The 117222-nt window shown below is 41.4% G+C and overlaps 3 protein-coding genes and 1 long non-coding RNA gene across 5 annotated transcripts; 2 read left to right on the forward strand and 2 right to left on the reverse strand.

Annotated features, from left to right (window-relative positions):
• Positions 1–365: 365 nt before the first annotated feature.
• ANP32B (acidic nuclear phosphoprotein 32 family member B) lies at positions 366–31361 on the reverse strand. Of its 2 annotated transcripts, none has more exons than XM_012475754.3 (7): positions 31092–31361; positions 19488–19637; positions 15877–15999; positions 10175–10364; positions 4237–4355; positions 3175–3226; positions 366–814 (listed from the first exon to the last, which is right to left on the reverse strand). In XM_012475754.3, the coding sequence occupies exons 1-7, from the start codon at positions 31143–31145 to the stop codon at positions 747–749; spliced, it is 756 nt and encodes a 251-aa protein (XP_012331177.1). In that variant the 5' UTR covers positions 31146–31361; the 3' UTR covers positions 366–746. The 2 variants fall into 2 exon arrangements, with proteins under 2 accessions (XP_012331177.1, XP_064235752.1); XM_064379682.1 differs by having other exon boundaries at positions 4237–4352; positions 31092–31230.
• A 4232-nt stretch (positions 31362–35593) lies between these two features.
• On the reverse strand, positions 35594–86256 carry LOC105733382 (uncharacterized). The gene is made up of 3 exons (XR_001111262.3): positions 86077–86256; positions 84040–84107; positions 35594–35811 (listed from the first exon to the last, which is right to left on the reverse strand). It is a non-coding gene; the product is annotated as an uncharacterized LOC105733382 (long non-coding RNA).
• Positions 71191–82475, forward strand: HEMGN (hemogen). Its single transcript, XM_012475778.3, has 4 exons — positions 71191–71527; positions 73351–73444; positions 77967–79195; positions 81801–82475. Exons 1-4 carry the CDS (start codon positions 71449–71451, stop codon positions 81896–81898), a joined length of 1500 nt encoding a protein of 499 aa, XP_012331201.2. The 5' UTR covers positions 71191–71448; the 3' UTR covers positions 81899–82475.
• Positions 86257–86362: 106 nt separating the features above from the next.
• Positions 86363–115165, forward strand: TRMO (tRNA methyltransferase O). Its single transcript, XM_064379707.1, has 6 exons — positions 86363–86487; positions 92544–92718; positions 95815–95972; positions 98876–99541; positions 104612–109077; positions 110780–115165. The coding sequence occupies exons 1-5, from the start codon at positions 86412–86414 to the stop codon at positions 104869–104871; spliced, it is 1335 nt and encodes a 444-aa protein (XP_064235777.1). The 5' UTR covers positions 86363–86411; the 3' UTR covers positions 104872–109077; positions 110780–115165.
• Positions 115166–117222: the final 2057 nt, after the last annotated feature.

Consider the following 117222-nt stretch of genomic DNA (forward strand, 5'->3'; position numbering starts at 1 on the left):
TTTACTGGTTTTCAAGGCACCAGAGCATTCCATTTTGAACATTATTATTTTTAAAAGTCTGCTTCATTTACTCCCAGTCATCAATAAGGATTCAATCTAAGTGCTCAAAGATCCTACACACTTGTGCAATTCCCCTCAAAAACTATTAATATAAAAATGCCAAACCAGTTCTTTGATGTGTTTTAACATGAGCTTACAATGAGAGTATAATTTAAAAATGTAAGCATACAACTAGGCTTTACCAAAGAGTAACGTGTTTATTTCACGTAAATTCTTAAAAATACTTTCTTGGCAGTTGTCACATAAAATGTCCTAATGTAAAACAAAAAACTCATTAGAAAGAAAAGCATGAAAAAACAGACCCAAAATGTTAAGATTTTATTTACAAAGCTTTTTTGTTGTACAGAAAGTAAAAATGCTGTTACAATCTCGGTGTAACTGGTAGCCACAGACGGTTGACTCACCAATCACAGCTATCCACGCTACAGCAAGAGTCTTACACAAAAACCTAACAATGCTTACAATTTTGTTGGGGTGAAGTCCACAAGCTTGGTGGTAGATTACCAAGAGGGACTACATGGAAGGAAGGTGGAATGTCACAGGAACTATTCTTTGGCTCTTTGGGTAGGTGGGTGTCCTGGGGTTTGTATCACAGCTACCTTTTTTTTTTTTTTCCAACAGCTACCAAATCCATGAGCAGTCCAAACAATACTGAACAGTTCTGTTTCTGCAGGTCATCTGGGGTCTTAATCATCTTCTCCTTCATCATCTGTTTCTCTCTTCCTCTTTTCACCTTTCCCACCTTCTTCCTCTTCTGTAAAGTAACAAAAATTGACTTTAGGACAGTTAGAAAGGCATTTTGCTTAGATTATTGCCAATGGAGCAACAAGAATAAAGTTTGACAGGAGATAAAACGATGTAAACTTGATCAGGTTAATACAGGTGATATAGGAAGTTTAAGTGGTGACCACAGAAACCAAGAAAAGCAGAACGTACAGCAGCAACTCAACTCACACAGGAACGTTAACACAGTTTCCTCAATTTTAAGGTGTTTTCTTCTAAATGTTTCTTTTTACAAATCTATCAATTATTAAAATGCATACTAATAACTTGAGCTAGTTGGACACAGTGGCTCATGCCTATAATCCCAGCACTTTGGGAGGCTGAGATGGGTGGATCACCTGAGGTCAGGAGTTCCAGAGTAGCCTGGTCAACATGGTGAAACCCCATCTCTACCAAAAACACAAAAAATTAGCTGGGCATGCTGGCGCAGACCTGTAATCCCAGCTACTCGGGAGGCTGAGGCAGGAGAATTGCTTGAAGCCAGGAGGCAGAGGTTGCCGAGATCCCGCCACTGCACACCAGCCTGGGTAACTGTCTCCAACAAAACAAACCCCCTCGAGCTATCTAGCATGTCTTCAAGCCATATTCATTTTCAAGTGATTTTGGACAAGCTTAACCTCTTTAAGCCTTTTTCAACTGTAAAATGGGGACAATGGTACTGACTTTAAAAGGTTATTCTGATAATTAACACACAAAACACTTCTATTAACTAAAAAGGGACTTTTTAAAGTATTTATGTAGTCAAGACACAGAGACTTAAACATAGACCAATCTTTTCAACTAATAAAATCCATGGTTATTTTAATGAAATTAACTGTATGTTGAATCATGTTTCATACAGGTTCTTAAAGGCAGTGACAAAGTCCTAACCAGGGTAATATCTAGTATAAATGTAATCGAGAGCTTGACAAAGTGGATGCTGAGAAAGCATGAGCCAGTGAATACCTGATTCTCTGAGACTCAACTATGAGACTTCTATTTTTTGGGACATTGTCTCGCTCTGTCACTTGGACGGGAGTTCAGCGGCGCCATCATAGCCTCACTGCAACTTCAACCTCTTGGGCTCAAGCAATCCTCCCACCTTAGCTTCTTGAGTAGCTGGGACTATAGGGGTGCACCACCATGCCCAACTTTTTTTTTTTTTTTGAGACAGAGTCTTGCTCTGTCATCCAGGCTGGAGTGCAGTGGTGTGATCTTGGCTCACTGCAACCTCCGCCTCCTGGGTTCGAGTGATTCTCCTGCCTCCGCCTCCTGAGTAGCTGGGATTACAGGCACGTGCCACCATGCCCGGCTAATTTTTGTGTTGTTAGGATAGGGTTTCACCATGTTGGCCAGGCTGGTCTTGAACTCCTGACCTTAGGTGATCTACCTGCCTTGGCCTCCGAAAGTGCTGGGATTACAGGCATGAGCCATCACACCCAGTCCCAGCTTTTTAATTTTCTGTAGAGACAGGGTCTATGATGTCCAGGCTGGCAAACTTACAGGCATGAGCCATCACACCCAGTCCCAGCTTTTTAATTTTCTGTAGAGACAGGGTCTATGATGTCCAGGCTGGCAAACTTTTAATAGTATTAAATAAGTAACGGTTATTTCACTAGTCTTGGTTGTAGTGGGGAAAGGATTAACACTGATCAAACTGGGAAACTGGTCTATCTATTTATCCTGAAAATTATGGTTCAATTATTAAACCTTGTTTTAAAAAAATGAAATAACTCCAAACACAGAAACCTCACACTTGGCAGTAAATCAAATGGCTTTAAATGGTCCCTCCATTTAAAACATGGGGACCAGGCTGGGTGCAGTAGCTTACACCTGTAATCCCAGTACTTTGGGAGGCTGAGGTGGATGGATCACTTCAGGCCAGGAATTCAAGACCAGCCTAGCCAACATGGCGAAATCCCGTCTCAACTAAATATAAAACTTCACTGAGTGTGGTGGTACATGCCCGTAATCCCAGCTACTCAGAAGGCTGAGGCAGAGAATTGCTTGAACCTGGGAGGTGCAGGCTACAGTGAGTGGAGATCATACCAGTGCACTCCAGCCTGGGCGACAGAGTGAGACTCCATTTCAAAAAAAGAACAAAAAAACACCATGGGGATTGAAGACCAACAGGACCCTTGCAATCAAAGAAGAATAACTGCTGTAGCAGCAGGAAGCCTGCAGTAGCACAGACATAATAATGGGATGATACAAACAAGAACGTGAATGTGTGTGTAGACTGCCAGAGCCAAGGATATTTTATTTTCTTCTCGGTGGTATCAAATTCTAAATAATAGATGTTTTCATCTAATTTTTAACTGAGAATGATCAAAATACATGCATTAGGCCCACCTTCATCCTCATCCTCATCTTCATCTTCTTCATCAAGTCCAAATTCTTCTTCCTAGAGAATAACAGTATAATATCAGATTAATTCTGCCAAATCGAGAAGTGCAAATAGTACAAATACTGCCAAACCGAGAAGTACAAATAAATGCAATAGTATCAAGCAGGATATCTACTTGGATGTACCAAGACCCACTGATTTTCCTTAATGAGCTTTATTTTACAATTTTTCTTAAAAAAAAAAAAAAAAAAAATTTTTTTTAGAAGCAGTTCATTTGCTAGATGTTTAATTAGTATATAACTTTGGATAATTTAAGAAATGATCTTAAAATCTCAAATTTCAAAACAAGTTTAGACAAAAATTTCTTTCTATATCCCATTCATATACAAAGCTTTTTTCAGGACCTTAATGTCAATCATATACACCTAATGAGAGCACATGAACCCCTAGACTTATTTTTATGCTACAAAAGAGCATGCTTTTTGCTAACAACTACTGTTGTCTGCCTGTTTCCCAAAAACCTCTTTGAGGGTCAAAGTCAAAACACTCCTTTCTCCTGCCCTCGTATAGCATTCATTTCCTCAGGGATACTCTATTACTGGGTGTCCCATAAACTAGACTGTGTGCTCTTTCAGGGCAGGACCACAATCTCATTTAATTTTGTACCCCTAATTCTTTAATATAGCGGGAATATATTTACTGAATATACAAGAAAAAGTTTAGACTTGGTAAACATAAACTTCCCTACAATTCAATGAAAGAACAGACATACCATCAATTTTCAACATTTCCAGTTTTCTCACCACCCTGAATACTCAACTCGTTCCTTCCCCGGAGAGGGCCAAAACTCACCTTGCACAGCCAGGAACCATACTAGTTTGAGTTCAGTGGGCATTCCATTTAATAGTTATTTAAAGGCAGACAAAAACTAAACCAGATTCATACTGTAAATCTATTCACAGGTATACTAATTTCTTCAAAAGGTGTTTTTCTTTTCTTTGTCATCTTTTTTAAACTCCCACTTTTAATTACAAATAGCAAGCAGGGTAGAAAACAGCTGCACTGACCTCCTCACTGACTTCATCATCGTCATCATCCCCTTCTACATCTTCGTCTTCATCATCATCTTCATCAAACTCCTCTTCTTCACCATCCTCATCCTCCTCATCTTCCTCTTCTTCTCCTTCTGAAAACAATCCAAATGGGATTCATTAAATATCCCCAATGCTCCACAGGGCACAAGGTATTGGGGATCTGTGGGCTGGCTCACAGAACAAATGCTGGTTAAGGCCACGAACTGCAGTCACTTTCTACTATGTGCTACATACAGCTCAGTCCCTTTGTCCAACAGAGTCCCATAAAGTCAGAAAGCTAGAAGTCCTGGTAGACAAGACAAACACTATAATTATCACTCGTGACATGATACAATGGCTAAGATTTGCTTCGAAATTATAAGGACTGGGGAAGAAGATAAGGGTGTATGCAGGAATAAAACAACATCAGCTATGACCAATAATTGCTGAAGCTGAGTGATAAGAACATGCGGGTTCGTTTTGCTACATATATCTGCACCCCTCACTCCCCAAGACAGTCTTGCTCTGTTGCCCAGGCTGGAGTGCAGTGGCGCGATCTTGGCTCACTGCAACCTCCACCTCTCGGTTTGAAGCAATTCTCCTGCCTCAGCCTCCCAAGTAGCTGGGATTATAGGCACCCACCATCATGCCCGACTAATTTTTGTATTTTTGGTAGAGACAGGGTTTCACCATGTTGGCCAGGTTGGTCTTGAACTCCTGACCTTGTGATCCACCCCTCCTTAGCCGCCCAAAGTGCTGGGATTACAGGCGAGAGCCACTGCACCCAGCACGTTTTGCTATACTTTTACCTTTATCACTTTAACAAAAAGTTAAAAAAAAAAAAATCATGTACCTTCTCTTGGGTAATGGTACCACCACAGTCACAGTCAGCTGTTCAAATCAGGAATCCGAGAAACACCCAAATAACCCTGTGACTCAGGGAACAGGAGGCTGAGAGGCATCTGCATCTCTACCTGATTTGTGCTGACCTCTAGGGCAGCAGTTCTTGCTTCTCCTGGGTCCTAGAGCTCACCATGCTCTCACCTGCGTCTTGGTCTCTGCATGCTCTTTCCATCCCTCTTTGCTTGGCTAACTCAGACTCCACTTTGGAGTCTCAGTCAACATCACTTCCTTAGGCAGTCTTACTCAAGAGACCTCCCAGTGCCAGGTCACAGGCTATCACATGAGAGTGCTTCTCCATTACAGAACACTTTGCTTACTTGTAATTATTATTTATGATTTTTAGTTAAAAATTTTTTTTCTCTACAGATAGGGTTTGGCAATGTTGCCAGGCTGGTCTTGAACTACTGGATTCCAGTAATCATCCTGCCTCACCCTCCCCAAGTATTGGGATTACAGGTGTGAGCCACCATCCTTAGCCTATTTATGATCAAAACAAAACATTTCTCTGTAAGGTCCAAGAGAATAGGAACTCTGTTTTTTTTTTTTTTTTTTTTTTTAAAAACCACTGTTTTCCACAGTGCCTGGCATATAGGAAATGCTCGAATATTTGTTGCCTGACCCGTCTTTGCTCTCAGGAACTGTCCCCTACCTTCCAAGGAATGTCCTTTACAGGCTCTTGCACATCTGGTTGAGGTGAACTTAAATAGACAACAAGTACAAATGGTTTTTAGGAGAAATGGAAAAACTGTAGAAGGGAGAAAAGGACATAACATTTGGAAATAAGTGAGATGTCCTATTCTCTGTCCATTTTACTTCCTTGTAACTCACTGATTTTTGCCTATCTCAATATGCTTCAAAACAAAACTATAAAAATGCTTCCAGAGTATTATACCATTAATTGCACTGAAACTCCCTAATGCTCTTCCTTCTCCATTTTCTTGGCAATTTCTGTCTTATGTGCTGATTTTTAAAGAAGTATTTAAAATAATGCTTCAACTAGAACAATACCACCAACTTCAGCAACATCACAACCAAGTATTCTTCATGCTGACTGATTGATTACAATTCTGCTTCCTCTAAGCCAGGGGTCCTCAACTCCCAGGACTGGTACTGGTCTGTGGCCTGGGCTGCACAGATAGAGGTGAGGAACAGGCCAGTAAGCATTACCACCTGAGCTCTGCCTCCTGTCAGATCACCTGTTTGATTCCCATAGGAGTACAAATTCTCTTGTGAACTTCACAGGTGACAGACCTAGGTTGTGTACTCCTTATGAGAATCTAATGCCTGATCTAAAGTGGAACAGTTTCATCTTGAAACTATTCAGCCACCACCCCCAACTACCCTCTTCCCCCTCCCCGCATCTGTGGAAAAACTGTCTTCCATGAAACCAGTAACTGGTGCCAAAAAGGTTGGAGACCACAGCTTTAAGTCACCTCAAGTGAGAAGCGTTTTATTCTAAAAGTGACTCAGAGTAAACAAACTTGACATGCAAAGAAAACACAAGCTAGTCAGGAAGAATATTTTGGACAGAAAATATCATTATTTTTAAAAATCTTAATATACATAAAAATGCTAGATTAAATACCAAAAATACTGAAAATCATCTCTTAAGTCTATGTTATGATCAGAGATTATTTTTCTTATTAATGACAAATGGAATCTAACCTCTAGTTATTTGAAATCATTACCTTCTTAAACTCTGGTCGTAGGTAAATGAAAGAGAAAGCTATTTTATTTCTAGTTGGCAATAACAAGCAGGTACCAAGTACCTACTAAGTGCCAGGCCCTATGAATCAAGAGGTAAGTACCCAAGATGATGACTGTAGTACAGTAGGACAGCAGTCCTCAAACTTTTTGGCAGCAGGGAGCAGTTTTGTGGAAGACAGTATTTCCACAGCCTGGGGGTGGGGGGATGGTTTCAGGATGATTCAAATGCATTATGTTTATTCTGTACTTTATTTCTATCATTACATTCTAATATATAATGACATAATTACAGAACTCACCATAATGTGGAATCAGTGGAACCCTGAGCTTGTTTTCCCTGCAACTAGACAGTCCCACCTGGGGGCAATGGAAGACAGTAACACCCGAAGTGTGTTGCTTAGGTCCAGTCTACTCCATAATCTTGTTTTGGCTGCTATCACTGCAGAAAACCTTGCTTTACAAAGATAGGATATTGGAACCAGAAGCAGGTTTTTCAGTGCTTTTGTGGCAATCTCAGAATATTCCACCTTGACTTTAATCCAGAATATACAGAAATTTTGAAGTTGTCACAAACCATACTTTTAAGGCCACTGCCGTTTGTGATCTCAACCACTTAATCCCCTTCAAGCATGGACAAAGTCGATTGACCTGGCTTATTCACAAATGGGTCCTTCCGAGTTCGAGGGTCTTTTGTGGTTGTGAAGTAATGCTCAAACTCTTTTGAAAGCTGAGATAGGTGATCATGCACCAGCTGAGAGAAAGAAGGCTCTGGCTCAGTCTCTTTCAATATCACTGGTAATGTTTGAAACATGTCAAAAATCCGAATGCTTGGAACGGAAAACTAAATACCGTATGTTAATACATGGACACATGGCAGGGGGGAACAACACACAAAGGGGCCTTTGCAGGGGCAGGGGGAGAGAGCATCAGAAAGACTATCTAATGGATGGTGGGCTTAATATTTTGGTGATGCGATGATCTGTGCAGCAAAACACCGTGGCACACATTTAGCTATGCAACAAACCTGCACATGTACCCCTGAACTTAAAAAAAAAAAAGAGTTTTACCACCCATTCTGTATCACTGAAATGTTCTGCCAGTGGCAACTGTTATTCTAAAAGAAATCTCTGGAGCAGGCCTTGTAACTCAAAAACTCTGGCCAGTGATCTACCGTTAAAACGCCATCTCACTTCTCTGTGTAAGAGAAGACGTGTTCTCTGTGTCCATCTCACAGAGTTGCGTGAACAAATATGGGTTAACGGGATGTACTTTTATGTGGCTGTTAATTTTAATTACGTCCTGCAAGACGTTAAGTTCAGGTGACATTTGTCAGCTAGCCAGCATTTCTCTGTGTGTGACATAGTACACTGACTCACATCCAGAAGCAACCTCTCTGACCCAAGTAGTGAAACCAGAAAGCTGTCCAGCCATGGCAGCCCCTCCATCTGTGCATATACGACACAAAATGACCAATTCAGTTTTCCTGATACCTAATCATTCAAAAGACTTGAATAGTTCTGCAGCTGTGGTGTTGTCAATGAAGCACACATAACATAGTCTCATGCACATCCTCCTGAAAATGTATCACACAAAAACAAGCATTGTTGCCATGTTGTCAACATTGGCAGACTCATCAAGCTGCAATGCATACCTCGGTGACTCATCAATCCTCTTTAACAACTGTGCCTCGATATCCTCTGCTATTTCATCAACGTCTAGTTATGGTGCTAGCCGAAAGAGGAACATGTGTTACCTTTTGAACTGCAGCTTAACTGTAGTCTCTCCTAAAAGTTTGTGACAAATGTTCTTAGCAGCAGGCAGGATCAACTCTTCAATAGTAAAGGGCTTCTTACTTTAGCAATGCAGTTAGTTAAGGGCTTCTGAGCTTCAGCAATGCAGTTAGCCACTAAGAATGAGATGTTCTCAGTGCAGACACATTTGATGAAGTGGTAGGTTTCAATAATTGCTTCTGTTCTTTGTGTTCATGTTTGAAAAACTCTAAAAAGCTTGTCTTTTAAATGCAGGGTGCTTGCTCTCCATGTGGTAACTTTTTTTTTTTTTTGAGACGTAGTCTTGCTCTATTGCCCAGGCTAAAGTGCAGTGGTGCAATCTCGGCTCACTGCAACTTCCGCCTCCCAGGTTCAAGCAATTCTCATGCCTCAGTCTCCCAAGTAGCCAGGACTAAAGGTGTGTGCCACCATGCCTGGCTAATTTTTGTAGAGATGGGGTTTCACCATATTGGCCAGTCTGGTCTTCAACTCCTGACCTCAGGTGATCTGCCTCTGCCTCCCTAAGTGGTGGGATTACAGGCATGAGCCGCTGCACCCAGCCAGTGAAGCAGTTTTGAAGGTTTCATGGCTGTGTTGGATAGCTGGTTGCCACATATTATACAAAGTGGGCTTGGAGAATGTGAATCACCTGTTTTAATGAACCTGTAATTTAAATATCACTCTTGGTATTTTCTTTTCAATGAAGCTTTTTTTCATTGGCAGTCTTGTCTTCTGCTATCTCATTTCAAAGCTCTCCACTTACACTTGTTTTTTACTTGCTTTGGCTAGGGTTAGCTTGTGGGCTTACCAAAACTGGGGCTAAGACAAATATGCAGTGCAGTAAAGAGGTGTGGATGGAAGTGGTAAATAAAAAAATGGGAAGGCCACACATGCACTAAAATAAGCATCAGATTCTGACTTAAAGCCTGTCAGATGCAGCTGTATAACCGAAATACACCAACTCACTTGCCACTATAAAGCCTGCCAGCAGATAGAGCTTAAATGTTACTTGCCACTCACTGATTGGTTTGAGGAGTCTGCAAGAAATTGATTTATTATGGTCTCTGTGTAGTCAAACCTCTCTGTTAACATTAATCTGAATTTGCAGCCACTCCCCTGCACTAGCATCACCGCCTCAGCTTCACCTCAGATCATTAGGCATTAGATTCTTATAAGGAGCACACAACCTAGGCCCCTCACACATGTGCAGTTCATGATAGGGTTAGAGTTCCTCTGAGAATCTAATGCCACCACTGATCTGACAGGCAGTAATGTGAGCAATAGGAAGTGGCTGTAAATACAGATGAGGCTTGCCCACCCTTCACCTCCTGCTCTGTGGCCTGGTTCCTAACAGGCCTTGTTTCTGTAGAAACAAGGTCTTGCTATGTTGCCTAGGCTAGTCTCAAACTCCTGGGCTAAAGCAATCCCCCCGCCCCAGCCTCCCAAAGTGCTGGGATTACACGTGTGCCACTGCGCCCAGCCAACATCCAATAGTTTTCATCAGAGGCTTTCAAAGACAGACATCAAGTTCACTGGATGCTGAGCCTACTCACCTTCATCCTCCTCCTCTTCATCCACACCATCCACCTCGGCATCTGAGTCAGGTGCTTCCTGGTCCTCTCGGTCGTAGCCATCCAAGTAGGTAAGCTGGGGCAGGAGCTTGAAGACACTCTCTCGGTAGTCATTCAGGTTAGTAACCTCACAGTTAAAGAGGTCCAGGCTTTTCAGACATTCTAACTTTTTCTGAAGAAAAGGATCAAAAGACACAACTCCTAAACCAAAGGATTATAAGTAACAAACCCATCTCTCGAAGAGGTAAAATTCTAGGCTCTATATTCAATTCCTGCTACCCACTCAGTCTTGTATATAGAAAGACACATCAAGTCTTTTGCAACCTTTATATTAGGTTACTAGACTTTAACTAGTCCCTCTTTCTCTACTTACTCTCCCAGAGAACTATATGTTTTTCTGGCAGCATAGTAGTCTAAAGAAATATAATATGAAAATAATTTTTATTATATCCAGATTATTTTCACAGTGTGAGACAATCAAACAGTTTAATACATTTAGTTGAAACAAATGTTAACGTTTGCATAATCAAATGGCCATTAAAAACTTCCTGGGTATTAAGTAGTCTCTAATGTTCTGAGGTGATATTATAGGGAAAAATTCAGAGATTTGTAACACAATCTCAAGGTACTTACAATTTTACTTAGGGCACAGACATGAAACACTAGAGTGTGAAATATAAAATATAAAGTGTGGCAATGCAGCCATTTTCAGGGAAGACAGGAGTCAACACAGGCTGGGGAAAATGCAGAGGGGCGCAGAGTTGAAACTTCAGAAATACGGAGAAATACTGCACTCTTCCTTTTTTAATTTTTAGGAAAAAGACTGACATGTTACCAGACTTTTATGATGTAAAGTTCTTCTGATTTTATTTAGTATACCTTGAAATTTTGTTGCAATACCTCATTTCCTTGGAACCATCAGTTTCATCTATCTAAAAACAGTTAAGCTATAAAAACTTGGGGCTCAAATCAAGTTTTCTGAGTAGTCAAAGTGCATAGGAAAATGTCTGTGTATTTACCGAGCTCTTCGTTTGTTATTATGTCAGTCTACTAGTATTTCAATCCCAGGTCTACTAAGTTTTGATTAAGGGTAAATTAAGGGATTGAGAGGGCAGAGGTACTACTACAAGCAAATCAGGAGATAGCAACAGGAAGTGACAGCAGACCCCTGTAGGTAGAAGAGGGAGAAGCCTATGAAAGGCAAACCCAATGTGAAGTAGCACATAGCCTGGTGCCTTTCAGAATAGGGGCGATAAGTACGTATATCTAGATAGTTTCATAAACACAACCTTTAATGGTTCTGAATCAAGAGAAAAACTTGATTGGTATTCTCTAAGAAAAATAGTACTAAAAACACCCAAACAAACATAAGAGGACCGCCACATGAAGTAATTTCCAAAAAATAAATGTTGATGCTCAACAGGCTTTGCTGCTTTTTTAGGAAAGCTGTTACAACACTCACAAGGACTTGAGAAGAAATGCAGACAAAACAAAACCTTATTTTCAGAACTCAAGTATCTATGTAGTTCTGAGGAGATATAAAAGAATGTGAAAATCTGCCGCAAGGCTATAGAACAGGGGTTGGGAACCTGTGTTCCAGTGGCCAATTCTGGCCTACCACCTATTTTTGTAAAATAAGTTCTATTGGAACATAGTCACACTCATTTGTTTATGTATGTGCTAAAATGGCCAAGCAGGCTAGTTGTGACAGAGACTATATAAAGAGGCTACAAAGCCAAATGAACTATCTGGCCCTTAGAAAAAAGGGCTACTGACCCCTGCACATGAAGAAACTTCACCTTCTTGATCAAGAAAGAGACTCCCACACTTGTTTTATTCATGCAGGGAATAAATACAGCAGGGTTAGAGCAACAGGCAAATGCTGCACCCGTCATAACACAAATGTACAATGATCCAAGAGTCTGTGGATCAAACAATGTGCTTACATAGTCAGTTCCCTGATGTCTTAAGAAAGCTGTCACCAGCCCTTCTGGTCATAGAGCTGCTTTTGTATCATGTAATTTTCAGATTAGGTTCCCTTCCGGTCAGGCCCTGACTTCCAGGAGCCCAAGTATGACTTCTTTCCAAAGAGGGAAAAAATGCTGCAATGCCACCCCAGATAGCTAGCTAGCATACTGGCTTTCTCTTCACAAAGGCTGACTCTATGCCAACTAAGATAGAACCATAAGTACATTTAGGCAGCTTTTCCAAAACGGTTCACTCTCAAAATTCTCCACTTAAAGGACGAGCCATTTGTATTTCAGATTTCCTAGAAATAGGTGTACAAAAAGACATACAACCTCAGATATTTATCTAATGCTTTATAATACCACCAAAAGCCCTTTCTCTATCTAGTTTCATTGACTCTTCCAGTATGCAGGGCCTCCAAGGCTCTTCTGTTTCCGAAACTGTACAATTATGTGAGATTTTTGGCTACTTCCTGGCAAAACACTCATTATCAAGTAATTTGGACATGCCAATCAGTAGGTTGGAAAATGAAAGCAAGTAAACAACAAAAATCCCAAATAACTATAGTACTCTGGAATTGTTCAAAGTAGTAAAATTGTGCTTTAAGGCCCAATAGGCACAAAATACACTACACACAGATTATTCAGGATCCCAATGTAATGTGTAAATACTGATTAAAAAAAAAAATTACAACTCTACCATACCAGAAATTTGATGTAAGGTAATAAGCTAGCCATAATAAACATTAAACATTTTATTAACAATAATTTTGCTTGCCTTCTTAGAATTTAGAAGGGCTTTGGGGGATGGTTTGGATGGCCCAGGTCTCTTAAAAAAGGTGTCCAAGGAAGTTTGAATTGATGCCTTCTTTGTCTCTCGATTAATGTCCCTGTAGCAAGCAGAGGCATTCACAATCATTGCATTGACTGTAAGAACTGGGCTCAAAGTAGACGGTGTTCAAAATGTATGTGGTTAATGAGGATGAGGATGGTGTTTTTCCCCACTGAAGAATACTGCCGGAAGTCAAAATGGACCCAACATTTCCCCCCTTCACCTTCTCCTACAGATTTACTTAATTCCAAGGAATCCGAGTGCCAAGTACAGCAGAATGGTGGGACTCCAGGCTTTTCGAAATAGCTCTGGTGTGTAGCCCTGTGGCTCCGACACAGGGTGTGTGACTCTGGACAAGGGATTCAGCCTCACCCAAGCCTTAGCTTCCTCAACATAAAATAAGGGCCATGCTATTTCTATCCACTTCATAGCAAAGTTTTGGTTTTTTTTTTTTTGACAATTACCAATAAAACATAAAGCACCCAGTAAGTGTATGGGTATAGCAGATCCTCTAAAAATGGTAAACAATGAAGATTATTTTTCATCCTTCCACTATCCTGGGAGACTGAGACTTTCACAGCCATCAGAGGGTCCTCTCAAACATTACTGACCAGATCAGGAAAACTCAAGCAAACAACTCCCCAACAGTATTTGCTTCTGCTCCATCTCTGTGTGCTACAACACTGAAAAAGGCTGCTGATAATCAAAGAGAACTCAAGTTGCCACGAGAATTAGGTAATGGCCAGTCATCAACTGTGAAGAGGTACTGCCTGCTACTCTTGTTTTTTAAAAAAATGGAGAAGAGTTTCTTATGCGCACAACAACCTACGATTAGTGTGTCTGTCACTAAGCAATAAACACAGGCTTGATGTAGTCCATCTGAATGGGAAAGCATCAGCAGTTAAAATTTGGTGCTCCTGTTGAAATTTGGGCATGAAATAAATTACAGGTGGAAAAAGAACAGGTCCCAAGGGCTATGGAAAGCACAGCAGACTTGAATTCTTTTTTTTTTTTTTTTTTGAGATGGAATCTCACTCTGTTGCCCAGGCTGGAGTGCAGTGGCATGATCTTGGCTCACTGCAACCTCTGCCTCCTGGGTTTCAAGTGATACTCTTGCCTCAGCCTCCCAAGTAGCTGGGATTACAGGCACCTGCCACCATGCCCGGTAACTGATCCGCCCACCCTGGCCTCCCAAAGTGTTGGGATTACAGGCATGAGCCACCGTGCCCAGCCCAGACTTAGATTTGAATCCCTACTCTGCCATTTATCCAGAGCAATGTACTACAACGTACTATAATGAAATGTACTACATTCTCTTAACTCAGCTTCCTCGTCTCTAAAAAGAGGACAGTCATTCTCTCTTCTCTGGGTTACATAAGGATACAATGGGCAAATGTTAATGTCCTTGGATGCAGTGAAAGTCAATAAATGTCGGCTTGAACACTGGAAATGGGGGTTGGTTTGAAGGAAACAAACTAAGAGCCTGAGTATCTAGGCATACCTGTAACAGGAAAAAAGGGCAAAATTCATGGATCACTGGTGAGGCATTACATTTACGAGAAATATGAGCTCTTAAATATGGACGACTTAATGAAATGTAAAAATAAAGAGACTCAGCCGGACTTGGTGGCTCAGGCCTGTAGTCCCAGCACTTTGGGAGGTCAAAGTGGGAGGATCACTTGAGGCCAGGAGTTCAAGACCAGCCTGGCCTAACACCTCTCTCTAAAAGAATACACATATTATACACACAGAGATTCAGTAAAAGGTGACTGAATCTGTATTGGAGCAGAGTCTCAATAATTTAGGAAGGAAAAGATCTTCTAACTCTTGACAGGAAATCCTTTTCATTAAAGAAGGTACAATTTAACTCCGTCTTCTCCTGAAATATCCACAGAGCATTTTATACAATTGATGTGAAATCCACGTATTTTAATATACTCTGACATCAGGACAGAAACAACAGAGAAGAAATGTCTTACCCTCTAGGGTCTGTTCTGGATTCTGAAAGACAGCTCCTATATGCTATATAACCCTCTGCCAAATAGCACAGCCTATGGGGCTGGCCCTACAAACTGTATTAAGCCCCTTGTCTCCAGTCCTGCCTCTGGAAGCCCTTTTCTGGCCTCTACAACTTCCACACAAACTGGACAAAAAGCAAAGAAGGAGATTACCTTACAAAGCAAAGTAAGTACATTACTTTATCTTATTCTCAGAACTCCTATGTGAGGTAAGTAAGGCAGAGATTATCCTCTCTGCTATAAATGAGGAAACTGAGGCCCAGAGAGAAGCAGCAGCTTGCCCAAGGTCACACAGCAAGTCTACAACCCAAGTGGCACTGAAACTTAGCTTTTCATATCTTATCCCAATATGTAAGACTAAAGAGTATCTTGAGGTTTCCATGCAAAACTCTAGGCACAGTAATCCAACTAGAACACAAGGTCATGAATTAGATGACCTAAAGCTTAAAATGGAGCTGTCTTTTATTGTTCCATCTACAATTCAGGTATGCCACACAATATAAATAGCCTTTTCTGTTAAAGTATAAAATTGCATAATGGCTTGAGCAGTCTGGGCAAAAAAATTGTAAGAGACATGTTTAAGGCTATATAGTCAATACATAAATTTCAGAAGTGGACCCAAAACAAAACATCCCCAAAAATCCTCTTCTGAAGGATGCCATCACAATATCAGGCAGGGAGAGAGCAAAGACACAAGAATACATCTAATTAGAGAGGCCCTCATCTTTAAAATTGGGACTTCTATAAAAAGTAAAAAACCACCACTTTCTCAACCAATTATTATTGCCAGTAATTTCCCCCACTATAAAGAAATATGAAAATGAAAATGACCAGTAAGTCCCAGTTTCCAAATTTTTAAGTACTTACCAAAGGTTCCAAGGTGCTGATATCTTTCAGTTTATTTCCACTTAAGTTTAGATGTGTGAGATTTGGAAGTTTTTCAGCTAACATGTCCAGACCTCCAAAGATTCTATTTTCACTGAGTTCAAGCTGCAAGAGAAAACGGATACAGCACAAACACAAATACACACAGAGAAACACACATCATTTAAGGTAAGTAAAAAAGAGTTCTCAAATATTTATCAAGATCAAATAATCTCTATTTCTATTAAGGCATGCAAGTTCATTTTGTTTAAATCCAAATAATTAACGGGAGAAGGTAAGGTTAGAAGTATTGTTTTCCTAATCAGCTGCTAATAACAGCTTAGTCAACAACCGGTCTCTAACATCAGTGAATACATTTTCTAACTTAAAAAGTGGGTCAAAACCAATTAGAATTCTTTGACAAGTATTAATACCCTATACCTGCCAGAAAGGGTAAATAGTTTAATAGTCTGCGCATTCTGAGCAGCTTATTTTGTGGACCTTCAAAACTTGCAACGCCCACTTGAAACCTAATCTGGTTCTGGACAATGCTGACATACACTGTGGAGTTCTACACCTGGAAGCCACCAGGGAATGTTGCTCTGAAAGCCACAAGAGAGAGACGGGCCCTACAAATAAGCCCATAAAGAAGCAGCCTCAGGTTTATGAAACCAGCTCCTCAGAGTCCACATCTTGCATAAACCTGACGCTAGCCTTTATTAGAACCTACTCTAATTTCTTAGCTCAGGTCAAGTAGCACTGGCAAGTAGTGTGCCAATGAGGGAATGAGCCTTCACCAAGGAATATTAGAATCTTAAAGTAGAAGGAATTGGAGCCTAGAAAGCATTGTGAAGAACACCTAATTCAAGCTTTTCCTTTAGCAGACAAGAAAACTCAGGCTACACAGTTGATTCTAATTCTCTATTTTAAAGTGCCAACAACAGTAGTAACATTAACCCTTACATAGTATTTAAACGCCAGGCACTAGAAATACCTTAACTCATCTGAGCTCACAAGAACCCTATGGGGTAGGCAGAATTACCACTCCTGTTTACAGATGACAAAAAGAAACTTCCCCAAGACCATACAGCTGTTACCGTAGTGGGCTTACGATTTGAAGCCAGACAGGCTGGCTTCATAAACATGCATGTCTTCCTTATTATGCTACATACCTAGAATAGCAAGAAAGTGTCATGTAATGAAGTTTTTGGCATGCAGTGAAATGTATTACATGATGCAAAGTAGAGTAACTTTTAAAAATATATGTATTTGCTGAAAACTGAGTTAAAAAAAAAGTCAGCTCCTTAAGGTGTTATTAAATATTTCAGAAGAGGAAAACGTAACATTTCAAAACATTTTTTCCTTCCAATGGAATATTTTCCGTGAAATGTCTAGTCATGGTCTAGGCTTAAAAATGTAAGTCTATAATCAACAGTCAAGTGTTAGCTTTATTAATGATTTCAGTAAATTAAAATACAAACAGATCACTTTTCTTGACCCATATTTTAGACCATGTGGTTAGAAATATTACATACACATGTAACATCCACATCCTTTCAACATGAGTATCTTAGGGAGTGGGAATAACAAGGCAATATACTTAAACATTTATTAGCATATGTATTTTGAAATGAAATCGATGTTTAAATTTAGAAAACTCTGACATTTATACACCATTTTTTTTTTCAGTACTTATTTCTTGTTAAAAATAGTTTGTGGGTTGGGCATGGTGGCTCATGCTTGTAATCCCAAGACTTTGAGAGACAGAGGCAGGCGGATCACCTGAGGTCAGGAGTTCAAGACCAGCCTGGCCAACATGGTGAAACCCCGTCTCTACTAAAAAAAAAAAAAAAAAAATACAAAAATTAGCCAGGCATGGTGGTACATGCCTGTAATCCCAGCTACTCAGGAGGCTGAGACTGCAGTGAGCCAAGATCATGCCACTGCACTCCAGCCTGGGCAACAAGAATGAAACTCTGTCTCAAAAAACAGTTTATGTTCTGGGATAGGAAGAAAATAAAGTCCTTATCAGTCATGAGAACACTCAACCTGCCTTTAAGTATGATTCCCTCTCATTAGCCCTGTAAAAGAAGTGATTAATGTTTAAATGTTAAAAGTTTTAAATTCATGTTAACTTCCTCACCCCCAAATCCAACAAAAACCAAAACCAAAATCCTGTCCTTCTCAGAAGTGAAGCAAGCTCTATTCAGAATTCAGAAAGGTTTATCAAAGTCCCTATAAATATGGTCACTGATAGGTTGAATTTCTGAGTAAGTTTGAGAGTACAGAGACCAATAGTAATTCAGGAAAACAGAACACAAAACACAGAGTAAGGATCTGCTAGCATCAAATTTATGTAAATAGATGCTTGCCATCCTTATGTTTAAGTGGGCTAATCAAAGCTTCCAATGTCACTGATAACCCATGCAAGTATAAAAATACTTCTAGTTTTTAATTCATGTACTATACTTTTTTAAAAAAATCGAGACAGAGTCTCGCTCTGTTGCTGGAATGCAAAGCGCAATTTCAACTCACTGCAACCTCAGCCTCCTGGGTTCAAGTGATTCTTGTGCCTCAGCCTCCCGAATAGCTGGGACTACAGCCACGTGCCACCATGCCCAGCTAATTTTTTTGTATTTTTAGTAGAGACGGGGTTTTGCCATGTTGGCCAGGAGGGTCTTGAACTCCTAACCTCAGGTGATCCACCCATCTCAGCCTCCCAAAGTGCTGGGATTACAGGCGTGAGCCACAGCGCCCGACCTCATGTATCATACTTAACCCATCCCACTTCCTGCAAAACAACAACAAACAAACCTCAATACAAAAAAAACTAACTGTCCCTCTCAGAACTCAAGCAAGCTCTGGGAACAGCCTACCTTTGCCTAAGTTTGATTTTGTTTCCTTCTATGTGTGACTTAGTTTAAAAAAAGGTACAACTTAAGTTTCCTAGTAAAGTGAATATTGAAATGGCAGAGAATTCTGAAATACTTATGTAAGCACACATCTTTTCCTATATTATGGAAAAGGTATGAGGTTAGGAGAGATATGGGTTCTAGTTTTGGCTCTAGTACTAACCACTTCTGTGGGTGGCTTTAGGCAAATTACTATTCTTTTCTGGGACTATTGCTGTGCCTATAAAATAAGCTGGGTTAAAAGAGCAAAGTTTCTTCCAATTCTGACATTCTGGGACTCTGTGACAGTTAAATGTGCAATGACAAAACATTTTTCTGTAGCATTTGGTCCTTTTTTTTGAAAGGATAAAGAACTGGTTTTATAACAATAAATAAATAAATTACTCACAAAACAAAGTAATTATTCTTCCTAACTACTATTTACTGAGCACCCAACATGCATTATTTCCAAACATCACAGCAATTCTGCAAGGTCAGGTAATACCACCAGTTTACAGGTGAGGAAATTGGGCCTTAGAGAGATTAAGTAACCTGAGGAAGATCACCCATCAAGGAAATGATAGAACTGGAATTCGATCCCATATCCGCCCAGTTCCAAAGGCCATGTGCTTTCTGCTATACTAACTGCTTCCTTACAGGTAAAATCATACATTTTCCCTTCCCAGGATCGTTCTCTTTTACTGTTAAAGGAAAAGCACTTACCTTTTTCAATTTAGGCAGCTTGGGGAGATTTGAAACTGAAATCAAGCCTACATTTATTAAACTGAGGAACTCTAAGTTCACAAATTCAGCTGTTAAGCCCTCAATTTTTCCATCATTTGATTTGCAATTGTCCAAGACAAGTTCTCGAACCTGTGGATGACAAAGAAAAAAGAATAAACTTCCAAAAAAAATTGAAAACAAAGAATGCAAAAACTTCTACCATAAATACCCTGCAAAAACACCCATATATATGGGCAGCCTCTTAGACTTAGATCATAGTTATAAAAAGATAAAAAATAATTAAGCCTTCAGTAGCAATATACTAACAGATTCAAAGATGGAATGTTACTCCATGAGTATAAAACACTCATTTTCCAGGAACGGACGCTATAGATGTAAGTGAAGTAAGTGTATTCCCCTTTTTTCCCCAGTCTGTTCCCCAAAGGGCAGCTTTCATTTAAAGGCAAATACAGAGTGGAGACACTCTTTAGGCTAATCTACCTTAAGGCCCAGAAGATGACCACAGAAAAGAGGAAAGCTTTATTTTTCCCACCACGACCACTAAGAGATTCTGGCTAGAGGTCTGCACCAACACACTTTCCAACTCTGGTTTTATTAATCTTTGCCAAGATTATCTTGACACCAGGAAGAAATCAGGATGCAAGAGTCCTTAATTCAAAACAAAAATCAATCTGGGTTGCACGTGAGAAGTTCTAGAGAACTGTTAAATAATAAATCTTCATTTTCAGGCTACATCTGGCCAGGTACAGTGGCACACGCCTGTAATCCCAGCACTTTGGGAAATCAAGGTGGGCGGATCACCTGAGGTCAGGGGTTCAAGACCAGCATGGCCAACATGGTAAAACCCCCTCTCTACAGAAATACAAAAATTAGCCGGGTATGATGGCGAGTGCCTGTAATCCCACTACTTGGGAGGCTACGGCGGGAAAATTGCTTGAACCTGGGAGGCGCAGTTAGCTGGGATTGCACCATGGCGCTCCAGCCTGGGCAACAGAGTAAGACTCCATTTCAATTTCAAAAAAAAAAGCATCACATCTGATGATTTGAATTTTTGAATACTGATTATTTAAGAGTCTACATGCAGATCTACCACAATAATCCACATTGCCATTCTTGATCACCCTGAAACTTGCAACTTTTTTAGCCCACTTTGATCTACTCAGTGATGCAAATCACCATTTTAACTGCACCAACAAAGGCAGAATGCCTTTGTAAAGAATTTTAGTGAACCTACCATATTTAATGGCATTAATCAAGCATGTATATGGGAGATGCTGATACTCTGAAAAGAGAACAAGCGCTATTAACAATGTCCTCATCCTCTCATACAAAATCCAATGATGCTACTCTAATAATTGCTTTCAATTATGAAGTAAACATTTATTCTTTCTACCACCACTCTCCTTCCCCCATTTACAGAGAAAGAAACAGATTTCAAGTCAGCAATACCCATAACATAGTAAGTGCCTAACCACTTCTCACTACCCTGTCTACTTCCTCTTCAGAAGCCAGGCATACATTTCTCTCTTTACATCCACATACTTCTTCCCTCCCTCCTTTCACCTCTACTTCCTTCCTTTCTCCCTCCCTTCCTTCCTTCTTTCCATTTTTCTTTAGATATCTCTGCCATTCTTCCCTCTTCTGATAAGAAATGAGCACATCTGAAAAAATAGGTCAACTCTGACAAAAGCTGGGCTCTGGAAACAGATGTCTGGGGCCGAATCCTGGTTCTCCTCTGCCACTCAGAACTTATACAACCTTATGTGAGTCACTTCACTTCTCTGTGCCTCAGTTTCCCATAAAGTGGACATAACAGTACCTACCTCATGAAGTTGTAGGAACTAGGGCTTGGAACACTATAAATGGCCAGAAAGTAAACTCTGGGTAAAGGGAATGGGAAATGTCAGAGACCTTTGCTGTATTTTTATATTTAAATTTTTTACAAGCATGTATTTATTCTGTTTTTTTTTTTTTTTTTTAAATTCTGTATTAAAAAGAAACTAGGCTGGGTGTGGTGGCTCACGCCTGTAGTTGGGGGTTCAAGACCAGCCTGACGATCATGGAGAAACCCCATCTCTACTAAAAATACAAAATTAGCCAGAGGTGGTGGTACATGCCTGTAATCCCAGCTACTCGGGAGGCTGAGGCACAAGAATCACTTGAACATGGGAGGCAGAGGTTGCAGTCAGTTGAGATGGTACCATTGCACTCCAGCCTGGGCAAAAGGAGTGAAACTCCATCTCAAAAAAAAAAAAAAAAAAGAAACTAAACCATTAGTTTCTAAACTAAACCAAACTAAACCATAAAACCAACAATCCATTAAAATTTTAAAAATGTCAACTGTCATCACCCACCCATATAAAGCAGTATACTGCAATACAATCAAAATGTTCCCATTTAGCTTGGGAGATATTTTCTATAATTCTGTCCAAAATAATCCAAAAATGTTACACAAAATGACACCAATATCCAGTAAGTAAAGTGACAGTTGGCCATACTGCCTCCCAGCTCATGGAGTGAAATCACCTCTTAAAGACGTTTCTTTCATCTTGCAAAATTCCACTTTAACCATTGTAAAGGTGTCATCAAAATGTACCAGAGGACTCAAATGTGGGTTAAATCATGTTTTTGCTGTCTGGGCGTGGTGCCTCACACCTGTAATTCCAGCACTTTGGGAGGCCAAGGGGAATGGAGCACCTAATGTCAGGAGTTTGAGACCAGTCTGGCCAACATGATAACTCCATCTCTACTAAAAATACAAAAATTAGTCAGGCATGGTGGCATGTGCCTGTAGTCCCAGGTACTCAGGAGGCTGATGCAGGAGAATTGCTTGAACCTGGGAGGTGGAGGTTGCAGTGAGTTGAGAGTGTGCCACTGCACTTCAGCCTGGGTGACAAAGTGAGACTCTGTCTCAAAAAAAAAAAAAAAAGTCACTGCTAGACTAAGCTTCATAATGGCAGGGTCATGTATATTCTGGTTACCACCGTATCACTGAATATGAGCCTACGTAACTGCTGAATGAGAAAAAAAGGGTCCACACGTTTGTCAGCAATACTGTACAGAGGTCTGTGTCTTAATTGTGAGGGACTAAGATGAAAACTTGGATATAAAGGGGACCAACTTTCTGATTACAGAGTATTTTTCAATGGCTAAAGAAATTACAGTGTACGTATATATCACTTTACAATCCTCCCTGTTGAACATTTGTGCTTAATTTTCCCTACCATATTTTTTTACTTAAAATGTCTTCTGTATTTAAGACTGTGTCTTTAGAATCCATTGCTAAGTGAAAGAATACAAACATTTGAGTCTGTTATTAGTTAAGAGTTCTTTATTTAAAACATCAACTTCTCTTTTAAATGAGTAGTTAACATTAAGTGCTGCAAAATTATTTTCCAATTTATTTGACTGTTACTTTTTGTAACCTCTCGATTATGGAAATTCTGGCTATTTGCATTTATCTTGTTCTTGAGGGTATCTTCTATTGTTTTTACCCTAAGTAAGAAAAAAATAAATACCCCAGTAGAAAAACTAAAAAAAGGCAGACAAGCTCTGAAAGACACAAATAACCAATACTAAAAAATATTGTTCAAGGCCAGGTGCTGTGGCTAGCTAACCTACAAACCCAGTACTTTGGGAGGTAAAAGTGGGAGGGCCACCTGAGCCCAGGAGTCCAAGAGTCACCTGGGCAACATAGGGAGACCCTGTCTCTATAATAAATAATTAGCTCGGCATGGTGGCACATGCCTGTGGTCCCAGCTACTTGAGAGGCTGAGGCAGGAGGATCACTTGAGCCCAGGAGGTCCAGGATGCAGTGAGCAATTATCATGCCACCATGTTCCAGCTTGGGTGACAGAGACCTAGTTTAAAAAAAAAAAGTTTAGCTGGACATGGTGGCTCACACCTATAAATAATCCCAGCACTCTGAGAGGCCAAGGCTGGCAGATCACCTGAGGTCAGGAGTTGGAGACCAGCCTGACCAACACGGCGAAACCCCATCTCTACTAAAAATACAAAGAAAATTAGCAGGCATGGTGGCACGTGCTCGTAGTCCCAGCTACTCGGGAGGCTGAAGCAGGAGAATGCTTGAACCCAGGAGGTGGAGGCTGCAGTGAGCCAAGATTGCACCACTGCAGTCCAGCCAGGGCAACAGCAAGACTGTCTCCCCCAGCCCCCCAAAAAAGGTTTGACTATAACAAAAAATGCGTATTAAAAATGAGGTATCATTCTATTCTTATTGGAGGTGGGACAGCTAAGAGAGATGGCTAGGATGGATACAAATGTAGGTGAGTTTGTTAAGTGACAGCAAGAAGTTCAGGAAATATATACCTGAGACCTTTAATTTCCTCTACCAATAAGAGGCAACAGTATATACTGGGATAAGTAGGGCAGAAAGCTGTTGGGCTAGGCAGAAAAGGCATGTCCCTTGACTTTTCCAGGAAGGCTAATAATGTAAAGAAACATGCTATCCCTAGAACAAAACACCAGAAGCATAGTAAGAAGGTGAGCCAACTGGGGAGTAAGCACAGAGGAGAATGGGCATTAGTGCATAAAGCAGAGACCACCAGAGGGCTGCACCCAAGGATAGCAGGTCTAAATGTTCCATCAGCCAACTTCAAGGTAGTTGGAAGTTCTCAACAGGACCTTGGTGAAAGGTATTCCATGCTCAGATATTGTTTCAGTGGCAAAAAAAAAGTGGCATTTGAGATGCAGAAAAAATGTATTTAAATGTGCAACACACATACAGATGTGTACTCACACTCAGTAATAAGTAACTGAGCAGTTAGAATTTAGGGCTTATATACCTTAGAAAAGGAAAGGATAGGAGGAGAAAAACTTCTTTTGGGAAGAACAGATATCTTTAGGGAACACAAATGGGATTTTTAGGAGAACAAATGAGAGATCAAGTTTACAATGTCTGTCTACATAGGTATGAGTGGTCTTTGTTTTCTTAGGGCCATAAGACTATCCCCTTCCCCTCCAGAGGTTTACTCTTGGCCTCTCTCCTGGGAACAGACTCACTCCAAAGGGAGAATTTATTGTCAGCCCTCATTTATGACATGTATTTGCTTTTAGCCAGATAAACTCCAAGTAAGCTTCTCTCTGCATCTGTTGAATCTCAAATATCTTCAGTTTAAAATAATCTTTATATCAACTCTGGGGTTCTCAGTGGATCTCCAGAGGTAACTAAGCCTCATCTCTTCCTCATTCCTTCCTAGGTATACAGATCCAGACTGCCTTGCAAAGCAGACAACAGCTTTGGAAGAGTATAGTTGAGATAGTGAGTGAGACTGGGGTCAAGATGATCCCACAGCTTCCCAATCTAGATTCAGAATAAACCAGAGGTCCTAATCCAAGGAGAAAAGGCCCTAATTTCTTCTTATATCTCAAATCCTCCCAGGGCTGCTGTCTAATGAAGAAATGTTAGGCAGACACTTGTTCATTTGTGCGTACATCTTAACCTATTTGATCTAAGAGTTAACTGGTCTTCTGCTTGAAGATGGACAGTTTAACTTTTGGGGCCAAATTCACTCCTCTTCTTCCCTCATCCTCCAATTAAACTTGCCTTTTCTCAAACACAAATTTAAGGTAAACATTTAAAAATGAAAAAGAAAAATCCATACTATCTCCTACTTAACCCTTATATTTGTTTTCTACAGTTAGTAGCAAAACAGTAGTTTCCTACCGCTTTTTCATTGAAAAATTTGAACTATATTGTGGCCAAATACCTTTTCAGATCTACTTGGAAGATATAACAATAATTTATAACACTTTCTATGAAAGACAAAACACATTTTAAGTTCTAAATGGCAAATTCCTAAATGTCTATGAGGTCCTTCTTTATGAATCTAGGTCAAGGGAATGACCCTGGAGATTGGAGCTGGGGGGCCACAGAATATGGAAACTTTTTTTTTCCTTTCATACTCTCCAGTTTGCTCATTTGCCACTCCCCTTGCTACTATGAAAAAAGTTCAACTACCTAACTGGTGGGGTGATGCTAATTATACCAATTGTTTCTGCCATAAAAGGAGGAAAAAGTATGGAGGAATTAAAGATCATTCTGAGTTGTCAATTCTTTTAATTAGAATAATGTTGGTTATTATAGTAAGTGAAATAATCCAAAAATATAGAAAGTAACTCCTGCCATCCTTGCAATTTCCATCCTTCCAAGTTAACCAGTGTTCATATCATCTACTGGTTATTTTAAAAGAGTATTTTCAAAATAAGAACAGTTTTTTTTTTGAGACAGAGTTTCGCTCTTGTTACCCAGTCTGCAGTGCAATGGCGCGATCTCAGCTCACCACAACCTCCGCCTCCTGGGTTCAAGCAATTCTCCTGCCTCAGCCTCCTGAGTAGCTGGGATTACAGGCATGCGCCACCTTGCCCAGCTAATTTTTTGTATTTTTAGTAGAGACGGGGCTTCACCATGTTGACCAGGATGGTCTTGATCTCTTGACCTCGTGATCCACCCGCCTCGGCCTCCCAAAGTGCTGGGATTACAGATGTGAGCCACCGCGCCCGGCAAGAACAGTTTTTTAAAAATTATTTTTATTTTTGAGACAGAGTCTTACTCTTTCACCTATGCTAGAGTAAAGTGGAGCTTGGCTCACTGCAACCTCTGCCCCACCCCCACACCGTTCAAGCAAATCTGCCTTAGCCTCCTAAGTAGCTGGGATTACAGGCGCCTGCCACCACTCCCCGGCTAATTTTTGTTATTTTTAGTAGAGGTAGGGTTTCGCCATGTTGGCCAGGCTGGTCTCAAACTCCTGGCCTCAGGTGATCCTCAGCCTGCCAAAGTGCCAGGATTACAGGCATGAGCCACTGCGCCCAGCCTAGAACAGGTTTACACTAGTGGTTCTCAAATGTGTTTAGGTAGCAGAACTGTTGACATTAAGGAAGGAAACAGCCATATCCTACTGGTGGCTATGTAAAGGGAACCATTCTGAGAAGCAATTTGGCGGGGGGGCACAAATCATATTATAAGATATTCATTTCTGCAGTATTTAAAACAGCCAAAATCCCTGTGAACAACCTGGATGTTCAAATTATGATCTATGCAGACATTAACAAGTCTATAAAATAAAGACACACATAGATGAAGATGTTCACTGTATTTTTTCTAAAAAAACAAAAAAAAACAAACTAGCATTCGGATTATTTGCATGAACCAAGTTTAGACAAAAATTAAACATTCTGGTAGACTAGATGGTAAGTAAGGCATGTATGATGTCTATCTTCTTTTTGCTTATCTACATCTACAATATTTTTGACTTACCTATATCTAGTTTTCTTCAACAAAGATGTATTACTTATACAAGGACAAAAACCCCAATTAGTTGCTATGCAACCAATTAGAATATCTGATTCAGCTCAAACATCACAGTAGACACAACAAAAGAGGTCAAAAGCTGGGGAGGGGGTGTGGATCAAAAAAAGATGAAAGTTAAAGACAATCTACATTTTTCCCCGGTAAACTGGGACTACGTTAAGACTGCTTTTATTTTGGTATATGAAATGTCACAGTTCAGCATACAGCACACCAGCATTTCACAGGGGCATAGATTGCAAGCTACAGTAAGGAACTGCTTGGCTTTCCAACTTTGAATGAAAAACTCGGAGCTGATGGGAAGGCTGATTGTCCCCAGATGCGTGGTTAATGAGGTGCTTCTAACAGAGCACATGTTCAGTTTAATGGAAGGATAAGAATCCCACATAAAGAATAACAGGTATTCTTTTCTAATTTTGGAATACAACTAAATGTGGTTTATATCTTGCTACTCCATGTCAGTGTATTCTCATCTTACTGACAAGACCTCCAATTTCCATGGTGTATATATGGTATATTCCAGCACAGTTCAATTTACTCTCAGTGAACTGACAATATTTTATATAAAATACTTCCTTGTCATACAAAATGTCTCCTATCCTTGTCTATAAAATGTTTTTAAATGGTAACCACCATTTTTCATGAAGATTACTTTAAAATGCCATATTAGGCCATTTTGTTCCACTATGAGAATGCACCCTGATGCGCTGTTTTGGACTTAGAGAAAAAAAAATCAAATTCCATATGTCTTTAGAATCCCTCCCCCACACCCCTTAGGGAAATGAGCATACTTCTGTTTATAAGAAATAGGGGTATAGTAATAGGTGAACTGAAGAAGACCCTAGTAACACTTTTGTGTTTACCCTCGTCTTCCTTTGTCAGAATACATGAGCCCAACTGAACAAAAGTGTTACTGGGGTCTTCTTCAAACTCCAATTTAAAAAACAAAAATCCCTATACACAATAAAAGCCCATCTAGTCTTAAACAAAAGAACACATTTACAATTAAACCCCTACTCACCCTTTTCAAACACTCTTACATCTCACTTGACTTTAAAATCATTAGGGTCAACCATGGGACACTGCTGTGTATTTATTTCAGAGCATCCCATTCATACTACAACAGTACAGCATACTACCTTCAACTGGGGAATGGTTTCTTGTTTCCCCAAATGACAAGTCTGCCGGATCCCAGAGGCCAAGCCCACTGTGCAACAGCTGACAATGCCACCAATTTCTGTGGTGTTTATGGTATGTTTTAGCACATCACAAATAAGGTATGTGACTAGCTGAATGTGATTTTAAAGGCGTGATCTTGGAACTTTTTGTTTGCCTTAAGGACAATGCCTCTGTAGAAAACACTTTAAACCCTATAGAATTCACTTCAAAATCTACAACATGTTTTCCTGAAAACTCTGCAGTTTTAGGTCAAAGTTTTATTCGCCGACTGGGTATCTAACTCCCACTGGTCTCAATCTCCCATTGGATTCCCTATGAGAACCTTCCTCTACCCCCACAATCTCGGCAGACTCCGGCAACCCACTGTCAAGGCCTCACAAACTCTCCCAAGTGCAAAAGACACTACGCCACCTCAATGGGTTCTCAGGCTTCAAATGTTTCCTTAATAAAGCAGTGGATTCTGCAGGCCAGTGGTGCCCAACGCACCACCCACGAGCCACTTACCACATTTGAGCACTTGAAATGTGGATAGTATGACCGACAAAATGTTTTAATTTAACTGAATTAAATGGCTCTGGCCTGACTGGCAAGAGGGTTAAGTTGATTACTTCAATAATGAACACCCGGTCAGGCTCGGTGGCTCATTCACGCCTGTAATCCCAGCACTTTGGGAAGTCGAGGCCAGTGGATCACCTGAGATCGGGAGTTCAAGACCAGCCTGACCAACAAGGAAAAACTCCGTCTCTACTAAAAATGCTACTCGGGAAGGTGAGGCAGGAGAATCACTTGAACCCGGGAGGCAGAGAGCCGAGATCCTACCGCTGCACTCCAGCCTAGATGACAGAGCAAGACTCCGTCTCAAAAAAAAAAAAAAAAAAACAAAAACACCTGCAGATATACAAGGATTTTTTAAAGCAATATTCCTTCATATATGAAAACATCATCTATGGGCAACAGCAGACCAACTGTATTTCCCAGAAGGAACTCTACTCTGGAGAATTTTACAGACCTTTAGTTTGAGCATATCCCCAAGAATTCAAGATTTTAAAGCATTTCTGAAGACTCACGTGTATACTTCTCTTGAGGCCACTTTGGCTAATTTTAGCTACTCCATATTCTACGGATTTGCAATTACGCCGCAATGGAAAAGTCTGGAACGAACACCTCAAGGTGAGAACGCCTCTCCTCAAGTTTTCCGGCCTGAGTTGGGCGCCCATGCGACAGGCAAGCACGTGGCGGGCACAAAATGTCTGACGGAAGGTCGGAAGAACGCCCGCCAGCGACCCTCCATCTCGGAACCCCCGGAGCCGCCACCCTCGCGGGCCCGCCGGGAGCGACAGTGCCGTGCGGTGGATCCCGGCGCCGCCCGCCCCGCGTTACTGGTGACCTCAAGAACTAGGGAGCAAGGATATAAAACGTCGAGCACACCAGAAAAACCTTGGTCGACGAATTCCCACAAGTTCGCGCCTTGTTAACCACAGCCGCCCGAGGACACGAAACCCAGTTGCTCGCTACCCCGGAGCGTGGCGGGAGGCCCTCGGCGGGAAAAGCATTCGCCCACGGGGGCACCCGGCCGCGGCACTAACTGGCCCCGCGCCGCTCCGGGCAGCTCGGGGCGGCGGGCAGCCGCGCGAAACCCGGGAGACCAAAGGGGCGAGTCCCACAGGCCGGACCCACGCCCACGCAGCTGTGCTGCACTACCGCGGGCCTCGGGTCCCTACACCCCGGATGGCGCGCGGCCGGCCGCATCGGGCCGCTCTCGAGCACGTGGGAGGCCAGAAGTCGCCTAGTCCACGAGCCGAGGCCAGCAGAGGCCCGCCCGATATCTAGCGCGCCCGGCCCGGCGCGAGGGCAGCCGCTTGCCGTTGCCCTTTTAAGAAGGGGGAGGGGGTCGGCAGCACGCCCGCGAGAGGATGAGTCGGCGGCTGCCGCGGTACGCGGCTCCCGCCAGTGCGAGCCAAGCCCCGGCGGGGTTGGGGGACACAGACCGAGGGCTCCGCGCGGGAAGAGGCGGCCGACAGCCAGCTTCGAGGGCGGGCGGGCGGGCAAGGCCGAGCTCGTGGGCCCGCTCACCCGGCGGAGGGAGACGGGCACCCGCCAACATGGCGCTGCGGCGGCCTGTGGCGCGCCCCGCCTGGCGTGAGGACCCACCTCCCGCCCACACCGAGGGGCCAGCCTCCCGGGGCAGGGGCAGGGGTAGGGGCCCCGGGCTCCGTCACCGCGGCAGGGCGAAGCCGTCGCCACAACGGCTGGCCCCGGCCGACCTAGGCTGCCCCTGGGAGGCCGGAGTGGTCAAGGCAGAGGACGAAGAGGGAGCGAGGGAAACAGTGGAGAAAGTTTTATTTTTAGGCTTGAAAAATGGCGGGAACCGCGTTCTTTTTTCAAACTTGGCCTCGGGAGGGGCGGCGGTTGCGCCACCTCCGCCGCCTGGGCCCGCCCCTCCCCCGCTCTGCGCGCCAGGCCGCGCCCGCCCAGGCACCCGAGGGGGCTTCTCGCTCCCTTCAAAGGAAAAAAGCCCCCTCCTCGCTCCACAGCCGCTGCCCCGGGCTGGGACGGCGCCCACTGCGAGCCCCGGCCAGAGGAACCCCCGCCCCGCCCCACCCGCGCCCTTTCCCCGGCCGGCCTGGGGCGCGCGGAGCCCGGCCTGGCCCAAGCGGGGCTGGCCGCGCAGCTCTTCGGCAGGCCCGGCCTCCGCCCGGTCGCGCATCCCGGGAGGCTGCAAACATGGCTCCCAGCGTTACACAACCCCCGCCTCCCTCCCTCGCCGCCGGCCACTCGCACACGCGCTCCCTCCAGGGAAAGACCCCGGCGGGCGAGGCGCGCAAAGTTTGCTTTCCCCGACACCGCTGTCTTCCCCCGGCCGCCCCGGGGGCCCGCGGGCGGCAAAGAGTTAATCCCCGCGCGCTCGCTCCCCCCTCCGCGCCCGCCTGCCCGCCCGCCTGCCTTCCCCGTCCGAGCACACGAGCTGCGCTCTTCCCCGCGCCGGGGCCGGCGAACCTTCGGCCTGGGCCCCGCAGGTGGCCACCATTACATGCAAGTCATCGGGGGAGAGGGTGCCCGGAGGGGGCTCTGCTTACTGCTGCCGGGGTCCGGTTCCTCAGCTCCAGGTGGATCCTCCTCTTCATGTCCATGTTCCCCTCTTCCCCCCTCTTCAAACTTAACTTTCCGCGGCGGGGGCGGAGGGGGGAGAGGCGTCCCGGCCTGCACAGCGAGGGCCGTTGGAAGGGTTTGCTCGCGGCGGAGGCCGGCGGCGCGGTCCTGGGCGGCTGGCGGCGTGCGGGCAGGCGTGCGGAGCCCCCGGAGCCAAGTTACTCACGGGAGCGGAGAGAAACCATGGAGGGAAAAGGGGGCTGGAGCGCAGCACTGGGCTCACTACTGCCGCCCCCGGCCGTGGCCCGCACTGCGCTTAAACCGGCGACGCGGCGCGGCAGCTGCTCGGCTCCACTCGGCACCGCGCGGCGCCGCTCGGCTCGGCGGCCGCGACTGCACCAAAGACGGGGCGGGGAGACGCGCGGCGGGCGGGGCGGAGGCTGGGGGAAAGGGGCAGCCCGGGGAAAGGAGTGACTTCCTCCCTCCCTCCCTCCGATTGCACGTGGGGCGGCTGATGTAAGACCTTCCTCTGGGGGGCTTCTCCGCCCCCTGCCGAGCTGAGACTCCCTTTACCCCCGGGCCTCACCTCGCCGTTCCCGGAGCTGAGTCTGTGGCTCCGGCCGGGAGGTGAGCGGCAAGGGCTGGTGAGAGGCCTTGCAGTCGGCTTCGGGGATCCCTAAAACCCATTCCATCTGCGGAGGTTCATGGGGTCGGCCCGACGCCCTGGGAGGCGCGAGATGTGAAGCCTGGGACAGAGAGGCTTTGAGGTTCACCTTTTGCCTCCCACACAGTCTGGGGCCAACAGGCGAACCCCGCTGCCTCCTTGGCAGAGTGGCGTCCAGAGTGCCGCTGAGGAACCCCCCTCCCCGCCCCACCCCCGCCCCCTCTGTCAGGATGGAATCGCGGTCGGCTGGCCTTAGTGGGGCAGCTGGGGCCGCTTGCTAAGCCACAGAGCAGCCGAGCATTCCCCACCTCGTTCAGGAGAATGAGTCTCTTGGTTTTCTAACATTTTAATAGGAAGCTAGAGAAGGAAACAATTAGCATTTCTAATAGGGCCTCAGGGTTCCCTCGCCCTGGCAGACTTTTTATCTCATTTATTCCTTAGGGCACCCCTGTGAGGTGTGTAAATTCTTGGTGGTCTAAGTTTCGTTGAAACCTGGCAGGCAGCCTTTGTCATGGTCTGGCTCAGAGGGTCCCAGGGGTTAGAGCACCAGTTCTGGGTGACTCTACTTTGCAGACCACCGAGAAGTGACGTTATATTCATCGTAAAATAAGTAAATACATAATGTGTCAAATCAAATACAATCTGAGAAGATTGTACTGACAAGAACCACCAAAAACTAAGAATTTAATAGAGAAAAACGAAATTCTATACATTAGCATAAAGTTTTATGGAAGTTAAGAAAGTGCCCCCTTTCTATTTTACCTGTTTATTTCATGGCAAAGAACCCAAACTTAGTTGTAAGCCAATTATATAACAGTTTTTAAAATACTGAGTGAGTTAACATTTGAAGATGAAAGTTTTCGAATATGGGAAAAGAAAAACTTTCTAGTATGTAGTTCCTGACTCCTGTTGTCTCAGCAGACGTCTTTATGACAAGGGAAAATGGAGACAGATGTTCTCAAGACGTTACAAGAGGTCTGTAACTAAGGTTATGAGAACCACAGGGCAATGAGGGCTTTTACAAAAACTACCAAATCGGGTTCATGAGCCAACAAGCGATTCTTGAGCATCTGCTTCAAGGGGCTTTTTTTTTTTTAAATTTTTAATTTTTTTTTTTTAAGACAGGGTTTCACCATGTTGGTCAGGCTGGTCTTGAACTCCCAACCTCAGGTGATCCGCCCGCCTTGGCCTCCAAAGTGCTTGGATTACAGGCGTGAGCCACCACGCCCAGCCAAGGGGCTTGATATTATTTCTCTAATTCTCAGACAACTTTCTGAAGTAGGTGATAATTTCATCATTTTACAGATGTGGAGCTTAGGCTCAGGAACCTTAAGCTGCATGTCCAGCAAGAAGCGAGTAGAATTTAGACCCAGATGGGTCTGACTCCACAGCCCACCATTTTCTGCTACATCATCAGTCTGGCTAGAGTGGAGTCATAGCATGGTGAGGGGCTGCTTTGGTGCCCTTTGGAACAGTTGCAGAGGGATTTTCATACTAAACAGCAGCCAGGTGTCCTCTTGCAGGAAAAGCAGTGGAGGGTGCTGAAGGAGTCTTAAATGTGGTAGCTCTGTGCTAGAGATTGGTAACTTGGTGGCTCCTGGAGGAGGTGGTATTAATCCTCAGCATCAGGGCAAATCCTGAGACTCTGTCTTCTATGGCCAACTGGAGGATATGAAGGACTCTTTCCCCATGGTACATAGCTCACAGGATAGATGTGTGTTTTATAGTATTAAGCTACAAAGTAATTAATAAACATAGCCACAATGTGCTGCAAATAGAAGGCAAAAGAGCCAAAGGAGGAGAGACTACAGACACCGCACTGTCCTTTCTTACGCAGCCGGTGCTGGCATGCACCTCTGTGAACAAAGAGCGTGTGTTCCAGTGACATGCTTCTTTGTCAGGGGCTTCACTGCCAGAGGCATAAATAACACAGGCAGAACAGGGTGTGTCTCATTGCTCTGCCAACATTTTCTACGGGACTGTCAGTCTACAGGCCTGAAGGGGCTGTTGTCACAGGGCCTGGGTTTTGAATATTGCTGCACTTAACATTACTCTGTGTATGCATCTGTGTGTGAGAAAGAGGTAGAATATTCAGTTGTATCTAATCTGCAATTATCATGTCCATGGATTTATGGATTTCAACAAGGGCTGGAAGAGAATAAGGAAATGTAAAAACAGTTGGACCAAACTATGAATGAATTTCTTTTTACTTGCATTGATGTTAACGTTTGACCAGTAAGTAATAAAAATATCAAATAATGCCAGGTTTTGGCACCCCCTGAGTCTGAAAACTGCCTGTTAATCAGAATGGCTATGTATTCCAAAAAGCTCTAAAATGTCTGAGCAGAACACTCTGAGCCAGTTTGTAATTCCTTGGACCTGCACCCTACCCACCTACCTCAGCAACAGCATGTTACTTGTCAGATCAGCTGACCTAAGACTTCCCCACAAACTTTGTGGCTGTGGACAGACTTTAATAACTCTGAAGATGAGAGGAAACAGCTCTACTCGGTCATTGATTTAACTGGCTCTGAAACCAGCTTAACAGAATGGGCACATTTTAGTAATGATAGTATATGAAGCTGATGTATAATATAGGGTAAGGAAATCATTACTCTTAAACACTTCCATTCTTCCCGTCCTCTTCCATACATGTGTACATACACTGGTAAGAACATAGCTCTTCCCCTCCCTGGAGTTGCCACAACTTACTGTGTATGCCTCTATAATTGCAGTTTGGCAACTAATGGTAGTTGTTGAAGGATCTAACTTCTCAATTACAACTCAGACAAGTATTTCTGCATGATAGAAATGGAGAGGAGGACCTTGGGTCCATCTTTAGAATATAGTAGATGCTTTGCAAATGTGTGTTATGTTGAAAATAATGTCACATGTACTAAAAGAATGCCATTTAGGCAGCTGAGGTTATTGAGACAAGGGGAGAGGGAGAGGCAAATAGGTGAAAATGGGTTAAAGAAGGAGATTCTGTTAGTCTCCACATGGTCAAAACAGAGGAGGGGAATGTGTCAGTCATACAGGAAGCTCTAGGCCCAGTAACGGTCACCAGTCCAGGTTCGTTTCTGCTATCTGAACCAGCTGGAGGTGCTAGGCCTTCCTGGGGCGGCAAGGAAAAGCTATGACTACCAAGAGTCAGGTCTAATATTTATTAAGCACCATCCTTATGCCAAGTACTGTGCATGGGACTTTTGTGTACACTGCTTCTCAGTTAATCCTAGCAACAGCTCCCCAGGACAAGACGAATAATCCACCTTTTTTTAGTGTTTAGGAAACAGACTCAGCAAAACCAAGTAGGTTTGCTGAAATTCACATAACTACTAAGAAGCTAGATTTATCTGTCATTAAGGGCTCACTGTAATTCATTCTCATTACTTTGATCCACTAGTCCTCACAACTGCTTCTGAAAAAAAAATTATTTTCCTGCTTTAAAAAGATTTACTTGCTGTCAGTTACTTTCCCCTACATGGCCTGAAAATAAAATTTACATGCTCATTGTGCAGGGAAAATTAAAAAATAGAAAATAAATTTAGAAGTTCTTGCCATTGAGATACAACCATCATTAAGTTGTATATCCTATCCTTGCAATTTTTTTCTATACTATACATATTGTTTTTAAGTGTTGGGATCAGTTTGAAGATTTTTTTTAGAAACTTGCTTTTTCCACCTACCATTATGATAAATCTGTATTAATATAACTTTCTTCAGTGGTGTTCCCTTTTTGGAGAACAACTTCAGTGAGATGAGAATCCCACTCCACCACTTACTGGCTGTGTGCTTTAGGGCAAACCACATAGCCTCTCTGGGCCTCAGGTTACTCATCTTAGAACTATGAAGGGTTGGACATGATCACGTCGGAGAAGCTGAGTGCCTGTCACTTTTCTCTGTGCCCCAGCCACAGTCACTGCAAGCCTGAGTCCCTTCCTTACCCAAGCAGCATCCCAGAGCCTGCTGCTCTCCTCCAGGGCTAGGAACATTCTGCTGTGGCCATCAGTTCTCCATCTCTGTTCCATGTGTTACCTGTTTGGCTGAAGGGTAAATATGTTTTAAAATCTCAAATAGGCTCATTTTCTGTTTCACACAATCCTTGGTCTCTGTTGAGGATCTTGGAACATGCTCCTGAGCTAGATTGGAAACTATCAAAGTGCCCTTCTCCATAATTAGTCAGCATCCCTACCATCTGGACCCTCTCATACCTCACAGGGATTTCCTTGTCCACACGGAACTGAGACTGATCCAAGAGTTCAGCTCCTGCTGACTGAACTCTGCCATCTGTTCTCCAGCTTGCCTTACCTGCTCCTGTCCAGCCAGGCACCCCTCCGTGGGCCTGTGCTTTACTCCTCTCTCACTGTAGACCCTGGCACTACTAAGATGGCTTACATGGTCCCAAATTTGCTAGTCTCTTATTTTGATAAAGGCCAAAAGTACCAAACATCCTTATCCTTGAAAATAAGGGCATCTAGGCTCCTGGCTTCTTTGTATGTTTATCTATGCATGTACTATAGAAAACTTGGAAACTATACTTAGAGAGAAGAAAATAAAAATTTACATCCAAGGGTTTTTTAAAGGGCCAAGCACTGTTCATGTTTTGGTGTCTATTCTTCCAGTCTCGTCTCTACACACATATAGCATTTTCTCAAGTCTCAGATAGTGAGAAGCATCATCTTATTAGTAAGAGCTTCTCAGGAGGGAGGGAGGGGGAACCTACTACATCAAATATTCATATCAATTATAAGAGATATTTCAGAAATAGAAGTGAATAAAGTATAATACCTAGGAAATATATATTACAGTTAAAAATATTTTTCAAAAGTGGGATAGTATAACCTGCTTTTTAGTTAACAATATATTATAGACGTATTTCCATGTCATTGAATAATCTTCTACAATATATATTCCTTGAAGATATTCTTCTACAAAATGTAAATTTCTTTTTCTGAGCAAAAGACAATACATATTCATGTAGCAAATTCATGCAAGGCAAAAAAGTATAAATAAGAAAATAGAAGCCAGCCAAAATCCTATTACCTAGAGGGACTACTGTTAACATTTTTGTGAATATTTTCCAAGCTATTAGATGCATGTATATAATGTACAATTTTACATAAATGGAATTCTATAAATGATTTTTAATACATTTTAAATTTTCACTAAGCAATAGTTCACAGAGGTTGCTCAAAGTCAGTAAGTTAGATATACTTCATTATTTTTATTTATTTATTATTATTTTTTTTTATAGACAGGGTTTCACCATGTTGGTCAGGCTTGTCTTGAACTCCCAAGATCACTTGAACCTCAGGTGATCCACCCACCTTGGCCTCCAAAGTGCTTGGATTACAGGCGTGAGCCACCACACCCGGCCACTTCATTATTTTTAAAGGCTGCATCACATTTTATTGAATGGATTGGAGAATAATTTACTCACCTGGTCTCCTACTGATAGACATTTAACTTCCAGTTGTTTACCATTATATATAACATTGTCAAATGCATTTAGCTCTTTGGAATAAATTCCTAGAAGTGCAATTCCTGAATGAGAATGTACACATTTCAAGCTGGTATCTATGTAGCCAAATTGCCCTTCTGCTTTATACTCCTGTTAGCAGTGTACAAGACTTCCCCCTCACTCTTGGCTAAACTAGGTATTATCTTTAAGAAATTGTTGTCAATTAGTTTTCCACAAGGGTGCCAAGACAGTTCAATGAGGGAAAGAATAGTCTTTTCAACAAATGACGTGGGACAATTGGCTGTCCACAAGCAAGAGAATGATGTTGGACACCATTTACAAAAATTAATTCAAGATGGATCATAGACCTAGATATGAGAGCTAAAACTAAGACTCAGAAGAAAAAGGAGGGTGACCTTGGATTAGCCAGTTTTTTTAGATAGGACACTAAAAAGAAAAATAGATTAATTGGACTTCATCAAAATGTAAAATTTTGTGTTTCAAATGACTCCATCAAGAAACTGAAAAGACAGAGCATGCATGAGGTGGGAGAAAATATTTGCAAATCATATATCTGATGACACTTGTCTTCAGATGTATAAAGAATTATTGCAGGGTTGGCACAGTGACTCATGTCTGTAATCCCAGCACTTTGGGAGGCTGAGGCAGGCATATCACTTCAGGTCAGGAGTTCAAGAACCAGCCTGGCCAATGTGGTGAAACGCTGTCTCTACTCAAAATACAAAAATTAGCTGGGTGTGGTGGCGTGCACCTGTGAGGCTGAGGTGGGAAAAATCACTTGAACCTGGGAGGTGGAGGTTGCAGTGAGCTAAAATTGCACCACTGCACTCCAGCCTGGGCAACAGTGAGACTCTTTCTCAAAACACTATGGGCAAAGAATTTGAATATACAGTTCTCCAAAGAAGATATACATATGGCCAATAAGCACATGAAAAGATGCTCAACATTATCATTAGGGAAATGTAAATCAAAACCACAATGACATATCACCTCACACCCTTGTGCATTGCCAATGAGAATGAAAATGGTGCATCCTCTTTAGATCTTGGGTCACTGCAACCTTTGCCTCCAAGGTTCAAGTGATTCTGCCGCCTCAGCCTCCCAAGTAGCTGGGATTACAGGCACCTACCACCACATTCAGCTAATTTTTGTATTTTTAGTAGAGACAGGGTTTCACCACGTTGGCCAGGCTAGTCTAGAACTCCTGTCCTCAGGTGATCCACCCACCTCGGCCTCCCAAAGTGCTGGGATTACAGGCATGAGCCACCGCAGCCAACCAACAATTTTTTTGGAAAACAGTTTGAAAATTGTTTTGTTTACAATATCAAGTTCATAGAAAAAGAAAAAGTTAAACATGGAATTACATATGAGCCAGCAGTTTTGCTCCTAGGTATATATACATATGCCCAAGAAAATGAAAATATATGACCACAAAAAATTTGCACATGAGTGTTTATCACTCATTAGTCTTAATAGGCATAAAATGGAAACAACCCACATATCCATTAGCAATGAATAAATAAACAAAATGTGGTTATCCATACAATAGAATATTATTTGGCCATGAAAAGGAATGAACATGGATAAACCTTAATAACATTATGCTTAGAGAAAGAAGCCAGACGTGAAGGCCACATACTGTGTGGTTCCATTTATGTAAAATGTCCAGAATAGGTAGACAGAGACAAAGCATATTTGTGGTTGCCAGAGGTTTGAGGGAAGGAATGATGGAGAGTGATTGCTAACGGGTAAGGGGTTTCTTTCTGGAATGATGAAAACATTCCAAAATTAGATGGTGGTGGTTGTTTGGTTGTACAACTTTGTAAGTATACTAAAAAACACTGAATTGTACACTTTAAAAAAAGTTGGCTGGGCACAGTAGCTCACGCCTCTAATCCTAGCACTTTGGGAGGCTGAGGTAGGCAGATCACGAGGTCAGGAGATTGAGACCATCCTGGCCAACATGTAAAAACCACTGAATTGTACACTTTAAAAAAAGTTGGCTGGGCACAGTAGCTCAGGCCTCTAATCCCAGCACTTTGGGAGGCTGAGGTAGGCAGATCACAAGGTCAGGAGATTGAGACCATCCTGGCCAACATGTTGAAACCCTGTATCTACTAAAATACAAAAACTTAGCCCGGTGTGGTGGTGCATGCCTGTAGTCCATCCACTTGGGAGGCTGAGGCAGGGGAATCGCTTGAACACAGGACACAGAGGTTGCAGTGAGCTGAGATTGCACCACTGCACTCCAGCCTGGTAACAGAACAAGACTCCCATCTCAAAAAAAAAGAAAAAAAAAGTTAAACATATTCCTACCATATGACCCAGCAATTCTAAGCCTAGGCAAATACCCCAAAGAATTGAAGACATAAATCCACACCAAAACTTGTAAAGGAATATTTATAGCAGCATTATTCATAATACCTCCAAAGTAGAAATAACCCAAATCCATCAACTCATGAATGCATAAACAAAATGTGGTGTATCTGTGTGGTAGGAAAAATCATGGCCCCCAAGGGACTTTGCAGATGTGATTAAGGATCTTGAGATGGGGAGATTATCCTGGATTATCCACATAGGCCATTGTAATCACAAGGCGCTTAAAAGTTAAGAGGAAAACAAAAGACGGAAAGAGGAAATTTTGACTACAAAAAAGAAGGCCATAGTGATGTGGTGTGAGAAGGACTTGAATGCTGACCTTGAAGATGGAGGAAGGGAGCCATAAACCCCGGAATGTGGATGGCATCTACAACATGGAAAAGGGAAGGAAAAAGCACCTTCCTTCCAAAAAGGAACACAGCTCTGACAATACCTTGGTGTTAGCTCTATAATACCTGTTTCCGGTCTCTAACCTACAGAACTGTAAGATAATAAATTTGTATTGTTTTTAAAGCACTAAATTTGTGGTAATTTGTTACAGCAGCAAATGGGAAACATATATATATACAATGGAATACTATTGTGTAAAAAAGAATTAAGTGTTGATACATGCTACAACATAGATGAACTTTGAAAATATTATGCTAACTGACGCTGGGTGCGGTGGCTCACACCTGTAATCCTAGCACTTTGGGAGGCCAAGGTGGGTGGATCACCTGAGGTCAGGAGTTCAAGACCAGCCTGGCCATTATGGTGAAATCCCATCTTAAAAAAAAAGAAAGAAAAAGAAAATATTATGCTAACTAAAACAAACCAGACCTAAAAGGCCACTGGTATGATTCCATCTATATGAAGTGTCCGAAATAGGCCAACCCATAGAGGCAGATTAGTGGTTGCCAAGGGCTGGGAGTGATGGGGAGTGACTGCTAATGAGCATGGGGCTTCTTTTTGGGAGAAGGGAAATACTCTGGAATTTGGTAGTGGTGATGGTTGCACAACTGTATGAATATACAAAAACTCACTGAATTGTATACTTTAGAAGGATGAACTTCATATAACTGTATCCCAATAAAACTGTGAAACTTTGTCATTAGGTAAGTTGCAAATATCGACTTTGGTTATTTTAATTTGTACTTCTTTTTAAAACAAATAGAGCTAAATAGTCTTTAAGGTATTTTTAAGCCATCTGTACTTCTTTGTTTGTAAGTTGCATGTTCGTATCTTATTGGTGTTTTAAAATTATTTATTAATAAATCCTCTTTATGTATTAAGAATGTTAACTCTTAGTCTCACATATACATGTCCAAACTATTTTCCCAGTTTTTTTTTTTTTTTGGTGCTTTTAAAATGTTTATGGGATAGAGATATATCTCCATGTATAGGTGTAAACATACACACACACACACCCCACACATAGTGGGAGAGGAAGAAAAATTTTACATTTTTTTTCCTTTCCTCCAGTCTTTCTAAGGTTCAATTCAGGTAAAAATTTTACATTTTTATTTAGGATCAAACCAATCTTTATGGTTAATGCTCTTATGTCATGATTCGAAAGACCTTCCTCACTCCAAGATTTTATCAGTATTCACCTATAGTTTCTTCTGGTACTTCTGGTTTCATTTTTTATGTGAAATTTTTTATCTACTTGGACTTTTTTTTTTTTTTCCCTGAGACAGGAGTCTAGCTCTGTCACTCAGGCTGGAGTGCCATGGTGCAATCTCGGCTCACTGCAGTCTGTGCCTCCCAGGTTCAAGTGATTCTCCCGCCTCAGCCTCCCAAGTAGCTGGGATTACAGGCACCTGCCATCATGCCCAGCTAATTTTTTTGGTGTTTTTGTAGAGATGGGGTTTCACCTTGTTGGCCAGGCTGGTCTTGAACTCCTGACCTCAGGTGATCCACCTGCCTCAGCCTCCCAAAGTGCTGGGATTACAGGCGTGAGCCACTGCACCCAGCCTACTTGGACTTTTAATGTATGTTTTGAAGTAAAGATCTCATTTTCTTTATTTTAATGGCTAGCTAGTTATCCCAATACCATTTCTTAAATAACCATCTTTTCCCCCAATGAACATGAAATGTGACCTTTATCATATACTAAATCCTTACATATTTGTAAGTCTCTTTCCTTCCTTCTTTCCTTTCTTTCCTTCTTTCTTTTCTTTTTCCTTCCTTCCTTCCTTTCTCTCTCTCTCTCTCTCTCTCTCTTTCTTTCTTTTCTCACTCTTTTGCCCAGGCTGGAGTGCAGTGGTGCGATCTTGGCTCCCTGCATCTCTGCCCCCGGGTTCAAGTGATTCTGTTTCCTCAGCCTCCCAAGTAGCTGGGATTACAGGCATGTGCCACCACATCCGGCTAATTTTTGTATTTTTAGTAGAAATGGATTTCACCATATTGGCCAGACTGACCTCGAGCTCCTGACCTCAAGTCATCCCCCTGCCTCAGCCTCCCAAAGTGCTGGGATTACAGGCGTGAGCTACTATGCCCAGCTGTAAGTCTATTTCTGAACCTTCTTCTCTGTTCATTTATTTTTCTGTCTGTGGCCTTATCGGTACCTCTGGGAGACTTTAGAAAATGCTAAGCCAGTGGACAAATGGCAGAAGAGTAGAAATTTACTTTCTGGAGAAGTGAGCTCAGAGAGGCTCTGGACTTAGGGACTCCAGGCCCGGATGAGGGTGGCTGTGGATGCAGAAGTGGAGACCATATTTTTCAGATTGCCTAGTGCCTCCACTAGTCCTACACATTATATAATTCCCCAGGCCCATTTCTTATCTCTGTTTCTCCAAAAGAACATACTATCAGCCAAGATGTAGAATGGTATCAGAAGGATTTCTAGTTAGTCATAGTGAATTGAACTGATATTCTTATCTTCACACCCTCCCAAATCACTAAAAGGATTTAAAGATATAATTGAGGAAATCTGCCCAGAAAGCAGCACAAGAAGATAAAGAAATATACTAAAGGAAAAATAATATAAAACTAGAGAATCAGTCCAGGAGGTCCAACATCTGACTAATCAGAGTTCAAGAGAGACAGGAAAGACACAATGGAGGGGATGAACTGGAAGTCTACATCCTAAATGGTGAGCTACTCCTCCAACTCCCCTTTCCCAGCTGGCTCCCAAATGCTAATGACTAACCTCCAGAGGCAGGAGATTGGAGGAGTCTTTTCTGGGGAAAGTGACTGGTTTAAAAAAAAGTAAGATAACCACATTTGGGTTTTTTAGTTATCATATTTTTAATTCCCAAAGGCTCTTTCTTATTCTTTTTAATGTTTATTTTTCATAACAAGCTGTTTTTATCCGATTAATATAACATTTTAACATCTTTTTTTTTTTTTTTGAGACGGAGTTTCGCTCTCTTTTTTTTTTTTTTTTTTTTGAGACGGAGTTTCGCTCTTGTTGCCCAGGCTGGAGTGCAATGGCGCCATCTCGGCTCACCGCAACCTCCGCCTCCTGGGTTCAGGCAATTCTCCTGCCTCAGCCTCCTGAGTAGCTGGGATTACAGGCATGTGCCACCATGCCCAGCTAATTTTTTGTATTTTTAGTAGAGACGGGGTTTCACCATGTTGACCAGGATGGTCTTGATCTCTTGACCTCGTGATCCACCCGCCTCGGCCTCCCAAAGTGCTGGGATTATAGGCGTGAGCCATCGTGCCCGGCCTGCTTAACTAAATCTTTTTTCTTTCAAGCATATGGAGCTTAGGTGAACATATTTTAACATATTTAAATATGTACACATATGTATTTATGCATGTGAACATATATACATAAATATACATACATAAATATATTTATATTTAACATGTACATTAAATATATATTTTTTGTATTCATTTTTTGAGAGACACAGTCTTGCTTTGACCCAGGCTAGAGTGTAGTGGCATGGTCATAGCTAAATGCAGCCTCAAACTCCTAGGCTCAAGAAATCCTCCTGCTTCAGTCTCTGGAGTAGCCACCACACCAGGCTAATTTTTTTTTACTTTTAATTTTTTTGTAGAGACAGAGTCTCACTATGTTGCGCAGGCTGGTTTCTCCCAGAGTAGTATCTAAATCCTGGCCTCAAGTGATCCTCCCACCTCAGCCTCCCAAAGCTCTGGGATTAGAGGCAGGAGCCACCATGCCTGGCCCATTAAGTTTTATTCTGACCTCTGAATTGTCTCCATTTTCTCCGGGTCTCTATTTATTTGTTTATTTTTGAAACAGAGTTTTTGCATTTGTATCCCAAGCTGGAGTGCAGTGGTGTGATCTTGGCTCACTGCAACTTCTGCCTCCTGGGTTCAAGCAATTCTCCTGCCTCAGCTTCCAGAGTAACTCAGATTACAGGCATGTGCCACCACTCCTGGCTAATTTTTTTTTTTTTTTTTTTTTGTATTTTTAGTAGAGATGGGGTTTCACCATGTTGGACAGGCTGTTCTTGAACTCCTAACCTCAGGTGATCCACCTGCCTTGGCCTCCCAAAATGCCGGGATGACAGGCATGAGCCACAGCGCCCAGCCTCCAGATTTCTTTTTAGTAACAAACAGTTCTGGCTCTCATTGTAGAGTCTTTCCTGAGTATATGAGTATCCTTAAATATCCATTTATATTTATGAGAGAGGCACTAAAAAGTGCTTCTGTGGGAACTCTGTGTCCACTGGTAGGTCTTAAAGACTAGTGGGATTCCCCTAGGGTGATCAGGAAGCAGGGTGGCATTTTCATTGAGGAACCCTCAAATGTCAGTATTTTTAGTACCCATAGCTGAAAATAATGAAATTATCAAGCAATAATACAACGCTATTCCTTTGAGATTCCAGAACGAAATGGCCCACCAAGACCTATCATAATGAAGTTAGGGAAAACTAGAGATCCTAAAAGTGTCCTAAGAGAGGGGGAAAAAGTCATAATCCAAGGACTAGAATTCAAAATGGCATGAGCCTTCTCAATAGAACATTGGAAACTAGAAGACAGTGGAGCAACTGACACCTTCTTCCAAACTGTGAAGAAAGTTATCATCTTAGAACTTCTGCAGCCAAATTATTATTGAAGAGAGAGAATAGAATAAAGACATTTTCATACCTTCAGGGTGTCAGAATATTGACCCTCCATGTACCGTTTTTCAGGAAACTCCTGGAGAATACATTCCCACAATGGTAGCTGTACAGCTGGCCTGGAGAAGAATTTCGTGCAGATGGGAACCAGAGGACAGAAGGTTCTCGGGGTGGCCAGGGGTGGGATGGTGGGGGGATGTCAGGAAATAACAGTCAAGGATCCCGCTTGTGTAACCACACTGAGAAGAGAGAGGAGTTTTACAGCTCTGACAAATGTAGCAAATTAGGCCAAAGGAAGACAAAAAAGTTATGCTTAATGCCAGGAAAAATGAAAAGTTGTACAAAGAAATATAATTATAGTATGTTATGTGTAGGTCTTAAAATCACCTGTAAACACTACATGCAGAGTCACATTAACATAAGTAACCACTGCCAAAAGGAGGGGAGTCAAAAGTGTGTGAGAGTAAGGATGAAGAGAGATAGTCTTATTTTTCATAGTATGAAGTCAATAGTTAATGTCAAATTTTTTAAAAGGGTAATATAGTCATAGTATTTATATAAAAGGAGGTAAACGCCAGAAGCAATCACTAAAACAACAGTCTCTGGAGCACTGTCTGTGGAGAATGACAAGTGAGGTGGCAAAGGCTGAGGCAGGGACCTGTTGTTTTTGGTAACAGACTTTTTTTTTTTTTTTTTTTGAGATGAAGTCTTTCTCTGTCACTCAAGCTGGAGTGCAGTGGCACAGTCTCAGCTCACTGCAACCTCTGCCACCTGGGTTCAAGAAATTCTCCTGTCTCAGCCTCCCAAGTAGCTGGTGCTACAGGTGCCCGCCACTATAGCTAATTTTTGTAATTTTTGTAGAGACAGGGTTTCACCATATTGGTCAGGCTGGTCTCGAACTCCTGTCCTCAAGTGATCCACCTGCCTCAGTCTCCCGAAGTGCTGGGATTATAGGTGTGAGCCACCGCATCCAGCCTTTTTAAAAAAAAATTTTTGAGACAGGGTCTCGCTCTGTGGCCCAGCCTGGAGTAAAGTGGTGTGATCATAGCTCATTGCAACCTTGAACTCTTGGGCTCAAGCAGTCCTCCCACCTCAGCCTCTCAAGTGGCTGGAACTACAAGTGCATGCCACCACGCCTGGCCAATTTTATTATTATTATTGTTATTATTTTGTAGAGATGGGGGTCTCCCTATGTTGCCCAGGCTGGTCTTGAATTTCTGGGCTCAAGCAACCCTCCTGCCTTGGCCTCCCAAAGTGTTGGGATTACAGGTATGAGCCACTGTGCTTGGACTTTTTCTTTCTCCCCTCTCATTGGGGAATAGTTACGGTAAAATGCACAGATCTCAAGCATACAGTTGATGAGTTTTGACAAAAGTATACACCTGTATAACCAAGCCCTCAGTCAAGATAGACAGTACTGCTAAAGCATCCCCCTGTGTTCCTTCCAATGCCTATCAGAGGCAACCCTTATTCTAAATTATATCCCTATAGGTTATTGTTATTATTATTATGTGAGACAGGGTCTCTGTCACCCAGGCTGGAGTGCAGTGGTGCAATCTCGGCTAACTGCAACCGCTGCCTCCTGGGTTCAAGCAGTTCTCCTCCTTCAGCCTCCCAAGTAGCTGGGATTACAGACGCCTGCTGCCATGATTGGCTTTTTTGAGTAGAAACAGGGTTTCAGCATGTTGGCAGGCTGGTCTCGAACTGCTAACCTCAGGTGATCCTCCCATCTCAGCCTCCCAAAGTCCTGGGATTACAGGTGTGAACAACTGCATCTGGCCCCCTATAGATCATTTTTACCTGTTCTTGAACTTCATATGAATGGAATCATACTGCATGTATTCTCTTATATCTGACTTCTTTTACTCAACATGATGTTTTGAGATTTATCTGGGTTATTGGGTGCATTAGTAGGTTCCTTCCTTCCTTCCTTCCTTCCTTCCTTCCTTCCTTCCTTCCTTCCTTCCCTCCCTCCCTCCCTCCCTCCCTCCTTCTCTCTCTTTCTTCTTTTATTTTTTGTAGTGACAGGGTCCCACCATGTTGTCCAGGTTGGTCTCAAACTACTGGCCTCAAGTGATCCTCCCACCTCAGTCCCAAACCACATGATTACAGGTGTGAGCCACTGTGCCTGGCCTCATTTCTTTTTACTGATTAGTATTCCTATGTATGAATATACCACAATTTTTTATTTTTTTATTTTTTTTATTTTTTATTTTTATTTATGTATTTATTTATTGAAACGGAGTTTCGCTTGTTACCCAGGCTGGAGTGCAATGGCGCGATCTCGGCTCACCACAACCTCTGCCTCCTGGGTTCAGGCAATTCTCCTGCCTCAGCCTCCTGAGTAGCTGAGATTACAGGCACGCGCCACCATGCCCAGCTAATTTTTTTTGTATTTTTAGTAGAGACGGGGTTTCACCATGTTGACCAGGATGGTCTCGATCTATTGACCTCGTGATCCACCCGCCTCGGCCTCCCAAAGTGCTGGGATTACAGGCATGAGCCACCGCGCCCGGCCTATTTTTATTTTTTGAGACAGAGTTTTGCTCTTGTCACCCAGGCTGGAGTGCAGAGGTGCGATCTTGGCTCACTGCAACCTCTGTCTCCTGGGTTCAAGCACTTCTCCTGCCTCAGGCTTCTGAGTAGCTGGGATTACAGGTGTGTGCCACCACACCCAGCTATTTTTTCTTTTTTTGTATTTTTAGTAGGGGTTTTGCCATTTTGTCCAGGCTGGTCTTGAACTCCTGACCTCAGGTCATCTGCCCACCTCGACCTCCCAAAGTGCTGGGATTACAGGCATGAGTCACCGCGCCTGGCCACCACAATTTGTTTATCCATTTGCTGAGCAAGTCTCATCTTTCTGGTGATCAGCCTTGTTTCTGAGCTGCAGCAAGCCTTCTCTGGCCCTTTTAACTAACATGCTAATGGAGTTGTTGTCACTACATGGAGTTGGAAGTTGAAAGAACTAGGCTTTTTAAAGGACCAGCATAATTTACACATAAGCTATAAATGGAAATTGGATACAATACATGCTCATTTAGGTTAAAGCTATTTCTGTACCAGAAGACCAATTAAAATCTTGTGGCGGCTGGGCGCAGTGGCTCAACGCCTGTAATCCCAGCACTTTGGGAGGCTGAGGTGGGCAGATCACTTGAAGTCAGGAGTTTGAGACTAGCCTGGCCAACGTGGTGAAACCTTGTCATCTCTATTGAAAATATAAGACTTGGCCGGGTGCGGTGGCTCACGCCTATAATCCCAGCACTTTGGGAGGCCAAGACGAGTGGATCACGAGGTCAATAGATCGAGACCATCCTGGTCAACATGGTGAAACCTGTCTCTACTAAAAATACAAAAATTAGCTGAGCATGGTGGTGCACGCCTGTAGTCCCATCTACTCGGGAGGCTGAGGCAGGAGAATTGCTTGAACCCGGGAGGCGGAGGTTGCGGTGAGCCAAGATCGCGCCATTGCTCTCTAACCTGGGTAACAAAGAGCGAAACTCCGTCTCAAAAAAAAAAAAAAAATATATATATATATATATATATATATATGAATTAGCTGGTCATGGTGGCACATGCCTGTAATCCTAGCTACTCAGGAGGCTGAGGCAGGAGAATTGCTTGAACCTGGGAGGTGGAAGGTGCAGTGAGCTGAGATCGCGCCACTTCACTCCAGTCTGGGCGACAGAGTGGGAATTCCTCTCAAAAAAAAAAAAAGCCTGTTGCAATAACCCATGTATGAAGTAGCTGAAGTCTAGAGTATGTTTTTTGTTGTGAGAAGAGAAAATGAGGAACAAATAGGGTAAATATTTCACAAGAAGACTTGATAAGGCTTTGTGACAGACTAGCTGCATTACATGAAGATGCAGGAGGAATCAAGTCCGATGTCAATGCAGACACCCGCCTGTTGAGTTCCTCTTCTCTTCACAGCTTGGGCCAATCAGCCCCTCTGCAGGTTCTGTCCAGTCAGGGAATTTAAGGAGCCCTGGCTCAATAGCTCAGCCTGCCTTCCAGGCTAATTTTTTTTTTTTTTTTGAAACGGAGTTTCGCTCTTGTTACCCAGGCTGGAGTGCAATGGCACGATCTCAGCTCACCGCAACCTCCGCCTCCCGGGTTCAAGCAATTCTCCTGCCTCAGCCTCCTGAGTAGCTGGGACTACAGGCACACGCCACCATGCCCAGCTAATTTTTTTTTTTTTTTGTATTTTTAGTAGAGACGGGGTTTCACCATATTGACCAGGATGGTCTCGATCTCTTAACCTCATGATCCACCCCCCTCGGCCTCCCAAAGTGCTGGGATTATAGGCCTGAGCCACCGCGCCTGGCCCAGGCTAACTTATACCTTTCATCCTACTTCTGGTATCTAAGCTCTCACCACAAACCTCGGGTCTTTTTTAAAAGCGTAGTGATATTATGGAAAGAACACTGAATTTGGACTTGGTCAGTATTTCCTTTTTTCATTAACTGAGGCTCTCTACATCTCAGTATCTCCACTCCTCCAGACTGTTTGGTAATCAGAACAATTGACTTCAAAGTTCTTGTTATGGTTCATAAAAACTGAATTAAGAAAAATCACCTGTGGGAGGAGAGTAAGTGGGATGGGGAAGAAGTAGGAGTGAAACTTTTTAGTGCATAACTTTTTATACTTAAAAATACTTTTTGAACTATATGAACATATTACTATTTCAAAAAATATTTTAAAAACCTGAACAGGATAAAAAACATCTCTAAAAATTAGGCATTCTAGGCTGCTGAAAGGAATGGCTACCACCTATTTGTGAGAATGTTGAGGTCCATTAGCCAGGCAGTCCTGTCACTTTGAGACAGATGGATTGCCGTTTCTGCTTAATGACCAAAAATGGGAAATGGGTTACAGTGGAAAGAACTCTGCTCTGGAATGAAGACATCTGGGTTTGGGTCCTGGTTAACTGTATAACTTAGGTGGGTTCCATCCCCTCTCCTTGTCTTCTATCAACTAAAGGAGAGGGAATGCATGATCTTTGAAACTCTTCCAGCTGTGACATGCTAGATTATAATGCTAATTTCTAAGCAACAGAGGTTGATTCCAAGTCTAGGATAGAGTGTGCAATTAATCCTTATTTATCAGCATAGTCCCACATCTTGTCACACTTATTGATTCAGAAGTGAGCACTGTCTTAGGTTGAGTTCCTCAGAAACAGAATTTAAGATGGGAAGGTGCATGCAGAAAGGTTTTTATTTTTATTTTTTCTTATTTCATTTTTTAAAATATTGAGATAGGTTCTTGCTGTGTTGCCCAGGCTGGACTTGAATGCCTGGGCTCAAGCAATCCTTCCACCTCAGCCTCCTGAGTAGCTGGTACAGGATTGCATCTGTACCTAGTATAGGCAGCACTACTGTGCATGGCATGCAGATTGTTTATTGAAGAGTGTTCTCAGGATATACAGCTGTGGGGAAATGAAGACGACAGGGTTGGGTGTAGAAAGAAGCTAACCAGCAAAATAGTTGCTGGATAGTTACAATGAAGCTTTATCAGGTCCCACTAGGAGGTCAGGAGCTGGGATAGCCCTTCAGAGTTGGCCTAAGTTGAAGTGTATTCCCCCATCAGCCTATCACTGGCCTCAGGCTGCACCCTAGGAGAACATGAAATGGTTTCCTGAGGCTGAGCGCAGGAATATCCCCTGCAGCTGAAGGGTGGGTGTATCTGCAGGGAAAGGGGCACTGGGCAAGGTCCCACATAGCCACCGTAGGCATATGACTCAGTTTAGATGAACAGAGATTCTCTAGGGGCTCCCGAGAGAGAGGCTTCTAGAAATGACCTTCGTCTATCTGGATATGGACAAGGACTTATGTAGCTCTGGGAATTGTTGGCAGCCATCTCACATCAAAGTCAACTTTAATGACATTGGTGATCTGCTAAATCAAACCAAGCCTGGAGCCTGAATTACCCTGGACTTCTAGTGTCAACTTTTGTTGTAGGTCAGTCTTTTGGTTGTGTTTTAGTTACTTAGAAATGAATGCACTTTGTTTCTTTGAGCAAGGATGGGTTAAGAAAAACAAAAACAACAAATCAATGTATTTTAACTGACCAATCTGCCAACATGGAGCTGCATTCCCTGGCAATCACCTGCTGAGTAGTAGCTGCCTCCCTTTTAGATGGGTCACTTGCTTTCCAATTTGCTGGTGCTCAACTGGTATGTAGGAAAGGCAGGAGAGAGTGAAATGGAAGTCTTCTAATAGTAGAAAGTCAACAGATAATGTCTAAAATGGAAAAATCAAGAAATAACAACAGAAACGTATGTTTATAAATATGGAGGTGAATATTAGAAATAACAGCTAAAAAAGTTGACAGTAGTTGAAACTTTTTAGTGCATACCTTTTTATACTTTTATTCCTTTTTTTTACCTTTTTATACTTAAAAATACTTTTTGAACCATATAAACATATTACTATTTCAAAAAATATTTTAAAACTCTGAATACAATAAAATAAAAATATCTCTATAAGCATTCTAGGCTGCTAAAATGGGGAGTTCTATCAGGGTGAGGTGGAACAAAGGACTTCAGTTGATTTTTGTTGTTAAGGCTTGAAGTGCTCTTGGACTCTGAAACTCTCTGTATCCCTGTTGAGAATGTGCACTGCGCAGGCCCAGTGCAGTGGCTCACACTTGTAATCCCAGCACTTTGGGAGGCCGAGGTGGACGGATCACAAGGTCAGGAGCTCGAGATCAGCCTGGCCAACATAGCGAAACGTTGTCTCTACTAAAAATACAAAAAAATTAGCTAGGCGTGGTAGCAGGTGCCTGCAATCCCAGCTACTTGAGAGGCTGAGACAAGAAGAATCGCTTAAACCTGGGAGGCGGAGGTTGCGTAGAGCCGAGATCATGCCACTGCACTCCAGCCTGGGCTACAGAGTGAGACTCCGTCTCAAAAAAAACAAGAAAAGAAAAGAGAATGTGCACTGGGCATCTCACACGGCTCTGTGACTCACCCATCTCCTAGTTCTCTAGTCTTCCTTGGACCTTTCCTCCGAGTAGGGATTTCTAAGGTGCTATCTGAATAATTGTCTTAACTACCCTTTCTCTCCTTGTGAATGCCTTCACTCTCTTGTCTTCTTTTCCTCCTCTAGATCTCTCCCCTTGAACTTTAGGTTCCTGTTTCTTCTACAGGATTTCTTCTGCAGGATTATTCTGGTACAGGCAAGCACTATTTTCCCTGCTTTACCTTAAACTTGCACCAGGAGATCTCCAAGGTCCCTCTCAGCTCTAACACTATGAAGTCTGAGAAGTATGGAAACATCTTTCTAAATGTCACTTAAGTCATAAAGTCTCTTTCATTTACTTAATATTATTAGCCATGTTTTTTTCTTTTGTGAGAGGAAACAGGCAGCAACCATGTGCTGCAACCATGTGCCAAGTTTGGTTTTGCTATCACATGGATTTGCTGTTTTAACATCACTTTACAACCTGAAAGTTTTTATTTCCTCAGTTGAATCATCAATAAAATGTATACAAGGTTATATGGATTAAGTTAGTCAATGTTTCTAAGGCTTCTAAAAAGTACCTAACATATAGTTATTAATGAGCACATTTGGAGTATGCATGTGTTTGTGTATGTGTGTGCACTGTGCTTTAGGGATAAGAAAATACTACTCTTACAAGTCACCTTGCGGGAGACAGACATTAACAAAAAGTGGTATGTTCTAATGTGATTCAATGTGATAATGTCTTGTATTAGGACTATGTCAAGAGGAATAGGACCAAAATTCTGGGGTATGTAGTGGCCCAGGAAGATTTTGCAGAGGGAGTCATTTTAGATGGGTTTCAAAGGACAGGTAGTAGCTTTTCAGATTGACAGAAAAGCTATTTCAGAGAAACTAGCATAGGCAGAGTTAAAAGAAGTGGATTTAAAATACCTAGCATGTTGGGGGACTAGGGAAAATGTTTCATTACTTTAAGAATTGTAGCTACTGAAAGACTTGTGGTGAAGAGGAGAACTTCCATGTGCTGGTTTCAAACAGCACATAACAAAGAGAACTTCCAAGATTAGAAGACCCTCAAGAAGTTTCCATTCTGGATGGGAAGAATCTCCCATGCACTACAATATGTGATCTTACGTTTTGTGTGTGTGTGTGCATGGTAAAATTCAGGTAACAGTCACCATTTTAAAGTATATAATTCAATGGCACTAGGACATTCACAGTGCCATACAAATGCCACTACTACCTAGTTGCAGAACATTTTCATCAAAAAAGGAAATCCTGTACCCATTAAGCTGGCACTCCCTATTCTGACCTCCCCCAGTCCCTGACAGCTACTATCTGCTTTCTATCTCTATGGGTTTACCTATCCTTCCCTTCCCCTTCCCCTTCCTCTTCCTCTTCCCCTTCCCCTTTCCCTTCCCCTTCCTCCCTTCCTCCCTTCTTCCCTTCCTCCTCTCTCTCTCCCTTCCTTTCTTTCTCTCTCTCTGCTCCTTTCTTTCTTTTCTCTTTCTTTTCTTTTTTTTCTTTTCTTTCTGGATTTGGCTCTGCCACCCAGGCTGGAGTGCAGTGGAGCAAATTCGGTTCACTGCAACCTCTGCCTTCTGGGCTCAGGTGATCCTCCCACCTCAACCTCCTGAGTAGCTGCAACCACAGGCATGCACCACCACACCCAGCTAATTTTGGTAGACATTTCATGTAAATGTAATTATATAATATGTAGTCTTTCAACACTGTGAACAAGTCGTACAACATCTTAATAATATTATGAAAATAATTTTGACCTAATGAACCTGCTAAAAGATTATTAAGATCCCCAAGAGGTATGCAACTAGACTGAAAACCACTGGTCTAGGTCATCAAGAAGTGTGGTTCCAGCTCCTCTTTCCAGCTTCTGTTTGCACCAGGTGATCATCAAGCCCCTGTGTCCAGCCTGAGGGCTCCCCATCTCAGCTGCTCATCTCCATGAAGACTGTCAGCCATTTCTACAAAGCTGAGATTAGCCCTACAACAATGGCTTCACATTTCTAACTGCTCAAAGGAACCAAACAACCAAATGGGGACACATTTTATTAGTAGTAAATCTGAAATTTTTTTAAAAAAAGACTCTGCCACAAACATTTCCTATCAAATGCTGATCACTACCTGCCATGATCATTACATTTTTATGATTTCAATAATTCCCTTTCACCAGAGATGAGAGCCATCATGTACTTTTGAATATCAAGCAGCAGCCCATGCCATAAATTGCTAACCCCTTTCTCCTCTAATGATCATAGCTTATTTTATTCTTTAAGTATTCTTCTCAGAGTAATTAGCATGCTTATTATACAGCATATTCAAATGTTAATGTGCACACTGTACTGACGCTATTGTGAGACTCGTTTTGCTCAGCAGCTAAAATTATGTTGCCATTCTGCTTGGTGCTAGGGGTTCTGTGCTTGAAACCTGTTTCCCACATGCAAGGAGCCAAGGTTATTTAATTGGAATGCTGAGCTAGAATGAGAAGAGTCTGACACTTAATATAGAACCTGTAAGCTAAACGGGGTCAGCAAGTACAGGGCCTATGTACTTTGAATTAGCTATCAATCACTGGGGAGACAATCAATATTTGAGCAGACTGGCTTAGGGGCATGTTTGACATCGTTCCTCCAGGGTCTCCACTAAACTATGCCTCAGCAGGTTAGACGGCCAGAAGTCACAGTTCTGACAATTGGAAACATTTTCCTTGTACTGAGCTGAAATCTGCTCAAATTTTCACTTGTTTATTTTTGCTCTGTCCTCTGGAGTGCTCTGTAACTGCCCTTTGGAGACAGAAGACAGTGACCGTCCCCGTGGTCTGCTCTCCTAAGGCTCACTTGTCCCAGGTCCTTGTAGGGCAGGTCACCAGTCCCTTCACCATCGTGGTCAGTCCCCTTAGTTGTTTGAGGTGACTGTTTTTTTTTTTTACTCCTGGGTTTTGTTTTTGTTTTAAAGAGAGGTGCTCAGAGCCTGAAACAATTATCCAAGTGTGGTCTAATCAGTGGGAAAGTGAGTAGGCCTATCACTCTTGTTGGATGCTATTCTATTGGTTCTTTTTAAGAGTTTATTATCTTGTTACCCGCCACGATTCATAATCAGCTAAAGCCACCAAGTCTTCTAAACCATATATGCTACCTTGGCAGTTAGCCATTTAGACCCAAATACAGGATCAGAAATTGATCATTGTTACATTTAATCAAGTTAAATCTGGTCTAGTGTTTGGCTTGTCAAGAAGTGTTTCACTTCTTGGATTCTGAATCCATCTTTTCCACCCACAAATGTACTCAGTCTATTAATACTGGTCTTTCAAATGAATCAAAGTTAAAGATGCCAGACAGCAAAGATCTCTGGGGATGGACCACTTCACCTACTACCAGCGACCTCCTATCAAAGTATTCATGCAACCAGTTACACACACACACACACACACACACACACACACACACACACAGCCCCAGTACATACAACTCCATCCCAACTGTTCCATTCTCTAACTCAAGTTGACAGGGAGGGAAAACATCAAAGAATATCCCAGGTTACTAACTGGTTGGTTCAAGTAGCCAGGAAAAGAATGGAGGAGTGAATACGGCCTACTGAAGAACCAAAAGTGTGGAAACAGGATCCAGTGAGGATACATTACCTAGGCCCACACACCAGCAAAGGTTGGGAGGTACCAAGGCTGAGTCAAATGGAAGGTAGTTCAGGGTTCTGCCTTGATGACAGAGAGGAAATCAATAGCCAGGAAACAGGTTGGGCGTGGTGGCTCACACTTGTAATCCCACAATTCTGGAGGCCATGGTGGGAGGATCACTTGAGGTCAGGAGTTCGAGACCAGTCTGGCCAACATGGTGAAATCCCATCTCCACTAAAAATACAAAAATCAGCCAGGCATGGTGGCACACGCCTATGGTCCCAGCTACTTGGGAGGCTGACACAGGAGAATTGCTTGAACCTGAGAGTTGGAGGTTGCAGTGAGCCGGGATTGTGACACAGCACTCCAGCCTCCCAAGGCTCCTCTATCGCTCTAGGTGACAGAGCGAGACTCTGTCTCAATAAATAAATAAATAAATAGGAAACAGAGCTGATGTTGGAAGCTGGAAGGTAGCCAATGAGCATGTCAAAAGGGGAATGAAGCAAGGAAGGACCATGTGAAACAGACATGCTAAGTGGACTCCAGAGCTGTGCTGTCCAATATGGTAGCCACTAGCTGCAATATGGCTATTTACATTTAAATTAAAGCAAAATAAAAAATTTGAAAATCAGTCCCTTAATTGCATTAGCCACATTTCAAGTGCTTCAATAGCCATGTGTGACTAGTGGTTACCATATGGCATAATACAGAAGACAATTTCTATCACTGCAGAACATTCTGTTGCAGAGTACTGCTCTAGAGCATTCTAGGTATACGTCTAGAAAAGGGCTATAACGGCCGGGCGTGGTGGCTCATGCCTGTAATCCTAGCACTTTGGGAGGCCGAGGTGTGTGGATCACCTGAAGTCAGGAGTTCAAGACCAGCCTGGCCATCATGGTGAAACCCTATCTTTAAAAAAAGATTTAAAAAAAAGAAAGAAAGAAAAGGGCTATACCAGGAAGGATACTATTTTAGTGTGCTTATTTTTCCTTTGCTTTCCTTCAAGACTCAGCTCAAATACCAATTCTTGTGGGAATCTGTCCCTATGCTTGGTGTGTAATTGTATGCGACAGGCAGCAGAGCATTCTGTGATACAGCTCTTAGTGGTAATGCATGGATGTAGACAGGACTTAATATGGAGACCTCAGCACAGCGGTTTCTTAATCCTTAACCTTCCTCTATCTTGGGAAGGCTTCTTCCTTGACAAAGTAATTTGTTTTGAGGCTGAGACATGAGGGTGGGGGTAGGAGGAGAGGAGGAAGGGCACACTGGCCTAGCCAGCCAGATCTGCTGAATCCAACTCTGTAGCTATAAAAAAAAAAATTATAAAATTGCAATAAAAAGCTTTTGATCTATTGTCCACAAACATTACATAGGCCATCTTGGCCAGACAGTCCAGAAGGTGAAATCAAGGTCTGATTTGCTTGATGTAAGGTATCTTGTCATCTTTTTATTTTTTATTTTTGTCTTTCTTGGTATCTTGTCATCTTACCCATGGGCCTTCACTAAGTTTTCAGTCTTCCTTCTTTCTCTTTTAATTTCCTGTCCCAGAAGCTCTTAGAATTTCTAATAAGAAAATCAATCAATTCTACCTTCTAAATCTCTCTAGAATCCGTCCCTCACTTCAATACCCCAGTTAATTTCTCACCTCTTTCCACTCAACCCTCATACTGCCACTGCTCTAAGAGTCCTACCTGCCCATCGCACTCTCCTCCCTAAAACCCTTCTGTGGCTGCCATGACATATAAAGGCCAGGCTCCTTGGACTCCATCTACTTCTCCTGTTTCAGTTCTTCCACTCCCTGATGTGTAACATACACTCCAACCTCCCTGTTACTGTGCCCAGACCCAAGATGCCCTTTCACTTCTCTGTGCCTTTGTACTCGCAGCTCCCTCTGTCTGAAATGTCCCTGTTAAAGTCCAGTTCAAATCTCATCTCTTCTGAGAAGCCTCCCCTGAGCCTGAGTCCTCAGACAGATTTCAGTGATCCATCAGCTATGCTCAGACACTACCAGCTCTGATCCTGACACATCCTGTGTATAACACTCACGAGTCTGTTTCTCCCACTAAACTGTGAGGTCTCAGGGGCAGGCAGCACGTCTGACTCATCTCTCATCCCCAGTGGCTAGCACAGAACCAGAGTCATAATAAATACTTACTCAATGCCTATTAGGATGAACAACAATGTGTGCCTTTATGAGGGACTTCTGTGCCTGAGAACGAGGACTATGAGAATCCTCTGTGTGGCTGCCTGTTGCCATGCTTAGGGCTCACCCATGCCGATGGAGGCCTAGCGAGCAAGTGACCTCGGTAGTTGAAGATGTGGGGAAAAGCAAGAGGCCCGCAGCTGTTCCTGCTGAAAGCCTCCTATCTGCTGACTGTTAACCCCAGCAGACGGTGTGGCTACACAAGCCCATTCCTTGTTTTTTGTGAAAAAACACAGGACCCCTTGAAAAATGCTCTTATAGTGACCCATCTGTGGCTAACTCTGGGGAAGAATTATGGCAAAGGGGAGGAACCTCTTAGTAGAATGGAGAAACATGAGTCTGGGCACAGTGGCTCATACCTGTAATCCCAGCACTTTGGGAGGCCAAGGCTAGAGGATCACTTGAGCCCAGGAGTTTGAGACCAGCTTGGGCAATATCATGAGACCCCCATTTCTACAAAAAAATAATAAATAAATAAATAAATTTTCTGGGTGTGGTGGTGCATGCCTATACTCCCAGCTACTCTGACAGCTGAGGTGGGAGTATCAATTGAGCCCTGGGGTTTGAGGCTGTAGTGAGCTATGATTGTCACTGCTCCAGCCTGGGCAACAGAATGAAACCCTGTCTCAAAAAAAGAAAAAGAGGCATGAACCATTGCTACTCTTCCATAGCATGTGGGATGTCCCTGGTTATGGAATGTAGAAGCTAAGAGTAACACTTTTATACAGTATTTAATTTAAATTTTATTTATTTATTTATTTATTTTTTGAGACAGGGTTTTACTCCCATCATCCTAACTGGAGTGCAGTGCAGTGGTGTGATCTTGGCTACTGCAATGTCACCTCCAGGGGTCAAGCGATCTTCCTATCTCAGCTTCATGAGTAGCTGGTTGAAGGTACGTACCACCATGCTTGGCTTATTTTTGTATTATTATTATTATTATTATTATTATTTTTGTAGAGATAGGGCTTTGCTATGTTGCCCAGGCTGGTCTTGAACTCCTGAGCTCAAGTGATCCACCCACCTCAGCCCCCCAAAGTGCTGAGATTACAGGCGTGTGCCACCACACCCATTCTTATACAGTATTTTAAAATGTACACCATACCTTAATGGTTACCAAGAGACTTCCACTAATATTATCTTTTTCCTTTTTTTGAGACAGAGTCTCACTTTGTCATCAAGCCTGGAGTGCAGTAGTGTGATCATGGCTTACTGCAGCCCCAATCTCCTGGGCTCAAGGAATCCTCCCACCTCAGCCTCCTGAGTAGCTGAGACTACAGGCAGGCACTACCACCCCCGGCCTTTTTTTTTTTTTTTTCCTGTAGAGACAGGATCTCATGATATTGATTGCTTAGGTTGAATATCATCTTCTTTAGCCCATTATTTACCCTGAGTGGCAGGCAGGCAAGGCAGGGCTGGAGTTATTATTTGTTCATAAGAAAACTAACGTCCAGAGAGGTGAAGTGACTTGCCCAAGGTCACACACATTGTAAGCAAAGGATCATAAAAGTGAAGTCCCTTTCTTAGGGCTATGAAGTAATAATCAGAACTGTAACACATGGGAGTTATTTTTTAAATCTTTGCTGGAATTTTGTGTTAATAGAATGCTTAAAATCAGAAACGTTTTCTAGTAAATTGAGTCTATAGAAGGCTTTCAGGCATCTCTTGGGAAGTTTGACTAGATGACATTAAAGATTTCTTCCAGCCAGGACATTCTATTAAATTTAGTGTTTACTGTGTCCCAGGTTCATGTAACTCCTGAAATGATCAGCTAAGTAATTTCCAAAACAAATAGCTCTCCTGCCCAACCCAGCATCCCTGTCTGGCTTATCAAAGAGTCTCAAGCTTATTATTTACTTATTTTATCACCAACATCTCACTGTTCTTTCTACTCCTTCACTTCCTACAACACGGCAATCCTATTACTTGATCAATTGTTCATTTCCTCTATCAGAGATAACCATGATTTAAAGCTAGAGGAATAATTTCTATATAAGACTAGAAAGCAGAAATGTCATCATGCATTATTGAGTTCTTAATTTAATTCCCATTAAGGGGGAATTAAATTGACTGTATTAGTGAAGGTTCACTCAATCCATTTCTTCTCAGAGAGATGACTAAATTCATTTGGGTGCCATATTTGGTAGTGGGATATGCTAAGGGAGTTTTTGATAGGTCAGTGTAGGTGCATGATTTTCTAGGAAGAACAGTCTGCCTTGGTTGGATGGACAAGTTGTTTAAGCTGTGTCTGACAGGATTCTCCCCAACCTCCCTGCATAAGAACAAAGTATTATACATCCAATTGAACTGGGTAGAATCAGAGGTTAATAGCAGCTTGATGGAAATAGATACACCACATTCTTCTGTTTGCAGTCTGGGCTCTATCCACTGCACCACATCACCACAAACTTTTCAGGGTGACAATTGCTCCTATTAGTGTTTCCTGAGACAGACATGAAATGCAGTCTCCAATTTTAATGATATTCTATTTTTGTTGTCTAATAGGCTCCTATGAAAATGATATCCTATTTTTGTTTTCATCAGGAAGTCCCAGGCCCTTCAGATAGAACTATGGGTAATTCTTAGGCCAGGTGTGATGGCTCACACCTGTAATCCCAGAACGTTGAGAGGCCAAGGCAGGTGGATCATGTGAGGTCAGGAGTTTGAGAGCAGCCTGGCCAACATGGTGAAACCCCATCTCTACTAAAAATACAAAAATTACCTGAGTGTGATGGCATGTGCCTGTAATCCCAGCTACTCGGGAGGCTGAGGTGAGATAATTACTTGAGCCCAGGAAGTGGAGTTTGCAGTGAGCTGAGATCACACTACGGCACTTCATCCTGGGCGGTAGAGTGAGACTCTATCTCAAAAAAAAAAAAAAAAGAACTGTGGGTAATTCTTGGTGTTCCTAGCAGTCCTTGAGGATAGTGATTCTGTCAGGGTTTAATTTTTCTCTTGATCAGCGAGAACATTCTGACATTTAAACATATGAATAAGGTGTACTTCTTCCTGATGGGGGGACCCTCATTACAAAGTTCTAAGGCAGACCTGCCACCTTCTTTACTTTCAATGGTGCATCAGACTTTGCTATGTAACTCCCACACAGGTGTCTACCATGGCTGAGCAAGGTTGGCCTCTTTAGAATGAGACGAGAACACTAATAATAAAGCGTAATGATACAGAACACGAAGAAGCACAAAACGTTCTTCATCCTCACGTTGGCTTTGCCCAGGATATATGCTGATAAAATCAGATCAGATCAGATCCTGAATACCGTGTATCAAAGGTATTCACAGATGCTTAGGAGAATGCCATGCAAGAAAAACCTGGCAATACATTTCCTGCCTGCTAAAGTAACTCCTCCTTTTCCCTCTCCAACCTGGCTAAAAATATAACCTAAGTGTCACTAAATTCTAACAAAGTACAAAAAAGCCTAACATTTGTTGAGCAGATTGTGACAGAATATCAATTAGCTAAGTGCTGGGTATGCAAACATCCCCAGTGCTAACTTACCCAGAGGAGGACTAGGAGGGAGGGGGAACAGAGGGTGTCAGAGAATTAGAGAGCAAGGCCAACTGCCTCTAAGGGAAAGTGCTGGATCCAGGGCTCATGACCTAGTTGACAGGTCAGAATGGTGCAATTGCCATTTATGTCCGCCTAGTGGCAGCAGTTAAAGCCAGAAGCACCTGTACCTCAATTGGTTCAGGCATTGACTATTTACTAAATGTATGCCATGTACCAGGCCCGCTGACAGCCATGTGGAATGAAACCATTTGGAAGGTTGCATTTGCCAGCAGTGGTCCCTTTTGGGCAGGGACTGATCTAGGTTATTCCACCTCTAAACCCCAAGTCCATGTGATAGAATCTGCTGGAAACAAGGTGCTAAAGTTTCCAGACAAATGAGCTTCATCACGTTAGGTTCTAGTACATGTTTTATGCCAGGGATCTAAAACTCAAAGAGTAGAGAAGTTAGCTAAAAGAGGTGAGACCAGTATTCAACTAAGGACCAGTGGTAGCTGATATGAATAATACTGGGTGGGTGGCAGGCCAGGGAGTAAGTGGGTCTTATGTTCTGTGCCTTCTGAATATAAACCAGTCACTGAAAAGGGCAGTTTGGTTTTAGGATAGATTTGTACATGATCTAGAATTTCTGTGAAAGGAAAAGAACTATATAGGTCAGCATTTTCTAATATGTTTTATGCATGCCACTCAGGGCAGTGGAGATAATTTTTGATGAGGCACCTTTTATTTTAATAGTTCAGTATTTATTTTAAGATATCTTTGAAGAATTGTATTATACCACAAACCTGTGATTTCACAGGTGATATTTTTGGTTTTCCATTTATGATAATGATATACAAGTTTCATTTTATTTGTTTATTTTTGAGAGAGGGTCTTATTCTGCTACCCAGGCTGGAGTACAGTGGTGTGATCATGGCTCACTGCAGCCTTGACCTCCTGGACTCAAGCAATCTTCCCACCTCAATCTCCCAAGTAGCTGGAAACAGAGGCACACACCACCATGCCTAGCTATTTTTTTTTTTTTTTAATTTTTGGTACGGACTGGGTTTCTCCATGTTGCCCAGGCTAAAATTTCACTTAAAGTACTTTTAGTAATAATGAGTTTATTTGAAAAAAAAAAAACTAAGTAATAGCAAAAGAGAATGTCAATAAAAGAAGATGACAAATATCCTGAAGATGGAGTACAAACAATTGGAAAGTTTGAGAACTACTTCATTAAGCTGGGGGATGAGATGAATTGACTTATAGACAAAGGAGTTTGGAATGTCAGATAGGTGAAGAAAAAAGTAGAACTTTCAGAGGATCTGGATTCCAGTTCCAAGTGCCACTCAGCCTGTGTGACACTGGCTTCTCTCTGGGTTTCCATTTCCTTATCTACATAATAACTTTAATGCTCTACTTAGCTTTATTATTTAGTGGTTCTATTTCACTTTTTATTACTGAGATTATAAATAATCATCATAACAGCCAGCACATAAGTTCTGCTTTGTGGCAGGCACTGTGCAGGATGCTTTCCGTAAGTCATCATTCTTATTCTCACAACAGCCTTAAAAGGTAGGTATTATTATTATTATTTTGAGACAGGGTCTCGCTCTGTCACCCAGGCTGGAGTGCAGTGGCACGATCTCGGCTCACTGCAACCTCTGCCTCCTGAATTCAAGCGATTCTCCTTCCTCAGCCTCCCAAGTAGCTGGTAATACAGGCATGTACCACCACACCTGGCTAATTTTTGTATTTTTGGTAGAGACAGGGTTTCAGTATGTTGGTCAGGCTTGTCTTGAACTCCTGACCTCAGGTGACTGACCCCACCTTGGCCTCCCAAAATGCTGGGATTACAGATGTAAGCCACTGCACCTGGCCAAAAGGTAGGTATTATAATGCCTGTTCTATATATGAGAGATTTGAGTCTGGAAGATTTTAATTAACTTGCCCAAGGTCACAAAGAACTTGATTTGAATGAACTTGGATCTGATTCCAGAGCCTATGTTTTTTTCCCCTAAGCCTTGCTGTATCCTATTAGTTGATTCCTGTTCACTCTTCAAAACTAAGGTCAAGATCACCTCTTCCAGGAGAGCTTCTTTGACCTCCTCTTTCCATCCTGTTCGGACATCTCCATCCTCAGTGTTCCCTTAATTTTCTAAGTATGTCTTTTGCTGCTGTTGTTGTTGTTATATTTGCCTTTGTGTCCCCAACACCCTGCACAGAATAGGTAGTCAACACATGACTGCAGAAACAGGGAGAGTGTGAAGGAGAGGAAGAAAGGGGACAAAGGAGAAGGAAAGAATTACAAAAGAAGATATATTGCTACCTTATTTTATTAAATACTAAAGAAGTAGAATTGAGACACGAGAGAGGAAGGTGGTTAAGCATATGGCCTCTAGATCCAAGCCACCTACCTTTGCTACTTACTAGGACAGCACCTTAGAGCACAGATTTAAAGCCTGTGCTTTAGTTGCTTCCTCTATAAAACAGGGGTATCAATATCACCTTCCTTAAAGACTGTTGTAAAGACTAATGAGTTACTATATGTAAAGTGCTTAGAACAGTGCTTGAGATGTAGTAAGCAAATATTTCAAATATTGGCCATTATTATTCTTTCTGTGAAATATATAAAAGTGAATGTAACATTATTATATATATACAACGCCTCTTCATTTCCCAACTGATTGACTGATGCCAGGGTCTTTCCAAGGCAGTGTGAATAAAGACAATTATACCTGTAGGATGAAAAATGTAATAGCCTTTTCTTTACAATACCATGGTAGCAGCATTAAGCACCCCATCTCTACACTCAGAACATTTAGAAATATTGATATTAAAATTATCACACTCAGCTGAGTGCAGTGGCTCATGCCTGTAATCCCAGCACTTTGGAAAACTGAGGCAAGAGAATGGCTTGAGTCCAGGAGTTTGAGACCAGCCTGGACAACATAATGAGATGCCATCTCTACAACATTGCTTTAAAAATTAGCTGGGCATAGTGGCTTGTGCCTGTAGTCCTAGCTGTTCAGGATGCTGAGGCGGAAGGATTGTTTGAGCCCAGGATTTTGAGGCTGCAGTGAACTATGATTGTGCCACTGCACAATCTGTGTGACAGAGCAAGACCTTGTCTCTCAAATAAGTAAATAAAAAAATTATCACACTGTATTCTATTCTAAATCCAGGTTTACTTGTTGTCTACCACCCTCAGTTAGGCTGTGAGTTCCTTGAAGGAAAAGACTCTCATTTCATTTCTCTTTCTGTCTCCAATTCTTAGCAAAGGGGTTAGTAAGAAATAAATGCTTAATGTTTGCTGAGTGAATATAGTAGATGTGTACACATGAACAACTAATAAAAATATTATGTAATATTCACCGCAAAAGAGGCTAAAACCAAGCGCAATTATAGCTCAGAAAGGAGAGACCACATCTAGGCAGGTGAAGGCAATAGAAAAGAATGGTTAAATCTCTAAACTTTAGAGTCAGACAGCCTTAGTTTTGAGCCCAATTCTGCCAGTCATAAGCTTATGTGATCTAGGGATATAGCCTCTTTAAACCATGGTTTTGTTATCAGTGAAATGGGGATAATATTAGTTGGAAGAAAATGAAATGAGATCCTACATATAAAGTTTCAGCTACCCCTTATGAGTTTGTGGAGTGACTAACATCTCATCGTATCATTGTCACCTTTGTCATCATCATCATCATCAAAGGCTTTGTGATGAAGGCACTCACTATCTGGATGGGCAGACACACAGAAGAAGACTGAACAACCAGACATTATGAAGATAGGTACTGTGGGTGTTAGAAAGATTCACGGCCAAACAGGAAAGGCAAGTGGCAGTATTTAATGGAAACATTGCGTAGTTCCGGGAAAGTAATGGGAAAGAACATTGGGAAGTTAGATTTAAATGCCAGAATGGGAAATTTAGTCTTTATTCTGCAGGCAATTCTGAGGCTTTACAGGACTCTAAACTTGGTAGTGACTGGTTCAGAACCAGCAGTAGGAGGAATATTCTGGATGTTTGTGCAGGATGGACTCGGGAGGGTGAGGGCAGATGAAAGCAGATAAGCCATTTAGAGAGCTTTTCCAATGCTTCCAATGAGAAGTTGAGGCCCCTCTCTGGGATGGTGGTATAGGACAGGAAAAGAGGGAATGAGCATGTGGGACTGGGAAGGATGAACTGGCAGAACTCTATCCAGCTGGATGTGAGAGACAAAGTGGAGAGGCAGGTTCAAAGAGAGTTCTGAAGGCTCAGAACTAGATGGCCAGGCAGGGTGCTACTATTCTAACAGAAATAAGCACAGGGAGCCTAGTTTTAGGGGAGAAGATAAATTTGCTTTTAGTTATGCTAAGTTTGAGGTGCAGTGGGACATCCAGGTAATAAATGATGACCAAGAGACATGTGGAAATGTGATCTTAGAACTCAGACATATTTATTTAGAAGACATCTGCAAAGAGGTAGTAGCTAAAAGTATATAGTTGGAACTGTCTTTGGGTGAGAGTGTTACTCAAAAGGATCAGGGACTCTTGAAAAACACCTCCTACACCTAGGAGAGTGAAAGAGAAGCCTGTGAGCAAGGAGGAGGAGGAGGAAGAGGGGGAAGAGAGAGAGAGAGAGAGAAAGAGAGAGGTGAGAACACCACACCATCAGAGAGACCAAGAGTGGAGCAAGTTTCATGGAGGATAGAAGTACTTAGAGGAATTATGAGCTGCAGAGAGGTCAAAAAGAAAAGAACTGAGTATAGACCATGGGTTTGGCCATTAGGAATCATTGATGATTTATGAGAGAAGAGTGCATGAAAGGAAAAAAAAACTAGATTACAGATGCAAAGCAATGAAATGGTGTGAGAGGAAACGGAGGTACTGAGAATACATTGTTAGTTCAAGAAGTTCAGAAATGAAAGGACAGAGATAAGCTGGCGGCTCAAGGTGGGACCAGCATTGCTCTTCCCCAGATAAATGACCACTCACCAATGTTTATTCGGAGATGCCTATTTGTCTATACTCTAATAGAAGGGAGTATTTGTGGGAGGATTCCAGAGAAGGGACTTCGGAACAAACTAGATTGAAAGGCAGGCTACAGCCATTCTAAGTTATAGAACATGTTATCTATATATGTACAGTAGCATCTGTTTTAGCAGACAGAAGTCATTTATCATGCATCAACAGACAGAGAGAGGAACCAGAAACTCTCCTTCCCCACTTAGGAAAACAAAGCTTGGTCCAGTCTTTGAAAAGTATTTAAAAACTTTGAAAAAGTATGTCAGCAAGGAAGGAAATGCTAAGAAAAACAAATGTTCATTGTCTTCCCTTCCATGACTTTTCAACCCAAACGCATTTTAGGAAATTGCCCGGGTGCATCATTATAACACTCTAATATCACTGTTAACACTGTCCAGGTTGATGGGACTTATATCTGCACTGTTTTTCATTTTATAAAGAGCTCTCATGATCTCTTTTATCCTTACAGAATCCCCACAAGGTATTATCTTTCTCTATTTTACAAGGGAAGAAATTAAGTGATTTTCCCCAAATTACCCAGCCAGGAAAATGATAGAGCCCTGTACTCCTCGTTTTTTTCAGTGTATGCTTTCAAATAGTATGGTCTTCACAGTATGACACTCTGGCTAAGACATGACAAACCAAAGTGTATTAGGACTCATCTCTCTGGTTTTGGAGGCTCTATAATTTTATCAACATAGCCTAAAATGGCATTAGCTTTGGGGCACTTTTATCTGGTCTTGTTTTTGACTAACCAGTATGCAGTACATGGCCTATTTTTTCCTGTGCTCTCTTTTCACCCCCATCTTAAAGGGCCCTAGGGCAGAAGTTTCAGCAATGTGTTTCCTTCCCTCCTACATTTGCCCAGTTCAGTCAGGCCTCTGAAATGCATGACCAAGTTCTCAATACTTAACACCTGCTCCAGATGGTCAGGAGGCAGGAACGCAACTCTCTCCCTTAATACCTAGTTTGTTCTAGTAGGAAGAGGGCCAGGCCAGGCTTGGTAGCTCATGCCTATAGTCTTAGCATTTTGGCAGGTGAAGGTGGGGGGATTGCTTGAGCCCAGGAGTTTGAGACCAGCCTGGGCAATGTGGCAAAACCCTATCTCTACAAAAAAATACAAAAAAATTAGCCAGGTGTGGTGGTGGTGGTGTATTCCTGTAGTCCCAGTTACTTGGGTGGCTGAGGTGGGAGGATCACCTGAACCTGGGGAGGTATAGGCTGCAGTGAACTGTGATTGTGCCACTGCACTCCAGTCTAAACAACAGAGACCCCATCTCAAAAAAAAAAAAAAAAGAAAAAGAAAAGAAAAGGAAAAAAAGGAATTAGAGGGAATTGGAGCCTAAAGGCCCAGATTCTGGTACAAACTACCAGTCTCATTCTGTGGTCTTAGTTATATCATTCAATGCAGTGAGCACCAGTTTCTTGATCAGAAAAATGAAGACAATAATAACTATGTTATAAGTCTGCTATAAGAATCTGGTGAAACAAGTGTGAAACACTTGCTGGGTTTAATTTTCTGCTATAGCCATCTTGAAATTCTTAACGATTTTTGAAGGAGGAGCCCTGTGTTTTCATTTTACACTGGGCCCCCCAAAATTATATAGCTGGCTTTACCTGCATGCCCTTGGCCAAGTTACTTTACCTCCATAATCTATAATTAATTGAAATGAATTGAATTGTTAGGACAATTCTCAATCCTTCCTCTACTTTAGCAAAGTTTGACACCGTTGATTAGTCTCTCTTCCTTGAAACATTCTTTCCTCTTGGCTTCCACGATACTATATTTTTCTGGTTTTCCTCTACCTCACTGGCTGCTCCTTTGCTGTTTTCTCCCTACCCTGTTAGCACATCCAAAATGAAACTCCTGATCATCTCCTCCAGGCCTGCTTCTTCCAGTCTTCTTCATCTGTTAATGCTAACTCTGTCCTTCCAGTTGTTCACACCAAACCTTTATCTTGATTCTTTATGTCTCACCACATACAAGTTATAAGTTAATCCAGAATCTGACCATGACTTCACCACTACCATCATCCAAACCTTAATCATCTCTCCTCTGGATCATTACAATATCCTTCTGATTGTTCCTCTTGCTTCCTCTGCCCCTGTCCCACACATTAGCCAGAATAATTCTTTAAACATGTAAGTCAGATCATATCACTCCTCTGTCCAAAACCATGCCATGACTATCCATCTCACTCAGAGTAGAAACCCTACAAGGGGCAATAACAGGCTTCCTCTCTGATCCCACCCCCTTACCACTCCCCTCCTTGGGCCATTTGCGGTGTCTCTATGCCTGGAATGCCCTCCCAGATATCAGCAAGGCATATCTGGCCTCTCATCTCCTTCAGTTGTGTTCACCTGTCACCCTATCAGTGGAGCCTTTTCTGACCACATTATTTAAAATAGCAGCCATCATCCTATTTTCCTTATCCTATTATGCCCAGCTCAGTTTTCTCCAAAGCACTGATTACCATCTGATACATTATATATTTTACTTATTTCCTTATTGTTTATCTCTCCTCATTAAAATGTAGGCTTCATAAAGGTAAGGACTTTGCTGTTCAATTACTCTATCTAGCACATAGAACAGTGCAGGGCATGGAATGAATGACAGTAGAAAGAGCCCTGGCACAGATGATAGTATTGCTATTATGAAGTCACAGCAGCATCAAGCCCTGAGTGAGTAAAGTACTGTTCCAGGCTGCATGTCCATGAAGCAGGGAGAGAGGGCAATTATGGGGACTACATGAGCCAAGCCTCCCACCAGATCATACTGTGTAGACAGAAAAGTGGACCAGGAGTTGAAACTGCTCTCTAAGGGTTTATGGCCTACAGAGAGGTTTATGTATACATGCAAATAACTCTAGAACAAAGCAGCATTTGTTAAAAATACGTGGACTTTAATGGCTAACACACATTCTGGAAATTCTAGTTAGAGAATTCTAACTAAATTCTAACTAAATTTCCAACTATAATTTTCCAACTATAATTTTCTACAGAGAGAAGGGACCATGAACTATGGCTTGTAAACTTACTGTAGGCTATTTCTGTCTCAAATTCCCGCTCTGGCCTGTTTATCATGCCAGAGACACCTTGCCTGACTTCCAATCTAGTTTGCTCCAAAGTATCTCTCCACTGGCCCCCTCCACCCAGTATTACCTTCAATTTACTGTTAACTTGAAACCCCACCCTCTTACAGTCCCTCCACACTCTGCTTCTAGATACAGGGAACATGGGGCAGGGGTGGAATCGACTTAGGTACATTATAACAGGATATAAAGAATCTAAATATTATTTCCTTACAATACAGATGTACATACCTTCTCCTCTATGAGTCTACAGGACACAGAGCTCAGGAACTGCACCATCCATCTCTATAGCCTCACAGCCTTGCTCAGTATGTAGCACAGAGAAGGCATTAAATAAAATTTGCTGAATTGTTGAACTGGGTGTTATAAGCTCTGAGTAAGGATAATTTTATTCAAGAAGTACCTCTGCATCCTCTGAAGGTGTCCCAGAGGGATTCTATAATGTTATTTTATTAAACTATCCTAATGTAAAGAAACAACCTAACTAGTAAGAATTAAGACATATCAAGTAAAGGGACCAATATTTAAAAAACATTGTTTTCTAATTTTTAAAGTTACTTTGAGATCTTTAAACCCCACATCTGAAAATTCAAAATTTTCAAGAGATAAATTACAAAGAATGCCTGCTGTTCCATGCAGGATTCCTTTGAGTAGGGGCTCCCTGAAGTTATCTGGATTTTCAGATACAGAGATTTACTTAAGAAAAAGACCAGGGAACTGAGAGAGGTAAAGCTAAACATTAGAATTTAGTAATTAAAAACCAAGTTAAATTTTAATGGCAGATACTTGGGTGTTTGTTATATCATTCTCGATACCCTTCAGTGTATTTGATAGCTTGTTTCTCTAATATGTTTACATCATACACACATTTTTATACCCAGGAAAGATTAAGCACACAAAATGATAACCTATCTCCTAATCCGTAAGAGATGCTGCTGGCAATAAGAAATAAGTATAGGTAACTCTCTTCCTTGGTTATCAGTTTCTTTGTATATAAAATAGGAAGGGACTACATGATTTGGGGCTCTTCCAGTTCCAATGCCTTAAGACTCCATGGAAGTAGTGGATGTCTATTCACACTACAAAGGTCTTTCTTTATAAAGAATCCTTTTCAGATTTTCTCTTTCTTTAGTGCATTTAAACTACAATTTGGTTTACCAAAATCTGGTTACTGTATTTTTATTGGTAGCTAACATTTATTGACCAAGTTAAATATGCTAGGCACACATAAAATGCCTCATATGGATTAGTGGACTTAATTATCCCAGTAACTTTATGAGGTAGATACCAATATTGTCCCCATGTTATAAATAGGTAAATTGACTCAAAGGCTATCTAACTTGCTTCAGGTCACTGAATTAGGGAATGCCAACACTGGAATTCAAACTCACTTCAATTCAATCTGAATACGAACACACATATTAACCCTGCACCTCCCAGACTGGCTTCCTGTATGAGGAGGCGCTCAGGGTTTCTTCCTTAGTTGAACCATAGTAGTCTGTGGCTCCTTGTCCTCCAAAATGGGGTGACTGCTTGGAGACAGGATGTTTCCTTTGATGATCTTAATTTAATTTCTGCGATACAATGTGGTGATATTTTCATTAAGAAATAATTTTTTACCTTCCCCTATATGAGTAACAATGGTTTTCACTAGTTATCTTGAGTCACTTGTGAATGATTTGGTGAGCAAAAAAGGGTACAAAATTACTGTGAATTTCTAACTTGGTTCTTTATGTCTATTTCTTATCTAAGTCTAACAGCATACACGGCAAAACTGTACATTATTTTGCAACAGATTAAGGTGAAAAAATCCACATACAGGAAACCATGTAAGATTAATATATATCATACTTTCTAAAAATTTTCACATCCATTATTTTCACTTTCACAATAACTGTATGAATTAGGCAAGAAATTATTTACTCATTTTGCAAATGCAGAAAGAGAGTCATAGAAAAGGGAGGTGACTTGCCCTGGGCCACTGAGCTGGTTGGAGCCTAGATTGTGTTCTATACCAGGCCACCTCCGTCTGTAAAAGGAACGTCGGATCCAGACACTTCCTGGCAGATAGAACCAAAAGAGTGCTGACTGGAGGCTGTGCCATGCCAGGCTGTGGCCAGAGAGTTTCCCTGTATAAATAGCAACCTATGCTAGAGGTTGCTAGCACCAGCCATTTCCCCTACTCACACCTGTGCAGTGTGATAAAGAAAGTAGAATTAGCCTGAAGTTGTGGTCCAGCCAGATAAAACTTTTAGGCGGGAAGTCAAGTGACAGGCAAGCTTGTGTGTGTGTGTGTGTGTTTTTTTAAGTGTTAGTTGTTTTTGATATTTTTAAAAAGCGTTTAAACTGCTTGTGGAAGTCAGACCAAAATAGCAGGAAGGTATTACAGCAAGATGGATTTCGGAAAGGACCAATCTTATTTGAAGCACCATCAGACACTTGATCCTCTTCAAGAAGAGAACCATTCTCCAGGTAATGAAAAATACCTTAAGGGCTGGTAGCTATTGGGAAGAATTTGGGGTATGATAATTTTCTCTTTTCAGTGGATCTGGCCAAAAAAAAAAGGAAATATACTTAAATGAAAGCTAATGAGACTACCCAATACTTTCATTGGGTAGTTCATCCAATAATTTCATTAGATGGTTGTGGTAAAACAAGTGAGTTCATACATTTCTATGGTAGCATAAATTTGGTCAAACTTTTGGAAAGAGATCTGGCAATAAGTGGTGAGAGCTATAACACTGCTCATTCTTTTGACTCACTAATCTCAGTCCTTGGATCTATCCTAAAGCAGCATTTCTCAAAATGTTTTGTGGAACCTTAGACCTTCAGATACCCTAAGACATTGTTTTAAAATTTTTTTGCTCCATGGATCTCTTTGGCATTCTGATGAACCCATAGACTCCTTCTTTGAATAAAAGTTTTAAAGGTATAAAATTGATATATAAAATTACAAAGAAAATAATTATATTAAGATACAAATATCAAAATTAAAAATTGTGATATAGTAATCTATATACGATTATTTATAGATGCATTAGATAACAATATCCAGTGATGGGTCTAATAATAATAGTATCAAGTCAAATAAATAGCCAGTAAGCGATATTTTAAGGTATCTGCAACAACAGTAATGTTATATAAAATATATGTGATCTCTTTATAGGGACAAAGTCATATACTGTGGGGGAGGGAGAGCATCAGGAAGAACAGATAATGGATGCTGGGTTTAACACCAAGGTGATGGGATGATCTGTGCAGGAAACCACCATGGCACGTATTTACCTATGTAACAAACCTGCACATCCTGAACATGTACCCCGAACTTAAAAGTTGAAGAAAAAAAAAGTCATATACTGCCAAAACTACTGTGGTTTGTTATCTACATTCATAATTGAAGGAAATGTCAACTTTAATTAGATGTTGGTAAAAATAAAGGTATAATTTTTCTCTATAAAGAACCCTTATCCCAAGAACAAGAGGTACCATGGTTCAAGGGGCATGCTCTATCCTTCAGAGGTCCTAGTGCAGATGTGCATCACTTCACAGGCTCTAGGAAGCTCTACATCAAAGACTCATTAATTTTTCTCAACCTTAGTTGGCAGCAGAAACTTTTTTGATCATACCCTTAATTTTCCAAAGAACTTGAAGAAACACCATTCTAAGGAAAAAATCCAAAAGAAAAGCTATATGCAATGACTATGCTTATTATAATTTGATATACAAGGCAAAGATTACTAGCAACAACCTACATGCTCAATCCAAGAGGAAGCACTGGGTAAATGAGAGTACATCAACTAGATTATGCATTATATTGTTGTTAAAATTATCATTATGAAGACTACATCATGGAAAATAGTTCTAATATAATGTTAGGTTAATTAAAAGATAAAATTGTGGTATGCTATTCTTACAACTTTGTATAATAAAAGGAATGGACAGAAATGAGCAATAAAATGAAAACAAATTATCATGTTAAAGACAGCAAAATATGGCTGCTTTTTTCATTATTTGTACAATATGTAAAATTATTTTGAAGAAATTAATAGGTTGGTAGCACATTTATGTACAAATACTCTGTATGAGTAGGTCTCTGACCTTTTCATTCAAAAACATTTGCTGAATGTCTGCTTCCAGGCTTTCTCCAGAGATACAAGGATAAATGAGATGTAGTCCTTGTCTTCAAAAAGCTAGGAGGAAAACCTAGCATAGAGATTCTGCTACTTGACTATAGGACTTTTGCTGATAAACACCACAGTTCATCACTTTCTCTAATAACTTTCATTTTATTACAGAATTCATTGGAACCTGGAGTTTGAGAAACAGAGAACAACTTAGAAAAAGAAAAGCTGAAGTGCAAGAAAAGGAAATGTCACTATGGCTATTTGGGTATGGTAGCATCACAAGGGAAAGGGAACTAATATATTTATTGAGGATGTTATGCATCAAGTAGTGCTGTGCACTTTTACACACTGTATTTTATCTTTCCAACGATCCTGTAAATCAGGCATTGTTATCCCTATGTTACAGAATAAAAGAGACTAAGCCTCCAGTGAATTAAATCTCTTGCCGAAAGTCACACACACAGCTGGTAAAATGGTGGGAACATATTTTTTTCCCTGGTCTCTTTTAATTAAAGCACTGAGCAACCAAATTATATTGTAGAGAAGCCTGGCGTTTAGCTTCTATGGGAATATAAACATAGAAGCATCTTGTTGGGAGTGGGAAGCATCATTGAAGAAGCCTCCAAGATTGTTCTCCAAGCTTTCTATTTGCTAAATTTTTACTGAATGAGTGTGATTACTCTCCATGGAGTAAGCCAAAACATTTGCTGTAAATGAGTGACAGAGTTTAGATCACCTGTATGTTTACCTGTATGTAAACACAGGAAGGGAATACAAGAGTGTGATTATAAATTAGGCGGCATCTAATTGCATCCATTTCAAATACGATTGTGACAACTGGGGACTTGCTTGCTTGGAAGGGGAGCCCAAAGAGCCAAAAGTGCAGCATCCATCTAAGCCAAAGTGTCTCCACCTTGGCACTGCTGACACTGTGGGCAGGAGAATTGTTGTGTGGGGCTGTCCTGTGCACTGAAGATGTTTTGTAGTATTTTCTGGCCTCTAGATGTCAGTAGCACCTTCTACCCCAGTTGTGACAACAAAATGTCTCCAGTGGTGGTGTGGGGGGGAAACAGGCAAAATCACCCCCAGTTAAGAACCACTAATTTAAGCAAAGCACTTGTCCTATGAAAGGACATTTTCCAATCCCACAAACCCCACTATGGACTGAGCACTGTCTGTTCTGTTACAACAGATGTTTCTGTAACACCAAGCTCACATACAATTGGTAAATAGGAGAATGATGTCAGTATAATACGGGAGTTTTGTTGGTTCATGATTTCTTTTCCTAATCAAAAGGAGCCAGAATAGTGGGAAGAGAATTACAGCTTTCAGCTGGAAAGAAAAAGCTTTCAGCTTGGCTGCTGTATAGGCAGGATTCTTTTCAGCTGGCATCCAGGGTTCCCTCCCCAGAGATGCACAACACCAGCCTTGCACAGCTCCCCACCAAGTGGCAGCTTGCACTTCCCTCCTGTGCCCAACTGAACGGCAACCCCTGCTGGCTCAGAGCTCAGGTCTCAGCAGCTTCAAGCCCACAATTACACTATATTTGCATTTACTATCCCCTGAGGCAGCCTCCCGCCACAGTAAGCTGCTTGTCTGGACCATCCAAGTGCTCTCTCCTGGTACCAATTATTGTTTTAGTTAAAATGTTGCATAGGTTTTGAATCATTTGTCCCAAGCCTATTTGCCACATCTCCATAACCACTGTGTCTTTATAGAGGACGATTTTGCAGAAAGTGAGTTTTTTTAGGAACACATGTATTATTTTATAGTAGAAACTTCTGTACTAGGGTCCTATGGCAGGTAACTCTATTGAAAATTATCCAATTAGCTCCCAAATTCCATACCCACTAAGCAATCTTCCAATCATTATTTGGTTTCCCAAGTACTTACCTACAGAGAGAGTGCATTTGTTTGTGAGCCCAGTGCCCAGGTATTTTCTTTTCCTTTTTCTTTTTTTCTTCTTTCTCTCTCTCTTTCTCCCTTTCGTTTGTTTGTTCATTCATTCATTTTTGAGACAGAGTCTCACTCTGCTGCCCAGGATGGAGTGTAGTGGCTGATCTCTGTTCACTGCAACCTCCGCCTCCTAGGTTCAGGTGATTCTCGTACCTCAGACTCCTAAGTAGCTGGGACTACAGGTGCCTGCCACGTTGCCCAGCTAATTTTTGTATTTTTTAGTAGTGATGGGGTTTCACCATGATGGCCAGGCTGGTCTGGAACTCCTGGCTTCAAGTGATTCGCCCACCTCAGCCTTCCAAAATGCTGGAATTACAGTCATGAGCCACTGTGTCCAGCCAGCCCAGGTATTTTCTGCTATGTGTCTTTGTATTTCTGGTCATTTAAAAATTGGTCTTTAGGTTTATAGGTCAGTCTCCTTAAATCTAGTTGATGAGATCTGCCCCTGATAAATGAAGCTAGTTTCAGTGTGCTAACAGAATTGGGTTTCTGGGCTTGCTGGGCTGAGGGTATTCACTCAAGTGGATAACACCTTGATCCTGTTGGCAGCTGACTGGATTTGCTCTGGTGATACATCTCTATAATGCTAAGGCCTGTGCCCTCTTTTCTCACTAAAACATACCATACAGTGAAACTTTATTAGTTTCAGAGAGAAGCAGCAGAGTGCATGATTACGAGCTTGAGTGTTAAAGCCAGAGTGACTAGATTCGTAGCCTGGCTCCCCTACTTTGTAGCCACAGCCCTTGGAAATATATGAAAATAAATAATTTTCATTATAAATTAATAGATTGGCACTCTGGTTTATACACTAGTCTCTTTGCATTTAGTCTGTGAATGTTACTTCACTACCCCTGAGCAAACTCATACAATCGAGTTTCTAGGCCTGCAATCCAGGCACGGCTCCTCGTCTGTGCAGCCTGCAGGTGGATGATGTATATGGCTTGATTATTAAATACAATTAATTCATACTCAACACCTGTTTCAGTTTTGTCATTTGCAAAATGAAAATAATACTATCTACTTCATAGATTGATGTAAAGATTATATGAGATAACAAAATAACTAAATTATTTTAAACAGTGCCTGACATATAGAAGCACTAAAAGTGTTTCATATATTCATATTAGAATACTAATTTATATTTGAATAATTCATTCATGTAAGTTATGATATGTAATTTTATAACCACCACATGAAATTGGGCAGATATTATTTACCTCACTTCACTTACAAGGCAACCAAGGCATGTGGAGGTTAAGTGACTTCCCCACAATCACGAGAGAGTACAGATTAAAGTTTAGGCCACAGAGGTATTTTTTGTATTTTTTGAAAAACTACCAGGGAAGAACATGGACTATTATATTACTCAGATCTCCTCATATAGAGATCTACATATTTAATAGCTAAGAAAAAAAAATGTGTTTCCTAAGGAATTTGGATATGCTATTCATACCTTTTTTCAAAAAATTTATAAGAACTTTATAATTTATCTTGTCACTTGTAGTAATACTGAGATGCCATAATCATCATCTTTAGATTTCCTTTTAAATACAATTTTCAATATTATTTTTGACTGTTTTGTTACATCTATACCTTCGTTTTCCTTTTTTTCCATAGCCTTATATTAGAAGTGAACACATACCCTTTTTTGATATTGACTTCAAACTGTGTTTGGTAAGGTAGTCTTTTTAAAAAACTTTTTTACAATGGAAATTTCAAACATACACAAAAAATGGAACAGGGTATAATTTTTCTAAATATGCAAGGAATTATGGGCACTATAAAGATATAAAAAACACTGGTTTTTATCTCCAAAGAATGTCTAAAATGTTTACTAAAAGAAATATAGTTTATTCAGAAATAACTGCAGTATGAGACAGCCTACATTCCTTGCCTTTAGCATGGTACTCACAATAAATCCTATAGGAGTGCTAAGCTTGGAGAGCATTTTAGTCCTGTTGTCTGTTAGAGAAGGCTCCATGGAGCGGGTAGCATGAAACAGAATTTCAGTAGATTTAGAAAAATGATGAAATGATTATTTATAGGACTTCCCCCAGCCCCCAGCCCATCTGTATTAGCCATCTGTATTTGCTTATATTTGCAGTGCCTAACAATTTGTCACTGGCTGCAATTTCTATGCATATCCTTTCATCTTCTAGATCTTTATTAATTAGGGATAGGTATAATATGGCCACTCATGCCTATCTACCAGGGTTCTTAAATTCAAGAAGTGTTTTTGCAGCTTTTGACCCATTTACAGTATACCTCATTTGAAATGTACTGTAGCAACTTAGAATTCTTCACACTAGACAATGTATTGTTAATCAAGCCATCTACAGCATCCACCTGCAGGCTGCACAGACAAGGAGTTGTGCCAAGATTGCAGGCCTAGAAACTCAATTGTATGAGTTTACTCAGGAGTAGGGAAGTAACATACACAGACTAAATGCAAAGAGACTCGTGTATAAACCAGAATGCCAGTCTATTAATCTGTAATGAGAATTATTTATTTTCCATAACCAAATTTTAAGAACATGCTATAACATGTGCGCGCGCGCACACACACACACTACCAAGTTCCACCAAGAGGGCTCCAGGTAAGCAAGGCATCAACGCCAAGAAGTCCTGGAGAAACATTCCCTCACCTAAGAATTGAGAACATCTAGCTCTGCTCCTTCATTTTACAAACAAAGAGATTGAAGCCTAGAGAGATTAAGTGACTAGTTCATGATCCTTGTGCAACAAGGCAGTGGGGGGCCTGGCACTGTTATTACAGCATTTATTTGAATTCCGTAGCACCATTATTGACACTAATTCTGATCTCTCTGCAGAGAACAGAAAAAACGCAAGCAGCAGAGAACAGGAAAAGGAAATCAAAGAGGCAGAAAGAGACAAAAAAATATAGAATTGAAGGTGGAGCCTCAGTCACAGATAGAAAAGGAAATAGTGGAGAAAGCACTGACACCTACAGATAAAAAAACTCCTGGGTGCAGGAGTATAACCAAAGTATTTCCTTCAGTAGCCCCCCACCAGAAAGTTGTGCCGGAGGAACACTTTTCTGAAATATGTCAAGAAGGTAATATACATCAGGAGAATTCTTCTGAGTACCAAGAAATAGCAGTACAAAACCATTCTTCTGAAACATGCCAACATGTGGCTGAACCTGAAGACCGCTCTCCTAAAATGTACCAAGAAATATCTGGACTTCAAGACAATTCTTCCAAAATATGTCAAGACATGGCTGAACCTGAAGACGTCTCTCCTAACACATGCCAAGTAATAGCTGTAATTCAAGACCATCCTTCCAAAATGTACCAAGATATGGCTAAACGAGAAGATCTGGCTCCTAAAATGTGCCAAGAAGCTGCTGTACCCAAAGTCCTTCCTTGTACAACATCTGAAGACCCAGCTGACCTGGAAAGATGCTCTCTTCAAGCATATCCAAAACCAGATGTGCCTAAAGGTTATATTCTTGACACAGACCAAAACCCAGCAGAACCAGAGGAATACAATGAAACAGATCCAGGAAAAGCTGAGACAGAAGGCTTTTTTCCTAAAACACAAGAAATAGCTGAGCCTAAAGACCTTTCTACAAAAACATACCAAGAATCAGTTGAACCTAAACACCTTCCTCATAAAACATGTAAAGAAATTACTTTGCCTAAAGCCTCCTCTCATAAAACAATCCAAGAAACACCTTATTCTGAAGACAATTCAACTGAAATAAACCAAGAAACATCTGGGTCTGAAAAACATTCACCTGAAATGTATCAAGAAATACCTGGACTTGAAGAATATTCACCTGAAATATGCCAAGAGACACCTCAGCTTGAAGAATATTCACCTGAAACATACCAAGAGACACCCCAGCTTAAAGAAAATTCACCTGAAATACACCAAGAAACACTGAAGCCTGAAGACCTCTCTACTAAGACATATAAAAATAAGGATGTGCCTAAAGAATGCTTTTCAGAACCATACCAAGAAACAGGTGGGCCCCAAGGCCAGGATCCTAAAGCACACCAGGAAAATGCTAAAGATACTTATACTTTTCCTCAAGGTAAGGGCTGTTTATAGCATCAAGGTAGGTATATCTTCCCCAGAATAGTGATTTACAATCTTCTCTGACAATCCTGGGTTATTCCCAGTTATTTCAATGGATACCATGAATTTTATTGGCTAGTTTTAAGTAAACAATATTTTCATGCAACCAATGTCTGTCTTGGCATATTTCAAAAAGTTTTAAAAAATTGAAAATGTAAGCATATACAGTAAGTACTTATTCATGCTCTCTATCCATTATAAGATGCTATAATCCGTGAAATAGCCCCAATAGAGGACAAATTATGTGTAACATATTTTTAAAAAATGATTAAGTCTACATTAACAAGAAAGCTCGATGAATTAAGTTTTTCTAGGAAATTTAATTTTCCTGATAAATGGAAGGCAGGTAAATTCATAGTACAAGGTACTGAGGGAGGCACAAAGGTGTAAAATATGATCCTGTTACTAGGGAACTCATTTTCATAGGTTTTATCAGGTTTACCAAAAGCCCCTTCTATTTCAAGATTTGTTCCCGAAAAACTTTTTCCTAAGCATAGAATTTTGAAAATAATGCAAACTTTCTTTAATTTCACTTGCCTCAGAAACATAACTGAGAACTTCAGTTCTCTTTGTATAATACTGTAGACAGTATAAGAAATGGACTGAGTCTATCAGACCATAATTATTCCCAGGAAACTTTTCTAAAGAAATCCCTTTGGTAGTTTATTTGCTCTTTATCCTAAAAGATGAGTGTAACAAAAACATGGGGTTAGTTGGTTTCCAAGTAATATCGGTTTTGAGGAACCGATAAAGCAGACATGTGAAGTGCTACGTGCACTCACAGGGTACCCTGCTGGAGAAGCAGCTCTAACCAACACAGCGTCCTGATTCCGAACAGTTTCATTCTAAACCCAGCAAGGTCAATATAGTCAATTAATTCATGCTCATTTTATTTTTTGCTTTGTTTAACCAAACAAATGGGAATATCTATTTTTGCTGATTATAAAAGTATTAAGTATTCATTATAATAAAGCAACATGCAAGTGAATATGAAGTAAAGGTCCCCTATAATATCATCTTCTATCTCCAGTTCCCAATGTTAAGGTTGTTTTGTTTCAACAAATGAGACAGTACCCATCCTATTCTGTAACTTGTTTTTGTTTTCATTTACAATATGTATTGGAGCCATCTTTTTTTTTTTTTGTTCTCTGAAGTGAATGAATTGAACCAAAGTATTGGAGCCATCTTTATGATGTCTTTTGTAACATCTGGATGGTACTGTGCTATATGTATGTGCAATAATTTATTCAACCAGTCTCTCTGGAAGGACGAACACTTAGGTTACTGCCAAGTTTTACTATTACAACAATGTTCAATGCATATCATTGGGAATAATATTTATTTAGTTAACATTTATCTGGTACTCTTCTATGTGCCAGATCATATTAAATATTTTATGTGGATTGTTTTATTCAATGTTAAAAACTCGAGTGGATAAATAATACTCCCATTTTTAATATAAGGAAATGGAGGCACTGGAGGCTTAAGTTTGATTATTTCCTTTGAATCAATTCCTAGAAATCGAATTGTTGGGCCAAAGGGTACCCACATTTAAAGTTTGGATTTACAGTCAGTCAGACTAGCCTCCAGACACATGGTAGCAATTCACACAAGACAGGTGCCTTTTCCTCATACGTGTGTCAGCACTGTATATTATGACATTTAAAAAATTTTTGCCTGTCTGCTAGGTTAAAAAATACATTTGATCTTAGCCAAAAGGCTAAGAAGCAATAGGTTAAAAAATAAAACCCACCTAATGGTCTTAATAACCCCCTTTTATAATTAATGCTACTAGATATCTCAGGATTATTATAAATATAATTTTTAAAAGAATTGTCTGTTTGAATCTTTGTCCCATTCAACATTTTTGATTTCTATCTTTTTCTGATTAAAAATCTCTTTAAATAGGCCAGGCGTGGTGGCTCAAGCCTGTAATCCCAGCACTTTGGAAGGCCGAGGTGGGCCGATCACAAGGTCAAGAGATCGAGCCCATCCTGGTCAAAATGGTGAAACCCCGTCTCTACTAAAAAAAAATACAAAAATTAGCTGGGCGTGGTGGTACGCGCCTGTAGTCCCAGCTACTCTGGAGGCTGAGGCAGGAGAATCGCTTGAACCCGGGAGGTGGAGGTTGCAGTGAACCAAGATCGCGCCACTGCACTCCAGCCTGGCGACAGACCGAGACTCCCTCTCAAAAAAAAAAAAAAAAAAGAATCTCTTTAAATAATAGTTTTTACTGTGTATATGTTGCAAATATTTTTCCAGTTGTCTTTGATTTGGTTTAACTTTGTTTATAGTGGTTTTTGCCATACATAATTTTAATTTTTAGGTATTCAAACCTACTAGTCTTTTCCCTTATGGTTTCTGGTCTCTGTGTTCTACTTAGAATCCTAAGATTATGAAAAACACTATTATTTCTATAACTTTATGGCGTTTAAATATTTACTCCATCTGTAGTTTGTTTTTGTGAATGTTGTGAAATAGTTTTTCTTCCTCCAAATGGATAGTCAATTGTCCCAATACAATTTATTGAATCTGTTTATCTATTTTATTTGATTTTACAGAAATGAAAGAAAAACCCAAAGCAGAAGAACCAGAAATGCCAGAAATTATGAATGAGATTCATCCAGAAAATGATGTCTATAGTTATGTTTTGTTTTAACAATGCTCAACCATAAAGTTGTAGTCCAATGGAACATACAGCTTAATAGTTCATGCGTGACTTTCTCAAAATATTGGAAAACTTCTGACAATGCTCATTGATACTTACTATTTTTTCTATTTGTAGACCATATCTGAAATAACTAACATTTTTTTAAGGCTCTACCACATAGATAATATTATTCTAGAGTGTGTGTGAGTGTGTGTGTATGTATATGTGTGTATATGTTGTGGGGAGGATAGCGGTGAGAAGAGACAAATAAAGAAGGGAAGAGGACTGGATAGTGGATTTTCCCCCCTAAGAAAATTATGTAAGTCTTAAGAGCAGATAAATGACTAAGACCGAACACTTACATTTTGGGGAAATGTAAGTGTTACATTAGTTTTCTTGTAACAGTAGCATCAAAATTTTATTCAGGCTTTAGTTGGCTCTTTTGGTTAGTTTTAACAAACCTCCTTAAAAGATATTTTGGAGTGATGAATGTAGTTTACTTTTGTATTTGAATTTTGATTTTCTATTTTTATTTTAAATATTGTATTTGTGCAAAATGTACATTAAATCATTATTACATGCTTAACTGTGTAGATGGCATAATGTTAAGAACTGTGGGGATAGAAGACCTATATAACACCCCATGGGGGATTTAATTTAGTTTCATGGGGAAATAAAACAGAAAACAAATAATTAAAAAAGAAAATATTGAGTGTTGGTGCCATTTGAATAGTAGATACAAACAGAGAATGCTCACTTTTTGCTGGAATGACCTGAAAACATTACACAGGCATGGAGCCTTGAAAAATGGAAAGGATTTGCGTAGATGAGGATAGCAGCATTACTGTATGTGACACAGAGAAGGGTGACTTCAAGACATGTTCAAGAGAATGGCAGGCAAACTATGGTTAATGTAGGGTCCACATAAAATAGTAGTAGGCTTACATGAAACAGCTTATGTTATTAGAGCATAGAGAATGTTGCATACCTTACCAAGAAGTATATCATTTGTTAAATAATAGGGAATGAAGTAAGATTTTTGAACAATGGAGTGGCAGTTTTAGTATTTTAGGAATATGATAAAGATGGTGATAATGGTGAAGATGAACTGAAAACGACAAGAGACAGAGGGCAGGAATAGAAACTATTCTGGATGGGAAGATGTCTGAAAATCTACTCTGGTATTTTTTGTGTTCAGTTTTCCTTCTGTTATTACAGAGGACTAAGGAGATTTTTGCAAATAAAGATTCATTCAGCAAGAACACACTTGCACAAGCTTTCTGTATAGTCACTGTGCTAGGTACTAGGCTACATCAAAGAACAAGGCAGGGTTCCAGTCCCTCGGGTATTTATGGTATAATGAACATGAGAGAGCAGTGGTTCTCTCAACCCTTCTGGTACATTAGACTCACTTGGGAAAGTTTCAAAAATACATATATGTCTAGACTTATCCCCCAGCGATTATGATTCCCCCATCTGGGTGATGTACAGGCATAGGTATATTTATTTTTAGTTGTTTTATTTAAATAATAATTTTTGGAGAAATAATTTTAGAATTATAGAAAAGTTGTCATGATAGTACAAAAGTTACTATATACCTTTCACCCAGTTTACCCCAATATTAACATCTTATATAACCATGGTCCATTTGTCAAAACTAAGAAATTAGGATAGTTACACTACCATTAACTAGAGACATTATTTCGTTTTCATGAGTTTTTCCACTAATGTCCTTTTTCTGCTTCAGGATTCAATCCAGGATACAGCATTGCATTTAGGATGTTTTTATTTTAAAAGCTCTCCAGACAATCTCAATGTGCAGCTAGGGTTGAGAACCACTGGTACAGTGGGATGTTACAATATTGTTTTCCTCCTATCTGCCTACCCCCCTTTGGGTATACATTAAATTTTTTACCATCAGGATGTGTTCACTGTAAAATTATTCATACCCCCATTATATTTATTATACAACATAATGAGGGCAGCACAACCATATAATAGTTCCTTACCTCTCAGTGACACTTCAACATTTATACTTTCACATAAACTATTTTATTTGATCCGTACAAAAGTCTGTGAAATAGGCCAGGCAGTGATTATCACTTCCACTTAGAGATGAGGGAATAACATCATAGAGGGTAGGTACTCACCCAAAGTCACATCTGACTTCCTCAGTGCTTCTCGTTTCTTCTTTGGAATGCTTCTGTCTCAATTTCACCTGTCAGAGTGGGTCAAAATTAGAGGGAAAAAAGAGTAAACTGAAGTCTCAAGTTCCAATAGTGTTGCATTAAGTGTACAGGAGCACAAAGATGAGATGGGGAAGTAGAGGGAAAGAGGAATGCAGTACATTAGAGGAAGCAGAACTTCTCTCTCCACTTCTCGGGAACCTTTCTGCTTGCCCTCTTACATCATTCCCTGTATTCACACACAACCTCTGCTTTCTCACCATTCTTGTTCAAACATCAGTGTGTATCTAAAATTCTTCCAGCGTTCTTGGCTTAGAACCTTGAGGTGATACAATTTAAGTTTTGCAAGAATCCACCTAGCTTGACTTTGTGCTTCTCTCCACTCATGTTAAGCTCTTAGAAATCCATGAAACCTATGATATTATATTCAAAATGATATGTGAGACAGACGGTCCAAAGCTTTAATTGATTCTCAAAGGGTCCTTCACCCAAATGAAAGGTTAAGAATCACTCTACTGATAAGTGTTTCTAAAAGCATTACAAGCTGAAGACCACAGAATTATTTAGGTCATTTCTTTAAGGCAGATTTCTAGGTCCTATCTCTGGAGAAGAGGTTAAGTCTTATAAACTGCAAATAATCAGCTATAACTCCAGATAGATAATAAGAACTTCAAATCACAGACTAATAAATGTGCTGCATATTTAAGTTCCTCTTTTCAGTCAAGAGTAATTTTACCTTTAAAAGAGGTAGCAATCTATTTCACTAGTATCCCCAAGTCAGCTTTGCATATCAGCACTTATCACACTTGGTAATTACATATTTTTGTGTGTAATTATCAACGTCTACCATGACCTCCAGTAGAGCGAGTATCTCTCTTCAAATCTAGTCTTTCCACAAATTAAGCGGGACTATCATTTTCAGCACCACCACCATCTAGTGGCAAGTGCAGTAATTCTGGCTCAGTTTTACAACATACGTATATCTCCAACGGTTCGCAAACTTGTTTCTTCAGCTACCCAGAACTGTTCCTCCAAAAAAAAAAAAAAAGAAGAAGAATGGCAGCCTTTTCTAAGTTGTTATACAAAAAAAACCTGCCAAAAGACACTATATGAATTTGATCAATTTTATTTTATTTTTTAAACCACAATCTTTAATCCTTTGGCTCCTACTGCTCGTTATTTTCTACTAGAAATCAACAACAAATGGACGGAATAGAAACATCTTTTCATGTTCGTTAGGATTTTCAATCTGTGAACTCATATGCTTTTGAATATTTTATATTGCAGATAACATAATGTTAACAGGTAAAAAGATAAAAGATTAAAAAATTTCTCCCAGATTAAAAAGTACAGAGAAACTTGCTATAGGTGAGACAGCATTACAAGTGGGTAAAAGATAGGCTATCATTGAAAGGACAACTGGTCAACTGGTCATTACATGAGATTAAAAATGATTCTTGTTAGCTCTTAGCTTCTCAGAGCTGTCTAGAAACGACAATAATCCTCTCAATGTACATGGCACGTTGACTCTTATAATTTCATTCTCACTTCAGTTCTGGTAAGGTGTGGAGCACAAGAAACAGTCCCCACTCCTTAACCCTTAGCACATAGTAGGGCTCCTTTATAACATCCACCACAATTGAAATAAGATTTATCTGGGGTTCATTACTGACAAAGCATATGGAAAAACTGGAGCATAAAAAGGATAATCACATGTGTTTTCCCATCACCCAAGGAGAATTTCTTTCTTTCTTTCTTTTTTTTTAGAGAAGGGGTCTCACTCTGACACCCAGCCTGGAGTGCAGTGGCGCGATCACGGTTCACTGCAGCCTCGAACTCCTGGGCTTAAGCGATCCTCCCGCCTCAGTCTCTTGGGTAGCTGGAACCACAGGTGCCCGAGAATTCTTAACATTTCTTAAGGTCCAGTCCTTCCGCTCTGTGATAATTACATATACACATCCTTTAAAAATTAGGGTCATACTGGACGTGTAGGTTGCTTACTAATGTTTAGAGAAAGGCATAGTTGCGCGTAGTTCTTCATCGATGTGTGCTCCCTCTCAGAAAGCGCGGGAACCAGAGCCGTTGCCTGGAAGGGCCGGCAACTGCAGCAGCTTTGCGTAAGATAAACGATATCGTGGTCCCGGAGGGGAACACGCCTAGGATACAGGTTCAACGGTTCTTGTAGACCTCCCAGCATCCCGCAGCGCCACACTGCGCAGGCGCACTCTCCAGGGCCGGCGGCACGCCGCCGGCGAGGCTACTACGCTTGCGTCAGGTATGGAAAGCGGAAGCGGAAGGCTGGACGCGTCGGCTGGGCACCTCAGCAACCAGTAGCTATGCGCGGCTTGGAGAAGCCAGGGCCTCGGCCTACAGTGAACTTGTGCGGGTGCGTGAAGCCGGCTCTGGAGACAGGTAACTTCCAAGAGACTGGCGGTGCCGCACTCTGGAGAGGCTTAGCTCCAGGCAGCTGACTTCATTGCCAAGAGGGGCGTGAAATGCAAGATCTAGAACTGACCTGGGTCATTCTCATTGTTACGACGAAGGCACAGGTCACGTGCTGCGGCGATCACGTGATATGCCTAGACGCGCGGCATGACGTCATCTGGCTTGTTCTGCTTTGGTACAAGATTTGTCTGCCTAGTCTTGGCTCAGTAGTTGAAGCAGCCACTTGAAGCTAGCAGTCTTTACTTTAGGGGGTTCTCCGTGCCATAGAGAATGGGAAGTGGTGTTAGGCGGGTTAGAAATTAGTAAATGCCATAGGAGAGAGGCATCCTGCCCTGTAAGAATGAGGAGAGAGAAGGGGAAAAGTTTGGGGGGGAGAAAATAGTTTTAAATTGGGCCTAGAATTTGTTTTTTCTTTACTCACACGTCTTCGTGGAGGAATATATTAGCTTTAGAAACTAGAAAGCAGTGTAAGAAAATTAAAACAGCCTGCCAGAGAAAGCCATTGTCAGTATCTCGGTGTCTACCTTCCATTCTTGTTTTTTTTGCATGCACACTTGGAAAGTGAGGTACTATGCGACCCCACTGTTTAGTAACTCTAAAAGAATTTTAAAAAGATCTTAACGGGACAATTCATGTTAATTTTAACACTTTGTTTTATTATTAATTTTTATAGAGGCAAACTGTTTTATTATTAATTTTTGTAGAGGTAAGCTCTCACCATGTTGCCCAGGCTGGTCTCAAACTCTTGAGCTTAAGCAGTCCCCCTGCCTCAGCCTCCCTAAGTTTTGGGATTACAGGCGTGAGCCACTGCAACTGACCTAACGCTTTGTTTTAGAGATGTGCTCTAATTTATGTAACCAGCTTCTTGTTACTGAACATTTAGGTTATTGCCAGTTTGCATTATTCTAAAAGAAAGCTCTTGAAGGCGAAATCTTTGTGTGCATTCTAAAGTTTGAACTTCGTTAAATTTCCTGGAAGTGCTATTACCTGGTGAAATGTGCTAAAAAAAAAAAATTGTTGTACACTGCCAGATTACAAGTCTAATATTTTGACAGGAAGGAAAACGCAGAAGCCAGGGCTCAGAAGTCCACAGTATAGGTTTGGGGAGCTAGAAAATCTAAAGCTTTGGATAGAACAGGGAGGTAGGAACCTTTGGATTCTGATTGTGAAGAACCTTGAAGACCAGGCTAAGAAATACAAAGTCTGTTAACATGGAACATGTAGAGTTTGAAGAGTTAGCGTAACACAAGAAACTCTAGGAGTGTTGAGGATTGGTCTAGAGTATTTTGAGAAGAGAAAGAACTTGGAGTGGGGAGAGAAAGCATAACAAGGGCAACTTAATAGTCCAGGCAGAAATTTTTAGAGCAAGACGTGTAGACAAGCCTTGTATACAAAACCCCTCACATTGATTACTTGCTGGCTTTTTACTTATTACCGTTAACACAGTTGTAATGTTTAGAAGAGGAAAAAGCCTGAGCAGGGACTTTAAAAAGCACTTCTTGCTGGATGCCTTCATTTTACTGGATGTTTACATATTTTATTAGTACTCTTACAGCTTTCCAAAGTAGATATTATTATCCTTGTTTTACAGATGAGAAAACGGATTCAGAGAGATAAGCTGGCTTTGTCCATGGTCAAACAGCTAGTGTAGTGGCCCTGTGTTGTTTTTATCCTTTCTCTATTCTGAAACCGGTCCTAATTCTCCCTTGCTCCTTTGAGGAACCACTTCTCTTCATTTCCATGAGGTTCTTGTGCTGGTATTTGGCATACCTGTGCTTGTCTTTATCCCTGCAAAGGCACCTAGCTAGAATGGTTGATTTACTTGTCCTTCTCTGTCTGGAAACCCTTGAGGATGAGAACCGGTTATTTGTACCCCAGGCCCTTAGCAAGTGCTACCATTTGGTAGTACTGTTTACTGTTTGGTAGGTGTTTACTGTTCTTTTGGGTTTTTGTTGTTGTTTTGAGATAGTCAAGAGGAAGAAGACCAGAATTCCCCCTGGCAAATGGTCTCAGGTCTCTGCTTCAAACAGCATTTATGTTTCATAGCATTATCCCCAGGAGGGCACAGAGAATACATAAATATGTCCCAGAAGAGTTTACACATACTAAGATATGGATATTTGATATTTTGAAAGTGGTCCCAAACATTTTAGAGTAGCAGAGTTAGAGGAACTCTTACAAAGTAGCTCTTGAGTATACTTTCGATTCATTGCTAATGCAGTTCATTGTCTTGCTTGTGTTCTTAAGGAGATGCACAAAGAGGATAGAAATAAATCTAATTGGCAGCCACTTATATTTGTCATATCATTTGTGTAATCTGTGAAAAACAGGTATAGACTGATTCAGTGGAGTGATAAATCAGCCATAATATAAATTCCTAGGTCCCAAATCAAAGAGTCAAGGGCATCTTTGATCATGTTACTGCTGACAGGACATTTCCCATGATATTGAAGCATGGTGTGAGATTCTCCCCAACCATTAATTCCACTGTAGTAAGAGTTCTTGGTTTGTATATTTTGTCTAAACTTAGCACAATGAGGGTCTGGCAATTGTAGACACTTGGAAAATAGTATTTCTTTTTTCTCTTTTCTTATACTGCTCTTTGTGGAGCAGGGCAAACTCATAGGCAGTGTACCCAGAGTAGTAGCCAGAAAATGTTTCTTGAACAAATGAAAACAAGACAGGGATTTTGTGGTTAGGTTATGAGTCTTTTTTGGACATTTATCTTCCAGACATATAGAAGATACACCAGGTCATTTGGCATCAGTTTTTTCATTTTTAAGATGTTTACTGTATCTGTTCCTTAGACGCATGGATGAGAATCAAAAAGAAAAAAAAAATGCCTGTAAACATACTTCAACAAAAATTAAAGTTGTGAAAAACATACAGAATATGCATGGATCTTAGACTCATCATATTGAGAGAGAAAAAGCAAGTCTGAGAAGACAACAGTTTGATACCAGTGTTTATAGATCTTAAGACAAAAATCAATGAAATACTGTTTAGGCATGCATGTACATGTAATAAAATCATATTTAAAAAGGAAGTGAATTATAAAGACCAAATTCAGGCTTCTGTTTATCTCAGAGGGAAAAGAAGGGTGTGAGATAAAACCTAAAAAGACACAGGCCGAGCACGGTGGCTCATGCCTGTAATCCCAGCACTTTGGGAGGCCGAGGCGGGTGGATCACAAGGTCAAGAGATCGAGACCATCCTGGTCAAAATGCTGAAACCCCATCTCTACTAAAAATACAAAAAATTAGCTGGGCATGGTGGCGCATGCCTGTAATCCCAGCTACTCAGGAGGCTGAGGCAGGAGAATTGCCTGAACCCAGGAGGCGGAGGTTGCGGTGAGCCAAGATCGCGCCATTGCACTTCAGCCTGGGTAACAAGAGTGAAACTCCGTCTCAAAAAAAAACAAAAAACAAAAACACCTAAAAAGACACAAGTTGGACTGGGCGTGGTGGCTCATGCCTGTAATCCCAGCACTTTGGGAGTCCGAGGTGGGCGGATTACGAGGTCAGGAATTCAAGACCAGCCTGACTAACATGGTGAAACCCCATCTCTACTAAAAATACAAAAATTAGCTGGACTTGGTGACGCATCCCTGTAATCCCAGCTACTCAGGAGGCTGAGGCAGGAGAATCGCCTGAACATAGAAGGCAGAGGTTGTGGTGAGCCGAGATCGTGCCACTGCACTCCAGCCTGGGAAACAGAGCAAGACTCCATCCCAAAAAAAAAAAAAAAGACACAAGTTGTTGGTAATGCTCTAGTTTTTGGGGTGGATGGTGGGTACATGGGGTTTCATTATAGTATGCTGTATAACTTGTATGTTGCATATAATACTTATATGTGTCAAATAATATAGCTTCTAGAAGTGAAAAGTAATGAAAGAATACTTGAGGGACAGCCACATACCTATAGTCTTACAGCTTATGCTGGTAGGGTAGATTTAAAGAAGCAGGAAATAAAATAAAAGTCTAAAATGTCTTTATATTATCTCTCAGAATTGATAATGCTCTCATGAAATGTGAAAATAAGAAAGTTATCTATAAATTCAAAGTGGTAGTCATGGAGACCTTAGACTTTAAATTTGTATTAATGGTGTCTGGCCTTTTTTTTTCTTTTGAAATATGTTATTACTCTAAAAAAATTGTGTGTGTGTGTGTTTTTTTTTTTTTTTGTATGTTTTTTTTGAGATGGAGTCTTGCTCACCTAGGCTGGAGTGCAGTGGCACGATCTCTGCTCACTGCAACCTCTGCCTCCCAGGGTCAGGCAATTCTCTTACTTCAGTTTCCTGAGTAGCTGGGACTCCAGGTGTGCACCACCAGGCCTCGCTAAGTTTTTTTAAAATTTTTGTACTTTTAGTAGACATGGGGTTTCATCATGTTGGCCAGTCTGGTCTTGAACTCCTGACCTCAGGTGACCTGCCACCTTAGCTTCCCAAAGTGCTGAGATTACAGGCGTGAGCCACTGTGCCTGGCCTAATTTGTGTGTGTGTGTGTGTGTGTGTTTAATTTTTTTTTTTAAAGATGGGGTTTCACCATGTTGGTCAGGCTGGTCTTGAACTCCCGACCTCTGGTGATCTGCCCGCCTTGGCCTCCAAAGTGCTTGGATTATAGGCATGAGCCACCATGCCTGGCCTAATTTGTGGTTATTGAAAAAATTTCAAATATTATAGAAATTGCAAAGTTAATATAAAGGTAATTTAAAAATCTCACTACCCAGATTAACAGCTGTTTAAAAAAACTGGTGAATGTTGGCCTGGTGTGGTGGCTTACACTTGTAATACCAGCACTTTGGGATGCCAAGGTAAGCAGATTGCTTGAGGTCAGGAGTTTGAGACCAGCCTGCCCAACAAGGTGAAACATCTTCTATGCAAAAAATTAGCCAGGCATGGTGGCGCGCACCTATAAATCCCAGCTACTTGGGAGACTGAGGCACGAGAGTTGCTTCAGCCTGGGAGACAGAGATTGCATTGAGCCAAGATCGTATGCCACTGCACTCCAGTGTGGGCAACAGAGCGAGACTCTGTCTCAAAAAAGAAAAAAAAACTGATACGTATCTTTCCAGATAGCTTTCCAGACATAGCTTGTACATGTTTAAATAGGTAAATATATAACAAATTCCCATAAGTGGGATTATGTTATACATATTATTTTACTTTTTTGATTTCCATATTAATTTGTTTAGACTAACATAATCTTTTCTTCCATGCACCATCAATTTTTTGAGTACCTACTCCCTTGCAGGCAATATACTAGACATTGAGAATGCAGCAATGAACAAGACAGAAAAACTCCTGCCCACATGGAGCTTACATTCTAGAGGGGCAGCAGGCTAGTGGACCAAGGCTAATTTGAAATCTACCCTGCCTCTAGATATTTTAGCACTATGAGCTTATAAGCTCCCTTTATTTCTTAAATTAGTTTGTTTCATATGTTCTGTTGCTTTCAATTGAAGAGTTCCTTACTTACGTACAACCAGTGTTTCTCATTCACTATTCTCTGCCTTTTTTTGTTGTTGTTAATTTTTAGCACACTCTAGAGGATTCTATGGTGGGACCATTCTCAGCCTTTTATTTCATACTCCAGCCAATCAAAATAGCTTGTTCCCTGCGTATACTATGACATTTCTCATTTGCTTTTGTATACACTGTCTCCTCTGTTAGAAATACCCTCATAGCTCTGGCCAGAGTCACATAACTTAGTTTTGGTAGCATAGAATTTTAATTATGGTCATAGTATGTATTATGAAAATGGCTCCTTCCTTTTATTCTTTCTTTCTTGGACTATTATTCTTTCTAGTATATCTAAAGGGATATTACTATGTACGTAATGATGTATGTGTATGTAACGATGAGAATACTTAGATGTTTTCATGAATACTATAAAAAATCATTTTATAGTTGTACAACACCAAGATTTTAAAACTATGAAACCAATGCATTAGAGAAAACATGTTGTCTTACAATTTGATTTGACATTTTGACTAATAATTTCTTACCTAATTTTCTCCTGTAGGGAATATTTTAACTGAGCCAATTGGCTACTTGGAATCCTGTTTCTCAGCCAAGAATGGTACTCCAAGACAGCCGTCCGTTTGTAGCTATTCTCGAGCCTGTTTGAGGATTAGAAAGAGCATCTTTAATAATCCTGAACATTCCCTGATGGGCCTAGAACAGTTTTCTCATGTTTGGTAAGTTGTTTTATAGTTAGATGTAGGACTTGGGGCCAGAACTTGCCCTTGAATAAAGTATTCCAGTTGAAGGCAAGCTTGGAGTCTGCCATCCAGACCACTCTCATCTTTTTGTTTTGTTTTTGAGACGGGTCTCACTCTGTCACCCAGGTTTTTTTTTTTTTTAAATAAGATTTATGTATATCTGCATTTTATTACTTTTTAAACCAAAACAAGATTCAGATATTTTGATAATTAAATTCAGATGTCTTTGTTACTTTACCAATTTTTAGTTATATAAAAACCATAGATGTAATTTACATATCTTTTTTTTTTATTGTATTTTAGGTTTTGGGGTACATGTGAAGAACATGCAAAATTGTTGCATAGGTATACACGTGGCAGTGTGATTTGCTGCCTTCCTCCCCTTCACCTATATCTGGCATTCCTCCCCATGCTATCTCTCCCCACCTTCCCACCTGCTGCTGTCCCTCCCCTATTTCCCCCCAACAGACCCCAGTGTGTGATGCTCCCCTCCGTGTGTCCATGTGTTCTCATTGTTCAGCACCTGCCTATGAGTGAGAACATGCGGTGTTTGATTTTCTGTTCTTGTGTCAGTTTGCTGAGAATGATGGTACCTGGAAAACCAACTCATCGTTTTTGATGGCTGCATAATATTCCATGGTGTGTATGTGCCACATTTTCCCTGTCCAGTCTATCATTGATGTGTCACCCAGGTTTTAGTGCAGTATCAGTACACTGCAACCTTTGCCTCCCAGCCTCAGGGTATCCTCCCACCTCATCTTCCCGAGTAGCTGGGACCGCAGATATATGCCACCATGCCTGGCTAATTCTTTTTTGTATTTTTGGTAGAGATGAGGTTTTACCATGTTGCCCAGGCTGGAATTTTCATCTTTTGCATGGAATTTTTTTTTTCTTTGACAAGTGCAATAGTGAGAAGGGAAAAATAGTAAGTTCAATCTGTAACTGACTGTGAACATAATCAGTTGAGATAACTCACTACCTTCAGACGAGCCTGTTCTATGGAATTTTGTCCTGTATTTGTGTATATGATGGTCTGTGTCATTTAAACATCCTCAGGGAAGCTTGGGATCCACTGAGGTGGCATGTTCTGTTTGAAGTTGGTTCTTATTGTGATGAGCACCTGCTGAGTGGGAATGATAGACCTCCTTGATTCTGCCCCTGGGTCATTATTCTATCCTCTAGACCAGGGGTTAGTAAAGTGGCCCATTTTTGTAAGTTAGTTTTATGGGAACACAGTCACGCCCATTTGTTTCTGTATTGTTTGTGGCTGCTTTTGTGCTGCAGCAGTGGAGTTGAATAGTCTCTCCAGTGACTGGTTGGCCTGCTTATCCTAAAATACTACTCTCTGACTTTTTACAGAAAAAATGTGCAGATCCTGCTCTAGACTCACACAGAATTAAGTCTACTACTAAAAGACAAGACACTGTAGAAATCTGGATACCTTATGTGTTACCTATATTAGGGCCTGTGTTATACTAGCATTATTTGTTGTCATTTCAAATTCCGTCTGTGTTCAGTCTGAATCGGTCTATTTTTATTGGTAGAGAACTGAAAATTAAGTGTTTATTCTGAAATAGTTTATTTTTCATGTTAGTTTGGGGCAAGAGTATATTAGAAAGAAAATGTGTGTTCTCACCTAGTTTGTATTGTGATCCTGATTGAATTAAAAGTTAAAGACATCGATGATGGAAAAAATGGGTTCAGAAGTATATGAAGAGATTTATCCTTATCCCTCCCATTTTTTTCCCCCTCTCCCAACCCCAGTCAGTCATCAGAGGTTATTACTGTTAACAGCATGGTGTAGATCCTGCCAGACCTTTTAATGTTTTCTTTTTCAAATATACATAGAAACAAATATATACATACAGAGTAGGTATTTATTTTTAAAAAAGTATACTTCACTTAACAGGCTATACCATGGAGAGCTTTCATGGCAGTAGATTTACCTTTTTTTTTTGCTTTATTAGCTGTCTATTATTACAAAATTACAAAATATAGATGTACCATGCACACTCTTGTTAATGGAGAGCTATGTTATTATAATAATACCATGACAGACCTTCCCTTAGACACATTTTTGGCCACTTGTGCATTTATATGGACAGGATATCAGAAGTGGATTTGCTGGGCTAGAAGTTAAGCATATTTAGAATTTTGGAGAACTACTTCGAAATTATCCTCTAAAATTAACCAATGTATACTTCAATAATATATTCAAATGACCTTTTTCCTACACCTTTCCCAACACAATATGTTAGCAGTTTTTTACATTTTTGCCTGATGGTGAAAAAGAGTATTTTTGTTTTTTAGTTTAATTTCTAAATTTAGAAATTTCTAAGTATAGGTAAAGCTTAACATCTTTTCTTATGGTGCTTAGCTACTTGCCATTTTTTTGTGAATTACCTGTTCATATATTCATGTTCTTTACATAGTGTCCTATTAGTAATTTGTAGGAACAATTTACATACTGCAGATATTAACCCATTGTCCATTATGTATGTAGCAAACGTTTTCTCTTAGGCTGACATTTTGTAATACATAAATGTAATGGTTTCATGAGTTCAAATCTGTTAGTTTTTCTTCATGGCTTCTTGGTTTTGTATCTTATTTAGGAAGGTCTGGTAATGCCAAATGAAAAAAAAAGGATGGTCTGATCAAGTTATTTAACATTTCTGAACTTCAATTTCCTCATCCCAAAAATGGCGGATAAATTATATTACTTAAGATTGTTAAAAAGATTGCATGAAACAAGTATAAAAATGTTTTACCATACTACCTGGCAAACAGCAGACACTTAGTAAATTTTGTTTATTGGATACTTGACAAAGGTCTCTTAAGTTCCTATTGTATACCAGTTGTTGTGTTAGGTGAAAAGCATGTGGAGATGAGATTCTGTCTTCCTTTATGGAAGGGGGATGGTGTTATTTTCTTCCTACCAGATTACAATTTAATACTATTTAAAAGATGATTTCTGTTAATTTGTGGGAGATTGCATTTTTTTCCCCATCAGATCATCGTGATAAAATAACTTGTGCTCTTTTCTTATTCCATGGTTTGGTTTGTTTTCAATAGGATTTTATTTGTTTTTCACAAGAATGGTCATTTGAGCTGTAAGGCAAAAGTGCAGCCTCCTAGGCTGAACGGTACGAAGACTGGAGTTTTTTCCACAAGGAGCCCTCATCGCCCCAATGCAATAGGACTGACTCTGGCCAAGCTGGAAAAGGTAGAAGGTAACCATTTCATTTCTACTTTTACCTTTTTCCTTACCCAGAAAAGTCTTTTAAAATAAACACAGCATTCACCACTGGCTGTTTTTTCAGGTGAGTACCAATGATTTTAACTCCTGAGAACCACAAGACATTGAAGAAAATACAGTGATTGAAAGAATGTCAGCATTGAAAAATGTTGAAATAAACTCTCATAGGATGCTTAGAATTTGTTTATATTATTACATATATCCCAAACGAGTAAATTATTTAGAAGTAACACAAAGATTTCATAATCATTAAATTAGTAACCAAAGTTTCTCTTGACTTGGAATGCAATAAATACAAAATGATTTAAAATAATTTTTCAGTTTAACACAGAATAACTCATTGTACATGCACATATGAAAAACACATAGACTGCTGGTATTCCTTCCTTGTAGTCGTGGGGAAATAGACATCATGGCTGCAGTGCACATGTCAACTGTACAATGTGGCAGGAGTCTGGGATGAATCACACTACAAGAACAAACATTGGTCAGATTATAGAAGTTTTCAACTAACTAGTTTTAACTGTATGTTCGTATATAACCTAGTTGCACATTGATGGAAAGCATTCCATTCTTGAATCACTCTGACCTAATAGATGCATTTGTTAGAGAGGCAGAAGATGAAATGGCAGGTAAACTAGGAGTCAGGAGACCATTCCAGGCTTCAGCCTACTGGTTGTGAAGTGGGCAAAGGAGAAGGACCTGCTTCCTCTGTGATTCAATAGGCTATTTTGAGACTCTTCTAAGATAAAAGTTCTAAAACTACTTTCCAGGCTATTGGGCACTAGGTAGATGAGAGCAGTTATTCTGCTTGTTCTTTCCCAGAACTTGAACTCCCTCACTGGATTGTACTCAACTAGGCCTTAGGTAGTTGTCCCAGAAAAGGTACCTGATCCACCTTGAATTTTATCAATTTGTAATGGCTAACCAATTTGGATAGCAAGTACTAGAATATTTTATGATGATTCATGTAACTCACACATATTTTCTAGCACTGAATATGTGCCAGGCATTGTCCTAGGTGCTGGAGCTATAGTGGTAAACAAATCAGATAAAAATAAAAATCCCTGCCCTCAAGAACTTAATGTTTCAATGGGGGATGTTAAGTCAGAAAGGTTAAAAGGCAAACACAGTAGCACTGTAGACATTACTATATAAGCTTTATGGTACCTAGTGTTTGTGCAGTGCTTTACAGTTAGTGTTCACATACCTTATCTCCCAGTGGCTTTGTGGCTTTGATAAAGTAGCAATCCCCATCTCAGAGATGAGGAAACTGGGGCTCCTTAATGTTAGATAATCTGTCTAATAGCATCCAGCCAGGTGATCGTCTGACTCTAAATCTCTTGAACTCTTGCTTATGCTACAGTGCCTTTCTTTTTCCTACAGATATTGTTAGGCATAATTCATCATCTAGCAAATCCAGAATCATCTTTCCAGGGCTCCAGGTTCATTCATAATAAACATGTTTCAGAAATCAGGGTCCTGTATTAGTTACAATTTTCTTAAATGGAGACGGAATCAAATGTGACTGCATGCAGGTTTTCTGTTCTCATTTGGCTTATTTTCCGAGAGTCAGGTTAGTAGATGACTATTTATAGCAGGACCTGGACAGCGTCTGTCCAATGGGATGACTAGAGTCTTGTTTTTAGTATTGATAATGCTGACTTACGTGCTACTTAATCGTTTGAGTCTTCATGGATGTATTAGATTTCTGTTGTTACAGAAATAACAACAGAAATCTAATACATCCATGTGGTAACAAATTACCACAAAATCATCAGTTTAAACAACACACATTTATCATGTGTTTGAAACATTATTATGTACCTGTGGGTCAGAAGGACAGGCACAGCTTAATTCGGTCATCTGCCTAGGGTCTCACTAGATTGCAGTTAAGTTGTCAACTGAGATGAGTTCTTATCTGGAGGCTTGACCATGGAAGCATCTGCTTCAAGGGTACCCAGACTGTTGGCCACATTGATTTCCTTGCCATTGTAGGACTGGAGACCTCAGATTCTTGCTGGTTGTTGGCTGGAGGCTGCCCTCAGCTCCTAAAGGCCGTTTGCAGTTTCTCGCTACGTGGGCTTCCAGCATGCCTGCCTACTTCAGCAAACCCTCAAGGAGAGTCCCTCAAGTCAGTCTTCCAGTCAGCAGCAGTGCTCATGAAAAGCATAGTCACTGGAGGGACATCACACCTCTTTTGCCATATTCTATTGGTCAGAAGCCAGTCACACTCAAGGGGAGGGATTATATAAGGGCATGAACTTCAGGAGTTAAGGGGTCACAGGGCCACCTTTGGATCTGTTTGCCACAGTAGAAACCCTCATTGGTCCCACAGAGATATGTTGAGGACTACTATGTCTCTGGAACAGAAGCAGTAGTGAAACCCTCAGTAGAAACCCTCATTGGTCCCACAGAGATATATTGAGGACTACTATGTCTCTGGAACAGAAGCACCAGTGATACAAAGATTAGTTGGCCCCAGCCTGTGTTAAGGGGCCTGCTTGCTGTCTAGGGACAAAGACTCTAAGCAGGTCACTGCCTGACCATGGGGAAAGGGCTCTAGCAGAGGTTTGTGCACAGGCTTTTCTATGGGGACTATAGGAATGAATGCTTTTGTCTGAAGCAGCCAGAAAGGCTTTGTAAAAGATGTGTACTTTGAGGGCCTCAAAGAGTAAATAGGCGTTTGATAGGTAGAGAAGAGGATGGGCTTCCAGGTAGAAAGAAGGATGTGTGTTGGTACCAGGTCTATGTGGGAGAATGAATTGTGAGTAAACGCAGTGAGGCATAAGCAGACAGTGTTAGAGGATTCTGGGGTATGATTGTATTCTCTAAGTGTTTGCACTGTTCTTCATTTTTCACGTTTTTATGTTATAGGTGGAGCTATATACCTTTCTGGAATTGACATGATACATGGCACACCCATACTAGACATCAAGCCCTACATAGCTGAGTATGACTCACCACAAAATGTGATGGAGCCTTTAGCAGATTTTAATTTACAGAATAACCAACATAAACTAAAAACTGTGTTCCAGTCTGACAGCAAGACTGACAGCTGTGACCAGCGACAGCTCTCAGGGTGTGATGAGCCACAATCCCACCATGGCACTAAGGAGAAACCTAAATGTCCTGAAGACAGAACTTCAGAAGAAAACTGCCTGACACACAGTGACACAGCACAAAGTCAGCAAGCATTCCCTAGGCACAGGGAGATCACAGCTGATTTTGGTTTGGAATCAAGAAGTAATCAGAGTTCCAGCGTGGCAGAAGAGCAAATTGGCCCATATTGCCTGGAGAAGAGCTTTTTAGAGGAAGGTACAGATAAGAAGCTAGAAAGAGTGGACGGAGCAGCAGTCATGCAAGGAAGCGGGGTGGAGACACAGCCCAGGGCCCCTCACTACCCTGCTGGAAGGGCTGATGGAGCTCCCCACAGCGTGGTTCCTGCCTGGGTGAGAGAGGCCCCTGTGGCCACTTTAAAAGTGCGGTTTACTCCTCATGCCGAGATGGACCTTGTGCATCTCAGTTCACAAGGTGAACCAGGTATGTTCAGTTTCTTCATTCTGAATGAGAGATGAACTTTTACTCTGAGATTTAGCCAAGTTTGGTATTTCTGAGGTCAGTTATATGGAGTGTTTTTCAGTATGACTGTTTTTTAGGAAACAGGTATAAAATAATATTTTTGCAGCACCACCATATGATAACTTTTGTTGGACAGCTGTGTGGTCAGCACAGTTAGTTCCAGGCTGTCAGTAAAGCATTGGCAGAGGCTGGCTACTGCCTCACAATGTGGCCCATGACTTTCAGCCCCTTGTCTACTTGTTACAGTAGTTCTTAGAGTCTTCAAATATCATTCAGAAGCTAAATTGTGCTTGTTCTATACTTAAGTACATAAAGTTTTCTCATTTGTTTTGCTGTCTGACTGCAGAAATGTTACATTATATTCTGACAGTCAGGTAGCCCATAGCTCAGCCTCTGGCACAGAGGACTTCAGGAGCACAGGAATTGCCCCAACAAAGTCCCACTGCTAGAGGCATACACTTTCTTGCAGAAGAGAGGCCAGAGGGCTCTTATGTGGAGGCTGCTTACTTTAACACATGGTTCTTAACAAATGTTATCTGGTTTCCCTAGCCCACAGCAGATCCCAAGCAGCAGCCTAGAATGAAGGAAGGGGCTGTTAATATGTGGATACAGTGATACCAGTAAAAAGTAACTAGTTGCAGGCCGGGCCTGGTGGCTCACTCATATAATCCCAGCAATTTGGGAGGCCGAGGTGGGTGCATCACTTGAGGCCAAGAGTTCGAGACCAGCCTGGCCGATATGAGGAAACTCTATCTCTATTAAAAATACAAAAAATTAGCCAGGTGTGGTGGCAGGAGCCTATAATCCCAGCTACTCGAGAGGCTGAGGCAGGAGAATCGCTTGAACCTGAGAGGCAGAGGTTATAGTGAGCCAAGATGGTGCCACTGCACTCCAGCCTGGGTGACAGAGTGAGACTCCATCAAGAAGAAGCTGCTAGTTGCCAAGGAGATGTCAGATTGCAAAAAGCTGTTCTTTGTGTTACAACTCAGTAAAAAGCCAGTATAGCCATGTAAACAGGGAAGTTCATTTATTCATTCTACAGCTGTTTACTGAGCTTCATCTAGGTACCAGACATTGGACTAGGTTCTTGGAATACATCACTGAACAAAACAGATTTTAAAAACCTCTGCTCTCATGCAGCTTGTATTCTAATGGGGAGGAGAGAGACAAACTAAAAGCATGATAAGCAATCAAGTTATTATACCAAACATGTTCAACATTATATAATATTAGAAAGTGATAAGAGTTTTGGAAAAATTTAAAAGAGAATACAGCAGGATTGGGGTGTTACTATTTTTATTTTTATTTTTATTTTTTATTTTTTATTTTTTTGAGACTGAGTTTCACTCTCGTTGCCCAGGCTGGAGTGCAATGGCACAATCTCGGCTCACCGCAACCTCCACCTCCTGGGTTCAGGCAATTCTCCTGCCTCAGCCTCCTGAGTAGCTGGAATTACAGGCGCGTGCCACCATGCCTAGCTAATTTTTTGTATTTTTAGTAGAGACGGGGTTTCACCATGTTGACCAGGATGGTCTCGATCTCTTGACCTTGTGATCCACCCGCCTCAGCCTCCCAAAGTGCTGGGATTACAGGCGTGAGCCACTGCGTCCGGCTACTATTTTTATTTTTGAGACAGGGTCTCACTCTGTCACTGAGGCTGGAGTGCAGTGGCAAGAACATGGCTTACTGCAGCCTCAACCTCCTGGGCTCAAGCAATCCTCCCACCTCAGTCTTCTGAGTAGCTGGGACTATAGGGGTGCACCACCACACCTGGCTAATACTTTGATTTTTTTATAGAGATGGGGCCTCATTTTGTTGCCCAGGCTTGTCTTGAACTCTTGGGCTCAGGGGATCCTCTGTCTCAGCCTCCCAAAGTGCAGGGATTACAGGTGTGAGCCACTGCACCTAGCCTGTTGCAATTTTAAATAGGTGGTCCCAATGGGCCTCATTGAGAAGACACATATGAGCAAAGGTCAAAGAGGTGAAGACATGAGCCAGCCTGTCCACCAAAAGGACATGCTGGCCTGAGGGACAGCCAGTGCACAGCCTCAGAGTGGAGGGTTTGTGGCATGTTTGAGGTCACGTGGCCAGAGTGGACTGAGGAGAGCTGAGTGGAAGGATATGAGGTCAAAAAGGTGCTAGAAAAGGGACAAGGTCACCTAAGAGTTTTATAAGCCATTGTATGATCTTGAGTTTTGCTCGAGAGGAGTGAAAGGCAGAGGAACTTGATGTCTCTATCCCCAGAGAGCAGGAGACCATCTCTGGGTTCAGATCACTACTTGGGTGATTTCTGGGTTGTCACACCTCAATGACATGCACAGGCAAGCTGGAATTCCTTATTGAGACAATGAAGACTTTCATTCCATATCCAGAAAATAAAGGCTTACACAACACTAGATTTTCCCCTGCTTTACCAGCAGGGAGAGAATGAAGAGGCTATTGGGGTATTTGGCTTTGATACTCCAACCTGAAGGAAGTTCTTCTGGTGGGAAAAAGAAGTCTAAAAGTTGGTGCTAGAGGCACATGACATCTGACTCAGATTTCCCCATTTCTTCCTGTCAGAGCCTCAGCCAGCCCATACTGTTGCCTTTTGCAAAGGAAAAGCCACCCCTTCCTCTGGAGGGAGGCAGCCACCTGCCAGGGCCCAAGCACTGGTTTTAGCCCCAACATGCCAACTTCAGCAGGGTGCCATATGCAGGGCACCCCCTGCACCTCTGGGTGCAGCAGTCTTATGGTCACAAGTGGCGATGTCACTTGAGGGTTGTGCTTCTCATTCGTTCTTAAGCCTTTATTTATTTATTTTATTATTATTATTTTTTGAGACAAAGTCTCCCTCTGTAGCCCAGACTGGAGTGCAGTGGTGCGATCTCAGCTCACTGCAGCCTCTGCCTCCCGGGTTCAAGTGATTCTCCTGCCTCGGCCTCCCGAGTAGCTGGGACTACAGGCATGTTCCACCACACCCAGCTAATTTTTGTATTTTTAGTAGAAACATGGTTTCACAGTGTTAGCCAGGATGGTCTCGATCTCCTGACCTTGTGATCCACCCGCCTTGGCCTCCCAAAGTGCTGGGATTACAAACGTGAGCTACTGTGCCCGCCTGAGTCTTTACTTTTAAACAAAGCTTTTGATTTTAAAATTGATCTCTTTATTTTAAAAAGTTCTGTTAATGGAGATTATATCATCACTGTATACAGTTGATGGGAGGAGGATGATCGGTTGTAAAAGGATTTTGTGGTGGAACAAAACAGTCCTGCCTCCTAGACACTTTATGTTTACACTTACCTCTTGTCCCATGGTTATTGTTGAATGCAACCTACTATGGAAGGTTCTGTTTTTCTAACTGCAGTGCAGTATGTGTCAGGTGTTTGAAATATGCCTTATTGATTTAAAAAATGGTTAAAATGAGAAATTAGGCAGTGTAACTAGAAAACAGGAACTGATCGATCACAAACAGCAAAATGCAGAGCCGTTGCAGAAATAAGAAATGACTTCAGGAAGTTCTGAGTCTAGAAGAGGGTAAAGGTGTTGAAATGGGAGGAAGTTTGGTGCTGGAGTAAAGGTCTGGGCAGAGTGCTGTGGGCATTCTGAGAGGAGAATCCTGACTTGGGTCGGGGAGGGTGTGTGGGAGGAAACGGTGCTTGAGCTTCGCTTGGCAGGATGAGTAGGCAGGGAATTGGGGGAAGGCACCCATGCCCGATGAACAGCCAAGCAGAGACTGGAGCCTCTACCAGAAATACTGTCACTGGAGAGTGTGATGAGCTCCTCATTTTTGAGTGGCCTTTGGAGCCATTTTCTATGAGCCATGCAGTAAAGGAAACTTATTGCCATATAGTTGATTTTTTTGTTTGTTTGAGATAGAGTCTTGCTCTGTTGCCCAGGCTGGAGTGCAGTGGCGCGATCTTGGCTCACTGCAACCTCCGCCTCCCATGTTCAAGTGATTTTCCTGCTTCAGCCTACTGAGTAGCTCGGATTTCAGGTGTGTGCTACCACGCCTGACTAATTTTTTTTTTTTTTTTTTTTTTTTTTTTGTATTTTTAGTAGAGACGGGGTTTCACCATGTTGGTCAGGCTGGTCTTGAACTCCTGACCTCGTGATCTGCCTGCCTCAGCTTCCCAAAGTACTGGGATTACAGGTGTGAGCCACCGTGCCCAGCCCATATAATTGATTTTTGACTAAAAATTGTACTTCATGGCTTTATTTACCCAACTTGCTTATTAGATATAGGCCATAGTGATTTTTGGCTGCTTGTAGAAATCAAATCCACTCCAAAGGGATAAATATCCACTGCCACCACAGATGGTATTTTGAGTCGGGGCAGTGTTTTTAAAGTCTATACCTTCCTGGAAGGGGCTGGCCTTCGTCTGGATGTGTGTGATGTTGAAAAACTAGGTTGCAGTTACTTTTTAAATTTATGTTTTCTACATACTGTATTTTAAAAAATTAAAATACATTAAAAATCCTACAAACATAGGAAGTTTTGCTGTTCCTTAGGGACACGGATGTGAGAGAGTCCTAAAACAAAAGGACGTTACTGGTAACTGTGAAGCTGTGACATCAGCTTTCTGGTGCAGGCTCTCTTGCCTATAGCTGGTGTTCTGAGTGTGTGTGGGTTCTCTTTCTTGTGTTTTCTGAGGGTGCTGGGACTGTCATCAATTTCCTTGTCTCTGTTCTGAGAAGAAAATGACAAGGAATGAAAGTCTACATTGAGTATAGAAAAGTGACATTTTGGATGTCAGGAAAGTGTCATTTTGGTTGACAGAAAATGGAAGCTCACCTCTTGTAATTAGGAGAGTAAGGAAAAATGGTACCATGATTTTTCTGTTCAGTAGAACGAAAGTTTAGGGGTGTACAAGTTAAGCCTAATGACAGTAAAGACCTCTTAAAGGTGACAGTCTCTGTAATGATCAAATCGATTTCCAAACCCTGTCCATGTTAAGTGATCTTTAAGGAACCAACCAAATTCCATACTGAAGTTTGTTGTTGTGAAATTTGACCTGCATGATACTGCTCATTGTGTTCTTTTCATTGCAGATGTTGGTCAGGCATCATTTAAATATTTTCAGTCAGCCGGGGAAGCAAAGTGTGCCATCGAGGCTGTGCTGTCAGCGGACCCTCGGTCTGTGTACCGCCGGAAGCTTTGCCAGGACCGCCTTTTCTACTTTACCGTAGACATAGCGCATGTCACTTGCTGGTTTGGTGATGGCTTTGCAGAGGTTCTGAGGATCAAGCCAGCTTCTGAGCCTGTTTATATGACTGAGCCTGTGGGGTCCTTGGTGTCTCTAGGGTCTTAAGGAGCCTCTGTCATGTCTTTAAGATAGCATCATTGATCTTTGGTTGTGGCTTTTGGATTTTCTAAAGAAGCTAATGTACTGAGAAGCAACACTTTGTGATCTCACTGCTTTCATTGATTTGGCCTGTTCAAAATGTTTATTTGAAAAATGCATACTTTAATAAACTTAACTAAGAGATAGAAAATACAGAGAAATCACCGAATGCTTTTTGATCTGTCAATATTAAAGAATCCAAAGGTGATGCTGTCTTGAAAATTTCTGAAAGAAGCTCTTCTTGGTGCATTTGATAAAATTAGACAAAGGTCATTCCAGCAGAAACTTTGAAGTTGCGGGGATCTGTTCAACAATTCATATTGGTTTTCCTGTCTGCCTGGAAAAGCCTGACCTTTCTATTTTATTCCAAATCCAACCTATATCTTAGGAAACTAACAAATCAAAAACAAGTAGTTAAGAGATAGTTTTCGAGATTAAACTTCTGTATTTCAGAGACTTTGTGACATACACACATATGTATATGTATGCATATTTAATACTGATTCTAAAATAGAGACTCTCTGAGATTTCTTTGGCTGTCTTTGTATCAGAAAAGGAAACCACCCCCAGAAGTTCAAGAAAATAATTACTGTTTTTTAATATACTCACTCTGTGACTATTTATTGAGAACCTACTATGGATTAGGTTTTGGTGATAAAATGAGATGAACAAGATGTAGTTCTTGTTGCAAGTCATGGTTAGTGGAAGAAGTAAGACATAAACAAATTACTGTATTGCAGTATGAGAAATACAATAATTATATGTGGTTCCTCTGTAGTACCACATAGGAAGCAGTTGTAAGAATGTATTGCCTATAGGTGATTTTAATGATGTGATCCCAGATAACTGAGGATTTATGATCAACATAACCAAATTAGACACCTGTCAACATGATACATACTTTCCTAATCATGATTGTAAATCTTAATAGCTGATTGAAATGAGCTGATTGGAATAGTCTTGAATAGTTTTGAAATGAGCCCTACTGCCTGTGGATACTTGCGCAGAGTCATTCATGGCTGATGACACTGTACTTCTAAACCAAACTGGTTTGTAGTTGCCTTTAATGTTACTTAGAACTTCTTGGGGAAGTATCTTTAATTTGATTTTTGATTTTTTTTTAAAAGATGAGGGTCTCTTGTGCCCAGACTAGAATGCAGTGGCCTGATCATAGCTCACTGCAGCCTTAACCTCCCAGGCTCAAGGGATCCTCCCACCTCAGCCTCCTGAGTAGCTGAGTCTACAGGCTCATGCCATCAGCTCCACTATTTTAAAAATTTTTTGTAGAGACAAGGGTCTTGCCTTGTTACCCAGGCTGGTCTTGAACTCCTGGCATCAAGCAACCCTCCTTCTTCAGCCTCCCAAAGTGCTGGGATTACAGGCATGAGCCACTGTGCCTGGGCTAATTTGATTTTTTTTTTAAAGCTTTTGATTTTGAAATCATCATAAGTTCACAGGAAATTGCAAAAATAGTAGAAGTGCCATTTACCCTTCACCCAGCTTTTCATTTAACTTCTTCCAGTGGTTCCATCTTACATAACTATAGTAAATGCTAAAGATAGGAAATTGACACTGGTACAGCCTATGCTTTAGTTTGATTTTGTTCTCTTTTCTTTTGAAAAGTTGTTTTGAAGCTAAATCAGGGCTTGAAACACAAAATGTTGTTTAATATGTTAACAATGACTCTGGGGGATGGTAACCAACCACCAGCCTGATAACAAGAGGACTGTTAAGTTGTTTGGGGTTTTATTATACAGCCTCAGGATTTTAGAGCTAAGAAGGATTTTAGGCCAGGTGTGGTGGCTCATGCCTGTAATCAGCACTTTGGGAGGCCGAGGCAGGTGGATCATTTGAGGTCAGGGGTTCGTGATCAGCCTGGACAACATGGTGAAACCCCGCTTCTACTTAAAATACAAAAGTCAGCTGGATGGTAATGGCGTGCACCTGTAATCCCTACTCTGGAGGCTGAGGCAGGAGAATTGCTTGAACCCGGGAGGCAGAGGTTGCAGTGAGCTGAGATCCTGCCACTGCACTTCAATCTGGTGACAGAGTGAGACCCTGTCTCAAAAAAATAAAAGGTGTTAAATATAATCTGGCTCAGTCTTCTTCCAGTTCCTGAGTCTCTTCAATGTTCCCAGTATTTGGCCTCTCCAGGCCCTGCCTGAACACCCTCAGAGATGAGGTATTCACCCCTGACCTGTGCAGCTTATTCTTTGTGGGCAATGCTCATTATTAAAAGGTTCTTTCTGAACGTGAGCTCCACTCTGTCCACTAGTGATGCCACACGGTGAGGCTGGTTGACCTCCCAAGTTATCCTGTCAGGCCACCCCTTGGTCTTCCCTAGGCTGAGCACCCCCGTTTTCTTCAGCTGTTTCTTATTATGTGATCTGAAGCCTCTTCCAACCCCTAGTCCTTCTTGAGTCCCCATATGAGCATTTGTCTCTGTGGGTGCAAATTTAAGTGTCCTTTGTGAGGAAATGTACATCTCTAGTTGGTGAACTTCCATCCCTTAGAGAGAGAAATAGAAGCACAGATTTAAAACAAGCTGTTTCTTTATGTCTTGGAAACTTTATTTATCCATCCGAGCTTTTTTTTTTTTAAAAGCCTTCGAGAGCAGGCCACCATCCAAGCTTATTTCCACTAATCTAGAGAATTAAATATACCTGATTTGTAGCACAAAATAAATAAAAGGTAAAAGTTCTCTCCAACCTTCCGTCAAGTGGTTTAAAAACTGTCATTGATTTTATGTCCGAAATCGAAGTTGTTTTGGTGCATGCGTGCATACACACGCACGCACACAGATACACACTAATCCTAAAAATGAGATGGAGATGAGCTGCAAGAAAACTCAAAAGTGCCATAAGTATAACTATCAAAAATAGTGTTACAGCTTTAGAGTCCTTTTGTGTTCTGTTTGTATCAAAATCACGTTTAGGAGGTTCTTTATAGGTGGGAGGGGAATACATCAAGAGGAAGAGGTTGCTTGATTCTCGGTCCCTTAGATTATGAAGACTCTCTGGCCAGAGTTTTAGAAAAGGGATTATATCAACAAGTAAACTTATGGTTTCAGGACTGCCTTAGAAACTTTTTCAAAAGAAGAAAGGAAAGTTCTCTACTAGGCATTAATGGCACCCACCTTAATTTTTAGCCTTTGCCTTTTGGTTCCTGTAGGTGGAGCCCTGGATAACAGGATTTCCCCCCTTCGACACGGGCTTGGAGGAAAACTCCAGGAGTTCAAGCTGTTTAGGTAATTTTGGCGTTTGGCCCACCTGCCCCTGCTTTGAAGAACAGTAACTTGTACAAGCAATACTGACTGATGCTTGTCAGTCACATGTGAGAAGAGATTAGAAAGATGAGTGGCATGTATTGATTTTTTTAAAACTGTAAGCTTGGCTTCAGGGGTGGGATTGATTATGTGGATCTGTGCACAACCAGGTACATTCGTTAGCTAAACCCATGAACACACACGGACAAGGCACTGACTGTGCTTCTGTGTTTGTGACTTTTTTTCTTGGAAAGAAGAAAATGAAGTTGACGTGAATCCATCTCTTATTGGTAGAGTTTTTAAAATGCTGCGGTCCCAGAGAAAGCAGAAGATTCAATAAAAGTGAAAGTCTGCATCACTGAATTTTTATCATGTCCTTGTAACTGGGCTATGCACGTTTTGTTCATTGGTTAGAGGTTAAGTAATGTGCTCAAACTGGTCAGCTGTTCAGCCGCACAGCTAGGATTCCAACCCACCAGCCTGGCCCAAGTCCGCTTTCTTCTCAGCCTGGCTCTACTGCCTTCCTCAGTACAGAAGTGGGTGCTTAGCAAACTGTGCTGGTTTAGTGGAAGGGCAGCAGTTCCATATGCTTCAATATAGGACACTTTGGGAGAGTGAAATCATGGAAATCCAACCACTCGTGAAGAATGCACAGAGGATTGAATAGGGGCAGAAACGCCCATTTCCACAGGATCTGCATGGACCCTCCTGGGAAGCAGGATGGGAAATGTGAACAGCACCGGGCTTGGCCTCAGAACTTCAAGCACTTGCTGCCCTGCCATGGGCTAGCTCATGACCTCAAGGCAAGCCGCTGCACCCTGCCTCCAGCTCTGTGACCTTACAGAGTTGTTGCAAGGATAATGCTTGGGAAAGTGTCTTCGGAACTCTTCAATAGCCTGTAAACCTAGGTAATGTTTTTATTGTGTTTCTCTTCATTGATAGCCTTTCTCTACCACTCTGTTCTGGCTTACCTAGCTAGATAAGCCGAGTTCAAGGGGACCTAAGGGGTCCCTAAAATTCAATGGATGGATGGTTTGTTTTTGGTTTTGGTTTTTGGTTTTTGAGGCAGTCTTGCTCTCTTGCCCAGGCTGGAGTGTAGTAGTGCAATCATGGCTCACTACAGCCCTGTCCTCCTGGGCTCAAGTGGTCCTCCTGCTTCAGCCTCCTGAGTAACTGGAACCACAGGTGCTTGCCACGATGCCCAGCTATTTGTTATTATTATTATTATTTTTTTTTTTTTGAGACAGCCTGTCTCTGTTGCTGAGGCTGGCATGCAGTGGTGCAGTCATAGGTCACTACAACTTCTGCCCCTGGGCTCAAACCATCTTCTGACCTCAGCCTCTCGAGTAGCTGGGACTATAGGCACGCACCACCATGCCTGGCTAGTTTTTGTATTTTTGGTAGAGACAGGGTTTCACCGTGTTGCCCAGGCCAGTCTTGAACTCCTGGCCTTAAGTGGTCTGCCTGCTTTGGCCTCCCAAAGTGCTGGGATTACAGGCATGAGCCACTGTGCCGACCTGTCTTTTTAATTATAGAAATTTTTTTAAGGTTGGGCTTGAGAGGCTAAGGTGGGAGGATTGTTTGAGCTAAGGAGATGGAGGTTGCAGTGAGCTGAGTTTGTGCCACTGCACTCCAGGCTGGGTGACAGAGCCAAACTCTGTCTCAGAAAAAAAAAAAAAAGAAAAACAAGAAAAATTTAAAAGGACGATTTTTTAAAGGACTGTTTTTATCAAGCAATATGATGTTTTGCTAAGGGAAATATCACAAAGTACTCCTCCCTAAAGGATTCAGTTATGCCACAAAACATCTTCCCCCTCTCATCTGGGTTTCCTTTCTGGGGTTACATGTGCGGTACCATGAACCACCTTCACCGCCCAGGCAGGCAGTCACCAGCTCAGTGCCTTCCTTACAGGTAGTTTTTGTTTTTGTTTTTGTTTTTAGTGCCCTTTCTCTTCTACCTTCTTTCCTAATCCTAGCCCAGGTATTGCAGGAAAATCTCTGCATTTCATTTATAGAAAATATAATTATGGTGTGAGGTTATTAAAGCAAGCCCTACCTCCATGATGGAGAAGGAGCAGGTCATAAGTTTTAAAGCTCAATTAAATATATAATAGGGATGTTTATGTTGTTAAAAGTAAGTTTTCTGGCTGGGCACAGCAGCTCATGCCTGCAATCCTAGGACTTTGGGTGGCTGAGGGTGGGCAGATTGCTTGAGCCCAGGAGTTTGGGACCAGTGTGAGTAATGTGGCAAAAGCCCGTCTCTTAAAAAAAAAATTGGGGGGTATATAAGTATATATACAAATGTAAACACAAAATTTTAAATACAAAATTAAACACAAAATTTAAAAATTAATGGGGCGTGGTAGCTCATGCCTGTGGTCCCAGCTACTCGGAGGGTCAGGGGCCTGAGGTGGGAGGATCACCTGAGCCCAGGAAGTCAAGGCTACAGTGAGCCGAGATCATCCCACAGCACTTCAGCCTGGGCAACAGAGAAAGACCCTATCTCAGACAAAAACAAAAAATTTAGTTTCCTTATCTAGATAAGTCATAAAATGACTCTCCAGCATTTACCCTATTCTTATCCTTTCTGTCCTTTCTCTGCCTTTGTAGGTTCCAGCAGATGCAATTCACAGAATATTCAAGGTTAGGCCAGTGCACCTGGCTATGAACAGCAAACAGAAGAGCCTTTTCAATGCCTGCAGTATAAAAACTCAGTGAGTTATTTTTCAGTGGAGGGGGCACTTGGCATATGAACTCACACCACAAGAGTCACATATAAGTTAATATGTGTTTACGTTGTGTTGACACAAAGGGTAGGAAGCCAAGTGTGCTGGTGTGTGCCTGTAGTCCCAGCTACTCAGGAGGCTGAGGCAGGAGGATCGCTTGAGCCCGGGAGTTCAAGGCTGTGGTGAGCTATCGTCATGCCACTGTCCTCCAGTCTGGGCAACAGAGCAAGACCCCATATCTAAAAAAAATAATAAATACAAAATTTAAAAGTAGGATTGGATGTAATACAGTGTTATCTTCTGTGTCTTAGATAGCTTGAAAATTCTGAGATTCTTCACTAATATATCTAATTCTTCATTCAATTCAAGATATATAAAACACTTAAATTCTATGTTAAGTTTTGTTTTTAAAAGTTATCCACATACTAAACACTGAAAAACTACACAATAATTCTTCATATTAGTATAGACTTTACAGTTTACAATGCAATTTAAAATATATTGTCTTATTTGGTATCTCAGTAACATTATGGATTAATCGTGCTTCTGGGAGCTAAGCTGTGGGCCTAACCAGCATTTAGAAGAGGGGTCAGCAAATGATGTCCAAAGGCCAAATCTGGCCCACAGCCTGTTCTGGCACTACCTGAGAGCTAAGATTGGTCTTTACATTTTTAAAGGATTGTAAACAAAACGAAACAAAAACAAAAAAAACCAGAAAACACATGATGGAGACATACTCACAATCTGGCCCTTTACAGAAAACCCCTGACCCTGCTCCTTGATTTAGAAAATTATTTCTCTGAAACTGGTTTTTAGTTCCAGAAAAGTTATTTACAAGTTAAGTTTTTGGGGTATCACATGCTTCTAAGTCACAGACTGTTTTTATTTTTAAAGGATTTATTTATGTAGCCATGTGAGAAAATGTATGAATAGGATATAAATGGCAAGTATGTATTATAATATTTCATTCATATGTGTAAAATGAGGAGGTTATACAAAACCATGTTTGCACATTTTTGGAAGATTTCTAGAAGGATAAAGAAAAATATGCTAACATGGTTACCTTGGGGCAGGTTCTCCGGGAACTCACTGCAGAAGGGGACTTTTTGCTTTATTCTCTTTAATACATTGTGAATTTTCTGTCTAATCACAAGCATAGTATTTTTATATGTGGAACCTGAGGAAAGTAAAATGCCTAGAACTCAAACTGGAATGGACTGGATATGTTAGTGCAACTTAGTAAATAAGTTAGACTGGGCGCTGTGGCTTATGCCTGTAATCCCAGCACTTTGGGAGGCTGAGGCGGATGGATCACTTGAGGTCAGGAGTTTGAGACCAGCCCAGCCTACATGATGAAACCCCATCTCTACTAAAAATATAAAAAATAGCTAGGGGTTGTGGCACACATCTGTAATCCCAGCTACTTGGGAAGCTGAGGCAGGAGAATTGCTTGAACCTGGGATGTGGAGCTTGCAGTGAACTGAGATCGTACACTGCACTCCAGCCTAGGCGACAGAGTGAGACTCTGTCTCAATCAGTCAATTAGACATATATATTTAAGTAGATAACAATATATATCCTCCCACTCATCCATTTAGTAAATGTGGTTAGAGACATTTTTACTTTTTCCTGGAGCATGACATATGGATCACAATACCAAAAAACACCCAGGTCAAACACTGGCTGTGGAGCTGAGCCAATTTGGAAAAGGCAACCTGGCTAAGCCTGGGCAGCCTTGTCCCAAGGGTGCACTGATGCTTTCTCTTCTTCCAGAGACAGGGTTATGGATAAGGCTTTGTGCCTCCAGGCAGAAGACAGGTGCCCATGTGGATGATATCGCTGGCCGGGCTGAGCCACCAGAGAGCTCCTTGGCCCAATGCTTGCCAAAACTGTGTGGTTCATCCAATCTGGAGTCTCTGCTGGCAGATCCAGTCACTTGTCAGCTCCACCCACTGGTCTGCTGTCTACTTGCATGTAGTGAGCTAGGCGATGTGAGTGGTAGGAGTTGCTCTGCCCACGTATGTAGGGCTGACCTTGCTGCTGTCAGAATGGGCAGTCTGAGCTCAGTCAGTTGAGTCAACAGGAAAGGAGAGGCTTGGAGTCCAAGATTGGCTGTGCCCTCCCTGGGTAAGGCAGCTGTACTGATGCAGAGGTGGGCAGAAGACCTAGGAGAAAGGTCAGGCTGGGATGTTGGCAGGTGGTGGAGCAGAGCCTGTGTTGGGGGTGCAGTAGGGCTGTCAACAGACTTAGGAGTTCAGGCTCTGTTGGGATTAGGGGAGGAGTTGAAATCTGAGAGAACTGGCAGAACCAAGGCAGGATCTGAGTCCAAGAGGAGATAGGCAGGTTATCCAGGGCACTCAGGGACCGCAAGGCAGCAACCTCCTCATCATACTGGAGCTGGAGATTTGTATTTCTTAGTTCTTTGCCTAATATCTGATCTTTGCCAAGATACAAGGTCACATGTGAAAATGCCTTCAAAAATATAGTAGGTTGACGTAAATAATTAGTATTTAAAACTAGTGGGGCAAAGGGAAGCAAGTGATATTAAATGGGAGGCTGAGACGGGGGATGGCTTTGAAAACTGTATGGACTTTGGAACCTCTGCCCACAGAAGGTGACTCATAACTTGTGGTCTAAACCTAACTTGGAAGAATTGTTAAGTTAAAAAAAAAATCCATTCAAGTCTCCCAATATTGTGTGGAGTCTTTTGTAGAAAAAAAAATCAGTGTTCTCCAGAGGACTTTAATAGGCCCAGTATCTCACAGCATAATACAGGCATGTACTGTATAACAATGTTTTAGTCGAAAATAGGCTGCATATACAACAATGGTCCCACGAGATCATAATATCTAGTTTTACTGTATCTTTTCTCTGTTAAGATATGTTTAGGTACACAAATACCACTGTGTTACAATTGCCTGCAGTATTCAGTATAGTAACATGTCGTACAGCTTTATAGCCTAGGAGCCATAAGATATACCATGTAGCCTAGGTGCTAGTAGCCTATAGCATCTGGTTTTGTGTAAGTATACTCTGTAGTGTTTGCACAATGACAGAAGTGTCTCTGATGATGCATTTCTCAGAACGTATGTCTGTCATTAAATGACACATGATTGTATCCAAAATGTCTAAGCTACAATCCAAAATCACTCAACAAAGTACTAGGAAAATTTAAACTATTGTCAGAGGAAAAGACAACCAATAGATGCCAGTCCCAAGGTGACTCAGATGTTGGAATTATCAAAGACTTTAAAGCAGTTGTTACAGCTATCCTGTAAGAACTAAAAGTGAGCACTCTTGAAATGACTGGAAAGATGGAAGTTCTCAGGAGAGAAATAGAAACTACAAAAAAAGAACCCAGTGGAAATTTTGGAGCTAAACACTACAATATCTAAAATAAAAATTCATTTTAATGGGCTCAGTATCAAAGTGGAAGTTACAGAGAAAAGAGTTAGTGAGTCAGTGAACTTGCAATAGGTAAATTGAAATTATCCAATCTGAAGAACATAGAGGAAAAACACTTAAAAAATGAACAGAGCATCAAGAATTTATGGGACAATATTAACAGGTCTAATATGCATCCCATTGTGTTTCTGAAGGAGAAGAAAAATGATTACAAAAATTAAAATTGATGAAATAATGGCTAAATATTCCCCAAGTTTGGTGAAAGATACATAGATTTAAGAAACACAGCAAGGCCAGGCCCAGTGGCACATGCCTATGATGCCCGTAGTTTGGAGGATGAGAGTGGTGGATCACTTGAGCCCAGGAGTTCAAGACCAGTCTGGTCAACATAGGGAGATCTCAGTCTCTTAAAAAAAAAAAAAAAAAAAAAAAAAGCCAGCCCTGATGGCATGTCTCAGCTACTTGAGGTGAGAGGATTGCTTGAGCCTGGGAGGTTGAGACTGCAGTGAGCCATGACTGTACTACTGCACTCCAGCCTGGGTGAAAGAGCAAGGCCCTCTCTCAAAAAAGAAAAAAAAAAAGAAACTCCACAAATCTGAAGTAGGATAAATTCAAAGAAAACAATGTCCAGACACATCATTATTAATCTACTGGAAATGAGAGGTAATGAAAACTATTTTGAAAGCATCCAGAGAAAAATTACAGAACAGAAATTAATCAAATGATTTATTGTAGCATAATTCAATGAAACTGAAAATAGAACAACAACAGAGAAATACTAGTGAAACAAAAAGCTGGTTATTTAAAAGGATTAATATAATTGATAAACTTCTAGCCAGATTGGCCAGGAAAAAAAAAAAGAGAAGACAGATTACTAATATCAGGAATGAAAAAGATGACATTATTACAGACCTGACAGATATTAAAAAGATAATAAGGGAATACTACACACAACTCTATGCTCATAAATTTAATATCTTAGATGAAATGGACCAATTCCTTGAAAGACACAAACTATCAAAACTCACTCAATAAGGGAATGGAGTGGCTAGGCTATTTGAGGCAAGGGGCACTTCATTGGGAAACCTGAGGCAGGCTTGGCAGTTTTACCTCCAATTTGAGCCTCCACTCATCTTTAAGGCTTAGACATTCCAGATCTAGGGCACCAGCACTGTTGATGACCGGGGCGCGGGGGTGGCATTTCTTGGTCACTGGAGCCCCTTGATCACTCAGATGGCCATTTAGTTTCTGGACATCTCCTGGCTCATTGGCTTTCAGGATATCTTCTGGGTGTAGCTTAGGAGTTGGAGTCTCCTTGATGTCTTTGGCTCTTGAAGGAATCCCTAAATCTCCAACATCCTTTTCCTAAAGTGAAAACTCTGAGAAGATGCTCTCCCCTGTGCTGAGCCCCTTCAGACCCTCTGCCCTCTGTCCTCTGCCTCTGGGTACTGCTCCTCTGTGGCCAGAATCTGTGGGGACGTAACTCCACTCTCATCCATTGGGTATATCCTGCCATTGTCTGACTTAAAGTGATTTTGAACTATCTCTGTTGTCCCCTTTACAGTCTCACTCTGACACGATCTGTCCATAAAGACGGTAAGAGAGTCTTAAAAGTTTGCCTGCTTTTCTTCTTGGACTCAGGGTCCTCTGTGACCAAAATCTCAGGGCCTTCTGGACTTCCTGCTTATAGCTGAGGGAGCAGGGACAGACTCTCTGGGGTGAGGACTGAATTTTTTTGGGATCCTCTTGTCTCCTGGATGCAGCTTATCTAATGATTTCTTTCAAGGATCTAAGCAACCTCAGCTTAGCCATCATGAAAACCTGGGTGGCTGAGGGAGAAAGGTGGACTTAGGAAGGAGCCGTGATTGGGCCTCTGTCACCTTAAGTTTTGTGGATTCAACAACCTTGAGAGGTAAGCTATACCTCCACCTCTGCCACGCTCAAAACCATGCCACCTGGGCTTCTAGTGCCGTGTAGCACTTGGATCAAGAAAGGAAAGCTTCCAAGAGGTATTCAGGCAGTATTCTGATTCTTTGAGGGTGCCAAACTTTCAGTTTCCAGGAAGATCTAGGACTTCCCAGGAGGGGGCGATATATAGTTGGCAACAAGTCATGAACATGCCCATGGTCTCCAGCCTGGGACACTGGCCCAACTTCCTCTCCAAGTGAATGTTTAGGGTGTTTTCTGATGGCTTCTGATCTAGGTTCTCCCTTGAACCCTGGACAAGTCATTCCCTGAGTGACACTTTAAGCCACTTCTTTTCTCCTTCTCAGAGTCGGACCCTAGGCTCTTCATGGGGTAGCTTAAGCACCAGAATAGATTTTTTAAAAATCATTCCTCAAGCTGGGCTCCATACTCTGCCTGTCATTCCCTACTGGAACTTTGCTGGGCCCCTCTCGGGAACCTTCTGGGCACCTTAGTGCCATCTTGCTGAGATCTTTCCTTGCTGCTTTGACCCTTACCACAGAGGACTGTGTAAGGGTCCACACTTGCCCTTTGGCTGAGAATTTGTTCTGAGGCTGTATCTCTGCCAGGTGGGGCTGGTGTTGGATGAGGCTCTTTCAATGATGGCGCTCCCCTTGCCCCCAGATCCTGCTGCTGTTAGGACATTCTCCAGCAAGGATGGAGATGGGTGCTCGGGTCTCAGAGGCCACGCTATCCTGAGGAATGTTGAGAGCTGAAGGATTCAAGGTTTCCTGAGATCTTTGGACCAAAAAAAGAGTAAATGCCACAACTATTCTAGTTGCTTTTGTAACAAGTGCCCATTCAGGTACTGAATTTCCCTTGGGATGAGAGCCTGTATCTTGTTCTAGGCTCTAGGGAAAGATACCTCACAGGCTCTAATCTGAGGTGAGAGTTAGAATGGGAGAGAGGATTGAAGGTAGGCCTGAGGTGGGGCTGGGATTGGGACAGGGGCAGGGG

Source organism: Aotus nancymaae, unplaced genomic scaffold, assembly GCF_030222135.1.
Source record: "Aotus nancymaae isolate 86718 unplaced genomic scaffold, 86718_ANA_hifiasm-v0.15.2.pri h1tg000003l, whole genome shotgun sequence".
Taxonomy (NCBI): domain Eukaryota; kingdom Metazoa; phylum Chordata; class Mammalia; order Primates; family Aotidae; genus Aotus; species Aotus nancymaae.

What these genes read in the sequence shown, in the direction of transcription:
- ANP32B (XM_012475754.3), bottom strand. Translation starts at nt 31,145, where the DNA reads ATGGACATGAAGAGGAGGATCCACCTGGAGCTGAGGAACCGGACCCCG. An exon ending in TCAGCACCTTGGAACCTTTG is followed by an intron (nt 10,365 to 15,876) that starts GTAAGTACTTAA and finishes CCTTTTCTTCAG; the next exon opens with AAAAAGTTAGAATGTCTGAA. An exon ending in TGAAGAGGAGGAGGATGAAG is followed by an intron (nt 4,356 to 10,174) that starts GTGAGTAGGCTC and finishes GATTGTTTTCAG; the next exon opens with AAGGAGAAGAAGAGGAAGAT.
- HEMGN (XM_012475778.3), top strand. Translation starts at nt 71,449, where the DNA reads ATGGATTTCGGAAAGGACCAATCTTATTTGAAGCACCATCAGACACTT. An exon ending in AGAAGAGAACCATTCTCCAG is followed by an intron (nt 71,528 to 73,350) that starts GTAATGAAAAAT and finishes ATTTTATTACAG; the next exon opens with AATTCATTGGAACCTGGAGT. An exon ending in TACTTATACTTTTCCTCAAG is followed by an intron (nt 79,196 to 81,800) that starts GTAAGGGCTGTT and finishes TTGATTTTACAG; the next exon opens with AAATGAAAGAAAAACCCAAA.
- TRMO (XM_064379707.1), top strand. Translation starts at nt 86,412, where the DNA reads ATGCGCGGCTTGGAGAAGCCAGGGCCTCGGCCTACAGTGAACTTGTGC. An exon ending in CAAGCTGGAAAAGGTAGAAG is followed by an intron (nt 95,973 to 98,875) that starts GTAACCATTTCA and finishes TTTATGTTATAG; the next exon opens with GTGGAGCTATATACCTTTCT. An exon ending in CAGTTCACAAGGTGAACCAG is followed by an intron (nt 99,542 to 104,611) that starts GTATGTTCAGTT and finishes TTTTCATTGCAG; the next exon opens with ATGTTGGTCAGGCATCATTT.